At 36.0% G+C, this 144179-nt stretch overlaps 4 protein-coding genes across 5 annotated transcripts; 3 read left to right on the top strand and 1 right to left on the bottom strand.

Annotated features, from left to right (window-relative positions):
• The first annotated feature begins 32705 nt into the window (after positions 1-32705).
• LOC126720652 (uncharacterized) lies at positions 32706-36686 on the top strand. The gene is made up of 4 exons (XM_050423385.1): positions 32706-32741; positions 33168-34445; positions 34824-35045; positions 35481-36686. Exons 2-4 carry the CDS (start codon positions 33204-33206, stop codon positions 36477-36479), a joined length of 2463 nt encoding a protein of 820 aa, XP_050279342.1. The 5' UTR covers positions 32706-32741; positions 33168-33203; the 3' UTR covers positions 36480-36686.
• Positions 36687-46948: 10262 nt separating this feature from the next.
• On the bottom strand, positions 46949-47581 carry LOC126721432 (uncharacterized). The gene has a single exon (XM_050424464.1). The coding sequence runs from the start codon at positions 47579-47581 to the stop codon at positions 46949-46951; it is 633 nt and encodes a 210-aa protein (XP_050280421.1).
• Positions 47582-52136: 4555 nt separating this feature from the next.
• On the top strand, positions 52137-98050 carry LOC126720651 (probable RNA helicase SDE3). Of its 2 annotated transcripts, XM_050423381.1 has the most exons (4): positions 90233-90306; positions 91064-92391; positions 94742-94960; positions 96783-98050. In XM_050423381.1, exons 2-4 carry the CDS (start codon positions 91102-91104, stop codon positions 97761-97763), a joined length of 2490 nt encoding a protein of 829 aa, XP_050279338.1. In that variant the 5' UTR covers positions 90233-90306; positions 91064-91101; the 3' UTR covers positions 97764-98050. The 2 variants fall into 2 exon arrangements, with proteins under 2 accessions (XP_050279341.1, XP_050279338.1); XM_050423384.1 differs by lacking the exons at positions 90233-90306; positions 91064-92391 and adding an exon at positions 52137-52880.
• Positions 81788-85006, top strand: LOC126720654 (uncharacterized). Its single transcript, XM_050423388.1, has 4 exons — positions 81788-81922; positions 82386-83061; positions 83525-83746; positions 84182-85006. The coding sequence occupies exons 2-4, from the start codon at positions 82894-82896 to the stop codon at positions 84248-84250; spliced, it is 459 nt and encodes a 152-aa protein (XP_050279345.1). The 5' UTR covers positions 81788-81922; positions 82386-82893; the 3' UTR covers positions 84251-85006.
• Positions 98051-144179: the final 46129 nt, after the last annotated feature.

Below are 144179 nucleotides of genomic sequence, written 5' to 3'. Positions count from 1 at the left end.
TCTTTAGGTGTCCTTAATGACTGGTTTTTAGGCTAAAAGATAAGGCTATGGACCACCAAGGTGCTAAGTTGATGTTTGGTTTAGATTTGCTTTAGTTGGGTAAAAGAGTTAGCTTGATTTATGCATAATTTGGGAAAGATTTGACTAAGCCCACATTGGCTCCTCATTAGTTGTTTTAGACTCTTAGGAGGTTCACCCAAGTGAGTTGGCTAATGAGAGCCAACTATTTTGAAAGGGAAAAATGGGTTCAGGCAGAAGCTTTGAGCCATAGTCAGCCAGAGCATAAAAGCTCTTTTGGGGTGAAAACTTTAGGTACAAGACCTTCTCCATAAGCCTGAGGTGGTACCAGTATCCCTTGCCCACTTGGTAGCACGCATAGGTTGGACTTTTGCAAAAGGTCTAGAAGAAACCAACCCATACCCTCCAAATCATACTTTCTCAATTTTCCCCAATATGTCACATAGGCTTGGGTTATGCTTAAAAGAATAAAATAAAATATGATACATGAATTAAGCCCACGAGGAAATCAGGTTTCGTTGAATCAAATTTGTAAAATATATGTCACGAAAATGGGTATCAACATTCGCCCCCTCGAGCATGCATGGTGCTTGTGGCATGCGTGTGAGTAGTTGATGTTTCCCATTGCTTTTAGATGTTACAAGTTTGAGAATTAGTCCACCCAAAAGCTTTATTTTGTTGAGATGATATGGGTCGAAGAAGCCCTTTGCATAAATATCATGGGTCATGGAGCCCACTTGTAGAAAAATCTCAAGTTGAATAAGCCCACTCATGTGGAGTCTACTTCAACGAATGCTACCCCTACCTCTAGACCTTCTTCCTCATCTGCTCCTCCTTCTTCTAGAGCAGAGGTCCCTCTCGTTGCCATCATGGATCAGCTTCAACTCATGTGTATTGAGTTTGGTAGTCATCTTGACCATCTTTCCGATGAGATGTGTCAGATGAACATCAGGATTGGTCACATCGCTTGTTGTTAGAGGGAGAGCTAGTATAGGGATAAACTAGTTAGGGGGAGAGTTCTTTGAGTGATATAGTGAGGTTTTGATGTATCTTTCTCATTTACATGTACCATGGTCTTGTGACCACTTTTACATACATTGTATTCTTTTGTTATATATATATATATATATATATGATGTATGTTTCTTCACCTTTGTCTTACATTTGTTGTTTCTTCTCTCTCTTTATACACTTGTTTCTTCTTTTATACAACTTGTCTATGTTTCACACTTGATGCCTTAATGAATCTTGTTTAAGTGTTTTAGAAAAGACAGGTTGCAAGTCTATCATGCCATGATTTCTTTTCTTGCAAAGTTTTTCAAGAGCTCATTGTAGCTGTTAGGCTTATGTAATTTTGGCTTTTTGTAATAGTTATGGAGATTTTTTTTTATACTTCTCTCATAATTATGCTTGTGGTTTTGTCACGGATTGCCAAAGGGGGAGATTTTTAAAGTCATATATTATGTAATTGGCTAATCCTTTGACAAAATGCACTTTACTTGTAATTAGGTAGATCTAAGTTGGATTTAATACATCAAGAAATATGTTGTTCAAGCATATCAAGTGTTCGTTTTAAAAGACATGAAGATTGATCCAAGAAACAAGTGAAGAAAAGTTATTCATTAAGTCTCGACAGATAGCTCGACAAATGACTGCTATCAAGACTTAATACAAAGCTCGATAAATGGCTCGACACATCCTCAATCTATCGAGAATTATGATTTCAAAATTTCTAGGTTTGAAATTTGGCCTAAGCTTATGTATTTGTTTAGGATTTCTTTTCTCACAACCCTAGACATATATAAGGCTTATTTTAAAAACCGGCACACACGGATACAGAGACCAAGAGATTTATTCTCTTTGAGAAGCTACTATGTTTGTACGCCACAGGGTTTTGTAACCAAGTGCTTCCTGATCTCCATTTTTGATGAAGTGAAGACTTTGCAGCTAACAACATCATTCAAGTTGCTGGAGTTAGTCACATAGTGGGATTTGTGCAAAGGGTTAGTCACAGATTAGAGATTTGTGCATCAAGGGAAAGAAGGCTACTACAAGGTCAAGTTCAATTGGGTATTGAAGTGAAGGTTTAACTGTAGGTTGGTATTTTGGGATAGACCAGGGTAGTGATAAGATTCCTTATACTTGTAACCACTTGATTGTCGATTAGTGGATTCTTGGGAGTGGTGACCTTAAAATCACCCGGTAGGATTTTTGCCTTGTGAGAGGTTTTCCCCTTTTGTCAACAAACCACCGTGTCAATTTAATTTCTGTTGCATTTAGTTTATTTGGTGATTTGTTGGTGTCTTCACGATTTGCATGCAATTGAACTTAATTAATAAACTTGGGTAATTGAATTAATTAACCGGGATCAAGGTATCTTAACCCAACAACATCGATGTAGAGTTGTTTTATTCCCAAAACAACTGTTTCTCTTCTGCACTTTGGTTAACCTCTTCGTCGAAGATACGTGGTATTGCAGAAAACATCTCCGCACTTTCTTGCTTGGCTTCTAACTTTAAGAAGATGATTGGCATGCTATTAAAGATGTTGGTATAAGGTTGTTGCATCCCTAGCACAACAATTTCTCTCATTAGCCTCTATGCCGCTTATTCCAAGTTTCCACATTGTATTAAGATTCCACTCCAAAGTCTTTGGAATGGGTTTTCAAAAACTAGCGTGTGATTTTTTGAGCTATTTAACATCAATATTTAGAGTGAGGTCTAGCAAAGCATTCTTCAAAGATGTGCGCAACCCCTTCTTATTAGTGGGCTTAGTTGAGGATTTCAATTGCAAGAGTTGAGTGACAAGAACAATTTTCTTGAGGATGGCAACATTGGCGCATCCCTCTTCAAGTATAATCTCAAATTCAAGTATGGCAAAGGTGTTGGCATGACTTGGAATGCATGCTCTTTTCACCGCTTCAAATGTATGAACATTCCATGACTTGATATGTGTGGATAAACCATGACTTTGGATGTGTGAGCATGTCATGGCTTCGAGTGAATGAGTAAGTCATGGCTTTGGTGAGAGGGGATTGAGTTTGGATTTCCTTCATTGTTGGGTGCTTCAAGAAAGTTTCCGCTTCTCCCTCTATTGCAAATGTGATTTACATTAGTAAACAAAAGTCACGGCTAAGCGAATTAGCACACACAAATTATAGAAAATATTTTACAACAAGTTTAGAGTGTTGAAGTGATTTAAATGACATAAATAAATTTAATTAGCAAAGAGAGTGCTTGAGAGTCTTAGCTTAAGCATGCTTGAATGTTAGCATATCGCTTGTATGACTTTAAGACTTGGTGTGTGGAATATGTAGCAACTTGCAGTGGGCCATTTAGCTATAACCTTTAGCTATTTGGTGAAGACCTTATTTAGCGATGACGCCAACTATTCAGCCTCAAAAGGATGCATACAGCAGCGTTTGTACTCATCCCAAAATCAATTAATCACCCAACACCAGTGCAAACTCAACAATAAAAGAGACATATGTTGAGGACTATAGCCGTTGTCACAAGGGATTCTTGAGTTGAAATTGGAGTTTAGAACTTTGCTTTGTTGATCATTGGTTGGAGCCTTCCTCCCTTTCGCATTTAGACTTGCGGCTCACCATTTTTGCATTTTCAAGCTTCAACAAAAATGTTCACAAATATTATATAAAGCAAGAGATGTAGGATAATTCATCCATACTAATAATAGCTAAAAAATAATATAAATGAGTGGAAGAAAATTTTTCCCTTCAATAAGAAAGTTGATTCTCCCTCCATTCTCAAAATCCTTCACTTCTTGGATGGATTCTAGAGGTTGGAGCGATTTTGTCGTACATTTTAGAACATCTCCAATGGCTCAATGAGCTAAGGATAGACATTTTTTTGCTGCTTAACTCCACAATGCTCTTCTTGTGCGACAAAACATCATATGGTTTCTCTTGGAATGACAAATTGGTGTGAGAAACTCCATCTCTTTGCTGGTTACACATCTTTGGAGGCATCATTTCTCTTGTTTCAGCTGCTTGATTCCGCAACAGAGTCGCCAAAATGTCGGGGACATTTTTGCGACAAGGGCCAAAAACGTGAGAACAGTTCAAATCTCCCCTTAGGTTCTAGTTGAGATAACGGGAACCCGTCTTTAAATTAATGAGATTTCAAAGAAATATGGATGTGATACTGACAGTTGTATTTTTTGGGTAGATTTTTTTTATTCAATTTACTTCTCTCCTAATTTATTTTTTCCAAAATATTTTTCAACTATATAATGGGATAGTTTTGGAAAAACGTAATTCTATTTTAATTATATTAGTGCGGTTCCAATTATTAAAAAAAAAAAAAAATAGGAACCCTTCTTTTGTGAGGTGTACCCTTAAAAAATCCTTTTGCCCTTATATTTAATTTATGCTACCTAGAAAATTATTTAATTTGAATTGCTATTTAAACAAATGAAGCCATCACCAATTTCAAATTTAAATAATCATGTATAGGGATTGCGGATTAAAATTTTCTCTCTCCCCTGTAGGAGTCCATCTCTCCACCTCCGTGTGGTTTCTCTATCACCTCCGTATGATCTCTCCCTACCACTGTGTGGTTTTTTCTCCACCCCTGTGTGGCTTTACTCCACTTTCAGTGCGTGGATTTCTTCTCCCCACTCTCATTGTGGGTCTTTTCAACTAAATCTGAATTTCCCTAATCTTTCCCCAAAACTCATTAGACTTACCCACATTATCATACCCATCCTCACGAGTTTTCTCAGGGAGGCAATCAGCGTCTCTACTTTGTGGGTCTGGTTTTGTCTTCTCTGTACAGTGGGTCAGCTTGCCGTTTGTGGGTCCTAGTGCGAGTATTGGCCAAACCCACAGCTGAGTGGATCGAAGTCCCATTTGATTGACTCCGCCAGTAGTAAGTGCTTTTATTCTGGATGGTGGGTCTCATTGCAATTACTCACAGACAAAGCCAAATCAACGCCAATCTTCGACAATGACTGCGTCTTCGGTGAGGAATCTTCCAAATGGTAATTTTTCTGATGTGTTAATTGTTGGGCTTCTTTAAGGCTTGGTTCTAATTTTGCTAATGGGTTGGTGATGTTATTAGCTGGATGTTGGAGTCCTTAAATTTGTGGGTGGTTTTTATATTAATTGTTGTTCTTGTATTGGGTATGAGAATTCTATCCTGGAACTGTCGTCGTGCTGGTAGAGCCCCAACAGTTAGAGCTCTCAAGGCGCTGGTTCATAAAGAAAGCCCAGATATTATCTTCATCTCAGAGTCAAAAGCAAAGTCTCCTAGGGTAGAAAAAATTAAAGAATGTTTGAAATTTAGAGGATGTTTCTGTGTAAATGCATAAAATAAATCTGGTGGTTTGGCCTTATATTGGGTTAATGGAGTTAGTTTGGAAGTTATCTATGATAATAAAAATATCGTTGCATGTCTAGTATATTCTGATCCCCCTTCAGATGTCTGGCTTCTTCTTCTGGTTTACGGACCCCCTAAAGTTGCCCATTGAGAAGCTTTTTGGGAGTTAGTCACAAACTTGATAGAATCATTCTTAGGCCCGTGGATGCTGCTGGGTGATTGTAATAGTTATAGTTCAAGCTTAGATAAGTGTGGTGGGAGCAGCATAGGGGATTCTTCCTCCAAGCCTTTTCGTAATTTCCTATCTAATGCAGCAGCTATTGAGCTTGGGTTCCATGGGCCCCAATATACATGGGTAGAAGTGGTGGAGTTCATGTAAGAATTAGATTAGACCAAGGATGCTGCAACCAAGAGTGGCAGGAGATGTTTCCTAAAGCAGGAATAAAGCATTTGGTTGCCTCTACTTCGGACCACAAGCCAATACTTCTCGACACCCATTTTGAGAATAATATTATAAACAAGCCTTTCCGCTTTGAGGCGATGTGGGCTAGAGATCCTGAATGTGAGGAAGTTGTTGACCAAGCTTGGAAAAAAGAATTTACTAGATCATATGGATTCAATCTAATGAAGAAAATAGCCCATTCAGGCTTCCTGCTAAGCAAGTGGAACAAAACTAGCTTTGGTCAAACCAAAACTAAAATCTTGGAGATAGAAAGGCAGATTGAAGTAATCCAATCAAAACCTCCCAGTATTGAAGCTTTGAAGGACGAAGCAAGCCTTATGATGGAATTAGAAGAGTGGTAAACCTGAGAAGAGATTAGATTGAAGCAAAAGTCTCGTGAATTATGGCTAAAAGAGGGGGACAGGAACTCTAAGTTTTTCCATGCCTCCACATTGATTAAAAGAAGAAATAATATCTTAGAGATTAAATTAGAGAATGGGGGGAGAATTTATGGTAGGGAGAATATTGAAAAGTATTTTGGAGATCATTTCAATGAGCTTTTTAGCACTTTAAATACATCCTTCCCTGCTGACTTAGAGAAGCTAATTGAACCAAGTATTTCAGCAACCGAAAATGCAAAACTGCTCAAAACCCCTTCAGAAGAAGAAATCCAAAGAATGATCTTTGAAATGAACCCACTGAAAGCCCTTGGTCCAGATGGTACGTCGGGATTATTTTTCAAAAAATTTTGGCATATTGTAAGGAACCAGCTCATACTAACAGTTCAAAGCTTTTTCAGAGATGGTTGGCTGCTAAAGGAGATGAATGAGACTTTTATCACCCTAATCCCAAAGGTTCAAGGTGCTCATAACTTTGGGCATTTCAGACCTATTAGCTTATGTAACTTTTGTTACAAAGTTATTTCAAGAATACTGGTGGCAAGATTACGACCGCTGCTGGATAAGCTAATAGACCCTGCATAAACAGCCTTTGTCCCTAACAGAAATATAGCTGAGAATGTTTTGTTGGCCTAAGAAGTAGTGCACTCTTTCTCCACCACCAAGAAGAAAAAGGGGTTTGTGGGTTTAAAGTTAGACTTCCAAAAAGCTTATGATAGATTAGAATGGCCCTTCCTAATCCAGGTATTAAAAAATTTTGGTTTCCACCAGAAGTTCATTCACCTCATATACCAATGTATCTCTACTGTGAGTTTCACTCTTTTGCTAAATGGGGGAAAGAGCCCTAGAATCATGCTTTCGAGAGGCCTAAGACAAGGAGATCCCCTATCCCCTTATCTTTTCATTATTGGGAGCGAAGTTCTTGCTAGAATGATTAATAGATGCTCAGCCTAAAGATTAATAAATGGCATTAAGATTGCCCCATCAATAACTAGAATCTCAAAACTCTTCTATGCAGATGATGTTTTATTGGTCTGCAAGGCAAAACATTCAGAGATTAATGAGATCATGAACATCCTGGGAAAATATTGTGAATGATCATGACAACAAATCAATTTTGAGAAATCAAGGGTCTTTGCTTCAAAAGGGGTTCATTCTCAATTCCTGAATCGGCTTAGGAATCAAAGAGGTTTAAAGAAGCTTTCCCAAGGTACTAAATATTTGGGTGTCCCTCTATTTCCCTCAAGCAACAAGAAGAAGGACTTTGCTTATCTTAAAGAAACTCTGGAATCTAAGGTAAGCAGCTGGAAGAGTAAATCCTTGTCTTGGATGGGAAAAGCAACACTAGTGAAATCTATAGCCTTGGCTACTCCGCTATACACTATTTCTTGCTTTCTCATTCCAAAAAGTTTATGTGAGGAGATGGATAGTATGCTAAAAAAATTCTGGTGGAGCCCATCAAAGAATTCAAACCGTTATTTCACTCCTCTTGCTTAGGACAATTTTTGCCAACCTAAATATTTGGGTGGCCTTAGTTTTAGGCACTTCTCAGATATTAATATGGCCCTCCTCTCCAAAGTAGCTTGGTGGATTTTAAATCAGTCCAACAAACCATGTGTGCAAGCACTTATTGTCAAATACAGGTGAGAAGAGATTGGCTCGATGCTGATCCATCCAAGAAGGCTTCTTGGACATGGAAAAGTGTGGAATCAACTAGGCATATTCTTGTGGCTGGAGCTTGTAAGCAAGTCAACAATGGGGAAAGCATTCTCACATGGGAAGATCCTTGGGTCCCTAACCTTCCTAACTATAAACCGGTACCTTTGTCTCCTGAAAAGCAATCTAGCTGATTGGTGGTGTCACAAATTCTATCACCAGATAGATCAAGATGGGATGAGTCGAAACTCTATGAATTATTCACTGAAGAATCAGCCAAGGCTATCAAGAAAATTACAGTCAAAGTGAGTCAAAGGGAGGAAAAATGGTTACGGTTAAAATCCCATAATGGCAAACTTTCAGTGAAGTCGGCATATAAGGAACTTCTTGATCATTCTGAGCCCAATGAGTTTGACCAGGTGAAGTCAAAATTTTGGAAATAAAAAATTCATGATACACTTAAGATGGTTTTATGGAGAGTTGCCTCAGATATTATTCCAACCAAGGAAAAATTGACAAGATTCTTTCCAGCCATGGATCCTAAGTGTCCCTTATGTGATGCCTCACCTAAATCTTCCTTACATCTTTTTGTTTATTGTCATGCTGCAAGATTTTTGTGGGCTGGTAATGAGTGGGGTTGCAGACCAGATGCAATGCGGTTTGATTGCTCAGGTCAGTTTATAAACTTTCTTTTATCCCCCAAAGTCTCTTTCCATGGCTTTTCTAACAGGGAGGGTTTCCTTTTATTTGGGGCTTTGGTGTTGGAGCATTTGTGGTTTGCTAGAAATTAAGCTATTCACAAAGAAATTAAATTCTCCCCAAATAAAGAACGCTAAGTAGTCTTAAAAAAATTCTTTGAACACCGTGTTGTGCTCACTGATGTCCCCTTAGTGTTGCCTAGACCTTTTTATTCTTGGATCAGGCCTGAGCAAGGAGTTGTTAAAATAAATTGCGATGCGGTGGTGGGGTTAGATCATTCATTTATTGCCACTGTGGCGAGAGATTGGAGAGGGGATTTGATTTTTTCCATGTCCAAACGGGTGGAAACCAACCTCCGTATCCAAGCAGAAGCTGAAGCCATTAATTTGGCGACTTGTGTTGCTGTTAACCATGGGTTTGAGTATGTAGTGGTTGAGAGCGATGCCAAAGCTTGTATTGATGCTCTCAAAGCCCCCTTTGATGAAGTGCCTTGGAGAATTTCCTCCATAACAGCTGATACCCTTTTGTGGGCATTTTGTGGTCAGCGGTTTGTTTTCAGGTGGAGTCCAAGAGAATCAAACAAAGCAGCCCATGTTTTAGCTTCTTAGTGCCTTGGGAAAAATTTATCTGGATGTTTTGGTCAGGGTTATGCTCCCAGCCCTTTTATGGATGTAATTAATTCTGAACTCTTATTTGCTGTAGTTGTTGGTTAGCCTTTGTTCTTTTTGGTTTTGTCAATAAAATTTTCTGTTCATCAAAAAATAATCACGTATAGGGTATAGCTACTTCACTCTTAAGTCTTTACAAATACGAACGAGCCAAAAAGGCCAGTAACGGCGCTATCATGACTTTATTCAGTATCACATAACTTAGCTAGCTTTCTCATGTTCCAAAGTTATTCTACTAGCACCATGGAGGGAGAAAGAGAGAGAGGAATCTTCTCAGAATGCTTTACTTTGTAGTTGGTGAATGTGCTTTAAATTTGCTTAGAAAGTACATGTAAAACGAGATTGATTGTGTTAGATCTAATGGGAGGCCTTAATTTTCAACAGTCCTGATCAGAGTTCTTCCTAATTGCCACCTACATTTTCTTCTTATAGTTCAAATCCATTGCCACCTACATTTTCCTCTAGACCATCTGCATCTTCCTCAAACCTATCCCGATCTTCATCAAAACCACCTCCCTTGTCTTCTAGTCCATCTCCATCATCCCTTAAAACTCTAGTTGATTCTTCTGCATCATATTCATCTTTCCCCATGACCACTGAACCCCCATCTGCTTCTTCTTCTTCAACTTCCTATAAACCACCTCAATCTTCACCTTCAGGGGTCCCATATTCATCTAAGCCACCGCCATCTTCCTCTGGGCCATCTCTGTCTTCCACTAAACAATCACCAGCTTTTAAGCCAATTCTGCATACAGCTCCCAATGAGGGGTGCAAGAGTTTGGTGGTGGTGATTCATTTGGAATTTTGTATATCAGTTTTAGATCTATCAAGTGGTGTCGTCAATGACTCAAAAAGATGTTCAGAATGTCTGGATCTGGAAGAGTCAATGCTTGAATGGCAATGGAGAAGCCGTTGAAGAGTTACACTGTTGAGGAAGAACATCAGAGAAAAAGAAGCAATGAGAAAACCAAACTTAAGATGGCTCTAATACCATGTTAAAATTGTTATTGTGAATGGAGAGTGAAAGGGAAAGTGGAAGCACTCAAAAATTAACGCAGTTTAGCCTGAAAACCTATGTCCACAATAGAAAACTCTTGAATGGCTGCACCTTTACTATTGGGATCTATACTCCATTAAGAGTATATATAGAGAGAGAGAGTGAGAGAGAGACTAAACATGGACAAATTCTGTAACTAATATATATCAAGTGCAGTGATGTGTTTACTCAGATCTATGTTATCCTATCAGCCATATAGTTATCCACTTTTGACAGGTGAAGATCAAAGTCCATACCTAATGTTCACACAAAATAAATTTTGAGAGTTTTTTTTTTTTTTAAATGTTTCATCAGAAGTCTCTCTAAGAGAATTCATAATTGCAGGACTTTATGCTATATTTAGTTAATTATATAAAGATGAAGGGCTCAATTCCAAAACACCCAACATCTCAGGGTGATTTTTCATACAAAGGAAAAAAGGCAGAAAAACAAAACCAAAAAAGAGGACTCATAATTTCATATTAATAGCATTATGCAGAATTGTATGCCCATTCTACTAATTGTAGTTGAATTTACATATCCAGTTAGAGTGCTTATGAACATCTGTTTTTTCATCTTATGATCTTATCTACAACACTAACAGTCTAAATGGTAAGCAAGGTTTTATCTATCGAGTGGTGAAAAGCAAGTGTGTATTAATTGAGTTTGGAGATGATTTTCATCCAAATCGCAAATTGCAGCAGCTTCTCATTCAACAGAGTTTGTCTAAAAAGGGCTCATCCAGCAGTTGAAGCTGCATTAGATCCTTCATCCCACAACTTCCTTTTTCCTGAATGCGTCCCTCGGAAGAACATCCTTAACCCACCAGCTCTGCTTAATACCTATGATAAGCTAAATAAAAATGAATCGAATGCAGTTTGTCAGATTCACCAACAACCTGGAGTTGTTTTTGGCGAGACTTTCAGTCTTGTTGTTAAACCCACTATTGTACGTATTGTTTTCTCCATTGTTGTGTCTCTTGGTTGGACTAGGCAGCAAATTGATGCTCAAAATGCCTTTCTCCGTGGCCACTTTTCTGAGGATGTATATATGTCCCAACCACCAGGATTCACCCACCCTCAGTATTCATATCACATTTGTAAATTGAACAAAGCTCTTTATGGGTTAAAATAGGCATCATGGGCCTGGTTTTCACGGCTCACTAGTCAATTACTAGCCTTTGGGTTCAAAAGTTCTAAGTCTAACTCATCCTTATTTATTTATTACCATCAGAGAGTGAGTATTTTCTTTCTCATTTATGTGGATGACATTATAATCACTGGTTCTAGTCCTTCAACAATTTCTATGCTTATTCATTTTTTGAAGATTGACTTTGCTATTAAGGAATTGGGTGATTTGAATTTCTTTCTTGGTGTTGAGGTTATAAAAAATACCTCTAGTATTTTACTTTCTCAGAAGCGTTATATTGTTGATCTTCTCTACCAAACTAATATGTTAGAAGCTAAACCTGTTAGCTCTCCCATGACCACATCCACAAATCTTTCTGCTTTTGAGGGTGATCCCATTTAAGATGTCACCTTGTATAGAAACAATGTTGGAGCCTTGCAATACTTAGCTCTTACACGTCCTGATATATCCTTTGTGGTATCTCTGGTCACATTCGTCCTAATTGTTATAAACTGAAATTTAAGCATTCTGTTTTTTAGTCTAGGATTTGTGATGATATTCCTCCTGCCATAAGTCCATATAAATTGTTTCATATTCTTTTGAAAAATTTGGGCTTGCTAGCTTGTGAAAGGATCAGAAGATTGGTGTAATCTCTGAAATACACTCTGCTTCTCATGGATTTTCACCTACAAAGCCGAAGACTCATGCTATATGGGTGAGAAAAGATTCTCCAAGGTGAGTGTTGCTGACTTGTCTCTTATTTAATTCTTTCAATTGTTTATGGACATGTTTTGTTTTTTGTTTTTGGTTGTTTTGTTTTTTATGTTTTTTTTTAAAAAAAAAATCCAAAAACATTGAAAATTTCAAAAAGACAAAAATATTTTATTTTGTATCTAGTCTTATTTTTCTTGAGGATTACATGAATTATGATATCTCTCTCTTGATTTAAAACATGCTTGACATTGTGGAGAAACTTGAATAGTATGTGTTATATAAGTGCTAAGCTATTTTTGATTTTGTGTGAGTTGTACTAATTTGTACATGTACTCAAGGGTTAATTAAGAAATTGATATTTCTTGTTTGTGTACCCTCTATAGCTTAGTTAAGCACTGTCATGCATTGCATTTGCATTGTTCATTTAGCATAATGTGTGCTTTTTGTTTTTGGTCAAAAATTAAAAAAAAAAAAAAAACCAAAAAGATTTTTGTGTTTTGTATTTCGCATCTTGGATTTATAATCAAGGATTGGCCATATTATCTTTACGTAACATGTCTATGTACCTTGTTTAGCTTGAATGAGCTTTTTTATTGCACTTTACTAGTTTGAGCTTTGTAGTGCATGTTGTGTGGGAAGATGTTTATAGTTTTTTATCACATGATCTTGATCTTGAAGTCACATTCTTTTGATTGTTGGACTTGAACCTTTTGAGAAAGGCATAAATAACCATCTCACCACTATTCACTAGCCAATCATGAACACCTTAGTGCATATCGTAAGATTATGTACTCGAGAAAGTGTAGCACATGCACAAAAAGAACATAAGGTGTAGCCTCGGTTTAAATGTTAAAATTGGTGTGTACATTATTGGACTTAAAGCTAAATCAAATAAATAAAATTGGTGTGTACATTATCTCGGCTATTTTAATAAGTTTCTAAACAATTAAAATTTGTATGCACAATATGAGGCAAAATCAAGAAACTTATATGATTGCAAGCTTTTGATCTAGGAGATGTGGGAGTTATATGATGTAACTCTTTAGGTGATAGTCTCTTTCAAATCCTATGTGATGAATGTTGTAGACGTTGTGGTTGATTGCTATTCACATATCACCTCACATATATCTCAAACTTTTGCTAGTTGCACACACTACACAAGTTACTCTTTGCTAAACATTGTACATGTAATTGTGTGTGTTTTTGGTTTGACCAACCAAGTTTGAACATACCTTGAGTCTTATGCAAAAAATATTTGATGCTTGAGAATTTAAAGGGAAAATGGTTGAAGATCTTAATTTTGGGAAAACTGGGTTTAAAACTGATTTTTTGAAAAACATTTCATCACATACTCATGCATTTTGTTCATCAATTTCAATGCTTTGAGGTGTTCCTAAAATGTGTTTTGTTTTTTTTCAAAACTGTGTTTTTCTCTCAAAATTTAAGGGAGCCTCTGTCTGTTTCAATTGATCAAGTCTGTTTTTTGATCAATCGAAATTGTTTTTAAAAAATTTAAAGGAGCCTCTGTCTGTTTCGATCAATCGAAAATCATGAATAATGTTTTTAAAAATCTGATTTTGACTTGTTCAACTCATCTTTTTCAAAAAAATTTCGAACTTTTCTTTCTCTCTCTGACTCGGACAAGCTCATTCATCAAATTTTTGTCGTTTTCCTCCCAAATTTTTGCAAGGTTTTCCTCTCTCTAAGCCAATAAGTCCATTTTACCCTTCCTTTTGCATTTATTTTCATGTTTTCGTGCATAAATTCATGCATTTTGTTGGGATTTTTGGACCAATTCAAATTTGGGGTTTTTGATGATTCAAGCCTTCTTTTCTAAAATTGATCATTGGGTTTTGTTCCTATAATGTTATAAACATGGTCTAAGATGTTCAATTTGATCAATTTGGTGTTTTTGTGAGAAATTAAAAATTATAGGGCTTGTATTTACCCGATTTGGGGATTTTGTTCAAATTGAGTTTAATTGATGAAATTGGCTTGTTGAATTGATGTAATTGATCATTATATTCTGTATTCTACCTTGTGTGATGATCAATTGGTCAATTTTTTACAAATTGAACAAGTGGTCTTTCAAATTTTGGGGTTTTTGTTAGAAACTCTATGCTCAAGCCAATTTTGTGAATTTGAACTTAAATTGAACTTAGTTTCACTGCATTAGAGCATGCATCATGACATTTAACTATTCATGCATCATATAGATTTTTGTTCTATATTTTTTTGTGCTAACTTGCAATCTGCCCTTGGTTTTTCTTTCTATTCTTTTAGGTTCTGCTTTGTGTCTTTGTCCTTACCTTAGTATCATGCTTAGGAAGACTAGAGCCCATAGGACACCCTCCACTTCTTCTGAGTCTCCCTCTAGGAGTGAGTTGTTTCGGAGTGGCAAAAGCAGAGAGTTATATGAGAAGCTGAACAGTAAGAGAAAGATATGGGCTAAGCGATCTGTTGTGTTAGATGAGCTTGATCTTGCCATTAGGGCAAACTTTGAGAGTAGAGGCTGGTTGATTCTGTTGGAGGTAGATCATCCACCCCCAACCGCCTTGATTAGAGAGTTCTTCTCGAACCTCTCTTGCCACATCTATGATTCCAACACCCTTGTTAGGAGTTGGATATGAGGTGTTGAGTTCACCATTACCCCTAGGATAGTGGCTGAAGCTCTTGGTGTTCCAATCGTTAGGCAGCCCATCTATCCTTATGAGGAGTCTCCACCCCTTGATGACATTATGTCATACATCACTGGGTCTTCTATCCAGTGGGGTTCTGATCCTCAGATCATGTTCGTTGAGCTACCTAAGACTACCTATCTTTTCTTTAGGATAGCGTGTCATTCTTTGTGGCCTATTTCTCATCTCCACACCATCCTTCTTGAGCGATGTGTGTTTTTGTATGCCTTTATTTCTGGTGTTACTATTAGTTTTCCTCATTTGTTTCTTCGTTCTTTGAACAAAGTTCATAGGAGTTCAGCCGTCGCTCATGCTCTTATTCATCCTATTTTCATTCATAGGATTTTGTTGTTTCTCGGTTTAGATGACTTCCCTGCTTGTGAGCCTGTACATGTTGTAGCTCTTATAGGTGCCACCTTCCTTAGGCAGAGGGCTGCTCATTTAAGAGTTGGCTCTACCCGTCCTAGAGTTGAGCCTTCTGGTGCTGTACCCCTTCCTCCCTCTTCTACAGGTGATGCTACGGTTGAGGCGTCTGGTTCTGCTGCTGCTGATGCTGATGTTCCTCCACCGACTACTTCGGATGATTCAGACATTTGACGTACGTTGGATCGTGTCTTGACCGTTCAGGTGGCTCATTGACAAATTTTGGTGGACGTGCTTGATGAGATCCATGCCTTGCAAGCAGAGTTGGCACAGTTTCGACGATCCTCACTACCACCTCCTTTTGATGATGGATTTTGATTGTCCTTTGGCATTCTATCACAAAAAGGGGGAGTACATTTGGGACATTTGTAGAGGTTTTGGTTCTCAAGCGGAGAGTTTTTTGTTTGTTGGAGCTTGTGGAGATTAGATTGTATCTAGGTGCTTCACTTTGTATTTTTTTTTTTTTTTTTGGGCTCTTGATGTATTTTTGTTGGGCTATTCATGTTAAGGGGAGATACATTTATTGTTTTATATATTTCTTGTTTCAATGTTTATTGATTTATATTTATGAGTTATTCATTGATATATATCTTTATTTTGTGTTGAACGAAATCAAGAATTTATTTTGTTTACTTGTATTTTCCACACATGCGTTTATGCGTTTTGTTTAGTGTTTCAGGAAATATACAGGTTGATTCAATTAAGTTGCTGTCTACACTTGCAACTAATGGATAGTAGTTAGGATTAGATTTGTTATAATAGGCATTTTTTGTAAAGGGCTTTTCTTTATAAACTTTGAGTTTTAAGTTGTGTTTTGTCACAGATTGCCAAATGGGGAGTTTGTTAGGTTCTAAGTGCTTAGGAAATAATGTATTAGAACTCTAATGTGTATTGTTGGCAAACCATGATCAAAACAGGTTATTTAGTTTTTTTTAGACTTGCTCAAAGTTGTGTCTTTTATGTAAAGTTGGAATCAAGCTGTTGTAGAATTAAGTGTGCATTTCGGCCTGGCTCGATTGATCGAAGCTTAGACTCGATCGATTGAATCTTAGGCAGAATGTTTTTTCTGCAAAATTTTTCCAACTCAGCCCTAGCCTATTAAAATGTGTAAGGTTTTATGTTTTGCCCTAAGTATAAAAGGCAAACCCTAGCCACGTTTTTGAGGTTGCTCTATTTTGCTCTGTGTGTGAATCTCTTGTGAGATCTAAAGGTAGTTGCCTTCACACATGCTTAGGATTATCAAGAAGGAGATTTGATTGAGAGCTTGATGATCATTCAGTTACTGCATTAAGGAGTTTAAAGAAACACAAGCGAGTGTGCTTGTACTTGCTGGAGAATCCAAGAAAGAAGGAGTCCGTGGTCTCGGAGCTTGCATGTGGTCGTGTCAGTAAGTTTCTATTGGTGGGTAGCAATAGGATGTTAGTGGTCTAAGTCGCTATTGTAAAACTTCGATTCTTTCTAATGGATTTGCTTTTTACCTTGAGGATAGCTAGGTTAAATCCTCCCCAGGTTTTTTACCGGTTTGGTTTTCCTGGGTTATCATATCATTGTGTTTTTTATTTTTCGCTGCTATACATTGATATGATATATTTGTGTTTACCTAGTTTTGTTAATTTGACTAAGTAATCACTTGGCTAATTACCTAGGTTAATCTAATTGTGGTTTTAAGGAGTCTAAAAACTAACAAAAAATAATTAAATATTTGTCTATTTACTTAAGAAATATATTTATTGTTGAGTTCTAAAACTTTAGGTTTAAATGTATTAGAACTTCAATTTATAATGTTGGCAAACCATGATAAAAACTTTTAGTCTTGTTTTAGACTTGCTCAAAGTATGTTTAATTGTAAAATTGGAATTGAGTGTACTCTAGGATTTACTGTGTAAATCTGTCTAGCTCGATCGATCGAACCTCGTGCAGATTTTTTTTCTGCAAAATTTTCTAACTCAGCCCAAGCTTGTTTGACGTGTAGGGTTTTATATTTTGCCCTAGGTATAAAAGGAAAAACCCTAACCACGTCTTTATAGGGTTGCGGTTGTTGTTTATGCTGTGTATGTGAATCTCTTGTGAGATCTAAAGGTGTTTACCTTCATATATACTTAGGGTTATCAAGAATCAAGATTTATGTCAAGAGCTTGATGATCATTTAGTTGCTACATTAAGAGCTTAAAGATACACAAGCGAGAGTGCTTGCACTTGCTGTGGATCTAAGAAAGAAGTAGTTTATGGACTCAGAGTTGTCACGTGGTCGTGATCGTAAGTTTCTTACTCGAGGTAGCAATCGGATGTTAGTGGTCTAAGTCACTATTGTGTAAACTTCAATTCTTTCATAATGGATTTGTTTTACCTTAAGGATAACTAGGTAAAATCCTCCCAGGTTTTTTATCGGTTTGGTTTTCCTGGGTTATCATATCGTTTTGTTATTTATTTTTCGCACTGTTCAATGATATGATTTATCTGTGTTAACTTAGATCTGCATAATTTACTTAAGTTAATCACTTGGCTAAATAACTAGATTAATCTGTTTATGTTTAAGGGGTCTAAAAACGAACAAATGGTATCAGAGCGGGTTAGCTCTAGTGTTTAGATCATTTGATCTAAAAGTTGATCCTTGACCCCTGTTGTCATGGATTCTTGGAAGATCTTATTGCTAATATGCCATCTTGTGTACTTGTTGTTTTTGTCTCTTGTTGCCTTTGTTAAATCTTTCCTTGAGCATCTTGGTATAATTACATGTGATGAGAATTATGTTGATGGGTTGAAGGCTAACTTACTCAGCATGAGTCAGATTTGTGACAATGGACTGAATGTTCTCTTCACTAAGTATGAATGTGAGATACTTGATGGAGGAGGTGACTATATGTGTATTGGTGTGAGGACAATTGACAACTATTATGTTATAACATCAAGTATAAGCAACAAGTGTTTTAGTGCAAAGATTAATCAAGTTGACTTATGGTATCAGCAGTTAGGACATGCAAGTCACAAGAAATTAGAGAAGATTTTCAAGTGTGATGCAATTATTGGTTTGCCCAAGTTTGAGAAGATAGAAAAATGCATCTGTGGACCATGTCAGATGGGTAAACAAGTGAAGTCCAAACATCCGTCTATAACTGATGTTCAAACTTCAAGATCTTTAGAGTTGTTGCACATCGATCTCATAGGTCCTGCCAGAGTTCTGAGTTTAGGTGGACAAAGGTATATTCTAGTTGTTATGGATGATTTTACTAGATATACATGGGCTGTGCTTTTGAGAGATAAAGTTGAGGCTCCTGAAAAGATAATACATTTGTGCAAGAAATTGTAAGTTGAGAAAGGCACTATGATAGCCAGAATTAGAAGTGGTCATGGAAGAGAATTTGAAAACACAAAACTAGCTACCTTTTGCAATGATCAAGGCACACGTCAAGAGTTCTCTTCACCCAAGACACCACGACAGAATGGAATAGTGGAACAGAAGAATAGGGCTGTTCAAGAGATGGCATGTGTCATGCTACACAATAAAAAGATGCCCAAATCCTTCTGGGGAGAAGCAGTTAACACTGCTTACCATACACTCAACCGAGTGTATTTCAGACCTGATTCCAAGCAAACTCCCTATGAACTCTGGAGAGGAAAAAGGCCTGTTGTTAAATATTTCCGGATATTTGGCAGTGATTGTTACATTCTGCGTGATAGAGAAAACCTAGAAAAGTTTGATGCAAAAAGTTTGATGAAAAGTTTGATGCAAAGAGTGACTGTTACATTCTACTAGGATACTCTTCCACTAGTAGAGCATATAGAGTGTAAGATATGATAACCAAAACAATCATGGAGTCTTCCAATGTTGTGATCAATGATGAATTAAGTTCAGAAAGTCATTTAGAAAACACTTCTTCGGTTTAAGAAAAGATTATGGAAGCTGGTGATTCACTTCCTGATGATTATGTAGGGAAGCATAGTGAGGAAGAGCTGTTGTTGCTGAATGTTATAGTTTCAGTACCATCAAGTTCAGAACCATCCACACCGGTTCATGAAACTCAACAAGAACAAAGTGAGTTTAGTCCTCCATCAGAACAGAAAGGTACCTTCACATCTCTGGTCAAAGGCCCATCTTCTAGAGTTAAGTTGAATCACCCTGCCACAAATATATTGGGTAGTCTAAATGATAACATAAGATTGAGATCAAGTTCAGAACCATCCACACCAGTTCATGAAACCCAACAAGAACAATGTGAGCTTAGTCCTCCACCAGAACAAAAAGGTACCTCCACATCTCTGGTCAAAGGTCCATCTTCTAAAGTTAAGTTGAATTACCCTGCCACAAATATATGGGGCAGTCTAAATGATAACCTGAGATTGAGATCCAAAGCCTTGAATGTAATTACTCACTCATACTATCTATCCCAATTTGAATCGAAAAAGGTGGATGAAGCACTTCAAGATGCTGATTAGGTTAATTCTATGTATGAAAAACTTCATCAATTTGTTCGGAATAATGTGTGAGAATTAGTTCCTAGACCAAAGGGAGTAAACGTGATTGGAACTAAGTGAATATTTAAGAACAAGTCAGATGAACATGGTACTATTATTAGAAATAAATTAAGACTTGTTGCTCAAGGTTACACACAAGTAGAAGGGATTGATTTTGATGAGATCTTTGCATCGATAGCAAGACTGGAATCCATTAGGATACTTTTGGCCATAGCAAGCCATTTGAATTTCAAGTTATATCAAATGGATGTTAAGAGTGCTTCTTGAATGGTAAGTTTCAAGATGAGGTATATATTGAACAACCAAAGGGTTTTGTTGATCCTCACAGACCGGATGATGTCTACAACTTGAAGAGAGCCCTCTATGGTTTAAAACAAGCTCCCAAGGCTTGGTATGATAGGTTGACTACATATCTCACTGATCATGGATTCAAAAGGGGATTTGCATATACTACTCTCTTCATACGAAAGGATAAGAATTATTTTGTAGTAGCTCAAATTTATGTTGATGATATTGTTTTTGGTGCCACTAATGAATCTCTTGCTCAATCTTTTGTAGATGAAATGAAGGCAATATTCAAAATGAGTATGGTTGGTGAACTAACTTATTTCTTGGGATTGCAGGTGAAGCAAACGGATTCTGGAATCTACATCAACCAAGCAAAGTATACTAGAAATCTAGTCGAGAGAGTTGGACTTGACAAGGCTGCTCATGCTAGAACACTAATGACTGCAAATGCAAAATTAACCAAGGTGAGTCTGTTGATATTACATTATATAGAAGCATGATTGGTTGTCTTTTTTATTTAACTGCAAGTCGGCCTGATATTGCTCTTAGTGTTGATGTATGTTCTAGATTTCAATCTAATCCTAAGGTTTCACATTTAAATGCTGTTAAAAGAATCATAAAAAATGTTGGTGGAATTTGTGATTATGGATTGTTTTATTGCAAAGAGTCAAATTTGTCTCTTGCTGGATTTTCTAATTCTAATTGGGCCGATAATGCCGATGATAGAAAAAGCACCACTGGTGGGTATTTTTATGTAGGAGTCAATCTTGTTGCTTGGATGAGTAAAAAGCAAAATTCTGTGTCTTTATCTACTGCAGAAGCAGAATATATTGCTGTTGGAAGTTGTTGTTCACAGCTTCTTTGGATGAAAAAGCTTTTGAGTGATTATGGGATATCACAGGACACCATGGTTGTTTATTGTGATAATTCTAGTGCTATCGATATCTCTAAAAACCCTGTTTAACATTCTAAGACTAAGTACATAGAGATTAGATATCATTTTATTAGGAATTTGGTTGAAAGAAAGATTGTGGCTTTTGAGTATATCCCTACTGAACATGAGAATGCTGACATCTTCACCAAACCTCTTGGTAGAAGTAAGTTTGACTCTTCGTCAAGTAATTGGTATGATTTTGTGTCCTTAGTCTCCTTTGGCTTTCTTGGTCCTTGTGCTTCATCGCTCTACTCTTTGTGACCATTCTTCTTTGTTGCTTTTGGTCTCTTTGTTTTTCTAGGGTTTGCATTGCATAACATTCATGCATTTCATTCTAGGTTGTTTTTGTTATTTCTTTTCAAGAATTTTAAAAAAATAAAAATAAAAAAATAAAATAAAAAAAGGAAAAGGAAAGCAAAATGTGTTTAGCATTATTTTTCTTGGATTTGAAATCAAGGTTGGCCAATTTATTTTTACATAACATGTCTATATACCGTGTTTAGCTTAGATGAGTTTATTTATTGCACTTTACTAGTTTGAGCTTTGTAGTGCATGTTGTGTGGGAAGATGTTTATAGTTTTTGATCACTTTGTCTTGATCTTAAAGTCACATGCCTTTGATTGTTGGACTTAAACTTATTGAGAAATGCATAAATAACCATCTCACCACTGTTTACTAGTCAATTATGAACACCTTAGTGCATATCATAAGATTTTGTACTCAGGAAAGTGTAGCACACGTACATAAAGAACATAAGGTGTAGCCTCAGTTTAAATGATAAAATTAGTATGTACATTATTAGACTCTAATTAATTCAATCATTCAAAATTGGTGTGTACATTATCTTGGCTATTTTTTAATAAGTTTCTGATTAAGTAAAGTTGGTGTGTACAATGTGAGGCAAATCAAGAAACTTACATGATTGCAAGCTTGTTTTCTAGGAGATATAGGAGTTATATGATGTAACTCTTTAGGTAATAGTCTCCTTCAAACTTATGTGATGAATTTTGTAGAAATTGTGCTTGATCATTATTCACATATCATCTCACATGTATCTCAAGCTTTTGCTATTTGCACACACTACACAAGTTACTCTTTGCTAAACTTTGTACATGTTATTGTGTGTGATCTTTTTTTGGCCATCCAAGATTGAACATTCCTTGATTTTAATGCCAAATGTGTTTGAAGTTTGTGAATTTAAGGAAAATTGATTGAAAGTTTTATTTTTGAGAGATTTGGGTTCAATACAAGTGTTTTTGAAAAGTATTTCATCTCATACTCATGCATTCTATTCATAAAATACTATGCTTTAAGGAGTTTCTACATAAAATTGCATTGTTTTTCCAAATTTTTTTTTTCTAGATTTTCAATCGATTGAACCTGTTTCTCAACCGATCAAAATTGTGATTAAAATTTTGTTTTGAATCTGCCTGGTTCGATCGCTGCTCAATTGCTTCTGGATCGATCGAATGCAATTTTCGATCGATTGAATCTAATTTTCAATCAATCAAAAATCGCAAAGAGAGTTTTTTAAAACCTTGAGTTTTCACATGTTCTATCACTATTCAAACTTTTTCAAAAACTCTTTCTCTCTCTCTTCGATCGGTTAAAGATTCCAAGCAATTTTTTGTCATTTTCCCTCAAACTTTTTGCAAGGTTTTTGTCTTCTAAGGCCGGTAAGACTCTTTTGCCTATCCTTTTTCATTTATTTTCATGTTTCATGCATATTTTTCATGCATTTTGGGGAAGTTTTGAACCTATGAAAATTTGGGGATTTTGGTGATTTCAATCTTTTCTTTCTAAATTTATCAATGGGTTTTTGTTATGGGATGATATTAATATGATCTTTGTGATTTAATTTGATCAATTTGATGAATTGGGAAAATTTAACTTTTCTAGGGCTTGAAACTAGCCGAATTGGGGATTTTGTTCAGTTGAGCATTAATTGATAAAATTGGCTTGTTTGTTTAATTGATTTGATCATTATATTCTATTATCTAACTTGTGTAATGATCAATTGGTCAATTTTTTGAGTTTTTTGAAACTGGGTTTTCAAAATTTGGGGCTTTTAATATAAACTCTATGCTCAAGCCAATTTTGTGGTTTTAAAGTGCTATTGAACTTATTCTTACTGCATTAGAGCATGCATCATATGTAGATATTGTTCATGCATCACATAGATTGTGATTTTCTATATTATTTCTGTTCTAACTTGCAGTTTGCCCTTGGGTTTTTCTTGTTTTTGTCTTTTGTCACTTTTCTGTCTTTTGTCACTTTTCTGTCTTTTCTTTCTAATCTTTAGCATCATGTCTAGGAAGACTAGAGCCAATAGGTCTGTCTCCACCTTCGATAGTGAGAGGTTCCTTAGTAAAAAAACCAAGAAACTTATGAGAAGCTGAACATTTGTAGGAATGTATGGGCTAAGAGGAAGGTTGTGTTAGATGAGTGAGATGGTGAGATTCGGAGAAAATTTGAGCGTAAGGGTTGGCTTCCTTTGTTGGACATTTCACATCCCCCTCCGGCTACCTTGATCAGAAAGTTCTACTTGAACCTTTCTATCCACTCCTATGATTCCAACACTCTGGTGAGAAGTTGGATACAGGGCGAAAAGTAAACCATTACTCCTTCGGTAGTGGCTGATGCTCTTGGGGTATCACTGGTCCAGCATCCTATTTATCTTTACGATGAGTCTCCTCCCCTTGATGACATCATGTCATATCTTATTGGGACTTCTATCCAGTGGAGATTTTTGATCCTCAAATCACCTCTCATGAGTTTACCGAGATTCATTATCTCTTTTTTGGGATTTCTTGCCATTCCATCTAGCCTATCTCTCATCTGCACACCATTCCTTTGGAGGGATGTGCATTTTTGTATGCGCTTGTCACGGACACTTCTATGAGTTTTCCTCATCTTTTCATTCGTTCTTTGATTGAGGTTCATATGAGTAGTTCTACTGCTCATGGTCTTTTCTTTCCCATTTTTATTCATCGGATTTTGTTACATCTAGGATTAGATGAGTTTCTGGCATCTGAGCTTGCTCATATTATAGCTCCTATAGGTTCGACCTTCCTTAGGCAGAGGGCTGCTCAAATGCGAGCTAGCTCTAAACGTCCTAGAGTAGATTCTTCCTCTTCAGGTGCACCTCCTCCTTTTACTTTAGGTGATCCAGCTGCAGATGCTTATGTTGATCCGACTGCTGCTGCTGCTCCTCCACCTTTTGCTTCGGATGTTTCTAGAATTCATCGTGATTTGGACACTGTCATGACCGCTTAGGTGGCTCATGGTCGGCTGTTGGTGGACGTGCTTATTGAGCTTCAGGCTTTGAGAGCAAATTTGGCGAGTTTTAGATGGTCACTTCCACCACCTCCTTTTAATGATGAGTGAGTGCCCTTTGGCAATTTGTCACAAAAAGGGGGGAGTACATATGTAGAGGAGATTTTGTTAATAAGGGGAGATTTTTTGTTGTTGTTTTGGAGCTGTGGAGCTTTAGATTGTATCTAGGTGCTTCATCATATATTTATATATTTTTTGGATTATGATGTATTGTGTTTTTATTTGAGTTGTCTATGATAGGGGGAGATACTTTGAGGTATTTATATATGTTTCTTGTTTCACATTGTTTATTGATTTATATTTATGAGTTTATTCATGATATATGTCTTTATTTTTATGTTATGTGAAATCAAGAAGTTATTTTTGTTTACTTGTATTTTCCACATATGCGTTTATGTGTTTGTTAATTGTTACAAGAATATACAGGTTGATTCAGTTGTGCTGCTATCTACACTTGCAACTGATAGATAGTAGTTAGGTTGAATTTGTTGTGATGGGCAATGATATTGTAATGGGATGTTTTTTGTAAACTTTGGACACTTTGTTTAAGTTTGTGTTTTGTCATAGATTGCCAAAAGGGGAGTTTGTTGGGTTCTAAGACTTTAGGTTTAAATGTATTAGAACTTCAATTTGTAATGTTGGCAAATCTTGATTAAAATGTTTAGTTTTGTTTTAGACTTGCTCAAAGTATGTTTAAGTGTAAAGTTGGAATCGAGTGTACTGCAGGATTTACTATGTAAATCTACCTGGCTCGGTTGATTGAAAATTAGACTCAATCGATCGAAACTTGTGCAAATTGTTTTTCTGCAAAATTTTCCAACTTAGCCGAAGCCTGTTTGACGTGTAGGGTTTTATGTTTTGCCCTAGGTATAAAAGGGAAAACCCTAGCCACGCTTTTATAGGGTTGTAGTTGTTGCTTATGCTATGTATGTGAATCTCTTGTGAGATCTAGAGGTGTTTGCCTTCACATATACTTAGGGTTATCAAGAATCAAGATTTATGTCAAGAGCTTGATGATCATTCAGTTGCTGCATCAAGAGCTTAAAGATACACAAGCGGGGAGTGCTTGTACTTGCTGTGGATCTAATAAAGAAGTAATCCATGGACTCAGAGCTGTCACGTGGTTGTGATAGTAAGTTTCCTACTTGAGGTAGCAATAGGATGTTAGTGGTCTAAGTCCCTATTTTGTAAACTTTAATTCTTTCATAGTAGATCTGTTTTACCTTGAGGATAGCTAGGTTAAATCCTCCCCAGGTTTTTTACCGGTTTGGTTTTCCTAGGTTATCATATCATTGTGTTATTTATTTTCCGCACTATTCAATGATATGATTTATCTCTATTAACCTAGATCTACATAATTTACCTAAGTTAATCATTTGGCTAAATAACTAGGTTAATCTGTTTGTGTTTAAGGGGTCTAAAAATGAACATTTATATTTTTAATTATATTAAGCATAACAATTTATACTTTCTTACTTTTGATTTACATGTAATATAATTGAAATTAATTATCCAAATATTATAATATATAATAAGTATTATATATAAGCAATAAAAATAGTTTCTTATTAACTTTAAAAAAAAAAAATTATAACACACATGCACATCATGCGCAACATCAACTAGTTTTATAAAAAAGAGAAAGTTGATAAGTTTTAAATGAAAGTTCACTTGTTGTGTAAAACACTAGTGAATGTTTAGACCCCCAATTACAAAATAACCGACACAAGCTTATACTCAAACAATATATGTGCGGAATGATAAATATAAGCTATACCCAAACATGCAAACTACTCTAAGCCATAATTTGATCACAACACAACAGTAATTAAAAGCAAAGCGTAAAGGATAGAGAGAAGTAAACGCAAGATCACACGACACGTGTTATCGAAGAGGAAACCGAAAAACTCGGTGACAAACCTCTCTGTCGACCTCCAAGCGTTAAAATGATCCACTAGAAAATCAGTCGGGATACATGAATAGCAATAGACCTTCCAAGCCTAATTTACCCGATGCACCTAAGTCCTCCAAGCTTCTTACTCCAACAGGTCTACACCTAACCTTGTCTTCTCTAGCTTACTAGATCTCGCAATTAGCTTATTGCATCAATCAAAATGAATTGGTTCTCTCTTGAACTGGTTCCCAAACACCAATAACCTTCTCATTGCTCTAAATGTGGTGAGATAAGGATTTGGCTTAAAATCCTCTCAAGGGTATGATGTTGGAGAGGGTGAGAGTAGAAGAATTTGGAGAATCAAATGTATAAGATTATGGATGAATCAATCTTGTCGTTCTCTAGGGTTTATTTCTCAAAATTCTTTCTAGAAGCTCTCTACATTTCGTGGGTATAAGGGTATTTATAGTAGGGTATGAGAAAGAATGTGAAAAGTCATTTTTCTGCAAAACAGGGTGCACTAACGAGTAACACGCAACTAGGATGAGTCGCGAGTTCCATTCGCCAGATAACAGAATGGCTAGGCTATACTTTTTGTCCTGTAGTGATCCAGCTATCCTGACCCTTCAACTTCCTACAAGTTCCACACTTGTGACAAATTTTGGCAAGTTACCACTCGCGAGTCAGTCGCAAGGTCTAGTCACGAGTCACCTCTTTTTGCACACTCTTGATCAATTCTTCACACTCTCTTACACACAACTCTTACATTATTGCCACCTAAATACAGGGTTTCTAAATGCTAAATTACAAGCAAATTTGGCACGGAATAAAGCCAACACATAGTTGAATAAATTCAACCCTACATTAAATATGAAACAAAATTTATAGGATATACACCAAAGGGCACATGAAAATATAGATATTGTTGATTTATTTTTTTGGCCATGTTAACAGATGCCCTTAAGGCAATTGTTAATAGGAAAGTTTTAGGTCATATTAACAATTACCTTAAGGGCATCTGTTAACAAACCATAATTGGAAAGTTTTGACATAATTTTCATGGGAAATATAAAAAGTTATCAACAACAATTATTGTTTTATTATTCTCCCAATAAAATGTTTCTAAAAATAGCTCATAAACTAATGTCCTAAGGGCATTGGTTAACATTTCCCTTATTTCTTTGATTGATGCAAGAAAAACTTTGGGGCAATGCATTAGCATATTGGATACAAGTCAAATCCAGTTGATATTATAGCATTTGTTTCTTGAAAGTATTTATTGGCAAAACCAATAGAGCATAGGGAAGTAAATAGATTGGGAAATTCATAGTGTACATAGTCATGATGAATAAGAGAAGAATAAATTTAATGCAATTTGAATAGAGGATATTTATGAGAAATTTAATGAAAATGAATCTTTCATTGTGGTTGTTTGTGTTTTTTGGATATATGTGCACAGTTTGACTTTATTTAAAAATAATAATTAAAAAATAATTATTTTTATTCAATAAAACATTAAATGCATTTTAATCACTTCATTATAAAAATAAATAAAAAAAGGTTCAGATGGTTAAGAGTTTTAGGACAACTTAAAGACAGTAGGCACATATACTAGAATAAAAGAGATTTCGAAAAAATATGGATGTGATACTAAGAGCTGTATTTTATGGGTAGACTTAAATTGTTTAATTTACTTACTTGTCTCCTTTTTATTTTTCCCAAAATATATTTCAACTATATAATGGGATAGTTTTGGCAAAGCTTAATCCTATTTTAATTATTTTAGTGTGGTAGAAATCAATATATATATATATATATATAGTAGAAACCTCATGCGGGAGTGCATGAGGTCTTACCATGTGGCCTTTTTAGCTTTTTTTTTTACCTCTTTTCATCAAGGTTTTTTTATTTTATTTTATTTTATATTTATTATTATTATTATTTATTTATTTTTTTTACTGTTACCCAAAAGATCATGTTAAATTTTTAAATTTTTTTTTTTTAATTTTTTATCGTTATCTAAAAGGTGGGATGCTATTGAAAATTGGACCAAACCTTGTGAAAAGCCCAAACCCACTTATTCCCCTATATATTCGCCTAAACTCTAACCCACTTACAAACTCGCTTTCTCCTCCCCCACGTGTAGATGAACTTAAAAGCCAAGATCCTGATTCATTTAGAAGTTCTCTTCCTCCGTACAAGCTTCCCTTCATACTACACACACTTTTCAGTTTCTTTGAAAACAATAGTTTGCAGTCAGGATTCAGTAATCCCATCTGACAAAACCAACATTTCTACTTATTTTTCAAGTCTTAATTCAGCCCTCCTATGTAAACTAATGGAGATTTACATTTAAGAAAAATATACAATCACTCTAAAAAAAAAAAAAAAGGAAATGTACAATCTAATCTCAACAATCCCACTACTTTATTTTCTTTTCCTCTTCCAAAACTTTTTAGTCTCTGTTTGCCTGTCTGTCTATCTTTCTCTCATTTTGAGTGGTATATTAGGATTCCCCAAATTGAAGATAGTATCCAATTTTACCAATGGGCTACACATTGGAAAGATTGTCTTCTAAGATAATGAGTACTTCTCTTGGTGTGTTACAGAAAATGTCAAATCGTATGCGATATGACATAGTCACTAATAGTCATATTGCATTCAACTATATTCATATTAAATTTTGAGTTGTCAATGATGCTATGGTACTAGGTATGAAAACCAATTTGTTGCAATGACTTTTGATATGCTCCTACAACCGATTAAGAAATTCACAGCAAGTTGGACCAAACTATTTGTGATGCCTTTGAATTGCAGATGTTTTTATTATTATTATCTTTTATAAGCAAATGCATGAAAGTGCTAGGTCCATCATAAGCATATAGATGATCATAAGTTCAAATATTGACAGACAATTGAGATATTGTAGTCATAGATTCTTATAGCATTTGTCCCTTTTGAAAATCTAAACAATTTATAGGATTCTAGCCAAAAATATTTGGCATATAATCTATGATGCAAAGATAATTTTGGTATACCATATGGTAGAAACTAGAGAGGACTACAAAAACTTTTAGTTAGATATGTTTATTCAATCAAATCCATGAGCAACAAGGGTATGCCTTATGTGATATTTTTACAGTAAATGTAATTTCATTTAATTATTGTTAGTTTCTGATTTATATAGTTTTTAAAATTAAAAAAAAAAAAATATATATATATATATATATATATATTGTGGCTAACAATATGTACTTATTTTACTTATTATAGCAAATCTATGTTTATTTAGATATTCATTTCTATGAATCCTCTTCAAACTTTTCTTGCTTACTCAATTCCTATTGATGTAAATAGTAAAGATCGAAATACTATAGAAACTAAGTTTATTGTTTCAGTTTGAGACCAACATAATTTAATTATACTTTTTATGCAAAACTTGAGACCAACATACTTTTATGCAGGAGAGTGCATGAGGTTATGCCATGATGCGCTCTAATTTAGCATTTAGCATTTTTTTTTACTTTTTTCATTAATTTTTTTTTTTTACTGTTACCCAAAAGATTACATTAACTTATTTTTACTGTTATCTCATTAATTTCTTGAAATTTCCCCACACATTTCTCTCTTCTTTGTGTCTTTTAAAATACCCACCGTTTTTGTTTTAAAAACAAAAGCAAAATTAAAAAAAAAAAAATTAAGGACTAATATAACTAACCAGATAAGGCCCTAGGGAGAGATAGAGAGACACGAAAATATTATGAACTAGTCGCTAACCCGTGCGATGCACGGGATAGTTAAACAAAATTTATACACATTCACTTTTATTGGTATAGTCATTTGAAAATAATTCTAACTAATACCCAAATGAAAGAGACATATTGACTTACTATTTAAAGTAGCCTTCTGAAGAATTTACACATATTGTGCAACTGAGCCTTAATTTCTCATCAACGGTTAGAAATAGAAACTGCAAATATATAAATAAAGACCATGACTTGAGAAGGACACATTAAACTTCAAATTAGAGTAGTAATGTTACTTTCTCAATCTTTGCTCAGTTGTAATAATCGTATAGAGGAAATTCAAAACATGGAAAGAAAATAAAAATTACAACAATTAATTTCATTATCTTTCATGTTATACTTTGTAATTGTACGAAATTAAGTCAACTCAATTTAAGTAGTTGTAATAAAATTGGCTTCTACTATTCTCTATTCTATAGAGATATGAACATATTGGATTTCTTAAACAATTACCGGTATTGCAATAAAATGATTTATTATTGAGAATAAGAAACAGAGAAAATCTCTCTATAGCTTAAGAAACACAATATACTAAAATTAAAGAGAGAAAATTTTTGGAGGACAAAATATTATAGAAAATTAAAATAATTTTGGTTTAATTCCTGAACACTGTAACTCCATAAAATTCATACTAATAATAATATTTTATGATAGCGCAGTTAGAATTTTGGTTTAATTCTTGAACACTGAATTGGAAATTGATTATATGAGTATTCAATGGTGGACAAAAATGAGGTTAAAATTTGAGCATTGTAACAACTTCTTCACACAGTATTCTACGGGTAGCAACGAATTTAATTTGATTGTGTTACTATATAATCCAAACTTATTAATATATCAGGACTTTGAATTAACTCAATAAAACTATCAAAGCCTTTCCACTACAAGAACATGTGAAGATTCTGTTAATTTGAGCAAACTTAAACCCCTCCATCCACTTAAATTTTAGAAACAGATTATACACTTAAAAAGGTTAGTAATTTATAGCACTTACCCCCCACTATTAGTATACAAACACCAAGTGCGGTCATCGTAACCCTTTGAAAGAACCTTCCCCAATTGGACCCTATCAAAAAAAAAAAAACCCAATTATCAAAATTGATCCAAAAGGGTCTAAAAAGCACACAAAATCAATTCAGAAAACAAAAATATGAGACAAAGTAATTACTTTCCGCTGCCAATGAAATTGTCTTCTGTATTGCTGTTCCAAACTGCAATACTTATCTCTCTAAGGCCTTCAATTAACGAAAACACAAACTTCTCTTGGAATACAGGAGTATTATGACCATCTATACACACACACACACACAAAAAAAAAAAAATCAACATAACTCACTATAACTTTATAGAAGCCTCAAAAATATAAAGAGAAATTAAAGGGGTTGAATTTGATATTTACGTTTGGAGAGAGAGAGTTTGCAGAAACCGTGGCTTTATATTTCTTAACTTGAGAGAGGGGTAAGGTTGCTAGGGTTTTGAGGAGTTATAATGTTTTTATTTTTAAAATATTGTGCTGACGTTGAAAATTTGAGAGAGGGGTAAGGTTGCTAGGGTTTCAAGGAGTTATAATGTTTTTATTTTTATTTTTTAAATATTGTGCTGACGTGGAAAATTGTGGTGCCAGTAGAGGCTTCGGTTTTATATAGATATATAGATTATTAAATGTAACACATTTTTTTACTATTACCAAAATAAAAAACCTGATATTAACAAAGCATTTGTAAGAAAGAGGAGAGGAATTCGAGGGGCAGCCACTATCATCATGCTAGCCTAACCCTACAGGAAAATTTTGTTGTTGTTGCATTTTGAGATGAATTCATTATTAACAAAATTCTATAACAATTATGTTATAATATATGTACAATATTTTCCAAAACTATTTTACATAAAACATTACAATTTTATCAGTGTATTGCACAGGCAATTTACTAGTTATTTTTAAATTAGGAACCTATCTTTTGTGAGATGTCCCTTTACCTTTAATTTATGAATAAATTTAGTGCCACAAACTTTTCTACAACTTTGCCACAATTTTGCCATGTGACAACTTGTGAGCGGTGAAATCATGGACTCACTATTTTATTTCTACCACTCACGAGTTGTCACATAGGAAAGTTGTGGCAAAATTATGGAAAAGTTTGTAGCATGAGACTTACTCAAAATTTATGCTACTTGGAAAATTATTTAATTGAATTTCTATTTAAATTTTAAACAAATGAAGCCATCACCAATTTCAAATCCAAACAACCCCGTATCGGGTATAGCTACTTCACTCTTAAGTCTTTCTTATTTAAATAAGATTTTCCCGTTTCTACCCACCAAAAAAAAAAAAAAAAAAAACTCTTCACTCTTAAGTTTTTACAAACACGAACGAGCCAAAAAGGCCACTCATCTAGCTTTCCCATGTTCCAAAGTTATTCGACTAGTACTAGACTGAAAAAAAAAAAATATATATATATATATATATATATATATATATTTAGGGACAACCTTTACTAAAACTTCAAGGTGATTGGTCGTGATTAACAACAACCAAAAAAAAAAAAAAAAGTGGTCGGTACCCTTTTCCTTGGTTTAGATTGCTATGTTGGGTAGTGGTACTAACTTTACTTAATCTTGCCATGTTAGATGAGACCTACTACACTGGACTCGTTTTCTGACGTGGCAAGCCAGGGGTGGTGCACGTAAAAGATTTTTGGATTTTACAGCTTTCGTCAACTTTATTATAAGAATCTGCTAAGTCTTCTGTGAGTAATTGCAGTTGAGAACCAGAATTCAGACAGTCAGTCTTTTTTTGCTCTAGAATCCCAGGTGGGTCTTCTACTCTGTCTATAATCATTCTTGCATGCTCAAGTACAATTCTCAATCATCTTTTTGGTCTGTTGGGTAGCTAGGGAAAAATGTGGTTGATATAGTAAAGAAAGAAACCAGCCCCTTGGTTGTCTGATCTTTCACTTCACCTGTGTGTTTATTTTTTCATGTTTGGTATATATATATAGAATTTTTAAAGTTTTGAACTTGATAAAACAAAATATATACAACATTTTTCAGAAGTGTTAACATAACTTACTGTGATTACAACATTTTTATTATAGGCCAATCATATCAACATATGTGAAGAAAGTTGTACCGTAGACATGTTAATAAAACAATAACTTGTGGTCAGCTTAGTCAGATTTTCGTTTTGAATTGAGAATTCATGTTTCACATTTTGAGACGTTGTCCTTATTTTCTCAGCAACCACAGAGGGGACTGATCGCGAAAGGACACACTATGTGGTTTCCTCGTCAAATCTTCGAACGAGTCTTTGGGTTCTTGAAATCTTTCTTTATTCATAAATCTTCGAACGAAGATTCACCAAAGTCAGAACCAAGTGCTTCTTCATCTTTCTCTTATGAAATCAAAGTTGTAGTAGATTCGGGGAAAAGTAATTCCGTGACAGACAAGCCACAACATGTAAACCAACCCACATTTTCTTCTACACCACTTCAGTCTCCATCTAAACCACCCAGTTCTAAAAGTTCAAATCCATTGCCACATACATTTTCTTCTAGACCATCCACATCTTCCTCAAACCTATCACAATCTTCGCCTAAACCACCTCCTTCATCTTCTAGTCCATCTCCATCATCCGTTAAACCTCCAGTTGCTTCTTCTACATCATATGCATCTATCCTCAAGACCACTGAACCCCCATCAGCTTATTCTTCTCCAACTTCCAAAAAACCACCTCAATCTTCACCTTCAGTGGTCCAAAATTCATCTACCTTGGGGCCTCGTCAGACTTCCACTAATCAACCTCCAGCTTTTAAGCCAATTCGGCATACAGCTCCCAATAATGTAACAAATGAAGAAGGGAAAAGCAATTCCGTGAAAGACAGGTCACAACATGTTTTGAGTTCTGACAAAGTTTCTAAGAATTCAAAAGATTTAAGTCCATTGCTACCTATATCCTCTTCTAATCAACCCACATTTTCTTCTACACCACTTCAGTCTCCATTGAAACCACCCAGTTCTAAAAGTTCAAATCCATTGCCACATACATTTTCTTCTATACCCTCCACATCTTCCTCAAACCTACCACAATCTTCGTCTAAACCACCTCCCTCGTCTTCTAGTCCATCTCCATCATCCCTTAAACCTCGACTTGCTTCTTCTATATCATATGCATCTTTCCCTAAGACCACTGAACCCCCTCCAACTTCCAAAAAACCACATCAATCTTCACCTTCAGTGGCCCCAAATTCATCTGCCTCGGGGCCTTGTCAGACTTCCACTAATCAGCCTCCAGCTTTTAAGCCAATTCTGCATACAGCTCCCAATAATGTAACAGATGAAGAAGGGAAGATGAGTTATATGTGTGAAAAGGGCACACCCATATATGCTATTCCTGAGGATATCAAAGGTCAGATCAAGAGAGACATTGTGCCTCAAGTTCTGAAACAGCCTTTATCTTCTTCAACTTATAAGGCTTTTTTTGCTGCTCTGTTATATGCTGAGGATTACTACTTGGAGGTAAGTTTAACTACTTTGTCAAGAAAATTTAATTTGGTATATTATACCAATTTGTGTACTATCTTCTTTGAAATCTTGTTTTTTGTGAACAAAGAAACCATTCTTGAATTTATCTTTCTTCAGTATCCCATTTGGACACCTCTTTTAAATCACAAGGAGATCTTTTGAGTGAACAATTGACATTTGTCATTTGCAGATATCTATCTTACATTATAAATTATAATGTTTTGCTTCTCTGATGGTATTAAGTAGTCAGTATAGTTTCATCAAAAAAAAAAAAAAAAAAAGTGGTCAGTATAGTAAAACGTTGTGATTGATGGAATACTCTATGCTTTTGCACTCTGGCTTGAAATAACTTTATGCTTTTATTGGAACTAGAAATGGACTGGTTTCCTATTGGAGAAAGTGACTTTGGAGTTGGAGAAAGCAACAGTTTATAAGAAAAAAAACGAGTATGAATATTCTGATGGAAGTGATGAGAAGGATGATAAAATCTTTGTAGCATTTGAGATTGATTCTGTTCCTCAGAGGCAGCCGTTCCTTTTATCAAGGGACATGGTCTATGCTCAACCTTCGGATAAAGAGGTTGAGGCCTTTCAGGTAAGCTTATTCTTCAATTAACTCATACTTGATTGAATCACAGAATTTTGCTAGAGATAATTTTGAGTTTTATGTATAGACTTCTTGTTTTTCTTTGACTTTAAACGGGTCAAGAATTATATTATTTCTGTACAACATTTTGTGAATCTTTTAAAACTAAACTGTAGCTAGTCAACCCAGTGACACATTCAGCTAATTTGACCATTTGATGAGGTTAGTCATGCATAACCGGCCTCGACTAAGGTTATGCTGAGGCTTTTTATACCATTTGTTAAATTTCATTTCTCAAATATTTCATATTATTAGCATTAGGTAGAGTTGTATTTCCACTGCACTATTGTAGTTGAATTTACATATCTAGTCAAAGTGCACATGAGCATCATTTGTTCATCTTATAATCTTATCTACGACACTAACAGTCTAAATATTAAGCAGGGTTTTATCTATCGTGTGGTGAAAAGCAATCGCGTGTTAGTTGAATTTAGAGACGATTTTCATTCACAGCATCATCCAAATCGCAAATATGACATCAGCTTCTCATTCAACAGAGTTTGTCTGGAAAGGGCTCATCAAGCTGTTGATACTGCAATAGAAACTTCATCCCAGAACTTCATCTTTCCTGAATGTGTCTCTTGGAAGAACAATGTTAACCCACCTCTGTTTGATGCCTATCATGAACTTGATATAGATGAGTTCCATGCAGTTCGTCGCATTCTAAGCTATCCGGGCTCACCACCTTATCTTCTTGTGGGCCCGCTCATTAGCACTGAAGTGGAAAGGTATGTACCTGAACTAAAAGCATCAGCAAGAACAGGGGTGGTTGTTTGTGAAGCTGTAATTGAAATATATAAAACCTCTGAAGAGAATCGGGTTCTTATATGTGCACCTATAAACCACACATGCGATGCGCTAATGACAAGGTTGATGGAGGTGATTCCAGCGTCAGATATGTTTAGAGCCAATGCTGCATTTCGAGAGATGGATAGAGTACCCAGTGACATTCTGCGCTCATGTCCTGTAAAAGATGAATGTTTTGAATGTCCCCCACTCCCAATACTTCAGGAATTCAAGATAATTTTGTCAACTTATGTGAGTAGCTTTCGACTATACAACGAAGGCATAGCTGCTGGACATTTTAGTCATATTTTTCTAGTGGATGCCTCATCAACCACAGAGCCGGAGGCAACAATAGCTTTGGCTAATTTTGCTAATGAGAATACATCTGTTATTGTTACTGGTGCACCCAGAGACCATTCAGGTTGGGACCGTTGGGTCCGCTCTAACATGGCTAGGAATTATGGATTGAGGAAGTCATATTTTGAAAGACTTTGTGAACGGGAGCCATATAAAAACCTTAATCCAATGTTCATCACAGAGCTGGTTGACTGTGAGCAACAGTCAGATGGCAACTATAGCTCCATGTCATTTTATTGAATTTCATGTTTCAAAACTGTTCTTTTATGAACAGCAAATGTTGCCACCTTAGTATCTACATAAGGTTTTGTTTGTTTGTTTGTTGGTTTTTTTTTTCTTCTCTGCTTTGTCATCTGAGTTGGTGTGTATATAATTGCAAAGACCTATGAAAAATTTTACTTTTATTTCCTCCTCTCTTTCCATCTATTGTAATAGTTCTTTGCAGTTTATGATTAGTTTAATCTCCTGATTCCAGAGCATATAGACTAATACTTTCCTAACCTTCTGTACTTCATTCAAGTTCTCATAGCACTGTCATACCTAACAATGTCATGTCTGTTATCTCCAATCAGAGAAGATACTATCTTAATATTCAAAGGATATGCAAGCCAAAAACCTATGGGTATTCAGGCTTAGGGAGAGTTGTTAACAATACAACTTTATTAGCAGAGCTGGGTGACAGTTAACTGCTGAAAATGATGAGGTCTATGTGAGGTTGCTGAAGGAGAAACATTTTTTTTTTAAAATTATTTCCTCACTCTTCAAGCCAGCTCTAACTCTTTAATCTTTATACACTTGGAAGGGGTTTTGCAAGACCAAGCCTCTACTTGAAAGGAGTGCGTGCTATTTGTTCGGCTAAGGGAGCTCAGTCAGAATCTGGCAAGACCCTTAAATCCCATAGTTGAATACATTCAAGCCTCACCCAACTCTTTGATCAACAAACTGCCTCCTAAATCAAAAGGAACCATCTCATTCCCACCTTTGGAGCTGACAAATTAACATAATGTATTTGAATTTTTCATTATTTTTTTTTCTTCAATTTTTTTTTTTTTTTTTTTTTTTTTTTTTTTTTTTTTTTTTTTTTTTCACATTTTGGTTCCATCACGTGTTTCTTTCAATTAAACACTCCCCAATTAGTAATCATCCCCATTTTTTTTCATATTTTATGTCAATTTTACTTAAGTCCTATTATTTTGCTTAGAATTTGAGAAATATTGAAGTTAGGGTTAGGTTTAAGGCATGACTTAGGGGTTTCTATGTTACAATAAAATTTACTTTCAATTGATTAATTAATCATAAAATTAAGAATTCGAATTGAAGATTGAAACCACCAATTGATAATAAAAAAAAACACATCAGATTAACAAATTATTAGAGATCTTACATATTATGATTAGGGTTTTGTGCCGAAATTGGGGATGTTGTGTTTTGGCGATCGATCCATTAAATTAATTGTTCAATAATGTAATCAAGGGTACTAATTAAATAATTAAACTCTCAATTTGGTCATATTTCTTGGCTTTTGCTCTAAAGTTTCAACTATGTGAGTCAAATGTGGTCGGCTTTGTTTTGAGCTGAAGGGAGAGTTTTATAGCAACCTTTAAGTGTCCTTAATGACTAGTTTTTAGGCTAAAAGATGAGGTTATGGACCTCCAAGGTGCTAAGTTGATGTTTGGATTAGATTTTCTTTAGTCGGGTAAAAAAGTTAACTTGCTTTATGCATAATTTGGGAAAGATTTGACTAAGCCCCCATTGGCTCCTCATTTTTAGTTGTTTCAGACTCTTGGGAGACACGCCTAAGTGAGGGCTAGCAGCTGGAGCTGGCCAATGAGAGCCAACTATTTTTAAAGGGAAAAATGGGTTTAGCTAGTGTAATGGGGTGGGCTGTGCTAGTGGTATTGGGCTGCCTCATGCTGTATTAAGCCCAAGTTTTCTGGATAAGAGAGTTAGGACCGGTCCTTCTTTCAGTGGCTTGACATGACCACTGTTTTGCTTTTACTTATGGGCTCCTATGTCCCTTTAGGCTTTCCTTTGGGCATCCTTGGCCCGTTTGCTTTCTTTGGGATTCCTTGACCCTTCTACTAATTCCACACTCCCATGGGCTTTTTACTAACTTCATTGGGCTTCCTTAGCCCAATAACCTTATTCTCATCCTTGGGGTTTATGGGCCTGTCATAAAACCCTTACTTTCTTAGTTTGCATTACCTTGGACCTGCGGCGGCCCTTTCTCGCTTTTCTACCTCATACACTGCCCATGGGATGCTACTTCTTTCTTTCCGGGCTTCTTTGAGCCCACTTACCTCTTCAAGACCCATTTTTTTATTTCTTGGGCCTGTGATCCATTACTCCTGCCGCTTGAGCCTAATGGTTTTGCTGTCTACTTTGTCAATTCTTTGTTGCCCTTGTTTTGGGCTTTCTTTCTCACAAATGGCCCTCAACAGCTAGAAACTTTGAGCCATAGTTAATCAGAGTATAAAAGCTATATTGGGATGGAAATTTAGATACAAGACCTCCTCCCATGAGCCTGAAGTGCTACTGGTGTCTTTTGCCCACTTGGTAGCATGCATGGGTTAGGCTCATGCAAAAAGTCCGAAAGAAACTGACTCATAATCTCCAAACCATTCTTCCTCAATTTCCTCCAATATGTTGCATAGGATTGACCCATGCTTAAAAGAACAAAATAAAATATGATACATGAATTGAGCCAACGAGGAAGTCGGGCTTGGTGGAATCGGGCTTATAAAAAATGTGTCATGAAAATGGGTATCAACACCATGTGGTACATTTTTTTCAAAGAAAAATATAATTATCTTAATTTAACCTTTCACCTCATCAAAATTTTGCATTTATGTTAAAGTAGTGATTCATTTTCATGAGTTAAAGGGTATATTGATTTATTTATATGTGTTAATTATCTATTGGTGATACACTATTTATTTATATCCAAAGAATTTATAAGGCTCTCTCTCTCTCTCTCTCTCTCTCTCTCTCTCTCTCTCTCTCTCTCTCTCTCTTATATATCAATAAAATTTCTTTTTTTATATTTAATTTTAAAATAAGAAAATTGAAATATAAAAGAGGGAATGTGATATTTGCTCAAATTTTTTATATATTTTAACTTCTTTTGGGGACATGTCATATATATATATATATATATATATAAAGTATGAATCAAAACTACAATAGCTAAAACTTGTGCTATGTCATTAAGAAGAGTTCAATGGAGGTAAATTCATTTACTTTCACTTATTAATATTTAGGTGGCGCACTACTGATTTACATAGAAGCGATTTTTATAGTTATCTTTTGAAAATTTATATGGGAAAGAATTGATTATAAGTATAATATTCTAGCTTGAGTTTTGTTATTTTTATTACAATTGAAACAAAATCAAACAAAAACAGAAAAAAAAAATTAATTAGAGGAACCCATGCAATCGAGAATATAAAACTAATTTTTTTATTAAACTAGTGAAATTAATTAAATATTTTTATATTTACCTAAGAAATGTATTTATATTTTTAATTATATTAATCATAACAATTTATATTTTCTTTCTTTTGAATGACATGTAATATAATTACCCAAATATTATAAAATATATATAATTAGTATTATATATGAGCAATAAAAATAGTTTCTTACTGATTAAAAAAAAACTTATAACATATATGCACATCATGCACGGTATTAGCTAGTTTTATAAAAAGAGAAAGTTGATAAGATTTAAATATGAAACAAATTTATAAGATATACATCAAAGGGGACATGAGTAAGCCAAATCCGGTTTTTTAGCATTTGTTTCTTGATAATATTTATGAGTAAGTCTACGTAGATGAAACACTACTGCCTATCCTCGTATAGGCCTCTCTTTTCCCCACGACGGTGAAAACCCAGGATTTCTATATCCATCCCCTCTTACCTCCCTTCCCTCTCCCCCTCTCCAACCTTACTCTGCCTTCGAAGCCATGGAAGAACTCACAGGTAAATGGGCTCGTCTCTCACTCAACACAAGAGAGTGTCAAACGATCCCTTTGGCTCCTGGTGTGGAAAATAACAGCAAAATCTTAGTGGCCAAACTGTTCACTAAGCGACGGGTCAGCATGGAAGCATTGTCACGCACCTTGAAGAGCATGTGGCGGTCTATAAAGGATTTTGAGGTTCGCGATCTCACTTCCAACACGGTACTCATTCTTTTCTCCGACGAAGCCGATGCGGTGAAAATCATCTCTCAAGGACCATGGTCCTTTGATAAATATTTGATTGGGCTCTATAAACCAGGTGTGTCGGAATCCGTTGACGATGCCAGGTTTGACACCGCCACCTTTTGGCTTCAAATCCACAATCTTCCACTCAGTCGCATGAACAGAGCTAATGCAGAAGCCATTGGATCCTCGCTTGGTCGGGTTGAACAGGTAGACACCTCACCAAATGGGGAGTGTCGTGGCCGCTGCATTCGGATCCGAGTCACGATTGATATTACACAACCACTCTGCCGTGGCCGCTTCGTGGACTTGGGGGATTCCGAACCGCTCTGGGTCTCGTTCCAATACGAGCGCATGCCGGTGTTTTGCTACTGGTGTGGGCTCATGAATCACGATGAGAAAGACTGTAAAATGTGGACGGACAGCGGCGAAACATTGTCCAAGGACACCCAGCAATATGGACCATGGCTGAGGGCTGCCATGATAAACCCCCAGCAACCTCAGGTAGTGCACACAAAGACCACACCCTCCACGGCTCCGCCGTCCACCCACCGCCCAACACCATCCCCTACCTTGCGACCCTCACCACTGATGGACGGTGCCCAAAACCTGCCGAAAAATCCTCCATCAACCTCACCGATGGACAGTGCCCAAAACCCGCCGAAAAATCCTCCATCCTCCTCACCAATAGGAAATCCCGTGATCTCAGCCCCACACCCTGAAAACGCGCCGACAAATAAGGACATCCTATCTGACCCAAATCTCTTCCGTACACACCTTACAGAAATTGACCAAGCATTAAATTCCTTCCAAAATTTAAACAAACAAACACCACCCACCCAGCTAGCAAACACCTCTGTCACAAATATTCCAAAATCTCCATCAACTTGTCCTCCAAAGTCAACTACCACTGAAAAGGAAACCAATATTGCATTAATGACCCACCAGCCTGATACTTTATCCACCATAACTGACCATGTTACCTCTCCCGTACCCAAAAATTTCAGCAACTCCACAACATCCACTTCCCTTGACCCGGTGGGCCCACAAACTGGTTCTTGGCGCAGACTTGGGCCGCCTCGGCAGATAATGGACACTAATGGGCCCACTATAGATATTTTGGGCTCAAAACGTAAAAACTCAGATGAAGTGATCATGAGGGACACTTTTGACGATAAGAAGCAAAAGATACTCGATGATGAAGCACGTACCTTGGGCAAGCTCATGGCAGACAACTTAGGATCGGCGGTGGCTGCTTGGCAGCACCGCCGGACACAATGAGTATCTTAAGCTGGAACTGTCGGGGGCTTGGGAACCTCCGTACAGTAAACGCTCTCCAGAGAGCATTGAATAAACAAGCTCCCATTTGTGTCTTCTTAATGGAGACCAAACTTACTACTGAGCAGCTGAACAACATGAAGAAAAACTGGAAATATAACCAAGGCTTGGTGGTTTCTAGTGACGGTTCCAGTGGTGGCTTAGCGCTATTATGGAAACCGGGCACTCAGGTACATGTCAAAAATTTTTCCCGTTGGTATATTGACGCCCATATAGTTTGTGATTCAACAGGTGCAAAGTGGAGACTGACCGGATTCTATGGTCACCCTGATACAAGCAAGCGGGAAGAGACGTGGGCATTACTAGAATCCCTTGGGCGTTCAAATACTCTTCCGTGGCTATGTGTAGGAGACTACAATGAGATACTCCGCCAAGCAGAAAAGGCCGGAGGACGCCTACGACCAGCCAGGCAGATGGACCGTTTTCGCATGGCAATCTCACACTGTGGCTTCTTGGACCTAGGTTATCGTGGCTCTCCATTTACATGGTCACGAAACCACCCCACTGAAGGTCGCATTCGCATACGCCTAGACAGGGCACTTGCTACTGCTGCATGGAAATCAAAGTTCCCCGGAGCATTGGTCCAACATCTCTCCATGTCCACCTCGGACCATTCCATGATTGTTGTTAGTATGCCATCTACTAAGCCCCGCTACAAACGCCCCAGGCCACCTTTCCGCTTTGAAGCAATGTGGCTTCGTGACCCACGTTGTGCTGAAATAGTTGAAGATGCTTGGATGGAAGGACTTTACCAACCAAATGGGGCCCAGATTAGAAACTGCCTTGACAGTTGCCGAACACGTTTATCTACATGGAATAAAACTGAATTTGGGCATGTTGGAAGGCAGATTTCTAGGTTGGAAAAAGAACTACAAATGCTAGAGCAACATCACCGACCAAATCATAAGCACATTGAGGAGGTCCGCAAAGCTCTGAACTGTTGGCTTGATGCTGAAAATACAATGTGGCACCAGAGGTCCAGGCACCTATGGATCACTGATGGCGACCGAAACACTTCTTTTTTCCATCAAAAAGCATCGAACCGCAAGGACAGAAACCTCATTAGAGGTATTACAGATCAAAATGGGGTATGGCAAGAAGATGATCAAGCCGTGGAAAATATTGTTCTGGACTATTTCCACTCCATTTTTCGTTCCAATGGCCCTACTGACACAGCACCCATAACAGCAGCAGTACGTCCTGTGGTCACTGACCAAATGAATGAGTACCTTTGTCAGACTTTCCAAGCGGATGAAGTTCACAAGGCATTGAAGCAGATGCACCCTAAAAAATCTCCAGGTCCTGATGGTATGCCTCCACTTTTCTACCAACACTTCTGGTCTCTAACGGGTGAGTGTGTTACTAAAGCTGTCCTTGATTTTTTAAATTTGGGAGTCATACCCCCTAAATTTAATGACACTCATATTATTCTCATCCCGAAGGTGAAAAATCCTACAAAGATAACACAATACAGGCCCATAAGCTTAAGCAATGTTATCTCTAGACTAGCCTCCAAAGTTATTGCAAATAGACTCAAACGCTTCCTACCGGATATCATCAGTGAAAACCAAAGTGCTTTTATGTCCACTCGCCTTATTACTGATAATGTACTGGTAGCTTTTGAAACTATGCACCATCTAAATCAAAAAAGAAGCGGACGGGTTGGGGAGATGGCTTTAAAACTTGATATGAGTAAGGCATTTGATAGAGTGGAATGGGGCTGCCTTCATGATATAATGTTGAAAATGGGCTTTAGCACAAAATGGGTGAACCTCATAATGCTTTGTGTTACCTCTGTTACCTATTCCATCAGGATCAATGGTAAGCCTCATGGCCACATTACCCCCACGAGAGGCTTGCGGCAAGGAGACCCTATTTCCCCATTTCTTTTCTTGTTTTGTGCAGAAGGATTATCAGCTCTCCTCACTCAAGCCACTATGAATGGAGCTATCCAGGGTGTTGCTGCATGCCCACGAGGCCCACGGATCTCACACCTCTTTTTTGCAGATGACAGCATAATATTTTGCCGAGCCACTAGTGATGATTGTGCCCATTTGGAACAAATCTTGGAGACCTATGAACATGCAACGGGTCAGCAACTCAATCGTGAAAAGACTTCCTTATTCTTCAGTCAAAACACACCTCTTGAGACTCAAGAAGACATAAAAAACCGTTTTGGGGCTGAAATTATCAAGCAGCATGAAACTTACTTGGGATTACCTTCCCTTGTAGGTCGTTCAAAGAGAAATACCTTTAGGGCGCTAAAGGAAAGACTCGATAATAAGCTTTCGGGGTGGAAGGAAAAGCTGCTCTCACAAGCTGGGAAAGAAATACTCATTAAGGCCGTAGCACAAGCCATCCCCACCTATACAATGAGTGTTTTTAAACTTCCGGACACCCTTTGTGATGAGATGACAAGTATGGTCCGAAATTTTTGGTGGGGTCAAAAGGAAGGTCGGAACAAAATAGCTTGGTTGAGTTGGGATAAAATGTGCACGCCCAAAAAAGATGGTGGCTTGGGTTTTCGCGATCTCAAGGCTTTCAACAAGGCTCTCTTGGCAAAACAAGGCTGGCGCCTTCAAACCAATACACATTCCCTACTCCACCGTGTTTTCAAGGCACGTTATTTCCCTAACCATGATTTCCTTCATGCTGAACTTGGACAAAAACCCTCCTATGCTTGGAGAAGTATAATGTCCGCTCAGGATGTCGTTAAAGCTGGACATAGATGGCGGGTGGGTGATGGCACTTCGATACAGATTTGGAGGGATAAATGGCTCCCAAAACCTTCTACATTCCAAGTTATCTCTCATCAAAACACTCTGCCTGCTACTGCCACTGTTTCGGAGCTTATTGATGAAGGCACAGGAGAATGGAAGATTGACCTGGTCAAAAGTGTCTTCCTCCCTGATGATGCTCAAGCCATACTCGGCATCCCACGGAGCAATAGATGCACAAAAGACTGCATGATATGGGCCTACACACCTAAGGGTACTTTCACTGTCAACAGTGCTTACAAAGTTGCCTTATCTCTAGCCCCATTGAAGATGATGGAGGGAGCCTCACACACCAACAACCAGGGTCAGTTCTGGAGAAAAATTTGGAGCCTCAATGTCCCGAACAAGTTGAAAACCTTTGCTTGGAGAGCGTGTCGTAACATTCTCCCCACCAAGTCGAATCTATGCTATCGCCAGGTGCTGAATGATCCCACCTGTGATGCATGTGGAGTGGCAGCTGAAACTAGCGGACATCTCTTTTGGGCGTGCACATGTGCACGAGATGTGTGGGATGCCACAGGTCTCTCCTTTGACAACAACGGTGTACACTACAGGGACTTCATTGACTTACTATGGTATCTCATTTTCATGCAACACGTCAGCCAGGATGTGCTTGAGCTTGTCGTCGCTATTGCATGGAGTATGTGGTACAGCCGAAACAAAGCACGGCATGGCTCTCCAAGGCAGTCCCCTAATGAAATCTTACACAAAGCTCGCACCACTCTTGAAGACTTCCAGGCAGCCCACTTCAAGCGCCCTCAACTCACAAGCCCATCAGATGCTCGTTGGGTCCCACCCTCATACCCATGGTTCAAGATTAACACTGATGCAGCTCTCTTCAACGACCTCGGAACAGTGGGCATCGGTGCTGTCATCCGTGATCACGAGGGAGCAGTCATTGCCGCCTTGAGTCAACACATGCACCTACCTTTGGGTCCCTTGGAGGCAGAAGCAAAAGCCTTGGACGTGGCTGTCTCGTTTGCATGGGATATAGGCATACGTGAGGTGATTTTTGAAACTGATTCCAACATAGTTTTTACTATTCTATCGGGCTCCACCACACCACCTGCTGCAATTGTTGACATCATGGAAAGCATTCAACAAAAGTTGCTTGACTTTAGGCACTTTCAAGTTCAACACGTGGGAAGGCAGGGGAACAAACCGGCACATGCTTTAGCACGCCATGCCAAGGGTATTCATGACTTTGTAACTTGGATAGAGGAATGTCCACAGTTTATTGAATCTTTTATGTTTCATGATGCTATGTACCTATCCTCTTCATAAATAAAAGTTACAGTATTTCTCATCAAAAAAAAAAAAAAAAAAAAAAAAAAAAACATATTGGGAAATTCATAGTGTATATAGCCATGATGAATAAGAGAGGAATAAATTTAATGCAATATAGGATATTTAAGAGAAATTTAATGATAATGAATCCTTCATTGTTGTTGTGTGTGTTTTTTTGGATATATGTGTACAATTTGATTTTATGTTTCGAAAATTGTATAAAAATCTTTAATGCATTTTTTTTTTCTTATAAAGTTTCAATCTATGGTGTTCGTTTTTTATGATTGTGCTTATTATCACAGATCAAGACATCAATTGGTTTTTAGTGCAGATCAGAATTGAATCTCAGATTTCTTATTCAATCATCAAAGACTTTATTAGTTGAGATAACGGAAACCCATCATTAAATGCATCTTAACTAGTAACCACTACCTTTAACGCATTAGTTTCACCCTCTTTTCTTTCTTCTTTTTTTTTTTTTTTTTTTTTTTTTTTTTTTTTTAGTTAAGAGTGTTTGGAAAACTTAAAGACATTAGGCACATATACTAAAATTAATGAGATTTCAAAGAAATATGGATGTGATACTGACAGTTGTATTTTTTGGGTAGATTTAAATTGTTCAATTTACTTCTCTCCTAATTTATTTTTTTCCAAAATATTTTTCAACTATATAATGGGATAGTTTTGGAAAAATGTAATTCTATTTTAATTATATTAGTGCGGTTGCAATTATTTAAAAAAAAAAAAGGAACCCTTAAAAAATCCTTCTGCCCTTATATTTAATTTATGCTACTTGGAAAATTATTTAATTAAAATTTCTATTTAAACAAATGAAGCCATCACGAATTTCAAATCCAAATAATCACATATAGGGTATAGCTGCTTCACTCTTAAGTCTTTACAAATACGAACGAGCCAAAAAGGCAAGTAACCTCGGACACTATTATGACTTTATCAGTATCACACAACTCAGCTAGCTTTCCCATGCTCCGAAGTTATTCTACTAGCACTAGAGAGGGAGAAAGAGAGAGGAATCTTCTCAAAATGCTTCTACTTTTTTTATTTTTTATTTTTTTATTTAATAAGAAATACGTCATCTTTATTAAGGAGATTGAAACAAGAATACATCTTGAGTTGTAGCATTCTCAATAATGGTCGGATTTTCCTCAATCCAAGTTACAAATGATTCTATATTTTTGACGTATTGAGCCAAAATATGTGCTGGTCGATTCCCTTGGCGACAAACATGGGAGAACTGTGCTGCTCTGAAGTCTTGGAGTCTACATAAGCATGCGGCGACGACATTGGAGATGGTAGCAGAAGGGGTTGCTTTACCCGTAAGTGCTTGAAAGAGGAGCTCTGAGTCACATTCAAATGTTACTTCCTGAAGCCTCACGTCACATGCAAAAATAATACCTTCCTCCATAGCTTTGGCTTCTGCTTCTAGTGGGCCGAGTGGCACACATAACTTCTTGCTCATAGCTGCAATGACTTGCCCATCGTGATCACGAGCCACCACACCAATGCCTATGGCTTGCGCTTGCTTGAATACAGCATAGTCTATGTTTATCTTGTACCAAGGGCTGTTCGGTGGAGACCACGTGAGAGTGTGGGACGATGGGTGATTGGAACTTGTGATTTGCACTCTGAAACTCTTCAAGCAGGAATGTTGCTCTCTGAATGATGCCAGTGCTTGTCTGCCGTGTCCCACCTGTTCTAGCACTGTTTCTCTCATGCCAAAGGCTCCAAGCAATAGCCACAGTGAATTCTACTGTGTAGTTGGTGAATGTGCTTTAAATTTGCTTAGAAAGTACGTACGTGTAAAACGAGATTGATTGTGTTAGATCTAATGAGAGGCCTTTTCAGCAGTCCTGATCAGAGTTCTTCCCAATTGCCACCTGCATTTTCTTCTAACAGTTCAAACACATTGCCACCTACATTTTCCTCTAGACCATCTGCATCTTCCTCAAACCTATCCCAATCTTCATCAAAACCACCTCCAGTTGATTCTTCTACATCATATTCATCTTTCCCCAAGATCACTGAACCCCCATCTGCTTCTTCTTCTTCTTCTTCAACTTCCTATAAACCACCTTAATCTTCACCTTCAGCATATTCATCTAAGCCACCGCCTTCTTCCTTTGGGCCATCTCTGTCTTCCACTAAGCAATCACCAGCTTTTAAGCCAATTCTGCATACAGCTCCCAATGAGGTAACAAATGAAGAAAGGAAGGTGACTTATGTGTGGGAAAAAGGGTGAACCCATATATGCTATTCCTGAGGATATCAAAGGTCTCGTCAAGAGAGACATTGCACCTTAATTTTTGAAGCAGCCTTTGTCTCCTTCAACTTACAAGGCTTATTTTGCTGCTCTGTTATATGCTGAGGATTACTACTTGGAGGTAAGTTAACTACTCTGTCAACAAAATTTAACTTGGTATACTATCTTCTTTGAACTCTGGTTTTTGGTGAAACAATTAATTATTAACCCAAATAAAATCAAACCAATGGGATAAAGAAAAAGAACTTGTAATTAGAAATAGGAATACCAAACTACCTAAATATGAATAAAAGTGGATACAAATTTACCGAAAAGATAAACAAATGTGATGTGATAATTAGATCAACAATAACAAAAAGAACCATTTGTAGAAGAAAAAAAAAAAGTGGTTGAAACAATTAAAAAAAACTACCAAAACAGAGAAAAAAAAAATGGAGAAAGAGAGAGAGTATTGACCTTTTTGTCCTGGATAACTTGCAAGGAATAGGGGAGAGAGGTAGAAATGAAGTAAGAAGAAATTTATATGAAAATTAAGATGGAAGAGGAAGGGCGGAAGTAGATGAAAGGTTGAACAAAGTGAAAATGCTAGAATTTAAGAAGATATAAAGAAAACAAATTTAAAATCTAAAGAAAATCAAATGAAAACTGAAAAAATTATCACCACCATTTGTTAAAGGATTTTCTTATAAAACAATAGTGCTCTATTTGATCCTTTGTTTATATACTTAAACAAATACTTGATTGATTGAGACTGGTTGCACTGCTCAACATTTACGTGTGATCGGTATTTGACAAGGATGTCTATGTTGTAAGGAAATACATACTGGTTATCTAAAAGTATTCCATTTTTTCTATAGTTTGTCCATCATTTCGTCTTCAATAATTTGGAAAACCATCATCATCAATAGTTGTTTCAGCATAAAAGCTTTTTTGAAAATGATGGACAAACTATAATGCAAAGTCACAGACCTGCGCCATGCATGAAAATAGATAATTATTTCATAGTTATAGTATAATATATAATTTGTTCTCTCTAAATATTGTGGAAAATAATTTTTTCTTCCCAAAAATTAAACAATTTCTAAAATTATATTTCATTTATCTATCTCAAAAAATATATCATCATTTTATTATTTGGATTTTTATAATTGATATTATTCATTTTTTAGGAAGTCTATATTTTTCTAAATTATGTTATTGTGCATTATGTTTTCCTTTTTTTTTTTTTTTTCCTTTTTTTTCTGTACAATTAAACAATTTAAGTCTCAAATATATTATTCAAATTTCTAATTTTCTTAAAAGAGATTATTATATTTATAATTTTTCTTATCCTAGGAGCAACTTCAAACTATTAATTAGGTTTTGTTTACTAATATAGATACATGAAATTGGTACTGCATATTTCTCAAACATCCCTAAAAATATTTAAAATAATATGTAGAAAAAAGTAGACTTTATGTCTAAAACTGAACACTTCAGTTTCTCTAAGAAAAAAAAAAATGTTTGAATGCTTCACCTATCGAAATGAAAGAAAACAATTTGTATAACAATATAAAGAGAACATGATCAAACAAATAAAAATTGACTACACAAACTTTCAATTATTAAGATTAATTACCTTAATTAATTGGGCATTCATATTGCATTAATTACCTTTTAGTTTTTTAACAATATTAAATATATAAATATATTGACTTTACAAATTCATCTTAGACCGTTTTAACTTAAATATTCATTTACTTTAATTTTGATGTTATAACTAAATAACAAATTAATGAAAAATTAAAACAAAAATATTGTCTATACATATTTATCTTGGATTGTTTTAATAGTCGATAATCACATTCAAATACATAGCCAAGATTATATTTTGATATATATATTCAAAATTTCACTTTCAAAATAACTAAGTATTACGTAAAAAAAAAAAAAAAAATCAAACAAAAGATATAAGAGGGAGAGAGAAGACTTGTGATGGAAAAAAAAATACACAATCAAATTGTATTAACCCATAATAATATTATAAAAAAAATAAAAATAAAAAAACAATTATTCATCAACCTAAAGTAAAATTGCAAGAAAGAATAAATGAATTATATATTTACATATATATGAGATGAGTTCAAGTTACACCATTCTTATACCATTAATTCAAAATAGATCCAAAGTCTAAAAATACACTATAGGCCACATCATCAATTTTCTAAAATTAATGTTCTATCTCGTATTTCCCATTAACTTCAATAAATGCCCCTTTCAATTTCTCATAGTCTGTTTCCATCCCCTTTTTCTCTATAACTCAAACATACAGATCCCCACTATCTTTCCAGTTTTGCCGTTTCCTCAACCCTTCATTTTTTTTAAGGTTCTAAATAATTCTTCTGTCACTTTTTTGCAAGTGTCAAATGGTATAAATCCATGAGAGGAGCCGGCTAGTTTGCAAAATAATAGGATTTAAAGTTCTCTACATGTATCAAATAAAATTCCCAGCTCTATCTAGTGCTCACTTTTTTTCTTTTTAGTGTTTGCTTTAATTAATTAATTTATTTATTTATTGGGTGGAGTAGAGGATCAAAGTTTAGTGTTTGTTTTGATCTTTTTCAATGGACTTAGAGAAGTTAGTCTTGGATGCTCTTCTTCAACAAACCCCTTTCCATCTGTAAAACTCATGCATAAATAATCATTTCCCATATATGCAATGTCCACGAAATTTGGGAGGGAAAAAAAATCGAGATACAACAATTTACAAAGTTTTCAATCAGTACTCCCAAAACTTATTCCAATTAGCCAACCAAATTAATTAAAATTCCAATTAGCCAACCAAATTAATTGAAAAGAATGGAAAAAAACAGCAGCAGCAACAACAACAATAACATGGAAGAACCTAAAAGGCTAAACCAGAGGCACCCATTAATCCTATGATCAAGAAAACAACCAGCAAAAACCAAAAATAGCAAACCTCATAATATTGACAACGTATTTGCTCCTATACTCACCGTCACATTGCCCATTAAAACTAACCCACTATAAAAAATGCAACTTAGGAACAACAACACAATTACAATTAATCTTTTAATACTTTTCTGATGCATAGGCTGTTTTCAAATTTGTTATTGTACAATGTATTAGAATTATTTAAAAATGATAGCAGATAAGATTACAATAAAATAAAAAATAAAAAATAAAAAATAAATAAAACTTAAAATACAAAATTACACCACATCAACCAAAAGTAGAGATGCAAGAAAAAAAAAATCAACCAAAAAATTAAGAGAGAGAGAGAGAGAGAGAGAGAGAGAGAGAGATAACATGTTGTTTGTGAGGAAAAACTATGCAAATAATGGAAGAGAGAATAATAAATTTATAGAAAAATGATGTGAATAAAAAGAGACAAAAGAAGGGAAGATGAAGAGAAAGATAAAGAGTGATATTAAAGTATGGAGTAGTGGGGAGATATAAAGGTAAGAGATGGAGAAAGGTTGGACAAAGTCTAAATATTAAAAAAATGAGTAAATGTTAAAAAGATATTGAAAATTGGAAAGAAATTGGATAATAACGTGGATATTGATGTGGCTCAACTGAAGCGTAATAATAATAAATACTACGTTTCAGCTTTTAGATATATATATATATATATATTGGACAAAGTCTAAATATTAAAAAAAATGAGTAAATATTAAAAAAATATAGAAAATTGGAAAGAAATAGGATAATGACGTGGGTACTGATGTAGCTCAATTGGACCGTAACAATAATAAATGCTATGTTTCAGCTTTTAAATAGATATATATATATATATATAGAGAGAGAGAGAGAGAGAGAGATATTATATTTATGCTACTTGGAAAATTATTTAATTTGAATTGCTATTTAAACAAATGAAGCCATCACCAATTTCAAATCCAAATAATCACGTATAGGGTAGAGCTACTTCACTCTTAAGTCTTTACAAATACGAACGAGCCAAAAAGGCCAGTAACCTCGGACGCTATTATGACTTTATTCAGTATCACACAACTCAGCTAGCTTTCCCATGTTCCAAAGTTATTCTACTAGCACTAGAGAGGGAGAAAGAGAGAGAGAGGAATCTTCTTAGAATGCTTCTACTTTGTAGTTGGTGAATGTGCTTTAAATTTGCTTAGAAACTAGTTGTAAAACGAGATTGATTGTGTTAGATCTAATGGGAGGCCTTTTCAGCAGTCCTGATCAGAGTTCTTCCCAATTGCCACCTACATTTTCTTCTTACAGTTCAAATCCATTGCCACCTACATTTTCCTCTAGAACATCTGCATCTTCCTCAAACCTATCCCGATCTTCATCAAAACCATCTCCATCATCCCTTAAAACTCCAGTTGATTCTTCTACATCATATGCATCTTACCCCAAGACCACTGAACCCCCATATGCTTCTTCTTCTTCTTCAACTTCCTATAAACTACCTCAATCTTCACCTTCAGGGTTCCCATATTCATCTAAGCCACCGCCTTCTTCGTCTGGGCCATCTCCGTCTTCCACTAAGCAACCACCAGCTTTTAAGCCAATTCTGCATACAGCTCCCAACGAGGTAACAAATGAAGAAGGGAAGACGACTTATGCGTGGGAAAAGGGTGAACCCATATATGCTATTCCTGAGGATATCAAAGGTCTCGTCAAGAGAGACATTGCACCTCAAGTTCTGAAGCAGCCTTTGTCTCCGTCAACTTACAAGGCTTATTTTGCTGCTCTGTTATATGCTGAGGATTACTACTTGGAGGTTAGTTAACTACTCTGTCAACAAAATTTAACTAGGTATACTATCTTCTTTGAACTCTGGTTTTTGGTGAATTGTTTAGTTAATTTTTACTAATTCATGATTATTTTGTTATTGAATGGCATACAAGCAAAAGTTATATGGGTACGTATGGTTTGTCCTATTGGTGAGAGTATTTGTAGAGACAAACAACGCGTTTGGAAGTTTGGAGGAAGAGGGGAGGATAGGAGAGGGGAACCCTTCCTTTTGTTTGGATGTTTTAAAACTTAAAATGGGAAGCAGGGGAAATGATCAGATGTCATATTAATTAAAAAGTTTACCCCTATTTTGTTCAATTTAATTAAGAAATAGATATAAATTGATAATTTTTTTTTTCTTAACATAAGTGGAAACCCCTTCCCTCCAAACTCCCCCAGTCTGGGGGAATTAAAAATGAGAGGTTAAAAACACCCCCCATTCCTTCCACTCCATCCAAACACATTGGATATTACAAAATGAATATATGCTAAGCTGGTACAGAGGCATGGGCTGAGACCTGATCCTGTTTAGTATTTAGCACTACACTGCAGTATAAAAATAACTGGAGCTTAAGTGAGTTGTGTTTGGATCAGGTTTAACTGATGTAGTTATGAACTGTCTGATAAAATTTCATGATCCTATTTTTTACTAAATTAATTTCAAACAATATTGATAAGCATTTATATACATCAGTAATATAGAAAAACTTGAAAGAAATATATTTGAAAAATAATACCGGGATGCAAATCAGTGGAAAAAAAATAGTAATACAGGTTTAGTTTTGGATTGGACATTCAAGTTTGTATTGCAAATGAGTCCCTTTGCCTTGTTTGCTGTAGTTTAATGCCTCCTAAACTTTCAACACACACTCTGCAATAGAAAAGATGTCACGAAAAGCCAATTGAGAACTCTCTCTTACCACAGACAAGGAGAAATGATGCAAGCATATTCATTATTAAAAAAATGATGCATGCACCATTTAAAATTAGACTGAATTGATCTTTGAAGTGGGCATCTCAACTTTGCTAGGATAGCTGATCTGAGTCAATAACAGTATAATGTATTTCTGGATTACAATGTAAATATAGCCTCATTCTGGTCATCCTCTTCTTGATTTGGGTTTTAGTTGAGTTGTGGGTGTTTCATACATGCAGTGTTTTCTATGGTGTGTGTGAGAGTGAAGGGATCATGCTTCTGTCAGTAAAAGAAAATAAAAATTTTTGTCTGAAGCACATATTAAGTTTATGCAGTAACTCAATATATTGTGTGACTTTGTTGCCAAAACTGATTTAGTTATGCATAGCATCAATTATACAGCATTCTGTTTGTTGGTAGGCAAAAATTTGTATTCTGGTAATCAATAGAGAAACATGCCTTTAAATGCTGTAAGAAATTTCTTTTTACTATTTGCAAATGGGTCTGTGCATTTGCAGATAGGAATGGGAATAAATTGAAATTGGTTGTGTTGATCACATATACGCTTGGGATTTTATTTCAAATCTTTCATAGTTTTTGATTAGAAGAAGGCCTGTACTTGAAATTGATCCAATCAGATAAGTCCTGGACCGGTGCAGAGGTAATGAAATGCAATGAAATCAGGGATTTTTTTTACGCATCTACTGAAATCAGGGAATTTTTTTTATGCATTTACTGAATCGATCTTCCAATGTGCTCTATGTTGTATTGAAACGATTTTGTTCTGTTTGTTATAGCATTCAAATGAAATACTTCTGTGCATTCACAAGATCAACTTCTAGATTATGATTAAAAAGAGTGAAATCATATTTTTCTATTGTTTTTAAGATGAATTTTTTCTAGATGATGAAATTTTGTTTATGTGCTAACTTTAGCAATTATATTTTTATTTGCTCTGTTGGAAACACTTGTCTACTTGTCAAAAGGGTATCCAATTGCTGGTGTATCATATAATTATTTTCTATTTTTTTTCTCCCTCAACAATAATATTTGAACAGAGAGCATCATAAACAAATAAATTTTTATTTATTTTTTGATAGTTTGATAGTTAAATGGAGAGGGATTTGAACACTAGATGTCTCCATTAGAAATATTAGGGGCGTCAACCAATTGAGCTGCAAGGCTCTTGGCATAAACAAATAAATATTCAAAAGCAATCATCTATTTTGACATAAAATGGATAGCGAGTTCCTAGAATTAATAAGAATCTTTCTACTTTATTTATAAAAATCCCGTATAAATGAGTGAGAGTAGCAATGTAAATGAACCAAGCCATTTTCTTAAAACCTTTCATAGGAACAAAGCAACTATTCTAAAGTTTCTTAATTTTATCTTTCTTTTGGATCCCATTTCGGCACTTCTTATAAATCACACATCTTTTGAGGGAGTATTTTACATTGTTCTTTGCATTCCATCGTACAATTTAAATTATATATATTTTGCTTCTTTGATGATCTCAAGCAGTATGCATAGTAACATAACATGTTATGATTGATGGAATACTCTATGCTTTTGCACTCTGGCTTGTAATAACTTTATGCTTTTATTGGAACTAGAAATGGAGTAATTTCCTATTGGAGAAAGTGACATTGAAGTTGGAGGAAGCAGCACTTCATAAAAAATCAAAGAAATCAAAACATTCTAAAGGAAGTGCTGAGGAGGATGATAAAATCTTTGTAGAATTTGAGATTGATTCTATTCCTGAGAAGCGGCCATTCCTTTTATCAAGGGACATGGTTTATGCACGACCTTCAGATAAAACGGTTGAGCCATTTCAGGTAAGCTTACTCTTCAATTAACCTATACTTGATCAAATCATATAATTTTGCTTGAGATGGTCTTGAGTTTATGTTTAGATAACTTGTTTTTCTTTGAGTTCAAACTGGTCAAGTATTATGGTATTTCGATACATCATTTTTTGAATCTTTCTTTACTAACCTGAAGCTAAGGTTTTTGCATCACATTATTAAATTGATTTATGAATTCTTCTCTGGCCACGACCTTTTTGTTATGAATTCTGCTCTATGCACCTGACTTTAACTGTTATATAGCTGGCCAATCCTCAACCTTGTGACACAGTTTGCTAATCTGACCATTAGATTAGTTTGGTCTTGCATAACTGATGAGTGAGCAGCCAAACCTCCCCACAAATCATCCTATTGTAGTCTGGCATATCAGGAAAATCTACATGACCCGTACTGTATCCTCATTGTATCCCTGGTTCACTTGAGAAATCCAGAGGAGGTTACAGGTTCTTGAGGTTTTCTATTTTGCAGCAAGGATCTTTGGTTGATTCGATGCAAAAATGTGCTACGTGAAGAGCCAAAATTTATAACAAGGATGTGTCCTCAAGTGATATTGAATGGATAAGAATTATTGAGAGGTTTATTAATATTAGTTAAAATTATTGTGAATTGAGAGTGAGTGAGAGAAGAGAAAGCAGAGCACTAAGGAAATAACGTGGTTCAACCTAACATCCTATTTCTACAATGGAAAACCCTTCAGGGCATCAACGTCTTTACTATTGAGATCCATATCATACAATTAGCCCATTGAGAGACTAGACCTAGGCTAACCATAGACTAATCTTAAGTGTAGCGCAATACTACAAGTTGTAAAGGTATATTCAACCTGGACAAGTATCTTTAATATCCCCCTCAAACTCAAGATGAAATCTCGAAGACAACTTGATTTATGATGTAGAATGAACCAGGCACAATGTCGAATGGAACAAAGGTTGAAGGAATGCATGAGACAGTTACTTCAAGAGGATGGCTGCTCTAATGACCAAAGGATGGCTACTTTGGTCGGAGGATGGATAAATTGGTGGCCTAGTGGGACATTGATAGAGAAATGGTGACCGAAGGTTGACATACATGAGACATGCTGGTGGTAGCAGCGGTCATTGACAAACTGTGGTCAGAGGACGGTGACACTGACGAGCACAGGAAACAACATCGTTGGCCAGAATACAAAAGTAAAGGAAAGCGTCGCTGGAGCTGGAAGACATCAGCAAAATACAACGTTAGTGGTGGTTGTTAACAACAGGTTTGAGGGGTGCAAGAGTTTGGTGGTGGTGATTCATTTGGCATTTTGTATATCAGTTTCAGATCTATCAAGTGGTGTGGTCAATGACTCAAAAAGATGTTCAGAATGTCTGGATCTGGAAGAGTCAATGCTTGAATGGCAATGGAGAAGCCGTTGAAGAGTTACACTGTTGAGGAAGAACATCGGAGAAAAAGAAGGAATGAGAAAACCAAACTTAAGATGGCTCTAATACCATGTTAAAATTGTTATTGTGAATTGAGAGTGAGTGAGAGGAGAAAGGGAAAGGGAAAGTGGAAGCACTCAGAAATTAACGCAATTTAGCCTGTTTAGCCTGAAAACCTACATCCACAATAGAAAACTCTTGAATGGCTGCACCTTTACTATTGAGATCTATACTCCATTAAGAGTATATAGAGAAAGAGAGAGAGTGAGAGAGAGACTAAACATGGACAAATTCTGTAACTAATATATATCAAGTGCAGTGATGTGTTTACTCAGATCTATGTTATCCTATCAGCCATACAGTTATCCACTTTTGACAGGTGAAGATCAAAGTCCATACCTAATGTTCACACAAAATAAATTTTGAGAGTTTTTTTTTTTTTTTTTTTAAATGTTACATCAGAAGTCTCTCTAAGAGAATTCATAATTGCAGGACTTTATGCTATATTTAGTTAATTATATAAAGATGAAGGGCTCAATTCCAAAACACCCAACATCTCAGGGTGATTTTTCATACAAAGGAAAAAAGCCAGAAAAACAAAACCAGAAAAGAGGCCTCATAATTTCATATTAATAGCATTATGCAGAATTGTATGCCCATTCTACTAATTGTAGTTGAATTTACATATCCAGTCAGAGTGCTTATAAACATCTGTTTTTTCATCTTATGATCTTATCTACAACACTAACAGTCTAAATGGTAAGCAGGGTTTTATCTATCGTGTGGTGAAAAGCAAGTGTGTATTAGTTGAGTTTGGAGATGATTTTCATTCACAGCATCATCCAAATCGCAAATATGACATCAGCTTCTCATTCAACAGAGTTTGTCTAAAAAGGGCTCATCAAGCAGTTGAAGCTGCATTAAATCCTTCATCCCACAACTTCCTTTTTCCTGAATGCGTTCCTCGGAAGAACATCGTTAACCCACCAGCTCTGCGTAATACCTATGATAAGCTTAATACAAACGAATCGAATGCAGTTCGTCAGATTCTAAGCTTTCAGGGTTCACCACCTTATCTTCTTGCGGGCCCGCTCATTGGCACTAATGCGCCAAGGTATGTAACTGAACAAAAAGTGTCAGCAAGAACAGGAGTGGTTGTTTGTGAGGCAGTAATTGAAATATATAAAACCTCTCAAGAGAACAGAATTCTTATATGTGCACCTATAAACCGCACATGTGATGTGCTAATGAGAAGTTTGAGGGAGGAGATTCCAGAGTCAGATATGTTTCGAGCCAATGCTGCATTTCGAGAGATAGATGGAGTACCCATTGACATTCTGCGCTCATGTCCTGTAAAAGATGAATGTTTTGCATGTCCTCCACTCCAAAAACTTCGGAAGTTCAAGATAATTCTGTCAACTTTTGTGAGTAGCTTTCGACTACACAATGAAGGTATAGCTGCTGGACATTTTAGTCATATTTTTCTAGTGGATGCCTCGTCAACCACAGAGCCAGAAGCAACAATAGCTTTGGCTAATTTTGCTAATGAGAATACATCTGTTATTGTTACTGGTGCACCCGGAAACCATTCAGGTTGGATCCGCTCTAACATAGCAAGGAAATATGGATTGGGGAAGTCATATTTTGAAAGACTTCGTGAAGTTGGGCCATATCAAATCCCCAATCCAATGTTCATCACAGAGCTATAAATACTAAATAGCTTGGAGTCATGCTATTGAATTTCATGTTTTCAACTGTTCTTTCGTGAACAGCAAAATGCACTTGTATAAATGTTGCCACCTTAGTATCTACCTGTGCGTGTCTTTTCCTGCTTTGTCATCTGAGTTTTGTGTGTGTGTATGCTTGCAAAGACCTTCTATGTAAATATTTTAAGTTTATTTCCATCTCTCTTTCTATCTATTTTAATAGTTCTTTACAGTTTGTGTTTTGGAAATGACAGGTTTTGTGTTATCTCTTGATTCCAAGGACTAATACTTTCCTTACTATCTGTACTCATTCATGTTCTCATAGCTTTGTTTCTTTTTGTTCATATATATATATATATATATATAAAACCGATGTCTCTGAAATTCTCACAATTTTCCACATCAGCACAATATTCAAATAAAATTATTTTTTTTAGTCCAAACTTAATAAGTGAAATTCTATTTCTCTAACAAGTCCAACTTAAACTCAAACTCGTCATTATCATTTCTTTAAAACAATTAAAAAAATATATAAAAAAAAAAAAAAGAAAAAAGAAAAAAGAAGAAGACATGCTACTATGAAAAAAGAATACTATACACTATTTTGCTACTATTAAAACATAAAAACCCTAGAACTCTTCCCTTCCTCTAAGAACCTATGCAAGGCATCTGTTTCAACCCGGTGGAGAAACCTTCGTAGAATATGCATGGAACAACTATTTGCCAACAAGACACTTGATGCTAACCAAGCTATAAGGCACAAGAAAGTGCAAGACCTCCTAGCGTTGATACTCATCAAAGCAGCGAGGTAGTAGATATTGGGAGAGCTGCTTTCAAGACCACACTTAATCTATTATCAAACACCATTTTTTCGGTAGATTTGGCTAACCCCAATTTAGACACAGTTATTAATGGACTTTGATGCATGTTTGAAGAACTCACCATCCATTGAATAAAAAATTGTTGATTTGATGGTTCTTCTTCATTATTATTATTATTATTATTATTATTATTATTATTGTGGGGCCCAACAATATGTGGGCCAGGCCCACTTGTTCACGGGAAGCTTTAAGGCCCAAGCCGAAGGAGGTGGTAGTCCAGGCTTATTAGTGTAAAGCACAAATGGGCCCAGAGAGGCAGCCGAGGACGGTGCAGCCCTCGGCTGGTCCAAAGCTCCACCAAGAAAAGGGGCAAAAGCGGCATAGGGAAAATCTTAGAAGAAAATTTGAAATATTTAGGAAAGGCTGCCCTTACTGCCTTTCCCAGACTGAGTTTTGCACCTAACAGAGCTGTGTTCTTTAGCTTTATCAACTACTCCCAACGACTTGGGTCTGGGACAGATGGGACAAGTATCAGTCTTGGAAAGGTTGACCCTACACGTGGACGAAGGAAATTGAACGCATGCTAGTATAAAAGAAAAAATATGTAACCTAAAAGGGGGCTCGAGTCCCACTAGAAAAGGGAGGGTTCCGGAGGTGAATACACCTGAACCATGTGTGAACACCTTAACAAAAACCACCGCCGGGTAAACACGACTTAGCCTTTCGATCCCACTCTCTACAAATGATATTGTATGGGCCCATTCACGTCCTGACACAACAACTATTATGGTTCGTTTCGGAACGTGACCCTACAATTGGCGCCGTTTGTGGGAAGACTTACGCGTGAACTCGAGCGGCGATGGAGTTGAGTTTCTGTTAAACAGGGGTCTACGAGGGCGCCTTTATGGCCGGCGACACCTTGTCGTTGTTCCTACACAAGTGCCCACCAGGGGCTACGCCTCGCAGTGCCAGTGGCATGGACAAGTCTAGGGGCTCCAAACATTAGGTTAGCTTCCCTCCACCTTGTTCGAGGAGCTAACCTTCAGAAAATAAATAAACAAAAGAAAATACAAGTTTTGGACAGAACCAAGGCCTTGTATGGTCCTCGGACCCAAGCCTCTGGGAAAACCAACTACTTACAAAGAGATAAAAGTTTTGGACAGAACCAAGGCCTTGTATGGTCCGCGGACCCAAGCCTCTGGGGAAACCAACTACTTACAAAGAGATAAAAGTTTTGGACAGAACCAAGGCCTTGTATGGTCCTCGGACCCAAGCCTCTGGGGAAACCAACTACTTACAAAGAGATAAAAGTTTTGGACAGAGCCAAGGCCTTGTATGGTCCTCGGACCCAAGCCTCTGGGGAAACCAACTACTTACAAAGAGATAAAAGTTTTGGACAGAACCAAGGCCTTGTATGGTCCTCGGACCTAAGCCTCTGGGGAAACCAACTACTTACAAAGAGATAAAAGTTTTGGACAGAACTAAGGCCTTGTATGGTCCGCAGACCCAAGCCTCTGGGGAAACCAACTACTTACAAAGAGATAAAAGTTTTGGACAGAACCAAGGCCTTGTATGGTCCTCGGACCCAAGCCTCTGGGGAAACCAACTACTTACAAAGAGATAAAAGTTTTGGACAGAACCAAGGCCTTGTATGGTCCGCGGACCCAAGCCTCTAGGGAAACCAACTACTTACAAAGAAATAAAAGTTTTGGACAGAACCAAGGCCTTGTATGGTCCTCGGACCCAAGCCTCTGGGGAAACCAACTACTTACAAAGAGATAAAAGTTTTGGACAGAACCAAGGCCTTGTATGGTCCGCGGACCCAAGCCTCTGGGGAAACCAACTACTTACAAAGAGATAAAAGTTTTGGACAGAACCAAGGCCTTGTATAGTCCTCGGACCCAAGCCTCTGGGGAAACCAACTACTTACAAAGAGATAAAAGTTTTGGACAGAACCAAGGCCTTGTATGGTCCTCGGACCCAAGCCTCTGGGGAAACCAACTACTTACAAAGAAAACACAAGTTTTGGACAGAACCAGGGCCTTGTATGGTCCTCGGACCCAAGCCTCTGGGGAAACCAACTACTTAAAAAGACGATACAAGTTTCGGACAGAACCAAGGCCTTGTATGGTCCTCGGACCCAAGCCCCTAGGGAAACCAACTACTTAAAAGGGAAACCTGTGTTACATGGATTCTCTAGTTTGCCCTCGGATCCTCAATACTAAAGGAACCAGTATGGAATGGAATAACGTGTTTCCAAAAGCATAACCGAAGTCATGCAATGCTCGGTCACTTCCTCGGATGAATTATTTAGAATTTGTCGTCCTCAGACAATATTCTCGCGCTTATTACAGAACGTTCAACCATTATCTCGGTTAGTTTCCTAAGTTTAACTTACTATGAGTTATTATTATTATGCCTGATAGTGTCGGTAGATTAGAATTAGTTGGATTGTGTTTCAAGAGTTCTTGCTTTAAATACCGCCGAGGAGAAACACACACATGGAGCACACCCACTCACAAAGTAGTGTTGTCAAAGGAACAGCATTCAAAACAAGTAAAGAAATCTCCATTTTTTACTAAAGCAAAGAAATAGTACAGCGTACAATGAAAAGCTAGAATCAGTTTGTGTCAAAGCTCACTACATAACCGAAAAGAAAGGAAGATACAAGAGAATAAAGTAAAGCCGAGGAAGTAGATCAGAGGAGAAGTTGGCTACAGCTCCAAGACCTTGTTCTTCCTCAATGCTTTCACTTGCCCATAACTCAAACAGCAAAAGAGACCCAACTTGAGCCTGACACCGCTGAAGGAAAGGTGCAGGGAGTTGGAAGTTGAGGGGCTTTCTCTAAATATTCGCCCGCCACAAGGCAGAAGCGCTGATGGTGGAGAATCTTTCTTCTGACACACCAAAGTTCTGGCATGAACAGAACCTGCTTCGGATTTTGACTAAAAGAGGGAGGGACATCCTTTCCCCTCGATTGAAATGGAGTACTCTCTTGAACTTATGCTTCCTGTGCCCATACCTCACCATTTTTAGTCTCATAAGGGCACGACGCTTCTGTGGCGGAGAGATTTCCTTCTTCCCAACCCTCGCCTCAGACATATTGTGCTAAGGGAGGACAGCACTGAGTATAGGAGCTGTGATTTGGGAGAAAACTAAAGAATTTGTGCGAGGATGAAGTAACTTTCTCTCCTATTTATTTAAAGAGATAAGGTGGTGGCATTTAATTCACGCAGCGTCCCAAGGAACGCTACAGACAAGATGGCGTAGGCTCAATCTCCAACGCCACCTGCAACCCGGGGATTAAAGGAGTCTCTGGAAGGTGCACCTCGAATATTGGGACGCTAAAAAGTACTACGTAACCAAAAACTACATAAATACCCTCTAAGTTGTGGGCCAAGTGAATTCGTGGCCCAGGCCTGTTCTGCATGGGGACCCAGGGACAATGGCCCACACCGAGGAATAACTGTTGCCGAGGACAACTTCCTGCTCGGCACCTTGTGAAATACCTGAGGAAAGGGAGAAACTGAACTCAAAGAGTCTTGGACAGAACCTAGGCCTTGTACGGTCCTCGGACCCAAGCCTATGGGGAAACCAAGTACTGAGAAAACCTAAGTTTCGGACAGAACCTAGGGTTTGCATGGTCCTCGGACTCAAGCCTATGGGGAAACCAAGTAAAAAAAAAAAAAAAAATCTAAGTTTAAGACAGAACCCAGGTGTTACGAAGTCCTCGGACTCAAGCCTTTTGGGAAACCAACTACTCGAATGAGGAAGGTTCTCGGCTCAAATACTGTAAAAGGTTAAAGCCAGTGTGTTAAAAAGATGGCGAAACGACCCAACTTTCATTAACCTAAGGAAACTGTCCTTTTGGCGAGTGAAATGTCCTCGGATAGTTATTTCCTACACTGTATCGAGCACGTAGTCCTCATCTTGGCTAATTTTAAGGTGAGTTTCGTTCCTCACTGGTCGGCTTTGCTATGTTAAATAATTTTATTAAAGTTATGGTGACACCTTTTTATTAACAAATATTTCAACCTTAGTTGTCATTAATTCAAATGCTATATTATTGTGCTGAGCAGCATGTGTAAACTTATAAAACATAAAAACAGAACATGCGAAATAAATGAATAGCAACTTTTATTAATATGGAAAATTGTTACAACGTACAAAGAAGGGCTTAAACAAGCCTCTACAAAAGGTGAACTGCCGAAGCAGCAATAACCACTGCAATACAGATAAGTAAACAGTCAGGTGCCTTTTAAACTCGCCTTCAAAGCTTCTCCAATCTCTGCCTCAGTACTGCTCGTATCAGGAGAAGAACCTTTTTTAGAAAAAAAGATAAAGGAGAAGGAAGAAGAATTGGAACACATGGAAGCACTTCAGCAAGCTCTTGTCACCAAAGAGCACAAAGGAAGAAGAAGATGGAGGACATGAGCAGAGGATGGAGGAGATGAATGAAGAAGATGGAGGACATGAGCAAGAGAAGGAGGAGAAGAAGAGGGAAGAAATGAAAAGAAGGAGAAAGGAGCAAAAGAGAGAGAAGGAAAAGCCCCAAGATGGAGCTGGTGGTGGAAAGAAGAAGAAAGAAAAGTAAAGGGTGGCGCCAGTGAACGAAGAGAGGAAGAAGCAGGGGCATTTAGTCCCTGCCCCAGTCCTGACTCCTAGCACACCGGTACCACATTAGATATGCTCATGAGAGAGCGGGTGGTGATGATGCTGTGTGTCCTCGGCTCAGTCACGTCGAAGGTGCGACGTGACGAGTTCCTGCTTCGGATTTTGGCTGAAAGGCAGGCAAGACAAATCTTAAGTCTCTGCCATCCTTGCCCCGACTGAGCCATCTCGAGCTTGGCCAGAACAAGGTATTTTTGGGAGGGAGAAGGTTTCTTCATCACCTATGACTGTGGCGAACGTATTACGAGTCGAGGTATAATCAAAGGGTAAATGTAAATTCTGGGAAGAATCTAAGGACTTCAGTTTTCTGAGGGATTAAGGGATTCACATATGGAAGAAACAACTCATGTCCACCCTCTTTATATAAGGGACGAAGAGGATGGCATTAAATGTGTTCAGATCTTCAAGGAAATCTGCCAGTGAGAATGCGCCTGTTCCGCTCCCCCACGTCATCAGTAGCCATTGAATTTGAGAAGTCTCGTGAAGGGAAAACATTAAAGACCTACTTCGGGTAGCCAAACAGACAGAACGTATCAAGGCTAAATCAAGAAGGATATCTCGTAGATCGGAGCGTTCCCTGGGCATTTGGAGAATTGCCAACGCCAGGGAAGGGTCGAATTAAATGAGCCATAATGAAGGCTCGGGGTTACCAAAACCTCCCTCTCCTACTAAGAGGTCGGACAGCAGGGTTTTGAGGGGTTATTGTGGGGCCCAACAATATGTGGGCCAGGCCCACTTGTACACGGGAAGCTTTAAGGCCCAAGCCGAAGGAGGTGGTAGTCCAGGCTCATTAGTGTAAAGCACAAATGGGCCCAGAGAGGCAGCCGAGGACGGTGCAGCCCTCGGCTGGTCCAAAGCTCCACCAAGAAAAGGGGCAAAAGCGGCATAGGGACAATCTTAAAAGAAAATCTGAAATATCTAGGAAAGGCTGCCCTTACTGCCTTTCCCAGACTGAGTTTTGCACCTAACAGAGCTGTGTTCTTTAGCTTTATCAACTACTCCCAACGACTTGGGTCTGGGACAGATGGGACAAGTATCAGTCTTGGAAAGGTTAACCCTACACGTGGACGAAGGAAATTGAACGCATGCTAGTATAAAAGAAAAAATATATAACCTAAAAGGGGGCTCGAGTCCCACTAGAAAATGGAGGGTTCCGGAGGTGAATACACCTGAACCATGTGTGAACACCTTAACAAAAACCACCGCCGGGTAAACACGACTTAGCCTTTCGATCCCACTCTCTACAAATGATATTGTATGGGCCCATTCACGTCCTGACACAACAACTATTATGGTTCGTTTCGGAACGTGACCCTACAATTATTATTTTGATTTTGTAGGTTTCCTAGGAACACAACCTAGCAGGTAAGAGAATTAGTAGTTTTTTTTAAATCTAATTTTTCTTTTAGGTGCAATAATGTTTTACGGTAGTCCTCACTTAATGTCACATATAATCTAGTATATAGAGTACATAATCTCTGTTTTCTAATTCTTTAGTTTGATTTGAAAAGCATGTTCACTTAACGATAAATTTTCATTTGGTATGTTATATATAAATTTGTTGAATTTGGTTTGGTTTTGAAGTAGAATTTGGGGATTCTATAAATTTTGAAGTTTTAAGTCTTGGAGTTTTTGGTATTTGCGTCTCAATAGGTTGATCTTAATTCTTCACCTTAAATGTTTTTTATTTAGGTTCATGTGATTTTTTTTTCTTATTAAAAGCTATGATTTTTGGTTGATTAATTATTTGTTTGGATTAATTTCAATTAATTATTTGTTTGGATTCAACATAAAAGATAATGGAATTAGGTATTATAATTTTGATATTGTTTCATGTTTTTAATTGTCTATATTGTTATTACTATGAGAAAATCATATTACTACTCAAATTTGAAATTTGGTGTGTCTTCCTCATATCATGGTCTTTGTTTATATATTTGCAATTTATATTAGTTTTCATTGTGTGTGTATATATATAATTATTGGAAGTTTTGCTTTATTAATTTAAGAATGGTAAATTATTTTGTAGGTTTCAGTAACCATGCACTTGCAACTCAATAACATTCAATGTTGAACAACACTTCTAAACTATAGAAAAGTATAGAAGTTAAATATTTCTTCATTTTTTTTATAAAAAAAAATACTAACTAGCAAAATGTCTATTTACTAATTGTTCGATTTTTTTTTTCCAGAGTTAATAGCTTTTCCGTGCATCGCACAACTTAACGACTAGTTATGTGAATCATGATGCAAAAGCAATAGCTCTAATGAATTTCAGGTGATATTATGTTTGATTATCGAATTTTGTTTAGATACCAGGTAATGCGTGAATGAAATTGTTTTTATACCCTACCCAAAAGAAAAAACAATTGAATGAAATCTCAGTCCCTTTATATACCAAGTGATGTAGCCACAAAGGCCCACTTAAATGCCTAATTAGCCCAACCTAGAGTTCGAATAGAGATGGCCCAAATTGTGTGGAAAAGAAACTCTACGCACCTCCCAAATCAGGACTATCAGCCTATCCATTGGTACATGATGTAGGGGTGTCAATTCGGGTTAGCATGTCGAGTTCGTGTCGTGTCGAGATAAGGGTATTCGACTAAATGGCTCAACTCTAACCCGACCCATTTAATAATCGTGTCATGATCCTTCAACCCTAACCCGACCTGTTAATAAGACGGGTTGACCTGACCTAACCCATTTGACATGCTTAATAAACGAGTCGTGTTGGGTTGACATGAATGTAACACAACCCATTTCAACCTGCATAATATTAAATATAACATCTATCTAGAAATAATTTTTTTTACATCCCAAAAAGCAGTGCATACACTTCAAGTCTTCAACCTACATTCAAAATAATATAGTTCAACAAAAATATAACATTCATCTAGAAACAAGTTCTTTACACTCCAAAAGAAGTGCATAAACTTCAACCCAAATTTAAAATAACAAAGTTTAACAAAAATAAAATAACATAGTTCAACAAAAATATAATATACTTGGAACTCACCAAATGCTAAGTATCAATATTGAAAAAAATTATGCAAACAGTAAACTAATCTTGACTATGACCACGATTATCATTCATAGATCCTTTGTTGATGCCCAAATTCATAACATCTTCCACAAGCTCATCCAATTTCATTTGTGCAAGTTCTATGCCAAAAAAAAAAAAAAAAAGTATTAGTAGTTCTAGGGTTTGCAAAGTTTCAATTTCCAATTATATCCCTTGTAAATTTTTATAATTACTCACTTTTCTTTTTGAATTTAAAATATATGTTGGATATAAAAGGTATTTGACAAATCTAAAATAAAATAAATATTTATTTGTTATACGAGTTAAATGGGTTGTGTTAAATGGGTCATTTCGGGTTGACACATATAAATTGACATGTCAAATGTGTCTATTGCGGATTACATGGGTTAACTCGCTTATGACACGTTTCTTATCTTGTCACTTTCGGGTCAACCCGTTTATGACCCAAACCCATTAAGACCCAACCCTAACCTGAAAAAACCCGTGTCAGGTTTGTGTCGTGTTCGATTGGACATCTGAGCCCAAAGTTATGCTGAAAATACTAACTGATGTGCAGGCTGGAATCCTAATCCGAATTAGACTGAGATTTGGTGCAAATTTCCTTTGATTCCTTGCTCCAGTTGGACTTAAATTTAATTGGGTTGGTCTTCTCTTGAATTCATGCCTGGCTAGATGTAAGTTGACTTGATTCAATTGGCCTAGCCCCACTTTGCATGTAAAGCCCTTGTAGATTAATCTGAAATCTTCTCATTCCTTCAAAGCACAAATGAATAGATAAATATAAATAAAAATCAAATCAAATCAAAAGAAGTAAAGGAAAACTAACAATTTTAATAAATAAGAGGATAATAAAAATCAAATCAAATCAAAAGAAGTAAAGGAAAACTAACAATTTTAATAAATAAGAGGATAATAAAAATCATGTAAAAATTACACTTATCAGTGGGTTTAACAACAAGATTGAAAGTCTCACCAAAAACAACTGCAGGTTGTTGGTGAAAACCTTTTGCGATGAGGTGAGATTTGTATCTCTCAATTGAACCTTCAGCATGATGATTGATTCAAAAAACCCATTTACAACCAATAACACTACAAGCAACCCGAGAAGGAACAAAAGTCCATGTCCGATTTTTGAGCAAAGCATCAAATTCCAGATTCAAAGCTTCACGCCACTTAGGATCTTTAACAATAGAACTATAGCAAGTGGGTTCAAAGGAGCAACACCATCAGTAAGAAGAGCATGAGGGATCGGATAACGAATAGTACCATTAGTGAAGGTTTTTGGTTGGTGATATTGTTCTTGGATCAGGTGGCCATGGGGTGAGTTGGTTGAGTAGGTGCATCTAGTTGTGAGGTGTGAGAAGTTTGTATCAGTGAAGAAGAAAAGAGAATAGATGTAGAGGGGTCAATGGGTGTGGGCTGTAGGGACAATTGAGAGTCAAGTGATGCATCAAGTGGAGGAGTAGGCCCAGTAGAGGAGAGGTCCATTGTGCGTGGCCCAAGAGAGAGAGGCAAGGACTGTACCACTTGATTTTGTGTTCCTGGAGTGGATAATGAGACTGAAGAGTGTTGCATAGTAGTGGTGGCAAAAGGAAAAACTGACTCCTCAAAGAGAACATCCCGAGAAATATAAAGACAGCTAATGGAAACATGTAAACATCTGTATCCTCTATGATGTAAACTGTAGCCAAGAAAAACACACTTGATAGAACGGGGTTGAAGTTTATGAGGATTATAGGGTCGCAAATTTGGCCAACAAGCACAACCAAAAACTCTTAATAAATTATAATCAGGATAGTTTTGAATTTTTTTTTCATAAGGGGAATGATTTTGTAAAATTTTGGTGGGGAGTCGGTTAATTAGATAACATGCAGTTTGAAAGGCATCATCCCAATAATGAAGAGGGACACTAGCATGATAAAGCAAGGCCAGACCAGTTTTAACTAAGTGACGATGCTTTTGTTCAATGGTCCCATTTTGTTGATGGGTATAGGGACAAGAAATACGATGCATAATCCCACAATTTTCAAAAAATTTGGAGAGAGAGCGATACTCACCACCCCTTTAATTTTAAGGTTAAAATATTGTTCAACATATTTATGAAATTTAATGAAAATAGAGAGAACATCACTTTTACTTGTTATTAGATAAGGCCAAGTATATCGACTAAAAGCATCTAAAAAGGAAACATAATATTTATGACCAGTTTTTGAGCAAATTGGAGATGGTTCCCATACATCAGTATAAATCAATTCCAAAGGTTTTGTTATTGGAATAGAGGATAAAGAGAAAGAAAGTTGTTTACTCTTAGAACAAAAACAAGAAGAACATGAAATTCCACAGTTATTTGCAAATACCAGAAGTCCGAGTCTAGAAATAACATGACAAACAATATTAAAAACATGATGTCCTAAGCAATGATGCCATTGAGCTTTGGAAGTTCGTTCACCGATGAAAGTAGTGGATGAAGGAGAACGATTATTTGATGAAGAAGGAAAGAGGTACAATCCATGCCTACTTGGCCCGCACAGTAGAATTCTTCCCGACACCTAAGCCTTCACAAGAAAATAAGATGGGTGAAATTCAATGGAAGTATTTGTGTCATTGGTAAACTTTTGGATAGAAATCAAATTTTTGGTAATCTCAAGAACATGTAAAACATCATTAAGAATAAAAGATGAAGAAGGAGTAGAAAGTTTGATTGAACCAATATGCTTCACTGATAGTCCAATACCATTTCTAACACGAATCTGGTCAAAGCTAGGATAGTCTTCAGCTTGCATATTCAGATTTGCAAGATCATTGGTGAGATGGTGAGTGGCTCTAGATTCTGGATACCAATTGAGATCAAAGGATCCTTAACGAGTGGTGAGGAGAGCTTGCATGTTTGAATTTGTTTCAATGGAATAGGAGTTGTCAAATTTGTGGTAGCAAGAGAGAGCAACATGACTAGGTTTATTGCAGACTTGATAGGCAAGCCGATTGTTAGAAGAGGAGTTGGTGTAGCCACGACCACGTCCCCTGCCTCAAGAAGTTTTCTGATTTGTTGAAGGGGAACCATGGCCAGGTTGATGTGCTGGACAAGTATGGCGACCACTACAGCCACTTCTTGAGGAATTTCCTCGGTTAGCAAAATTTGCTGCAGCAAGAGTGAGATCCGCGACTGGCTGATTTTGTTCTAGATGCACTTCATGGGTTAGTAAGTGCCCATACAAGTCCTCAAGGGAGAGAGGATCAACACAAGTGGTCACAGAGGTAACAAAAGAGTTGTAGTCAGACCCAAGTCTAGCCAAAAGGAAAGATACAAGCTCAAAATCATTCAATGGTTGGTCAATTGCAGCAAGAGTGTCAGCCAGATTTGTAAACTGGTGAAAACAATTAGCAATTGAAGAATTACCTTTCTTCAGTGTGGCAAGCTGATAATGAATCTGCATTGTTTGAGCACGAGATTGCGAGGTGAACATGCGTTCTAATGATTGCCAAACATCAAGAGAAGTAAGGCATTTGACCAACTGGGTGAGAATCTTTCCACAGAGAGAGGAGATAATAGATAATAGCACCGAGAATCATTTGGTCCAGTAGATGCCAGTGTTGATACTCTGGATTCTGGAGAATTTGAGTAGCACCATTTGCTGCAACAACGATGGTTTACGATGAAAGAGGTGTAGTTCCATCCAGGTAGCCATAAAGATGTTGCCCTTTCAAATATGGAACAATTTGAGCTTTCCATAACAGGTTGTTGTCACGGGTTAGCTTGTTGGTAATCAAATAATGAATGGTAGTGAGAGTAGTGGGAGGAGTGGTAGTGGCAGTGTTGGTGTTGGCAATGGAGGATGAAGAAGATGATGAAGCCATTTTTTATTTATTTAAAAAGACATATGTCACTTATAGCTCTAATACCATGTAAAAACAAATAAGTGCAAGATAATGATTGAATTTTCCAGTCTTCACCAAATCAGTGTAAATCAGTGTAAATCAGTGTTGGTTGTGCTACATATATATAATACGTGTTTGAATTACAAATTACAAGAGGATAAAGTTACAGATAGAAGAAGTTTGAAATAAAAAAGAAGTCTATCTTTAACAATTGTTCTTCTCACTAGCCCGATTGTTATCTGCACAACTCTTTTGAGTTTTGGAATTCAAAGTCTCCTCTTTTTCACAACTAGCTTGGATTCGTATTATGGAGTTGTTGTTGATCTTATCCTTAACATTAACTTTAGCTATAGTAGGAGAGAGAGAGAGAGAACTATATTAACTTCTTGAACATAAATAGTTAATATATCACCTATAGATAATTAATACATAAAAATAAACACAAAGATTTAATGAAGTGAAAAGTTAAATGAAAAAAATTATATTTACTTTTCATGTCATACGTTTAAATGATGTTAATACTTAGATTCTTTCTCTATACTAGATTTTGTATAGAAGTTTGGGAAGCAATCAAAGTTAGTCCTAAAATTGGATAGAAGGCTTTAATTGTACTAATTTGAAATTTAGAGAACTTAATTGAATGAAAGTAAAGTTAGAGGACTGACATGAATTTTAATCAAAGTTAGAGGGTGCAATTTGCATTTTAGTCTTAAGGTTGTTTGGTTAGAGGGGTGGAAAAGTGGGAGGATAGAAAAGATTTTAATTTTTCTCCTCTTTGTTTGGTTGGGAGTGGAAAAGTAGAGAGAAGGAAAAAGTGAGTTTGTATAAATTTACCCATATACCATTGTTAAAAAAGATGCTCAATTAAAACAAAAAAGTGAGAAACAACCAAAAAAAAAATTCCCAAATTTATTAAAAAAATAAAAATCATGTCCTCAACAAAATCTCGTCTAGTTAAATAAAAAAAAAAAGAAGAAGAAGAAAAAAAAAAAAAAAAAAAAAACTATGATGCCCACGGCCCTAGGAAATCAAAAGAAATGAAGAAGAAAAAGAAGAAGAGGCAACGTTACTACCCAGAAGAAAAAAGGAAAAAATAAAAAGTGGCAACTAGACGAAACCCATGTGCAAGTGCACATGAGCATTTTTGTCAATCAAGAAAAAAATGTATCCCCACCTAGTTTTCTCCCCATTTTGGAGAGAAAATATTTTAGTAGTGGACCCGGGGAGAAAACACCTAGGCCCCACCATTTTTTTTCCCTCTCCTCCCTCCAATCAAACACCCACAAAAATGTTTTCTTTCCTATTTTCTCTCATTTTTTTTTTTTTCATCCACTTTAAAATCCACCCAACCAAACATACCCTTATTGGCGCTTTTTTTTTTTTTTTTTTTTTTTTTTTTTTTTTTTTTTGCAGAAACAATATTTTCGTTTCTACATTTTCACATCATTTCCATTTTCATCTCAACTTTTTAATTTTACTGCATTTAGTCCCTAAAATCGAAAAGCAGTCTTATTTTTTCCCCTATCGTCATCTCACTAACGGAAATAGTCTACGTGACAAACGAAGTGCACCGTTGACACAATAAATGCTAACGTCAACATTAAAATAATAATAAAATATTTTATTTAGCATTTTAAAAATTCCACGTCATCTTTCAAAAATAAAAAATTAATTTATGAATTTTAACGAAATGAAAAAAAAAAGTAAAAAACATAAATAAAAACCAAAAATCATATAAATTGAGATCTAGCTTTATCTTGAGGAAGAACAGACAAGAACAAAAGCCCAAAAACCCAAAAATATTTAGGTGGACTTTAGAATCATTTGATCTTAATCAATTATTTGTTAATCTAATTGAAGAACACAAAAGTAAGAAAAGAAGAAAAAAAAGATGGTACCTAAATTCTAAAACACACAAATTCAAACATACATAAGAGACAACTTGCAATATCAAACTCAAACACACACGATTAGCCAAAACCCAGAAATACCATAGATTGGTTACAAAAAAAGATTTTAAAAAAATCTAAATGTGAGATGAGAGAAAAAACCCAAATTAAGTAGGAAAATAAAAACTAGATTGGTATTTTGAACAACAAACTTTGCAACCGAAACAACATTGTTCTTCCTACTCTCCATCCCTCTAGCTAAACACTGAGCACCCAAAATTTTCAAAACCTAAAGAATACAAACCTAGAAAATTAACACAATTAAAACAAACCCATAAAATTAACACTAAACATTGGCCACAACAATAAGATCAGCGAAACAAAAATCACCACTCATAATACATCAAAACCCACATCACCAAACACACACTTCTTCAATCTAAGCACGACAAATTTCGTACACTTGAGTGGCGAAGGAAAGCCGGATCGTACTTGTTTTTCTAGGCTTGTTTGGACTACCAAAATCACTTTGAAACCTAGAACCCAACCACCACAGTTCTTAAATCACTCCCCGTTTGGTTGATCTTGAACCCACATGCCACCGCCAGCCATGCCGTGATAGCAACTGGTCTCAACATCTTCTTCTAACCCGGATCAAACCAATCTTAGCCTCTCTCTTTCTAATCCATATCAAACCCATTGAACCATGATCTCAAGACCAAAGAGAGATAAAGTTTGAGCTGAAAGTGTGGCCGTGTGGTTTGAAATTAGAAAAAAAAAAAATTATCAGCTTTGATGTTTTGGTGTAGTGTGTGTTTGGCAAAAATTATTTTTGCCAACTTATTTTACTATTCAGCTTATTTTTTTCTATTATACAAGGGCCCCATTGCACATTTAAGTACTATTTATAAATCTCACTATACTATTTCAACTAACTTTTATCTTTATCTACTGTATTTTCAGCAAAAAGTTTTCAACTTCAGCAAAATAAGTGGATTCCAAACAAACTCGTAATGTGAAGGGTTTTATCTTGGACTTATTTGTGTTTAATTTTGTGTTGATGTGGATAACTGATAGATGTTTTTGGGTTTTAAATTTTCTGGGTCTGTGTTCTTGTCTATTTTTCCTCAAGATAAAGCTAGATCTTAATTTATATATTTTTTTGTTTTTATTTCTGTTTTTTCCTTCTTCTTTTTTCATTTAGTTAAAATTCATAAATTAATTTTTTATTTTTAAAAGATGACGTGGCATTTTTAAAATGCTAAATAAAATATTTTATTATTATTTTAATACTGACGTTAGCATTTAGTGTGTCAGCGATGCACTCCATTTGCCACGTAAATTATTTTCGTTTGTGGAATGACGGTAGGGACAAAAACAAGATCGCATTTTGATTTTAGGGACTAAATTGGAAATGAGGTGAAAATATAGGGATAAAAATAATATTTTTCCCTTCTTTTTTTTTTTTTTTTTTTTGACTAACTAAGAAAAAGCATTAAAAGAAAAGAAAAGAAAAGAAAAAAAAAAAGAAAGAAAGAAAAAACCATAACGGGCCAACCCATCTCAAGCCTGTCCCAAGAACACCCAACAAGACAAATGAGATTTTATCACCAATAACTTTCAATTCAAAAAGTTTGTGTTTGATCCAAAATAGAAAACCTCCAAAGCAAATAAGTTCAATTTCAAAATAATTCACTTGGTAATTCTTTAAATATCAAAAATAACCAAATAAGCTAGATTCCACATTTCTACTAGTTTTAAATATAAATTAAAATATCAAATAACTTGATCTACCTCCACAACACCTCAATCTCCATATCATTAATTACATAATTCAGATTATGACCCGTGTATTGCCCCCCATATGTGGGGTCACTAAAATTATTTCATGTGAAGAGTAGTAACAACCTAAATCTTTATCTTAACGTTAAAACATGGTTGATTGGTAGGAAAACCGCCTCCCTTCTTATGTTATATGTGGCATTAAATGCCACTAGTCAATTATATAGAAAATGATTTTTTTTTTTTTAAGAAATGAATTCAAAAACTATTTAATAAAAAAATTACCTTTATTTTTCTATGTCCATTTTGTTTATCTAAAATGGTTAATTAGAACAAATTTTACAAATTTTTTTCACAATTTTAGAGAGAGAAAATTGTGATCAATGAAACATTACTTTCACTTGGTACCACCACTAACATCATTTTTATTATACACCAATTATAACCTATCAACTTAGTAGCAGGAACTCTTGATATTGATAAAGGGGAAACATGGGAGAGGTGTGAAGGTTGGAGCATACAGTGTTTGGGTAGCAATAGGGTTTTCTACAATGGGACTTCTAAGTGTCTATTTGAAATCAGCTTATTTAGCTGAAACTGAAAATTTTTTGCTGAAAGTACTGTAAATAAAGCTAAAAAGTAACTGAAATAGTATAGTGAAATCCATAAATAGTATCAAAAAGTGCAATTGGACTCATAAATAGTAGCAAAAATAAGTTAATTATTAAAAAAACTGGTTTTTTAAACTAATGTCAAACGCACACTAAGTGCGGTAATATGTATGTTTTAACCAATGCATATTAAAGGCTATTCGGCTACTCAATTCAACACCTTGATCCATGTATGTAGCACAGCCAACACTGATTTGGTGAAGGCTGGAAAATTCAATCATTATCTTGCACCTATTTATTTTTACAGTTAATATGAACTTTTGCTATGATAGTTTCCTATTTGGCCATGTGGCACATTTTTTTAAGAAGAAAAATATAAGTATCTAAATTTAACATTTCACCTCATAAAACTTTTGCATTTATGTTAAAGTAATAATTCATTTTCATGAGTTAATAGGTATATTGATTTATTTATATGTATTAATTATCTATAGGTGATACACTATTTATTTATATCCAAAGAACTAATACGTCTCTCTCTCTCTCTCTCTCAGTAAAATCGCATTTTTTTTATATTTAATTTTAAAATTAAAAAATTGAAATATAAAATAGGGAATGTGATATTTGCTCAACAATTTTTCATATTTTAACTTCTTTTGGTGACATGTAATATGAAATAAAATAAAATGAACTAATCAATACTGCAATAGCTAAAACTTGTGTTATGTCATTAAGAAGAGTTCAATGGCAGTAAATTCATTTATTTTCACTTATTAATTATAGGTGGTGCACAAATGATTTACATAAAAGAAATTTTTATAGTTATCTTTTGAAAATTTATATGAGAAAGAATTGATTATGAATATAATATTCTTGCTTGAGTTTTGTTACTTTTATTACAATTGAAACAAAATCAAACAAAAACATAAAAAATAAATAAATTAAAGGAAAGCATGCTATCGATAATATAAAAAACTAATTTTGTGATTAAATTAGTGAAAATAATTAAATATTTGTCTATTTACTTAAGAAATATGTTTATATTTTTAATTATATTAAGCATAACAATTTATACTTCCTTTCTTTTGAATGACATGTAATATAATTGAAATTAATTATCCAAATATTATAATATATAATAAGTATTATATATGAGCAATAAAAATAGTTTCTTATTAACTTAAAAAAAAAAAAAATTATAACACACATGCACATCATGGCAACACCAACTAGTTTTATAAAAAAGAGAAAGTTAATAAGTTTTAAATGAAAGCTCACTTAGTGTGTAAAACACTAGTGAATGTTTAGACCCCCAATTACAAATAACCGACACAAGCTTATACTCAAACAATATATGTGCGGAATGATAAATATAAGCTATACCCAAACATGCAAACTAATCTAAACCATAATTTAATCACAACACAGCAGTTATTAAAAGTAAAGAGTAAGGGATAGAGAGAAGCAAACGTAAGATAACACTGGCACGTGTTATTAAAGAGGAAACTGAAGAACTCAGCGACAAACCTCTCTGCTGTCCTCCAAGTGATAAAATGATCCACTAGGAAATCAATTGGGATACATGAATAGCAATAGACCCTCCAAGCCTAATCTACCCGATGCACCTAAGCCTTCCAAGCTTCTTGCTCCAACAAGGCTACGTCTAACTTTGTCTTCTCTAGCTTACCGGATCCCGCAATTAGCTCATTGCATCAATCAAAATGAATTGGTTCTCTCTTGAATTGCTTCCTAAACACCAATAACCTTCTCACTGCTCTAAATGTGGTGAGGTAAGGATTTGACTTAAGATCCTCTCAAGGGTATGACGTTGGAGAGGGTGAGAGTAGAGAAATTTAAAGAATCAAATGTATAAGATTGTGGATAAATCAATCTTGTTGTTCTCTAGGGTTTATCACTCAAAATTCTCTCTAGAATCTCTCTACATTTCGTGGGTATAAAGGTATTTATAGTATGAGAAAGAATGTGAAAAGTCATTTTTCTGCAAAACAGGGTGCACTAGCAAGTAACATGCGATTGGGATGAGTCATGAGTTCCATTCTCCAGATAACAGAATGGCTAGATTGTACTTTTTGTCTTGTAGTGATCCAGTTGTTCTGACCCTTCAACTTCCTACATGCTCCACACATGTGACAAATTCTGGGGAGTCACCACTCATGAGTCAGTTGCGAGGTCCAATCGCAAGTCACCTTTTTTTGCATACTCTTGATCAATTCTTCACACTCTCTCACACACAACCTTTACATTATTCCCACCTAAATACAGGGTTTCTAAATGCTGAATTACAAGCAAATTTGGCACGAAATAAAGCCAACATATAGTTGAATAAATTCAACCCTACATTAAATATGAAACAAAATTTATAGGATATACACCAAAGGGCACATGAAAATATAGATATTGTTGATTTATTTTTTTGGTCATGTTAACAGATGCCCTTACGGCAATTGTTAATAGGAAAGTTTTGGGTCATATTAACAATTGCCTTAAGGGCATCTGTTAACAAAGCATAATAGGGAAGTTTTGAATAACTTTCATGGGAAATATAAAAAGTTATCAACAACAATTATTGTTTTATTATTCTCCCAATAAAATGTTTCTAAAAATATCTCATAAACTAATGCCCTAAGGGCATTGGTTAACATTTCCCTTATTTCTTTGATTGATGCAAGAAAAACTTTGGGGCAATGCATTAGCATATTGGATACAAGTCAAATTTAGTTGATACTAGCTATAGCATTTGTTTCTTGAAAATATTTATTGGCAAAACCAATAGAGCATAGGGAAGTAAACAGATTGGGAAATTCATAGTGTACATAGTCATGATGAATAAGAGAAGAATAAATTTAATGCAATTTGAATAGAGGATATTTATGAGAAATTTAATGAAAATGAATCTTTCATTGTGGTTGTTTGTGTTTTTTTTTTTTTTTTGGATATATGTGCACAGTTTGACTTTATTTTTAATAAAATAAATTAAAAATTTTATTATTTTTATTCAATAAAACATTAAATGCATTTTAATCACTTCATTATAAAAATAAAAATAAAAGGTTGAGATGGTTAAGAGTTTTAGGGCAACTTAAAGACAATAGGCACATATACTAGTATAAAAGAGATTTCGAAAAAATATTGATGTGATACTGAGAGCTGTATTTTTTGGGTAGACTTAAATTGTTTAATTTACTTGTCTCCTTTTTTTTTTTTCCCAAAATATATTTCAACTATATAATGGGATAGTTTTGGCAAAGCTTAATCTTATTTTAATTATTTTAGTGCAGTTGAAATCAATATATATAGAGCAGAGACCTCATGTGGGAGTGCATGAGGTCCTACCATGTGGCCTTCAAATATTTCATTTAGCTTTTTTTTTTACCTCTTTTCATCAAGGTTTTTTTTTTTTACTATTACCCAAAAGATCATGTTAACTTTTTTTTTTTTTTACTGTTATCTAAAAGGTGGGTTGCTATTGAAAATTAGACCAAACCTTGTGAAAAGCCCAAACCCACTTATTCCCCTATATATTATGACCTAGGCATTATCTTTTCTCACTTGTAGAAGAAAGCCTAGACTCTAACCCACTTACAAACTCGCTTTCTCCTCCCCAACGTGTAGATGAAACTTAAAAGCCAAGATCCTAATTCGTTTAGAAGTTCTCTTCCTCTATACAAGCTTCCCTTTAGACTACACACACTCTTCAGCTTCTTTGAAAACAACAGTTTGCAGTTAGGATTCAGTAATCCCATCTGACAAAACAAACATTTCTACACATTTTTCAAGTCTTAATTCAACCCTCCTATGTAAACTAATGGAGATGTACAGTTAAGAAAAATATACAATCACTCTAAAAAAAAAAAAAAAAAGGAAATGTACAATCTAACCTCAACAGTCCCACTACTTTATTTTCTCTTCCTCTTCTAAAAATTTTTAGTCTCTGTTTGTCTTTCTCTCATTTTGAGTGGTATATTAGGATTCCCCAAATTGAAGATGGTATTCAATTTTACCAAAGGGCTACACATTGGAAAGATTGTCTTCTAAGATAACGAGTACTTCTCTTGGTGTGTTACAGAAAATGTCAAATTGTATATGATATGACATAGTCACTAATAGTCATATTGCATTCAACTATATTTATATTAAATTTTGAGTTGTCAATGATGCTATGGTACTAGGTATGAAAACCAATTTGTTGCAATGACTTTTGATATGCTCCTACAAATAATTAAGAAATTCACAGCAAGTTGGACCAAACTGTTTGTGATGCCTTTGAATTGTATGTGTTATTATTATTATTATCTTTTATGAGCAAATGCATGAAAGTGCTAGGTCCATCATAAGCATATAGCTGATCATAAGTTCAGATATTGACAGACAATTGAGATATTGTAGTCATAGATTCTTGAAGCATTTGTCCTTTTTGAAAATCTAAAAAATTTATAGGATTTTAGCCAAAAATATTTGGCATATAAACTATGATGCAAAGATAATTTTGGTATACCATATGGTAGAAACTAGAGAGGACTACAAAAACTTTTAGTTAGATGCATACCATTTTTTTTCATTAAGTCTTATTGTAGTATTTACATGGTTTGGCTTGAAGTAGAATTTCATTGGCAAAATCAATGATATGTTTATTCAATCAAATCCATGAGCAACAAGGGTATGCCTTATGTGATCTTTTTACGGTAAATGTTACTTCATTTAATTATTGTTAGCTCCTAATTTATATAGTTTTTAAAATTAAAAAAAAAAATATTGTGGCTAACAATATGTACTTATTTTACTTATTATAGCAAATCTATGTTTATTTAGATATTCATTTCTATGAATCCTTTTCAAACTTTTCTTGCTTACTCAATTCCTATTGATGTAAAAAGTGAAGATCAAAATACTATAGAAACTAAGTTTATTGTTTAAGTTTGAGACCAACATAATTTAATTATACTTTTTATGCAAAACTTGAGACCAACATACTTTTATGTAGGAGAGTGCATGAGGTTATGCCATGTTGCGCTCTAATTTAGCATTTAGCATTTTTTTTTACTTTTTTTCATTAAATTTTTTTTACTGTTACCCAAAAGATTACATTAACTTATTTTTACTATTATCTCCTTAATTTCTTGAAATTTCACCACACATTTCTCTCTTCTTTGTGTCTTTTAAAATACCCATTGTTTTAGTTTTAAAAACAAAAGCAAAATTAAAAAAAAAAATTAAGTCCTAATATAACTGACCAGATAAGGCCCTAGGGAGAGATAGAGAGACACGAAAATATTATGGATTGTTAAATGTAACGCATTTTTTTACTATTACCAAAATAAAAGACCTGATATTAACAAAGCATTTGTAAGAAAGAGAAGGAGAGGAATTCAAGGGGCAACCACTATTGTCATGCTAGCCTAACCCCTACAGGCAAATTTTTTTTTTGTTGTTACATTTTGAGATGAATTCATTATTAACAAAATTCTATAACAATTATAATATAATATATGTACATCATTCTCCAAAACTATCTTATATAAAATATTACAATCTTATTCGTGCATCGCACGGGTAATTTACTAATTTTTAAATTAGGAACCTATCTTTTGTGAGATGTCCCTTTACCTTTAATTTATGAATAAGTTTAGTGCCACAAACTTTTCCACAACTCTGTCACAATTTTGCTACGTAGCGATTTGTGAGTGATGAAATCATAGACTCACTATTTTATTTCTACCACTCACGAGTTTCCTCACAGGAAAGTTGTGGTAAAATTGTGGAAAAATTTGTGGTACTAGACTTACTCATAATTTATGCCACTTGAAAAATAATTTAATTGAATTTCTATCTAAATTTTAAACAAATGAAGCCATCACCAATTTCAAATCCAAATAACCACGTATAGGGTATAGCGACTTCACTCTTAAGTCTTTATTATTTAAATAAGACTTTTCCGTTTCTACCCAAAAAAAAAAAAAAAACTCTTCACTCTTAAGTTTTTACAAACCCGAACGAGCCAAAAGGCCCCTCATCTAGCTTTCCCAGGTTCCAAAGTTATTCGACTAGTACTAGACTGAAAATATATATATATATATATATATATATATATATAGGGACAACCTTTACTAAAACTTCAAGGTGATTGGTCGTGATTAACAACAACAACCAAAAAAAAAAAAAAGTGGTCGGTACCCTTTTCCTTGGTTTAGATTGCTATGTTGGGTAGTGGTACTAACTTTACTTAATCTTGCCATGTTAGATGAGACCTACTACACTGGACTCATTTTCTGACGTAGCAAGCCAGGGGTGATGCACGTAAAATATTTTTGGAATTTACAGCTTTCGTCAACTTTATTATAAGAATCGGCTAAGTCTATTGTGATTAATTGCAGTTGAGAACCAGAATTCAGACAGTCAGTCTTTTTTTGCTCTAGAATCCCAGGTGGGTCTTCTACTCTGTCTATAATCATTCTAACATGCTCAAGTACAATTCTTTGATATACATTCTACTCACTTTCTCAGATTCTCAATCACCTTTTTGGTCTGTTGGGTAGCTAGGGAAAAATGTGGTTGATATAGCAAAGAAAGAAACCAGCCTCTCGGTTGTCTGATCTTTCACTTCACCTGTCTGTGTTTATTTTTTCATGTTTGGTATATACATATATAGAATTTTTAAAGTTTTGAACTTGATGAAACAAAATATATACAACATTTTTCAGAACTGTTAACATAACTTACTATGATTACAACATTTTTATTATACGCCAATCACATCAACATATGTGAAGAACGTTGTACCGCAGACATGTTAATAAAACAATAACTTGTGGTCAGCTTAGTCAGATTTTCGTTTTGAATTGAGATTTCATGTTTCACATTTTGAGACGTTGTCCTTATTTTCTCAGCAACCAAAGAGGGGACTGATCGCGAAAGGACACACAATATGGGGTTTCTTCTTCAAATCTTCGAACTAGTCTCTGGGTTCTTGAAATCTTCGAATGAGTCTTCGGGGAAAAGTAATTCCGAGAAAGACAAGCCACAACATGTAAACCAACCCACATTTTCTTCTACACCACTTAGTCTCCATCTAAACCACCCAGTTCTAAAAGTTCAAATCCATTGCCACATACATTTTCTTCTAGACCATCCACATCTTCCACAATCCTATCACCATCTCCATCATCCCTTAAACCTCCAGTTGCTTCTTCTAGATCATATGCATCTGTCCTTAAGACCACTGAACCCCCATCAGCTTCTTCTTCTCCAACTTCCAAAAAACTACCTCAATCTTCACCTTCAGTGGTCTCAAATTCATCTACCTTGGGGCCTCGTCAGACTTCCACTAAGCAGCCTCCAGCTTTTAAGCCAATTCTGTATACAGCTCCCAATAATGTAACAAATGAAGAAGGGAAGATGAGCTATATGTATGAAAAGGGTACACCCTTATATGCTATTCCTGAGGATATCGAAGGTCAGATCAAGAGAGACATTGTGCCTCAAGTTCTGAAACAGCCTTTATCTCCTTCAACTTATAAGGCTTTTTTTGCTGCTCTGTTATATGCCGAGGATTACTACTTGGAGGTAAGTTATCGACTTTGTCAAGAAAATTTAATTTGGTAAATTATACTCGTGTGTAAGTTAACTACTATGTCAAGAAAATTTAATTTGGTATATTATACCAATTTGTGTACTATCTTCTTTGAAATCTTGTTTTTGGTGAACAAAGAAACTATTCTTTTTTTTTATATATCACAAAGAAACCATTCTTAAATTTATCTTTCTTCAGTCTCCCATTTGGACACCTCTTTTAAATCACAAGGAGATCTTTTGAGGGAGCAATTGACATTTATCATTTGCAGATATCTATCTTACATTATAAATTATAATGTTTTGCTTCTTTGATGGTCTTAAGTGGTCAGCATAGTTTCATAAAAAAATTTAAAAAAAAAAAGTGGTCAGTATATTAAAACGTTGTGAATGATGGAATACACTATATGCTTTTGCTCTCTGGCTTGTAGTAACTTTATGCTTTTATTGGAACTAGAAATGGACTGATTTCCTATTGGAGAAAGTGACTTTGAAGTTGGAGAAAGCAACAGTTTATAAGGAAAAAAACGAGCATAAATATTCTGATGGAAGTGATGAGAAGGATGATAAAATCTTTGTAGCATTTGAGATTGATTCTGTTCCTCAGAGGCGGCCATTCCTTTTATCAAGGGACATGGTCTATGCTCAACCTTCGGATAAAGAGGTTGAGGCCTTTCAGGTAAGCTTTTTCTTCAATTAACTCATACTTGATTAAATCACAGAATTTTGCTAGAGATAATTTTGAGTTTTATGTATAGACTTCTTGTTTTACTTTGAGTTTAAACTGGTCAGGAATTATATAATTTCTGTGCAGCATTTTGTGAATCTTTTAAAACTAAACTGTAGCTAATCAACCCAGTAACACATTCAGCTAATTTGACCATTTGATGAGGTTAGTCTTGCATAACCGGCCTCGACTAAGGTTATGCTGAGGCTTTTTATACCATTTGTTAAATTTCATTTCTCAAATATTTCATATTATTAGAATTATGTAGAATTGTATTTCCACTGCACTACTGTAGTTGAATTTACATATCTAGTCAAAGTGCATATGAGCATCATTTGTTCATCTTATGATCTTACCTACAACACTAACAGTCTAAATATTAAGCAGGGTTTTATCTATCGCGTGGTGAAAAGCAATTGCATTTTAGTTGAATTTGGAGACGATTTTCATTCGTAGCATCATCGAAATCGCAAATATGACATCAGCTTCTCATTCAACAGAGTTTGTCTGAAAAGGGCTCATCAAGCTGTTGATACTGCAATAGAAACTTCATCCCAGAACTTCATCTTTCCTGAATGTGTCTCTTGGAAGAACAATGTTAACCCACCTGTGTTTGATGCCTATCATGAACTTAATATAGATGAGTTCCGTGCAGTTCGTCGGATTCTAAGCTATCCGGGCTCTCCACCTTATCTTCTTGTGGGCCCGCTCATTGGCACTGAAGTGGAAAGGTATGTACCTGAACTAAAAGCATCAGCAAGAACAGGGGTGGTTGTTTGTGAAGCTGTAATTGAAATATATAAAACCTCTGAAGAGAATCGGGTTCTTATATGTGCACCTATAAACCACACATGCGATGCGCTAATGACAAGGTTGATGGAGGTGATTCCAGAGTCAGATATGTTTAGAGCCAATGCTGCATTTAGAGAGATGGATGGAGTACCCAGTGACATTCTGCGCTCATGTCCTGTAAAAGATGAATGTTTTGAATGTCCCCCACTCACAGAACTTCAGGAATTCAAGATAATTTTGTCAACTTATGTGAGTAGCTTTCGACTATACAACGAAGGCATAGCTGCTGGACATTTTAGTCATATTTTTCTAGTGGATGCCTCATCAACCACAGAGCCGGAGGCAACAATAGCTTTGGCTAATTTTGCTAATGAGAATACATCTGTCATTGTTACCGGTGCAGCCAGAAACCATTCAGGTTGGGTCCGCTCTAACATGGCTAGGAATTATGGATTGAGGAAGTCATATTTTGAAAGACTTTGTGAACGGGAGCCATATAAAAATCTTAATCCAATGTTCATCACAGAGCTGGATGACTGGGAGTAACAGCCAGATGGCAACCATAGCTCCATGTCATTTTATTGAATTTCATGTTTCAACTGTTCTTTTATGAACAGCAAATGTTGCCACCTTAGTATCTACATAAGGTTTTGTTGGTTTTTTTTTTTCTTCTCTACTTTGTCATCTGAGTTGTGTGTGTATATAATTGCAAAGACCTATGTAAAATTTTACTTTTATTTCCTTCTTTCTATCTATTGTAATAGCTCTTTGCAGTTTATGATTAGTCTTACCTCTCGATTCCGGAGCAGAGAGACTAATACTTTCCTATCTGTACTTCATTCAAGTTCTCATAGCACTGTCGTGCCTAACAATGTCATGTCTGTTATCTCTAATCAGAGAAGATACTATCTTAATATTCAAAGGATATGCAAGCCAAAAGCCTATGGGGATTTTAGGCTTAGGGAGAACTGTTAAAATGAATACAACTTTATTAACAAATCTGGGTGACAGTTAACTGCTGAAAATGATGAGGTCTGTTTCAGGTTGCTGAAGGAAACGCATTTAAAAAAAAAAAAAAAAATTCCTCACTCTTCAAGCCAGCCCTAACTCTTTAATCTTTATACACTTGGAAGGGGTTTTGCAAGACCAAACGTCTACTTAAAAGCAGTGCATGCTATTTGTTAGGCAAAGGGAGCTCAGTCAGAATTTGGCAAAACCCCTAAATCCCATACTTGAATACATTCATCATTCATGCCTCAGCCTTGTTCGAATGTATCGTTTCCATCAGACATAACAATGTAGTTGATCTCATGGCAACACACTGTCACCTAAATCAAAAGCAACCATCTCAATCCCACCTTTGGAGCTGACAAATTAGTATGGATCCCATCCCCAAGTAGTAAGCTCACAACTATATCTGCTTGTTTAGTTGATCACGCACAAATTTCCCTCTATTATTTATAAAGCAAAATTGAAAATCCTATGGAAAAAAAAAAAAAAAATGAATGAAAAATTCAAATACATTATGTACGTAATTAACATGGTAGATCCTTTCTATGAAAGAGACTAGGTCACAGAATTAGCACCACCGATGCTAGTAGAAAATCCTAGAGCCCTTTCTCACTCTCGGGAGTGTCTATGCCATATATTCATTGGAAAATGACGAATTTTCAAACAAGCACCAAAACACCAATAACCAAGGGCTGGTTAGCCTCCATTGATCTCAACCCAGACATCCCTTTCCCTCCTTGAGCTACCATAGCTGGATTCTGGCGAACCTCACTGAAATCTTAAAAGGTTCTTTTTCTTTTTCATTTTTCATTTTTCTTTTCGTTTTTCATATTTTGGTTCTTTCAATTAAACACTCCCAATTAGTAATCAACCCTTTTTTTTTTTTTCATATTTTATGTCAATTTTACTTAAATCCTATTATTTTGCTTAGAATTTGAGAAGTGTTTAAGTTAGGGTTAGGTTTAAGCCATGATTTAGGGGTTTCTATGTTACAACTAAATTTAATTTCAATTAATTGATTAATTAATCATAAAATTAACAATCCAAATTGGAGATTGAAACCACCAATTGATATTAAAAAAAAAGGCATTAGATTAACAAATTATTATAGATTTTACATATTATGATTAGGGTTTTATGCTTAAATTGGGGGTGTTGTATTTTGGCAATCGATCCATTAAATTAATTGTTCAAGAATGTAATCAAGGGTACTAATTAAAAAATTGTACTCTCAATTTGGTCATAACTTTTTACCGGAATAATGGATTTAATAAACAATAAATTTTTAAGTATTAGCTTATTATGAAAAAATAGGGTTTTTCAATTCGGTAAGGGTTTATCCAAATTGGATAATGAAATGTGTAATTGGGACAGCCAACTAGGGTTGGTAACACCAATTAGGCTAAAAAAAAAAAAAAATCATAGGTTTGGGATTAATAAAAGAATTAAAATCACTAAGACTAGAATTTCAGTCAATGTGAGGCTTTCTGTGTTCTTAATGTTTTCATGTCAAATTGAGGGTTCACTTATGAAATTAACATATCTAATTATAGGTTTGATGATATAATCGCGTGAGGTAAATGGGACTTCATTACTTCCCTCACGTTTCCCTTATTCATTTGTTGAAACCACATGGACGTCCCTTAATAAATCTCCATGTTCATTGGATATCCTTAACTCATTGGTATTGTCTTCACATATTGTACCATTAATTTATTTTAGTGAAACACATTTGATCATTTTTGTATGAAACTTTGATTGTATTCTTGCCATGAAATAATTTTAGGCAAAAACACTGTTTCAGTCCCTACATTTTGAGGTCACAGACAATTTGGTTCCTACATTTTGATAACAATCAATTCGGTCCTTGTTATTTTCAACTTACAATCTGTGAGCACAAGCGCCCGCGACAGGTCCTCTTCTCCAAGAAGTACACCTTGGCCTAGGGTGGACCATGACGGAAGGTGTAAATGGAGTCACCACCTAGTTTAGGTCTAGGAATCATAAAATTAAAGAGATTTGGAAGAAATATGGATGTGATACTGAGAGTTGTATTTTTTGGGTAGATTTAAATTTTCCAATTTTTTTTTTTCCAAAAAATATTTTTCAACTACACAATGGGATAGTTTTGGAAAAAACGTAATTTTGTTTTAATTATACTAGTCGCTAACTCATGCGATGCATAGGAAAATTACTAAAAATGAAATCTAATGAATACTAAGCAATTATGCAAAATACCATTTAAATTAAAAAAACAAATATTAATGAATGTTGTTATTCTTAGCTGTTTGTGTTACATCTAGAGTTTCATATATAAGTTACTACAATACTACTTGTAGCACCTGAAGCTCACAATATAAGTATATTATATGAGACCAAAACTTATATTATCTTCGAGCTCTCCTTAGCCTTACAGAGTCCCTAACAAAATTTCTTTTGTATTGAATTCGATTTCAGAGGACTTATTCAAAATTATTTGAATCAAACCTCATAAATTAGAAAGAAGAAATAAATAACATTACAACATTATAGCTGATTAATATACAAATAAACTACCAATTTAACATGATAAATCACTATTAGTAATTTAGAAAGCAAAAATTAATAAAATTAAAGTTGTTACCCATTTAACCTAAAACTTTTCATATTCTAAAGCTGTCAAACACCTATTAACAAATAACTATTGATATAAAATATTCAGTAATTCCTTCAATACCACAAGTTGTTCATGCTGTAAAATATTTGAGAGAATAACACAACAAGCATCTTAAACTCTTTCTTGCTTGGATCCTGCAAAATAATATATATATATATATATATATAATGTTGTAGGCAAAATAAAAGATTAAAAAAAAAAAAAACTGAAGAAGCAAGCGGTTTGGCTAGATGATCAAGTTTGGCAATGAAGAAGACGCAGCAACTACTGATGAGAGTAATCTCTATCTTAAACTTGTGATAATGATGAAGATGCAACAACTACTAATTATAAAGATCTAGCATAATCTTATTTTGATTCAACAACAACAAAAATGACGATAATTACTATAAAAAAATAAAAAAATAAAAAAAACAGCGTTTTATGATATAGCCAAGAGTACAATCAAATACAATCAAAGCTAATAGAAGGAATTTTAAATTGATTCCAATGATGAAGGAGAGATTCACTTGAATGAAGAGACCAAAAAAAAAGGAGAAGTATATGTTCTGAGTATAGTATTGAATTTTAAACTCTATAATTCAATTTGCTAACTACTAAAATACTTTAGCAAATTGAATTTCTATAGGCATAGATTACACCATTCAATTGAATTTCTGCAAGCACGGATACTACTAAAACTCTATCACACAGATAACACAATATAAACCAATAATGTTACCATTGTCTCAAACATTAAAAAATAAAAATAAAAAACCAAATCAATTTTAAACTTAGAAACAATCAATCATATATCAATACAAATACCCACAACACAAAAGAGGTAGTAACAAAATTATTTAAAAATAAAAAATAAAAAAAAATAAAAAAACAGCAATAAAGAAGAACAATACTATTAATCTAATCCTTACATTGAACTATTATGCAGGACAGTCACAAGAATAGAGGTTAAGAGCAACTGGGATTTAGAGATACCTGAACTGAATCATCTAGCTTTATTAATATAGTGTGAGGAGAGGAAGAGATGAAGGAGTTAGAAAGCCAAAGTCTGGCGTTAGGAAGCTGAAGGGTTGCCATTTGATATTGTAACTGTGAAACACAAAGAGTTGCTATTTGAAATTGTAACCATGAAACATAAAGGGTTGTCATCTAAATTTGTAACCGTGATACAAAGGGTTGAGAATTATTTTCTTTTTATTAATATTTTTAAATTTAGGAAAACTAATTTTAAATTGTAGGACAAATTTAGGAAAAAGAATGGTAATGACATAGCAGCTGATGTGGCTCAACCTGAGCGGAGTAATATTAAATGCTACGTTTCAATTTTTAGTAATATATAGATATAGATTAGTGCAATTGCAATTATTTTAAAAAATTTAGGAACCTATCTTTTGTGAGGTGTACCCTTAAAAAATCCTTCTGCCCTTATCTTAAATTTATGCTACTTGGAAAATTATTTAATTGAATTGCTATTCAAACAAATGAAGCCATCACCAATTTCAAATCCAAACAATCACGTATAGGGTATAGCTACTTCACTCTTAAGTCTTCACAAACACAAAAGAGCCAAAAAGGCCATAACCTCGGACACTCTTATCAGACAACTCAGCTAGGTTTCCCATGTTCCAAAGTTAGTGGACTAGTACTAGACTGAGAAAAAAAAAAATTAGGGACACAACCTTTACTAAAACTTTAAGGTGATTGGTATTTGGACGTGAGTAACGAATAAAAGAAACGGTCAGCTTATTTGAAAGTGTTCATTGCCCGTAATTGATTAAGTTATCAAGTTATGATAAAAGTTATGAAAAAGATAGGTACAACACTGTTTCCCTTGGTTTGGATTGCCTAGTAGCACTTTACTAAAGCTTGCCGAGTCAGATGAGACTTACTATCTCTGGACCCACTTGCTGACATGGCAAGCCGGGGGTAGTGCACGTAAAGGATTTTTGGAATTTACAGGTTTCGTCAACTTTATTATATGAATGAATCTGCAAAGTTTTATGTGATTGCAGTTGAGAACCAGAATTCAGACAGTTTGTGATCTAGAATCCAGGTGGGTCTTCTACTCTGTCTATAATCATTCTAACATGCTTAATTACAATTCTCTGATCTACGTTGTACTCACTTTCTCAGATTTTCAATGATCTTTTTGGTTTGTTTGGTAGCTAGGGAAAAATATGGTTGATATAGTAAAGAAAGTAACCAGCCTCTTGGTCGTCTGATCTTTCACTTCACTTCACTTGTGTGTGTTTATCGGTTTGTCTTTTGTAGATCAGAACCATGATGATCTATGAGATTCCACATTTTCTTTGCTAGCCTTCTACTTTTTTAGATCAAAACCAACAAACCCTCACTCAGTCTCTCAAAACAAAAATAATTTCCAATTTTTGCATGTTTGGTATATCATGTTTGTATGTCTTATTCTTATGTATCATCTACTTATTGCTGTACATCCTAAATCATCATTTCGATTCTTTCTTTTATTACTAATAAAATTTCTCAAAATTTTAATATAATTTAGAATTTTAAAAGTTTTGAACAAGATGAAACAAGAGTAATGTAGGTATACAAGATTTTTTTTTTTTTTTTTAAACAACTGTTGATATTGCTTTCTGTGGTTAGAACAACTTCATTTTTATTATATCCAATACTGACACCATTTTTATTAACAAGTCATGCCAAACTTTGTGAAAAGAGTTTTGTGCCTAGACTTATATTAACAATAGCCTTTTGGTAAGCTTAGTCAGATTTTTATTTTGAGTTGCGAATTCCATCTTTTACATTCTGAGACGTGGTCCTCATTTTCTCAGCAACCTGAGACAGGTTTGATCTCGAGAGGACAAGCAATATGTCTTGGCTTATTCTTAAAATCTTCCCATGCATCCGTCGTTTCCTAAAATCTTTCCTTAGAAAACTATTTCTGGGGTCTCGTTCTAGTAGTAGCCCTTCTGCTGGGAACAATGATTTAGTATACGAACCACCTCCGGAGTCACATCCAAGTGCTTCTTCATCTTATCCAATCGAAGTTGTAGTAGATTCAGTGACTGTCAAACCACATGTTCAGAGTTCATCCCAAAGGACTGACCAAATTTCTCAGAATTCAAAAGAATCAGGTCCATTGCTACCTATATTCTCTTCTAAACAACCCACATTGTCTTGTACACCATTTAAATCTCCATCCAAACCATCTCCATCTTCCTCAAACATACCCGAATCTTCATTGATAAGCAGCTCAGTGACGGTCAAGCCACAACATGTTCAGAGTTCTTCCCAAAGCGTAACTAATGAAGTTTCTCACAGTTCTAGAGTTTCAAATCCAGGCCCACCTACAATTTCTTCTAGACCACTTCAATCTCCATCTAAACCATCTCCATCTTCCTCTAACATACCCCAATCTTCATTGACAAGCAGCTCAATGACAGTCAAGCCACAACATGTTCAGAGTTCTTTCCAAAGCATAACTAATGAAGTTTCCCACAGTTCTAAAGTTTCAAGTCCCGTCCCACCTACAATTTCTTCTACACCACTTCAATCTCCATCTAAACCATCTGCATCATCCAATAACCTTTGGCTTTACCATCTATCTCAATTGCCACCTACATTTTCTTCCAACAGTTCAAATCCATTGCCACCTACATTTTCCTCTAGACAACCTGCAGATTCCTCAAACCTATCCCAATCTTCATCAAAACCACCTCCCTTGTCTTCTAGTCCATCTCCATCATCCCTCAAAACTCCAGTTGATTCTTCCATATCATATGCATATTTCCCCAAGACCACTGGACCCCCATCAGCTTCTTCTTCTCCAACTTCCTATAAACCACCTCAATCTTCACCTTCAGCGGTCCCATATTCATCCAAGCCACCTCCTTCTTCCTCTGGGCCACCTCTGTATTCCACTAAGCAATCACCAGTTTTTAAGCTAATTCTGCAAACAGCTCCCAATAATGTAACAAATGAAGAAAGCAAGACAACTTATGTGTGTGAAAAGGGTGCACCCATATATGCTATTCCTGAGGATATCAAAGATCTAATCAAGGAAGACATTGCACCTCCAGTTCTGAAGCAGTCTTTATCTCCTTCAACTTATAAGGCTTATTTTGCTGCTCTGTTATATGCTGAGGATTACTACTGGGAGGTAAGTTGACTACTCTGTCTACAAAATTTTACTTGGTATATTATACCAATTTGTGTACTATCTTCTTTGAAATCTAGTTGTTGGAGAATTGCTTAGTAAATTTTTCCTAATTCATGATTATTTTGTTATCGAATGGCATACAAGCAAAATTATATAGGTACGTTTGGTTTGTCCTATTGGTGAGAGTATTTGTAGAGACAAACAACACGTTTGGAAGTTTGGAGGAAGAGGGGAGTAGGGGGTATGGGGAAAGAAAAGAGAGGGGAGGATAGGGTAGGGGAACCCTTCCTTTTGTTTGGATGTTTTAAACCTTAAAATGGGAAACTGAGGATAATTTGATAGTGTACCCTATTTTGCTCAATTTAATTAAGAAATAGATATAATTTGATAATTCTTTTTCTTAAAATAAGTGGAAACCCCTTCCCTCCAACTCCCCCAGTTTGGGGGAATTAAAATGAGAGGTTTAAAACCCTTCCCCCTCCCCTTAAAGAAAATCGAAATAAGGTTAAAAACACCCCTGATTCCTTCCACTCCATCCAAACACATTGGATATTTCAAAATGAAAATATGCTAAGCTGGTACAAAGTCATGGGCTGAGACCTGATCCTGTTTAGTATGTAGCACTACACTGCAGTATAAAAATAACTAGAGCTAAAGTGGGTTGGGTTTGGGTCAGGTTTAACTGATGTAGTTATGAACTATCTGATAAAATTTCGTGATCCTATTTTACTACATTTCAAACAATATTGATAAACATTTATATACGTCAGTAATATGGAAAAAATTGAAATAAATATGTTTGAAAAATACCGGGATGCAAATTAGTGGGGTTGAGAAGCTGAATTCTAAACATATCTCATTTGATCTCTATTTGTGTGCATATTGCCTCCAATTCAAAACAATTTTTGTCATCTATGTGAATTTGTACTGTTTAACCTATCCCAAAAAAAAAAAAAAAAAAAAAAATGTAATACAGTTTTAGTTTTGGATTGGACATTCAAGCTTGCATTGCAAATGAGTTCCTTTGCCTTTTTTTGCTGTGGTTTAATGCCTCCTAAACTTTCAACACACACTCTGCAATAGAAAAGATTTCATGAAAAGCCAATTGGGAACTCTCTCTTACTAGAGACAAGGAGAAATGATGCAAGCATATTCATTATAAAAAAGAAATGATGCAAGCACCATTTGAAATTAGATTGAATTGAACTTTGAAGTGGACATCTCAACTATGCTAGGATAGCTGACCTGAGTCAATAACAGTATAATGTATTTCTGGTTTATAATGTAAATGGTAGTCTCACTCTGGTCATCCACTTCTTTAATTGGGTTTTAGTTGAGTTGTGGGCGTTTCCCACATGCAGTGCTTTCCATGGTGTATGTGAGAGTGAAGGGATCATACTCCTGTCAGTAAAAGAAAATCAAAATTTTTGCCTAAAGCACATATGAAGTTTATGCAGTAACTCAATATATTGTGTGACTTTGTTGCCAAAACTGATTTAGTTGTGCATAGCATCAATTATACAGCATTCTGCTTCTTGGTTGGCAAAACTTTATATTCTGGTAATCAATGGAGAAATATGCCTTTAACTGCTGTAAGAAATTTCTTTTTACTATTTTCAAATAGGTCTCTGCATTTTCAGATAGGAATGGGAATAAATTTAAATTGGTTGTGTTGATCATATATACGCTTAGGATTTCATTTCAAATCTTTCATAATTTTTGATTGGAAGAAGGCCTATACTTGAAATTGATTCAATCAGATAAGTCCTGGACCTGTACAGAGGTAATGACATGTAATGAAATTCAGGGAATTTTTTTATGCATCTACTGAATCGATCTTCCAATGTGCTCCATGTTCTATTGAAATGATTTTGTTCTGTTTGTTATAGCATTCAAATGAAATACTTCTGCGCATTCACAAGATCAACTTCTAGATTATGATTAAAAAGAGTGAAATCATATAAATTCTTTTTTGTTGTATTCTGATATAAAATGGATAGCAGGTTCCTAGAATTAATAAAAAAATTTCTATTTTATTTCTAAAAATCCCGTAAAAATGAGCGAGAGTAGCAATGTAAATGAACCAAGTCATTTTCTTAAAACCTTTTATAGGAATAAAGCAACTATTCTAAAGTTTCTTAAATTTATCTTTCTTTTGGATCCCATTTCGGCACCTCTTTTACATTGTTATTTGCAAATATCCATCATACATTTTAAATTATATATATATTTTGGCTTCTTTGACGATCTCAAGTGGTATGTATAGTAACATGCTATGATTGATGGAATACTCTATCTACATGCTTTTGCACTCTGGCTTGTAGTAACTTTGGGCTTTTATTGGAACTAGAAATGGAGTGACTTCCTATTGGAGAAAGTGACATTGAAGCCAGACAAAGCAGTACTTTTAAAATCAAAAAAGTCAAAATACTCTAATGGAAGTGGTGAGGAGGATGATAAAATCTTTGTAGCATTTGAGATTGATTCTGTTCCTGAGAAGCGGCCATTCCTTTTATCAAGGGACATGGTTTATGCACGACCTTCGGATGAAACGGTTGAGCCATTTCAGGTAAGCTTACTCTTCAATTAACCTATACTTGATCAAATCATATAATTTTGCTTGAGATGGTCTTGAGTTTATGTTTAGATAACTTGTTTTTCTTTTGAGTTTAAACTGGTCTAGTATTATGGTATTTTGATACATCATTTTTTGAATCTTTCTTTACTAACCTGAAGCGAAGGTTTTTGCATCACATTATTAAATTGAATTTTTATGAATTCTTCTCTGTGCACAACTTTTTTGTTATGAACTCTGCTCTATGCACCTGACTTTAACTGTTATATAGCTGGCCAATCCTCAACCTAGTGACACAGTTTGCTAATCTGACCATTTGATTAGTTTGGTCTCGCATAACTGATGAGTGAGCAGCCAAACCTCCCCACAAATCATCCTATAGTAATCTGGCATATCAGAAAAATCTACTTGACCCGTACTGTATCCTCTTTGTATCCCTGGTTCACTTGAGAAATCCAGAGGAGGTTACAGGTTATTGAGCTTTTCTACTTTGCAGCAAGGATCTTTGGTTACGTCGATGCAAAAATTTGCTCCTTGAAGAGCCAAAATTTATAACAAGGACGTGTCCTCAAGTGATATCGAATGGATAAGCAAATTATGGAGTAGTTTATTAATATTAGTTAAAATTACTGTGATTTGAGAGTGAGTGAGAGAAGAGAGAGAGAGAAAGGGAAAGCAGAAGCACTAAGGAATTAACGTGATTCAACCTGACAACCTATTTCTACAATGAAAAACCCTTGAGGGTGGCTACATCTTTACTATTAAGATCCATATCATACAATGAACCCATTGAGAGACTAGACCTAGGCTAAGCATAGACTAATCTTAAGTGTAGTGCAATGGTTCAAATTGTAAAGGTATGTTCAACCTGGACAAATATATTTAATATCCCCCTCAAACTCAAGGTGAAATCTTGAATACAACTTGATTTATGATGTAGAATGGACCAGGCACAGTGTGGAATCGAACAAAGGTTGAAGGAATGCATGAGAGAGTTACCTCAAGAGGATGGCTGCTCTGATGATCAAAGGATGCCTACTTTGGTTGGAGGATGGATGCATTGGTGGCCTAGTGGGACATCGATAGAGAAATGGTGACCTCAGAGAAAAAGAAGGAATGAGAAAACCAAACATAAGTTGGCTCTAATACCATATTAAAATTGTTATTGTGAATTGAGGGTGAGTGAGAGAAGAGAGAGGGAAAGGGAAAGTGGAAGCACTGAGAAATTAACGTGGTTTGGCCTGAAAACCTACGTCTACAAAGGAAAACTCTTGAACAGCTACACCTTTACTATTGGGATCTATACTCCATTAACAGTGTACGTGTAGAGAGAGAGACTAAACATGGACAGATTCTGTAACTAATATATATCAAATGCAGTGACATGTTTACACAGATCTATGCTATCCTATCAGCCATACAGTTATCCACTTTTGACAGGTGAAGATCAAAGTCCATACCTAATGATCAGATAAAATAAATTTTGATTTTTTTAAAAAAATGTTTCATCAGAGGTCTCTCTAAGAGAATTCATAATTGCAGGATTTTATGCTATATTTAGTTAATTATATAAAGATGAAGGAGTCAATTCCAAAACGCCCAACATCTCAGGGTGATTTTTCATACAAAGGAAAAAAGCCAGAAAAACAAAACCAAAAAAGAAACCTCATAATTTCATATTAATAGCATTATGCAGAATTGTATACCAATTGTACTAATTGTAATTGAGTTTACATATCCAGTCAGAGTGCTTATGAACATCTTTTTTTCATCTTATGATCATATCTAAAACACTAACAGTCTAAATGGTAAGCAGGGTTTTATCCATCGTGTGGTGAAAAGCAGGCGTGTATTAGTTGAATTTGGAGATGATTTTCATTCACAGCATCATCCAAATCGCAAATATGACATCAGCTTCTCATTCAACAGAGTTAGTCTAAAAAGGGCTCATCAAGCAATTGAAGCTGCATTAGGTCCTTCATCACACAACTTCCTTTTTCCTGAATGCGTCCCTCGGAAGAATATTCTTAACCCACCAGCTCTGCTTGATACCTATGATGAACTTAATACAGATGAATTCAATGCAGTGCGTCGGATCCTAAGCTTTCAGGGCTCACCACCTTATCTTCTTGCGGGCCCGCTCATTGGCACTAACGCGCCAAGGTATGTACCTGAACAAAAAGTGTCAGCAAGAACAGAAGTGGTTGTTTGTGAGGCAGTAATTGAAATATATAAAACCTCTAAAGAGAACAGGATTCTTATATGTGCACCTATAAACCGCACATGTGATATGCTAATGAGAAGTTTGAGGGAGGTGATTCCAGAGTCAGATATGTTTCGAGCCAATGCTGCATTTCGAGAGATAGATGGGGTACCCATTGACATTCTGCGCTCATGTCCTGTAAAAGATGAGTGTTTTGCATGTCCTCCACTCCAAAAACTTCAGAAATTCAAGATAATTCTGTCAACTTTTGTGAGTAGCTTTCGACTGCACAATCAAGGTATAGCTGCCGGACATTTTAGTCATATTTTTCTAGTGGATGCCTCATCAACCACAGAGCCGGAAGCAACAATAGCTTTGGCCAATTTTGCTAATGAGAATACATCTGTTATTGTTACTGGTGAACCTGGAAACCGTTCAGGTTGGGTCCGCTCTAACATGGCAAGGAAATACGGATTGAGGAAGTCATATTTTGAAAGACTTTGTGAAGTCGGGCCATATCAAATCCTCAATCCAATGTTCATCACAGAGCTGGTTGGCTTTGAGCAATGGTCAAAGGGCATCTATGAATACTAAATAGCTCTGAGTCATTCTATTGAATTTCAGGTTTTCAACTGTTCTTTCGTGTACAGCAATATGCAGTATGCACTTGTATAAATGTTGCCACCTTATTATCTACCTGTGTGTGTGTGTGTTTTTCTTGCTTTGTCATCTGAGTTTTGTGTGTGTGTGTATGTTTGCAAAGACCTTCTATGTAAAAATTTAGTTTTATTTCCTTCTCTCTTTCTATCTATTGTAAATGACATGTTTAGTTTTATCTCTTGATTCCAGGGACTAATACTTTCCTTACTATCTATACTTCATTCATGTTCTCATAGTATTGGTTTTTTTTTAGTTCATTATGTGAATCACAAAGCAAAAGCAATAGCTCTAATGAATTTCAGGTGATATTATGTTTGACTATCGAATTTCGTTTAGATTCCAGGTAATGCCGGGTATGAAATTGTTTTTATACCCCATCCAAAAAAAAAAAAAAAACAGTTGAATGAAATCTCAGCCCCTTTATATACCATGTGATGTAGCCACGAAGGCCCATTTAAATGCCTAATTAGCCCAACTTGGAGTTCAAATAGAGATGGCCCAAATTTTGAGGAAAAGAAACTCTACGCGCCTCTCAAATCTGGACCGCAGCCTATCTTTTGGTACGTGAGTAGCCAAATAGCCCCAATATCAATATGCATTGGTTAGAACATGCATATTTCTACACTCAGAAGTCCCATTGTCGAAAAACCTATTGCTACCCAAACACTATATGCTTCAGCCTTCACATCTCTCCCTTTTTTCCCCTTTATCAATATCAATTATCAAGAGTTCTTGCTACTAAGTTAACAGGTTATAATTGGTGTATAATAAAAATGATGCCAGTCTTGGACCTCGTGATTCCATATGAAAATAATGTTTCATTAATTACAATTTTCCTTTTTTAAAATTGTGAAAAAATTTGTAAAATTGTTCTAATTATACCATTGTAGTTGAACAAAATAGACATAGAAAAATAAAGGTAATTTTTTTGTTAAATAATTTGTTAATTCATTTATGAAAAAATCAATTTCTATATAATTGACTAGTGGCATTTATTACCACATATAACATAAGAAGGGTGGTGGTTTCCTACCAATCATCCATGTCTTAAGATAAGGTTTTAGGTTGTTACTACTCTTCACATGGTGTAATTGTCAAATCACACAGAAAAGTTACCAAACTAATAACATACAACATAATTTTCACCTGCATGTTATTAATTTTAAAATTACAAGTGACTTTATGCCAATTATTATTATAGATATTATTGTTCTTATTTCACCACCTCAATTTTAGTCTCGATATTATTATTGAGCCATTGATATTGTATCTAGAGTGGTGTTGATTAATATTTATTTTTATGGTATAAACACATCTAATATCAAAGTTGAGCAATCTTGTGGATCCTAATGCTAGCCAGAACGTAGAACCAAGGTTATTAAACCCGGACCGGACCGTACGGTCCGACCGGAAAACCCGGGAACCGTTCAGATTCACGGTCCATTTAAGGTAAGGAACCGTTCCATGCGAAAAAAGCATGGAACCATCCGGACCGCGGTCCGACCGTCCGGGTCTGTGAACCGTGACCGGTTCACACGGTTCGAACGGTTCCCTAATTTCAGCCTTCTTTTTTTTTTTTTTTTTTAAACCCTCTCTCAAAAATCACTCTTAGCCTCACTCTGAAACCCTCTCTCAATCACTCTCAATCCTCACTCTCTCAAGTCTCAATCACTCTCTCGTCTCTGCCTCTCCCTCGTCACCGTCACACTGTCGCAGCTCAGCCCAGATTTCTTCCTCAATCCTCACTCTCTCAATCACTCTCTCCCTCGTCGCTGTCGCACTGTTGCAGCTCAGCCCAGATCTCTTCCTCACTCTCTCAAAGTCTCAATCACTCTCTCGTCTCTACCTCTCTCCCTCGTTGCCGTCGCAGCTCAACCCAGATCGCAGCTCACTCTCTCACGCTCATCTCTGCCTCTCTCCCTCGTCCCTGTCGCAGCTCACTCTGTGCCTCGTCGCCGTTGCCGTCGTTGGTACTTTAATCTGTTTTTTCTTTGTTAATATTTGCAAGTTGATTGTGGATGATGATATAGATTTGAAGTGTTGGTGTGTAAATTGATTTGGGTCAATTGAAAATTGATTGTGGATGATGATATAGATCTGAAGTGTTGGTGTATGTGAAGACAAGGCTTGTGATATTATTGTAATTGTGAAAATTGATTTGGGTCAATTGGTGTTTCTGTCTGCCAAAATTACTTTGTTGTGTCTGCAACTTCTTGCTGCATGTTTTTTTTTTTTTTTTTTTTTTGTATTTTTTATTGCTGTTGGTTTCAATAATATTTACATTATTCTCAAATCATTTGCCCCATTACTAAAAGCAATCTCAACATAATTGAAATCCCATAATTAACATAGCATCTGAATATGCTAGATTTCAAATTTACTTAACTACAGCTATTAGACCACATATTAATAAAAAAATAAAAAGAGAAGAAGAAAAATGACCCTCAAGAATAGAACAGGTGGACCATGGACCTGTTTCAAAATGAGTTCAGTGATAGAACAGGCAGACGCCTTATAGTATCTTAACTAGCTTTTTCTTATGATGGTGTCCTGAAAACAATTGGCCCTAATGTCTCACATACTTGACAAGCACAATGAAGAAGAAATGACTAATCAAAATGTGAAACAAAAGTAAGCTAATAGCTAGTCAAAGTGAGAAGAAGCAAAAACAGTGTGAAACAAAAGTAAGCTAATAGCTAGTCAAAGTGAGAAGAAGCAAAAACAGTAATACAAGTACCAATGACTTGCAGAAACCCTGTGCTTTCCCAGATAAGAAGACATTATTCTCAGAAACCCTATGCTTTCCCAGCAATACAAGTTAATTATTTAGTTTTTTTTTTTTTTTTTTTTTTTTTTTTTTTTGCATAATGAGTAGGTTCTGTGGAAAGTTGAAAAGGAAAAGTGAATGTGGGATTAGGATGTTTTAGAGATCAATTTTTGTATTATGGTTCAATTAACTTGTGGAAAGGATGTTACATTTGAAAAGTTTTTTTGTCTAGTGACTTGTTTCTTTCATGCATTTTTGATGGGAAGGAGTTTTTTTTGTCTAGTGTGTAACAATGTGTAATTGTGTACTGTATTTTTGTAAGTTTTATGTATTTTTTAGAAATAAGCTTTTCTAAATGAATTAGGCTATTTTAGTTAATTTTTCTATTTTTTATTAATTTAATGTTTTTATATATATTTAAAATAATTATTAAATTAATTATGACGTCATCACGGTTCGACCCCGGTTCGACCTCGGTCCAACCTCAAAACCCTTGAACCTCTCCCTTTTACGGTTCAATGAACGGTCCGGGTCTGAAAACCTTGCGTAGAACCCAATTGAGTCATTTGTTAATTTGATAGGTTGACCAACCAATTACGTGGTGGAAAGTGCATGTAAGAGTGAAGCTCTAGACCAATGTTTTAGCATACTAGACTAGAAACATAAGTGAAATGTGATTTTTTTTTTTATACATATTCTGTCCATGTCACATCCACACAAACCAAATCTATATGTAAGTGATTAAGGGATTCCTCTTATGATTTTTTTTTTTTTTTTCCCTCATTGGAGAGGAGTTCAATATTTTGCCAATTAATGTTATAATAAAGAAGAGCAGAGACATAAATGTCGATGGCAATGGAAGACAAAGGGGAACAAAAACATATACTCCAAGTTATCTTCTCATGTTGACAGGGTTGCAGAAGACAGCATTGCAATGAAGCTGTTGTAGCTTAATTAGATGTTGTAAAAGGTTGGCAAAATTAATTGGATTAACTTGGTTTTATTGGACTTGTTGGTTGTCCTTATTAATTCTTTGGCTCCCCTATTTAAAATCTCATTGATTGTTCCAACAGCTACCAACAGTTTCTCCAAGCTATCATTTCATGTTGGTTTCTTGGGTTCCTTACCCAGCAAAACATGCTTAGCAAAACGACACCACTTTGTTCAACCAACCAGTGTCAAGATTTGGTCATGCTTGCTTTGTGAAAAGAATGTCAAACCACAAGCAAGATCATTTTGGTGTGCAAAATGTAAAACGAAAACAAATCTTTCTATCCCAAGGTTAGAAACACTCACATTAACTACATACTCTCCAAATATTTATAATATATTCATCTCACTATAACTACTATATATACAATTGCAAATTACTTCAAATACAAGATTCAAATTGAAGTTTTTATGCAACTGACAAAACAACTTTTGTGATATTTGATCGAAATGTCGAGAAAATCCTAAATAAATTTACAAGAGATCTTGTTGTAAAAAAGAACTGAGGTGCAACTTATTTAAATATTGTAAAACTATTGATATTGGGAAAGGAATCCCACACGATTTGGAAAAAAAAAATTAGGAAAAAAAATGGATTTTCCTACTTCATTTGAATGAATTCAATCTAAATGATGGTTTTGAAAATTACATAGTTGTTAAGATTTTTTATGCACCTACAAATGAAAAAAAAAAGTATGGAAAAAAAAAAAATATATATATATATATATATATAGACACACACACAATCCAATATGCTATATTAATTCTTCTTGCTACACTATTCCAAAATTAACCAAAAAAAAAAAGAAAAACATTTACAAAAAACTGTCACATCATTGAAATCTAATATGAATGCAAAAATACCTACAAAACATCTTAGCAGCAAAGTCCAAATTTTGTAAGATTCAATCAAGAATTTCCCAATGCCAATTCATTAGTGATTAACACAAATTATGCAACAAAAGGAAAAAGTGATAAAAACTCAAAAATTGAACGAATATGGATAAACTAAACTTCAAACGTTAAAGATGAAGAAATCGATGATGATAACAAACATCATCATACCGCAATAACAAAGCATTGAAGAAAAAAAATGATTTCGTAATGAAGTTTTTTTTTTATTACATTACATAATAAAAATCAATACTATAGAATGAATTAATAAGCTTTTATCAACTTTTATTATACAATATTACTCCAAAGTTATTTTAATTATTACTCATTTCTTGAACAAAATATTTTAATAGATATGTGTGTGCAATTTATAATTGTTACTTTCTATGATGAACTCATTACTAACAAAGTTTTATAATAAATATGCTATAATATATGTATAACATTTTCTAAAAAAAAATTTACAAAAAACATTACAACATTATCCATACATTGTACGGACAATTTACTAGTAAAAGTTGTGGAAATGATGGGTACAATACACTTTTCCCTGGTTTGGATTGCCACTAGTGGCACTTTACTAAATCTTGCCATGTCACCACCACACACCCTTAATGCGATAGTCACTCTACAAGTATAAGTGCTTATAGAGTGTGAGGCGTAAGGGCCGGGGTTCAAGTTTCTAAAGTAGATTTCTATCTTCTAAAAAAATATCTAGACCCACTTGCTGACTTGGCAAGCCGGGGGTGGTGTACGTAAAAGATTTTTGGAATTTACAGCTTTCATCAACTTTATTATATGAATCTGCATAGTCTTGTGATTAATTGTAGTTGAGAACCAGAATTAAGACAGTTTGTGGTCTAGAATCCAGGTCGGTCTTCTACTTTGTCTATAATCATTCTAACATGCTTAATTACAATTCTCTGATCTACGTTGTACTCACTTTCTCAGATTTTCAATGATCATTTTGGTCTGTTTGGTAGCTAGGGAAAAATATGGTTGATATAGTAAAGAAAGTAACCAGCCTCTTGGTTGTCCGGGCCTCGTTTGGTACATATGTTTAAAAACTGAAAATTGTTATTTAAAAATATGTGTGGAAATACATGTGGGTGAAAAAATGTGTAGAAATACATGAAATATTGTTTAAAAACTGAAAATTGTTATTTGAAAACACAAACCAAACACTCCCCTAATCTTTCACTTCACTTGTGTGTGTTTATTGGGTTGTCTTTTGTAGATCAGAACCATGATGATCTATGAGATTCCACATTTCTTTACTACCTTTCTACTTTTGTAGATCAAAACCAACAAACCCTCACTCAATCTCTCAAAACAAAAATAATTTCCAATTTTTGCATGTTTGGTATATCATGTTTGTATGTCTTATTCTTATCTACCTTCTGCTTATTGCTGTACATCTTAAATCATCATTTCGATTCTTTCTTTTATTACTAATAAAATTTAGCAAATTTTTAAAATAATTTAGAATTTTAAAAGTTTGAACAAGATGAAACAAGAGTAATGTAGGTATACAAGATTTTTTTTTTTTTTTTTTTTAAACAACTGTTGTTATTGCTTGCTGGGATTAGAACAACTTCATTTTTATTATATCCAATACTGACACCATTTTCATTAACAAGTCATGCCAAGCTTTGCGAAAAGAGTTTTGTGCCTTATATTAACAACAATAGCCTTTTGGTAAGCTTAGTCAGATGACTCAGATTTTTATTTTGAGTTGCGAATCCATCTTTTACATTCTGAGACGTGGTCCTCATTTTCTCAGCAACCTGCGACAGGTTTCATCTCGAGAGGACAAGCAAGTCTTGGTTTATTCTTAAAATCTTCCCATGCGTCCTTTGTTTCTCGAAATCTTTCCTTAGAAAACTTTTTCTAGGGTCTGGTTCTAGTAGTAGCCCTTCTGGCGGGAACAATGATTTAGTATACGAACAACCTCCGGAGTAACATCCAAGTGCTTCTTCATCTTATCCAATCGAAGTTGTAGTAGATTCAGTGACTGTCAAACCACAACATGAACAGAGTTCATCCCAAAGGACTGACCAAGTTTCTCAGAATTCAAAAGAATCAGGTCCATTGCTACTTATATTCTCTTCTAAACAACTAACATTGTCTTGTACACCACTTCAATCTCCATCCAAACCATCTCCATCTTCCTCAAACATACCCGAATCTTCATGGATAAGCAGCTCAGTGGCAGTCAAGCCACAACATGTTCAGAGTTCTTCCCAAAGCATAAATAATGAAGTTTCTCACAGTTCTAAAGTTTCAAGTCCAGTCCCACCTACAATTTTTTCTACACCACTTCAATCTCCATCTAAACCATCTGCATCTTCCTCTAACCTTTGGCTTTACCATCAATCTCAGTTGCCACCTACATTTTCTTCTAACAGTTCAAATCCATTGCCACCTACATTTTTTTCTAGACAACCTGCAGATTCCTCAAACCTATCCCAATCTTCATCAAAACCACCTCCCTTGTCTTCTAGTCCATCTCCATCATCCCTTAAAACTCCAGTTGATTCTTCCATATCATATGCATATTTCCCCAAGACCACTGAACCCCCATCAGCTTCTTCTTCTCCAACTTCCTATAAACCACCTCAATCTTCACCTTCAGTGGTCCCATATTCATCCAAGCCACCTCCTTCCTCTGGGCCACCTCTGTATTCCACTAAGCAATCACCAGTTTTTAAGCTAATTTCTGCATACAGCTCCCAATAATAACAAATGAAGAAAGCAAGACGACTTATGTGTGTGAAAAGGTTGCACCCATATATGCTATTCCTGAGGATATCAAAGGTCTCATCGAGAGAGACATTGCACCTCAAGTTCTGAAGCAGTCTTATCTCCTTCAACTTATAAGGCTTATTTTGCTGCTCTGTTATATGCTGAGGATTACTACTTGGAGGTAATTTAACTACTCTGTCAATAAAATTTTACTTGGTATATTATACCAATTTGTGTACCATCTTCTTTGAAATCTAGTTTTTGGTGAATTGCTTAGTAAATTTTTCCTAATTCATGATTATTTTGTTATCGAATGGCATACAGGCAAAATTATATAGGTACGTTTAGTTTGTCCTACTGGTGAGAGTATTTGTAGAGACAAACAACACATTTAGAAGTTTGGAGGAAGAGGGGAGTAGGGGGTATTGGGAAAGAAAAGAGGGGAGGATAGGGTAGGAGAACCTTTCCTTTTGTTTGGATGTTTTAAAACTTAAAATGGAAAACAGAGGATAATTTGATAGGGTACCCTATTTTGTTCAATTTAATTAAGAAATAGATATAATTTGATAATTCTTTTTCTTCAAGTAAGTGGAAACCCCTTCCCTCCAACTCCCCCAGTCTGGGGGAATTAAAAATGAGAGGTTTAAACCCCTTCCCCTCCCCTTAAAGAAAATCGAAACAAGGTTAAAAACACCCCTGATTCCTTCCACTCCATCCAAACACATTGGATATTTCAAAATGAAAATATGCTAAGCTGGTACAAAGTCATGGGCTGAGACCTGATCCTGTTTAGTATTTAGTACTACACTGCGGTATAAAAATAACTGATGTAGTTATGAACTATCTGATAAAATTTTGTGATCCTATTTTACTAACTTCATTTCAATCAATATTGATAAACATATATATACGTTGGTAATATAGAAAAAAATTGAAAGAAATATATTTGAAAAATACCGGGATGCAAATCAGTGGGATAGAGAAGCTGAATTCTAAACATATCTCTGTTTGATCTCTATAATTTGTGTGCATATTGCCTTAAATTCAAAAGAATTTTTGTTACCTACGTGAATTTGTACTTTTGAATAATGTCATCATCAAGAAACAAAATCAAATCTTTGTAATAAAAATCCATAATGAATTGTTGAATTCGGTTGAACATAAGAACAATCGCATGGTCACTTATAGGTAAAAATCAAACAAGTTTCTTCTTGTTCATTGTCTTAAATTTCCTTTTCTTACAAGCACACCTTGATTCTCCTGCTTCATACCTACCATGAATTCCATACTCCTTTTAACCCAGGATCCCAACCCTCCTCTGGTCTTTGATCCTTTTTAACATCAAGTGTTTGCTAAAACATTCGAGTTGGGTTTTCCATATGCATATAACATTACAATTATTCACAAGTTCCCAGGAATGTTGGATGGTGAAGGACTCAATTTAGAATTGATTAATGATTCTTGGGCAACACAAGTGTATGGCGCGTCTAGCAAGTGACTTATTCAATGAAGGAACAAGGAAAATAAATACTAATAAAAACATTGTTAGCTACATTGGAGATAAAACTCACTATAATTTAAACACCAAGTAGAATTTATTAAAAGAAAAAAGAAAGCTCTAAGTAGAAAATTCTATTATCTACTCATTCGCTTGCCTAGTATGAAAAATTATGTTAAAACCAACAAAATACAAGCAATTTTGTGTTCATAACATTGGAATTTTTTTTTTTTTTAATTAAAAAAGGGGGGGATAAACAAAGGCAAACAATTTACACAAGGTAAGTGCCAATATTCCATTCTCAAAGGTATATGTAATTACTCAATTCAATGACAAGAACAAGTGTAAGACACTAGAACAGAAATTAACATGTACATGATGATCTGTTCATGATATCTGAATCTTTTTTTTAAAGAGCAACAACCACCATTTGAAGGTGCTTGGTATTCCAGTTTCTGTTTTAAAAATGTTTCTCTTCACCAAAGTAGATCCTTCTTCCAAGAGACTAGGAACCTCCATTATCTGTAATATAATCTCAAACGTTTAGCCAAAAAAAAATAATAAGGTAATATAATCTCAAACTCATTAAAAGTGAGAACAGTAAATGAACTACAAAGGTAAATAATTATAGCTTTTCACTCATTCAAGTTGCATGAAAAACATACTTTGGTCAATGTAAGTTTGCTAACCAGTCAACTAAATAATTCAAATCCAAAACATTGATGCTACACAATAATGAGAATCATATTTTGTTTTCTGTTTCACAAACAACATAGTTTTTCTTGGATAAACTTTTCTTTGTTCCTATCATCGGATAAACCCCTTTTCTCTGCCTGACCCTTCCCCTCATAGTAAGGGGGAATATGCCATTCCAACTAAAGGCTACCAAGTCAAACTACCATAGCTTTTCTTTTAAAAATATATAGAGGGTTGGGGGCCTTGGGGCTATTGTTTGTTGGCTGGTAGCATTACAACCATAGTTCTCTCTCTCTTTCTCTCATCATAGCTTGAAATAGATCTAACATAAAACCCACCATACACTTCACAATAAAATAAATATAGTGATTATATTGATAAACTGACTGCCTTTAACGGCATGAGTATTACCTTTAATGCAAGTTCTTCAAAGCATTGCTCCACATTTTCCCTAGTTTTAGCACTACATTCAAGAAACAAACATCCAAGCTCTTTAGCTAGTGCAATTCCCTCCTCTCTACTTACAACCCTTTCAGAATCCTAGGATCACACATAAATTAAATGTTACAACTGAAGTAATAGATTGAGAGCTTTCTACTAGAAAATTTAGTTTATGACATATCATCAATTGTTCTTTTCAATAAGAATAACAACATATTTGATAATCATTAGGAATTTTATTTTGGGAAAAAAAAATTAGACTGTTAAGAAACAAGTCATATAGGTAAATGATGAAGCTACGACTTCTACCAGAAGGAAAAATGAGTGAAAAGGAAAAACAGCACTAAATCGATATGCATACTCACTCTCTCAGAGATAAAACCTGCAACTTACCACGTACTTTTACAGTACGCTAAGAACTGAAGTTCACTCTAGCCTTGGATTTAGACATGATAATCATAGCATGTTAATATGACAATTCATTTTTGGGCAATTAAAGTACACACAGTGCAATGTGAACCCTCATATTGGCTTTGCTCTCTAGCATGCTAATTGTACATGTAATAACTAGGAATTACAAGGCAGTCTCAACTCATTAGCAATAACACGGTGCATCATAGACAATGTTATCTCAAGGATAGAGGTCGAGAACAAATATATACCAGTCAGTGACTTAGCTATATTGAATGTATTAAATGAAAGGATTACAACTATAAACTTAGATTTTCAATACAATGTAGCAACTAATCAGCTCTACACTTTGCTAGCAAAATTTCATTTTCCTACAAGTACCAAGCATTTGGAGAAAACTTGGAAAGAATATGACTATTAAATTACAGATTGTCCCAAAAGTTTAAACTATTAAGATATGGCAAATTAATCATTTAACCACATGCTTCTAACAACAACCCCCCCCCCCCCCCCCCAAACCTCCCCCCACCCTCATTTGTGGGCTCAAAATCCATTTTAAAAGGTGAGGCCCACCAAGTGAGATTTTAAATGAGAGGTAGCGTGGAGGAGACAAAAATCAAACTCAAGACCACCTACTCTGATACCATTTTATAGTACAGATTGCCCCCAAAAGTTTAATCTTCTTTAACAGACTGTCTCAAACATGCAGATCATACCAGTCAAATGCGTCAGACTTTTTGTTCCATCTTTTTCTCACAGATTTGCTTACAGAATTTTAGAAAGAGAATGAAGCTAAGTTTTTGTCAACTTATAGCAAAATGTAAAAGATATGGAGAACGTAAAACTTACAATATCAACTTTATTTCCAACAAGCATCTTGACACAATGCTGATTAATAGAGTAGAGTTCTACTTCTTTAGCCCATACATCAGATAAGTTTGTAAAGGTGTCCCTCCGAGTAACATCATAAACTAAAAACACAAGAGAGGTGGGCCCCATGGTGGGACCAATGTGTTGGACCCACTTCTCATGTGAGAGGGGAAAAATTGCTCTAGGAATACATAATAACTACCTATTTGAATGATAATGATGGTTTGGGGATTTTGTGAATATTTTTTATGGCTTGAACTTTGAAGATCAAATATTGATGGAAAAATTTTGCAGATCAAGTGCTGGATAAGGTCAAAGTAACATGATGAACTATAAAAAGTATGATTCCTTCCCTTTTTGCTAATAATTCTATTAATATTGTAAAAGGGGATGTCTAATGCAGATCATGGTTCCAGGGGAGATCTATACAACATGGTGACTCTACTTAGTTAAATATCAATTTTCCTTTAAACTATGTAGCCATTGATGTAGATATGACAATTGTTGAGGATTTTCTTTTCAAATTTTTTTTTTATTGGTAATAATTTGTTTATAATTTTTATGGCAGCTCAGTTTCACTTTTTATAGTATCTATACCTTAACCACATTAGTCAATGCAAAATTTCTATCTATTTTTCAACAACAACAACCAAAAAAAAAAACCTACTTTTTTTTTTTTTTTTTAACATACCCATTTTTACAAAACACCCATATTAGTTTGTCAGTGTGCATGTATGCACGGTTACTATAGCACTTTTATATATAAGCATAATTTTGCAAACATTGATGTGGGTGTTTTTTGGTTAAAATGTATAAAATTAACCACTTTTTTGTATTTTGCACAATTTTGCATTGATTAATGCAATTGCTTTATGCAGTTTATCTCCAAAAAGAGTTGTAAAACTTTAGCTATATTTTATAAGTGTTAAAGCAACCGCATTAGTAAGTGTATAATTTGTGTCTATTTTGTAAAAAAACAAAAACAAAAACAAAAACAAAAATACATTTTTTCAATTTTACACACTCATTTTTACAAAACACCCACCTCAACCTATCTATTTTAAACATTTATTCAATAAAATATCATTTTTTTTACACTATCATCTCTCTCTCACAGACCCAACACAACCCACCTAGCCACCATCATCAACCCACCCAGCCACCATCATCAAGCAACCAGCCTCCATCATCAATCCACTCAACCACCATTATCAAGCAACTAACCTCCATCAGCAACCCACGCAAATACCTAGGGATGGCCATACCTATTGGGTAATGGATATCCAATCCTACCTGATCCAAATGTTTCAGGTAATATCCGGTTCTTAATGGGTAGAGCTTAATCGAGTAGGGTATGGATATTACCCGAATTGTTCGAGTAGGGTATGGATATTATCCAAACCCGACCTGTAAAAAAAAAAAAAAAAAAAAAAAAAAAAAAAAAAAAAAAAAAAAAAAAAAATCAAATACCTGATTATGTACAGAATAAGACAAGCAATGATAGGAAGTGTTAGGTTTGCCTCATATTATTACGATGAGCTACAATTTCCACTGGAAAATTTCGTAAACTTTTCTATTTCTTTTTTCAATAAACTTCTTTAAATTGGACACTATGAAGTGTTTTTTTCTTTAATTTGATTAGGATTTTTAAGCTACACCTTTAAATGCTTTAAAAAGACCAGACCAGATGCATGTCTAGCTAAGCATAAAATCTCACCTAAAATAATTCTGCCCAGTCACTAGAAGAAGAATCTGGGGCAATTATTGCAACTCAAGCGTAATTGTGCTGATTTTCTTTTCTCTTTTAAAGCTTGACTTTATCAGTTTTAACAAATGTAATTTATTGTAATCAATTGTGTTGAAGAACTAAAGTTACATATAAAATTATATTTTAAATATAGTTCTGCATTGTCCCCCAAGTGGATCAATCTTATTTAACATGTTGTATGACAAGCATTAAGCTCCTATGCCTCTCTGTGGTCTTAAAGGATGCCAACAAAGATTCTTACTGTGCTTATTTTTGCCTCTGTGCTACTTCATCAAGTTCTTGGGGTCGATTTGTTGCTCCTGGAAAATGTAACCATTTGTAAAAGTTATAGTACAATTGCCACAAAAGAGATTTGAGTAGTAGACTATTGAGAGTAGTTCATCCAAATTTAAAACACTTTTAAGAGTGGCATTGGATTTGAAGAGAAAGAAACAAAACTGATATCACATGGAACATAAACAGATATACTTAACTCCCACCAAATCGGAAATGGTACCAATTAAGCCCCAAAACATGGTATGATGGGGCTGGCTTATATAGCAAATTGCTCTTTTATAACAGGGACCCAAGCTGTAAAAAGTCATGTACTGCCCATGTCATTTGAATTTGTTGTTTTATAACAGGGACCCAAGCTAATTTTAGAGTTATTTTGATGCACCACTTATGAAAGTTCCAGGGAGGCTTCATCCAATGGAAATATTTTACATTGAAAAGCCTGAAAGTGACTTTTATTACTGTTACATTGACCTTGATTTTGTAAAATTTATTTTAGGAGTTGCCATTTGCTTGACAAACAATTGAAGAGGCAGAGGAAAATGTTGCTTCTTTATTTTATTTTATTTTTTATCTAATAAAATTTCTATCTCTATCTCAAAAAAGAAAGAAAGAAAGAAGCAGATACAAACTAATCAATAAAATTTTTTTTATTGATTAGTTTTTTCTTTTTTAAGATTGGTTAGTTTTTATGTTAAAATGCTTTAAATTAAAAAAAAAATTAAATGGGTTTCGGGTTTCAGGTAGGGTATGGATATCCATAGATAATATATTCGAGTAAGATTCGGGTATGGATATTAACGGGTATTGATAATCAGGTATCCATGGGTAAACTTTTCGGGTCGGGTATGGGTATACCCAATCCATACCCTACCCATGGCCATCCCTACAAATACCCATTCAACCTAGCCACCACCAATGAAATCCAAATACCCATTCAACCCAGCTACCATCAATGAAATCCAAATATTCATCCAACCCAGCCACAGTGCAACAAGATCGACACCTCCCACTGTCCGACCATGGAAGCTTTGTCGCGTCAATGCCCACAATGGTGCGTCAACATCGCATGAAGCTCACGAAGCTCTGATCGACGCCTTCAACATCACATCCCAGGTGCGTCAAAGCCCACAATGCATAACCCTCCTAATTTGTGGGTCCGACCATGGAAGAGGAAGCTTATGAGATGAGAGAAAGAGAGAGCTGAGAGGGTTAATGCAGAGAAAAAAAAAAAAAAAGAGTGAGGTGAGAGTCAGAGGAATGGTGAGAGGGAGAGAAAAAAAAAATTTAGGTATCAAATGCAAACCTACGGTAACCGTGCATATACGCAGTTTTGTATACAAATTAAACACTTTCTATATTTTGCAAACTTTTACAACAACTAATGCGTTTGGTCTTAAATATTTCTTTTGATTTTTGTTGGTTCAGTCTTATACAAATTTTTTTTTTTTTTTTAATTTTAAATGGCACAATGAAGGTCTTGCCATTTGAAGATTATAGTTCAATTTCTCATTTTGAAAATGCTGATAGTAGAACTGTTGCCTTGTACCATGTGATGTTCACAATCTTTATGCCATTTTTGTGTTACAAACATCTGGACCATATTCCCAAATGAAAAGTCTTCTGATGAGTACAAAGATTATCAAAGAGGAGGTTTCCCTAAAGAAAAAAGTTGCATACATGGTGGATGTGCGTTCTCTCTTTATATATCCTTATGCAAAGTTGTTTCTTAAGCTATCTCAGAAAAGGTGGATTCACTACGTACGGAAAGGAAATGATGAAGTCATTGAAATGAAACACATAATTATTCTTTACCCCTCTCTCTCTCTCTCTCTCTCTCTCTCTATATATATATATATATATAAAGAACCACATACTTATTCTCCAATGGAATGACAAATTGTTAGGGCAGTTTGGTAATGTCATTCTAATAACATTATTTGTATTTTTGGAAAATACATGTGGGTGAAAAAGTGTGGAAATACTCGTAATGTTGTTTAAACACTGAAAATTGTTACTAAACACCTTACCAAACAACCCCTAATCTTCTTGAGTGTATTTGAGTTTGATGCACTTTGCATAATCTAATTTTCATTGGCAATCTTTGAGCAATATCTAGATTTCCATTAACCTTTGGATATTGTTAAGATATAGTCTTGGAGTGATTGGTTTATAGTGATTTAGCTTTGGAAAGTTGTTGTGGAACTTTTGAGATACCACTAATTGTTATTTATATATTACCAAAAGTTTTATCTTTAAGAAATTAAGACATTGTTGAAAGCATGAACCTAACTATTTGAATTTTATGTCTAAGTATGTGTTTGGCAAAAATTATTTTTGCTAACTTATTTTACTATTCAGTTTATTTTTGCTACTATTCATGAGCCCCATTGCACCTTTTGGTACTATTTATGGATCTCACTATACTATTTCAGCTACTTTTTACTTTTATCTATAGTACTTTCAGCAAAAAGTTTTTTAGTTTCAGCAAAATAAATAAATCTCAAACAAACCCTAATTATGGTTCTTGAGATTAATTAGAATAGGAAAATGGGTTGATATGAATTATTGAGAGTTGCCTTCTTAGTGCAAGGTTCCTGCCAAAAGTTTAGTTTCAAACACATGCTGAGTGCATATGAGGTTATACTTGATGTTAGCACCCTTTTATAACATTTTTAGCATTTTGTTTCCAAAGTTATCGGATGGTATAAATTAATGACTCTTGAAAGGGAATCTGCAAAGTGCATAGTCGAATAATATTAGCAATGGCAAACAAATGTACCTCATTTTGTTGATTTATCTCCTTTCAGTTTTCTTGTTACATTCTTTCTTCCTTGGGATTAGCTTTTGCGGTACTAATTTACTCCAATTATATAATGAGAAAAATTACTTTACATGGTAATTATATAATTCCAACTGATGTACCACAATTTCTTCTTGATTTTAGTTTCTTCTCAGCATAACTTGTAATGTATTATGTGTCCTATTATAATTTTTGTACTTCTTTCTTAAATAGTAAAATTAATGTCTTATGAAATGGTGCAATGTCTAAGTACTTCAACACTCAAATCATTACGTTTTTACTTTGTGTTATAAATGGATTCTAAATCTAACCTTAATTGTTAATATTTTGTTAGTATGGGTCTCGCACGTGCAGCCCAAACTAATAATCTCTATACTAGTCTCATCACACGCGCCAAAAAAAAAAAATCTGTGTTTTATTTTTTTATTAGTGGTCATAGCCAAAAAAAAAAAAAAAATCTGTGTTTTATTTTATTTTATATATATAATTTTTATTTTGAGAATCTAATTTATAAGTAGATAAAGAAATTTGAAAATTAACAGAAGAGTAACCCTATTTTTTAGACAATATTTTAGTAGGAGTTAAGGTTGTATTTTTACCGGATTGTCGTTTAGTTTTGTGTCTACTTAAACATAGGGATGTAAGAATATTTTAAAACCAAAAATTCCAGTCCAAACATGGAAGCTCCTTACATAATAGTATAGATAACTACTCAAACACTAACTTGGGTTTTTTTTTTTTTTTTTTTTTTGAGAGAGAAAAAAAGCTTGGAACAGACCAATAGAAGACAAAATGGCATTTTGCTTCTCCGGTTTTGATGTTAAAAATCATGAAAATCTCTTCATACTCCCTCTAGAGTATTATATATTTTCTATGATGAGTCAAAAGCCAAATAGATTGATATAAAGTGAAATCTGGCTCAATATTCATGCATTTGTCATCATCAAATGATAAGAGTCAACTCAATTTATCCCCTTAACTAAAGTAAACATGTGTAAACATTAAACTCAAAATAGTTTCCTCATGGATAATTTGAGCCAAAAAAGACATTTGCTAGGTATGTCTACCATGAGATTATATGGAAAAGAGACAAAAAATTTCACATGTAAATAATATAAATTCAAAATCAACATAGATTAGGTCACATGTTATATGTCATTCACTGAAAACCAAATTTTGCACCTCTTTACCACCACTATAAACTTGATCACTTCACACAATGATCAATCTCGCTCTCGCTTTACATCTTATATATTATACGGTCATATAATCTAACAATACAGAGAACCAATTGTGCAATCCCAAAACAGAAAAATAATTTTCTAAAATTAAAAAATATAGCAATTACATCGTAAATTCTATAGCATCCCAATTAGCAATTTAGCATACACACGAGCATAATAGTTACACATTGACATATATAATTCATTTCTTGTAGTGAATTAGACTAAGGGTCCGTTTGCTGAAAACTAAAAACTGAAAATTGAAAAACACTGTAGCAAAATAATTTTTAAATGTGTGAATAGTATTGTGGGACTCATTTTTAATGAAAAAGTTGTTGAAAAGTGAGGTTTGTGGGTCCCGTGAACAGTGCATGGGACCTACTGGTGTGCTAAAAAGGGTTGAAAAGTCAAATATTATGGCTATTGTTCATGAACAGTAACAGTAACAGTGAAACTTCTCTCCTAAACGCGTGCCAAAAAAAAAAAAAATGCCAGACGCAGATGTGCTGGCTTTTTCAACCGAATCCAGACGTAACCTAATACATCTATATATTACTAAAAGCTAAAGCGTGGCATTTGTTGCTGCTAAACTCCTATTGCTCCACCTCATCGCCACGTCATTCACCACGTCATTCGCTTCATAATTATTATTTATTATTTATTCCTTTTTTTTTACCAAAAAAAATATATAAATAGATTATTGACTTTACATATTCATTTTTGTCGGTTTTAACATCTATATATATTTCTATTTTATTTCCAATTTTCCTATAATTTTTTTTACATTCACTTATTTTTTAAATATTTACACTTTCTTCAACATTTCTTCTTCCCTTACCTTTTCATCTCCCCACTACCCTCTACTTTAATATTGTTATTCATCTTTCCCTTCATCTTCCTTTATTTGCCTCTTCTTATCCCTTCCCTCTTACTATAAATTTGTTACTCTTTTCCATTTTTTGCACAGTTTTCTCTCACAAAAAAGGTTTTCTCTCTCAATGTTTTGGTGGATTTTTTTTTTTTTTTTATTGCATCTCCACTTTAGGTTGATAAAATTTTGTGTTTTTAAGAACTCTAATTTAGGTTGATACGATTTAGTTTTGTTATTTTTGTGTTCTCTCATAGGAAGCATGTGGAGTTTTCTATGGCCTAAACCATTTCTTGGAATCATCTGCATTGTATACTTGTACACCTCTCAATGCCTACTGTTTTCAGCATCAAAGACATATCTAGGATTTTTCTAATTCTAATTTTAGCCTCCTTTGTTTAGATGTAATCTGCATAATATGTCGTGCATGAACATTCTTGACATTTCTGAAGCATCTAATTTGAGATTTAATTTTTGGACAAGGTAATAAATATATTGCAAAAGTGAGAAATATATTTGATGTTATTAGTGAACAGTACTATTGTTTTGAAGGTTGAAATTCTGCAATCTTATTCAGCAATGAAACATTTGATCCTCAGCCCTACTGAACCTGATTTGAGTCACTTGCCAGTGATGTCCAGAGCACTTAACTTGCCCACTCTTCCACAAAACACACACACACACACACAAAGACCGGCTAGAATTGTGTGGTAACTACGCTTTCATCTCTCCGACCTTTAACCTTTAAGGGTGGGCATCTAGAAGGCTTGCTACTATTTAGAAATACTTTACTTGCTGTATAGCATCAAAATTAAACCTACCCAAGAGAAGACACCTGATTGTTCATTCATCATGGGTGATTCGACATGGTTGAAGTTAATGATTAATGAATAAAAAGGCTAGCCGCTTCTTGAAGAGAAAAAGAAGAAATGAGATTCACACTTGTCACTGCAGTTGACCCTGTGTTCCTTTCACATTGTGCTTAATTTGTTGTTTCTCCAACTATAATGCCTATACTGTTTCTTTTTCTAACATTGTGCTTAATTTTTTTTTTTTCTTACATTATAAAAAATTAAAGATAGTAGATAAAAATAAAATAGTATTCCATTACATAGCATAATTTGGATAATTTAGTGTTTATTGTTATATCTTTTAATTTTTCTTATTTTTTTTCTTCTCTTCTATTTTACTCAATATTGAAATTCAACCACATCCTCCTTATCATTAAATTATTTATATTTTCTCTCTCTTTGTTTTAAGAAATAAAAAATGTAATATTTTACTTAAATTCAAATAAAAGAAAATTGTGTTCATCAAATTGTATTCTTTTATTTAACATTTACACTTTCTCCAACCTTTCTCCTTCTTCTTTACCTTTTCATCTCCCCAAACATTCTACCTTGATATCACTCTTCCTCTTTCCTTTTATCTTCCTTTATTTTGTTTCTTTTCATTATCATCCTCTTGGTATAAATTTGTCATTTACTCTTCCATTCTTTACATAATTTTCTCTCACAAAAAAGTGGTTATTTTCCACTCTTTCTCCCTCAATTTTTTGGTGGATTTTTATTTTTATTTTTCTTACATCTCTATTTTAGCTTGATAAAGTTTTATATTCTTTAGAACTCTATTTTGGTTGATAGGATTTAGTTTTGTGTTTTAAGTTTTATTTTTAATTTTTTTTTTATGACTTTGATTGTTAAATATTATCATATTGCATCATAAATAATTAAAAATAATATATAAGAATGTGCTATTATTATATTACATAGAATTATTTGGATAAGTTAGTGTTTATTGTTAAGTATTTTATTTTTATTTTTTTCTCATATCATTTTATTTAACATTTAAATTCAGCCACATCCCCCATATATATCATTAAATTATTTATATTTCCACTCCCTTTTTATTTTATAAAATTTAAAATATAATATTTTGCCTAAATTAAATAAATAAAATTGTCCACATTAAGTGGAGTAATGCAAGGGAAACATTCATTCTCACACCCAATGCATCAAAGGATGAATGAAATACAAAACAAATCAAGTTAGAAAAACTAAATTAAAATAATAATAATAATAATGCATATTTAATGTCATAGAATCATCATCAAATTTTGGAAAACGATAGGTTGACAATGGAGAGAGAGAGAGAGAGAGAGAGAGAGATGGTATAGAAAAAAAACCAATACAAAGTAATAAAAAGTAGATAAAGAAAAAAAAACCAAATGTCAATTACTAATCGTTGATTGGAAAACAATGAGGTTGTAAGGAAAAGTAAAAAATAAAATAGAGATTATTGTGTGGAGAGCTTTAAAAACGTTACAGTGTAGTAACATAAACTTTTAAATTCACTTAAAAAATTAAATCAACAATCAACAATTAAATATAATCATAGTACTAAATTTAAATTTAAAACTAATCAAACTCTAACTATGGAAACCATATTAATCATTACTAAAAAAGAGATGTTCTCTGATAGTAGTAGAAATTACATAAGAAATAAAATTATAAAATTTAAAAATCCATTTTTTGACATTTCATTTAACTTTATTTATAATATATATATATATATATATATATATAATTTTCATACACTATTACTTTTAAAAATCTAATGAACAATGCTACCTCTCATTTATCGTCTTTGTTATGTAAATTATCAGTTAATAAATATATGATAATAGTAAGAAGCATTACAAATGAGATCACTAAAAAAATATATAAAATTAATTAGTCTCTATCATTATGGAGTAGTAGTCTATAATTTTACGCATCCAAAAAAGTGGAATATATAGAGTTTTCTTAAAGGTTCGTGTAAAGATTCACTGTGTGTGTGTGTGTGTGTGTGTAAAGGTTAAGTGTGTGTGTGTGTGTAAAGGTTAAGAAAGGTATATTTAAGGTTTTTATTAACATAAAAACTAATGAAAAATCAATGGTTAATAACTAAAATTATAGTTGTAAGGACTAGATTTGTAGCTAAGCCCAAGACGAATGGACTTAAGCCCAAAATGCCCAAAACAATGAATTTGTAGAGAGTGTGTAGAAGAACTAGGCTTAAGTGAATGGGATAACAATTATAATGAGTTTATAGGACAATCAAACAGAAATGAACCAGGTTTGTACAAGAAAGTTTGCCCTCAGCACAATCCTAGAAGCTTTGTTCTAGTGTATATTAGATGACAATGGTTACAAGAATAGTTCAGATTGCTACAGTGTTTTCTCTGTTAATTTCTGGATCTCCCTTCCATGATGGGTTTCTCCTATTATACAGTCCCCTTTCAATGATATTGGCCTTCCACCCGTTGATCATCCAAGCCTATACTTGAGTACCTATCCCATTAAACTCCCACTCTGGCATTCTGTGAGATGTGATAGTCGAGGCAGCACTGTTCAGGAGTCTTGTCCACATAAATGCGGCCATAAAGTTAGCTGCAAGGCATTCAATGCGGTGGTAGCAGCTTTCCCTTAGATATTTTTGAGCTCCTATCCTTCTTGTACGTTCATGATGTTCGTCCCTATCATTAGAGCTTCTTGGAAGGTTACTTTGATCATTAGGATCTATACCTGATTTGTGTTTAGCTTATCTAAGGAGATGTTCCTCCTCGAACTTGGACTACTCACGCTCTCGGCCAAGGCCCAAGACCCAATTGTATGATTTGGGCCCATGACCCCACAATAGTATTAATAAAATATTTAATGAGACCATTTAAAAAAAATTATCACGCGCAACGCGTGGGTATGCGACTAGTTATATCTTATTATTCTCATCAACAATACAATGATCAACTACTCAATATATATATCAAGTGAATTCATGGAACAAATTTCAAGATGATATATATATATATATACACCAAATTTATTTTCATAGAATTAACACGAAATGAATTATATATGTCAATATGTTACTATTATTGGTTAATTTTAAGCATGAGGTATTTGTCAAAGTATACGAAACAATATGAAAATAAGGTCTTTGTCAAAATTGATGTCAACAAACAAGTTGGAGTATATATTTTTAGATAACTGAAAAGAAACACAGCGCTCAGGTTCATTCATATCCAGTAACCCGACAATGTAATTCCTCAAATTAATTGAAAAGAAATACTTGAAAATTCATATCCAAAAACCCATCTTCAAATTACTTGAAAATTCATATACAATAACCCATCTTCAAATTACTTGAAAATTCATACAATATCCCATCCTAAATTACTCGAAAACTATTACTTGAAAATCTATTGATGTCATCAAACCCATGTCATCGATCGGATCCATATTCCCAAAGGCTTAAACTGTCTCAGGAGTCAGGACTAGTTATAGGCAGGGACGAACGCAGGATTTTAAGCTGGGGGGGGGGGCCAGAGATAAGCAAAAAAAAAAAAAAATTCAAATACGCATCCATATAGTATTAATAAACTATCAACTAAAACAAATACCCAAAAATCATTGTTTCTTAATATATTAAGATACAATCTACTAACAAAAACAAAAGATGTGAAACACTATTGTTTCTTTATACAATCATCTATGAAAAGGGAACTCGACGCTCTTTCAAATCTTCAAAATCATCTACTATTGAATCCAAACTAAATGTCGAAGCTATATCCTTTTCAATGTATAACATCAAAGAGTCATTCAAAAAGTCATCTTCCATTTTGTTTCGAAGTTCAGTTTTGACAAGTTTCATAGCTGAAAATGCTCGCTCTGTAGTAGCAGTAGAAATTGGAAGAGTAAGCACAAGTATCACCATTCTATAAACAAGTTTGTAGTGTTCTGAATTTTCAGTTCTCACTAACCATTGAGACAACTCAGATAAACTTTTCAATTTTTTGAACTCTGGATCTTGGACTACATTATGCTCAAAATGATAAAACTCCTTCTCCAACACTTGTTTGTCATAATTTTTGAAATCTTGTGGATAGAAATTCTTTACCAACAAACAAATATCACTAATTCTGAAAGATTTTAATGCCTTTCGAGGTTCTAAAGCTGAGCTAAGCCTAAGCAACTCCATTGCATCTTTATTAAACCGATAATTTAGTTCCTGTAGTTGAGAATCTATTGTAGCACAAAAAATATTTACTCGATAATGATGCTCATTTGTAACGTTATTTGGTTGATTACGAGCTCGACCTCGCCTCGCAACATAACGAGCATTCATATCCAGGACATCAATGCGATGCTTCTCACAAAATGATATCACAGTGGTGAGTAAGTCATCCCATCCATCATCTCTAAATTTTTGGATAAGTGCTTTAGTAGATGAAACTAAATGCATGGCATTTAAAATGTCTTGAGATTGGCTTTGCAAAGCTTGACAAAGTTTATCAGTGATCTCCATAGTTTCCTTCTCAAGATGCAAGATGAAAACAAATTCAAATGAAGTTAAACCTTCATAAGCTGACTCTCCTTCTGCCCGATTTTCTCCATCAATTGCACCATCAATTATATTTTGTAAAACTTCAACAGTTGAACTAAACATCCTTAATAAGCTAGAAACTGATCTAAAATGTGAACTCCAACGTGTTTCTCCAGGTCGTTGTAAAGTGCCAATTTGATTAAGTCCACTTCCAGTCTCAAGCTCTTCAAGATTAATCAAACGTGCTATTTCATTAGCATTGGCAACTTTCAATTGCTCATTGCGCTTGCATGAAGCACTAACAATTTTGATCAGAAAAAGCAATGTAAGAAAAAAATGACTAATGGGAACAACTTGTTTTGATGCTTTTACTAATGCCAATTGTAAGCGATGTGCAAAACAATGGATATAGTAAGCATATGGGCAATCATTCAAAATCAAAACTTGTAATCCATTTCACATACCTCGCATGTTGCTTGCTCCATCATATCCTTGCCCTCGAATATTTTGTATATCTAAGCAATATTGAGATAACAAAGAATATATCCCCTTCTTTAGAGTCAAAGCTGTAGTGTCAACAACATGAATAAGCCCAAAAAAGCGTTCTTTCACAAAGCCTTCTGCATCAACATATCTAAACACCATAGCCATTTGCTCTTTCATGGACTCATCACGAGCTTCATCAACCATTATGCAAAACTTTGCATCACCAATTTCTTCCCGAATGGCCTTCTTCACTTTGGCTGAGAAAACATGTAGAATTTCCTTTTGAATCCTAGGTGATGTGTAGGTTGCATTTTTTGGAGCTTTTTCTATTATTTCAGCAACCTTCTCATTCCAAAAAAGTCACAATACCCAATGATTCATGAAAGTTCCCACGATTTAATGAACTAAAACTTTCATCTCAGCCTCTAAAAGCTATAGCTTGAAAGGCAAGATATCGCACAATAAAAATTGTGGCCTTCAATTGCAACCGATTATTTGCAATTTGTTCAGTAGTGAAATGATCAACTACCCTTTGCAAATGCTGCGATTGGTTCATCAAATCCTTACACATTTGCTCAGCAACTCTATGAGCTGAGTTAGGATCTTTTCCTATATGAACTTGAAAAGAACAATCTTTGCCCCCAACCTTTTTCCAATTTCTAAATCCACCAACAATAAATTTATTTTGTCCCACAACCACATTTGGATTATGAAAGACAAAGCAGGGTAGACAATAAGCTACATCTGTTGTAGGAGAATATTCAAGCCATTTTGAATTATTTCTATACCAAGAAGCTTGAAAGCTACGATTCTGCTTTCCACTTTTTTTGAATGTCTCGAGAGGAGGTTGGTGCGGACCTTTTTTAATGTAAGCCCATCGAATTTCATCACGTTGATTAACATGATATTCCCATATTTGTTTGCGTGTTCCGGGATCATAATCCAAAGAATCAAGGTCAATTCTTTGAAATTGTGTTTGAGAGATTAGAACATCTGCATTTTCCGGAATTGGAATAGCAACATTAGTTGTTGGCAATTCCACGTTGACTTCGAAGAATTTGAAGTTGAACCTTTTCTTTTGAAAAAATCAAGCATTGTAGTTGATTTTTTCATGATCTACAAATAAAATAAAAATTATATAAGAATTACCGTTATTTTTTTAAAATTTGTGTGATAATTTCTTATATTATATGATTTATTTTTTTCTTTTTGTCTTTGGTCTGCCTTTAGTGTCTTTGTGTTTAAATTGCCTTTATTTATGTCTCTATGTTGTCTCTTTCTTTATTTATATCTTTTATGTTTTTTGTATCTTTGTGTTGTCTCTTGTCTTCATCTTCCTAATTCTGACCCACTAACCCAAATATCCAATGAATCCCACTACAGACAGTCAAGCACTACTAACAAAAACTTTTCTTAACTTTACCTTTTTTTGTTTTTTTTTTTTTTTTCTCCCCTGTCACTTGCCTTTGCCCAACAGCAACTCCACTTTTCCCTATTCCCTATTATTATGTCCAACTAATGTCCAACTACCGGTCAACAAAGAAAAAACCATCTGACTTACTGACTATCACTACAATCTCTACTCTCTCTATCTATCTCTTTTATCTATATAATGCAAGAGCCACAAACACAGAGTCACAAAGCCAAAACCCCAAAAAAAAAAAAAAAAAAAAAAAAACACAAATAGTTCAGCCGCAGCACAAAGCACCAAATCAGTTCAGTAACTTCAGTTCATCAGTAAAAACATAAACAAGAAACACTCAAAACACCACAAGCACAGTTTCTTTGATTCTCAGAATCTCAGATCACTGATTCACAAGGTTTTGAAATTTGAAGGAAAAGATAAGAGTTAAAGAGTAAATACCTGTGATTCTGTGGACTGTGATTCTGTGAAGGCTCGAAGCTAGGCTGGGCAGATCGGGAAACGGCAACCGGCGGCAAGTGGATCTCGTCTCGCGTGGCGACGTGGGTCTCGCTCTCGCCGGCGTGGGTCTCGCTCGAAGCTGGGTTCGCACTTCGCACTCTCTCGCTCAGTCGCTCTCATCTCGCTCTCTGTCTCTCTCCGTCACGGCGACACCGCTACGGCACTGCCTCTCTATCTCTCTCCATCTCGCTCGTAGGCTCGTAGCTCTCGCCTCTCGGTCTCTCACTTTCCTTTCCTTTTTTTTTTCTTTTTTTTCCTTTGGTTTTTGCTTTCTCCGTTTGGTTTTGGACTGCTGAGGGCTAAGATTTTTTCTTCTTTTTTTTTTTTTTTTTTTTGGTTGTGGATTGACATGGGTTATGGCCTTATGGGCTCTGCTCTGAGCTGGCCAGATGATGGGCTAGGGGAAGGGGGGTTCATGCCGGATGATGGGCTAGGGGAAGGGGAGCCGGAGCAAAAATTTCAGGGGGGCCCAAGCCCCTTTTTTTTTTGTGGAAAAATTTTACTTGCTAAAAAAATTTTTTTTTGGGCCCAGGGGGGGCTCGGGCCCCCTTAGCCTTGTACCTAGGTCCGTCCCTGGTTATAGGAATCATGACCCACTCAAGCTATGCTGCATCTTCTTTATCAATGGGACAAGGTAGTAGTTTTTAAAAAAACCTCCCAAACTTTAAGTCAAAAATGTGAAGGTAGTTATCAAAGTACCTCAAATAATAGATTGCATTGGGCTTAACTCCTCCTTTTGCTGCAACACAACATAAAGCCGAATTGTTCAAATCCACGTATACAAAGAAAAAAAACTGTCCGCTCCCCTAAGTCATGAACTCGCACCCATTCGTGCGTAGAAAAATCCATTCTGAAAATCAGAAAACGAAAAACCCAATTTGGATTTTCTATCACACTCATCTTCACAATATATAGCAGCTCATTATCAGAGTCAACAAGATAATCTTCTGTCAAGTAATCTCAAGATGGTTTAAGAAAGTCATAAATAATCTTCATCAACTGCTTGCTGCTCATCTATTTCATCAAACTTTCTCTTTCTTGAATCAACTGCTTCCATTTTTCAAGCTGTAAATTAGAGGAAAAAAAAGAGGGATCGTCATTCTGATTTTATTAAACTAACTAATTTTTGGCATCAATTAAATGAGAACAATGAAGATTGAATGGTTGCTATGAAATAATATAACACACGAATGCATGAAAAAGATTAGGAAATGCAATTTCGAGAACGTTTTAAAACAAGCTAAAATATGATTTTGTGAACAATTGAGGGTCAAAGTGTGATTTTATCAAAGTTTGTATAGGACTTTTCTAATTGTTTGTTTAAAAGGCTTATTGGGCTTAGGAGTTTTTACACGAGCTTACTGACTCTTTAACTTAGGATGTCAAATAAGTGGGTTTGGGTTGGGCATATATGAGCTGGGACCCCTGGGCTTAATTTTTTATATGGGCTTCACTTTTCATTTTTAAAAAAAAAAAAAAAGGCTTTTGGGCTGATAGTTTTAATATGGACTTAGACACTTAGTACATCATTCAGAAAATGGGTCAACCGAACTCGTTTCCTCCTCTATTGACTATTCTAAAACTCTTTCCCCTCCTCCTCAGAGACTCAATGGTGGTGGTTCAGCAAATTTTGAGGAATTTGAGCTCCATATGGGCTGATGCAGGCTTCAACTTTTTATAGGGGTGGCGCGTGGAGGGAGCGTGGAGGTCCTTTTGGCCATGAGTTTAAGGGTGAATAGATTTGTGGGTTGTGATGTGTTGTGACTGCACTTTAGAAGGGAAGTGTTTCTATGAAGCACAGGTGTGGATTTGGGTTTGGGTGCGGGTGTCAATGCGGGTGTGAGACTCGGCAATTTTTGAAAAAGTAGGGTGCAGATGCGACAGGATACGTTTACTAATAAATTATTAAATATATTTTTATTTACAAATTATTAAATATATTTTCATATAAAAGTAAATATATACCAATTTAAGAGCAATAATAACTACAAATAATTCAGTAATTTCAATTTAATTTGTTTAACGTACAAATAATTTGACAAATATATAATAAGTTAATAACTAAATAAGAAATCAACTCAAATTTTTATTTTATTTTATTTTTTAACATGTATTTCGGCCAATTTTGGTCGTAATTAGCGCGACTCGGCCTAAATCGACGCTGAACTAGCGCAACTTGGCCTGAATTGGCGCGACTTGGCCCAAACCAGCGTGACTCAGCTAGAATTGACATGAATTGGCCCAAATTGGCGCAAATCAGGAAATGAAAAAAAAAAAAACAAAAAACAAAAACAAAAAAAAAAAAACAAAAACAAAAAAAAACAAAAACAAAAACAAAAAAAAACAAAAACAAAAAAAAAAACACCCGAATCGGTGTGTCAAGTGCGGCGGCCTTGGAGCCACACCCATGCTTCTAGCTTTTTACCCATCTGCCCAGCAATTAAAGCTCCACAACAACTCATATCCGCAGCTCATCTTCAATTGTAGTTATAGGAATCAAATTTGATGACAAACAGAAACAATGCACACCTAGAGCGGTTTTATTAAAAAAGCTGAGGTACATGGTTAAACTATGAGAATAAACCTAAATAGCTAAAGCAAATATCTGTGTGGAATTCTAAAGCACTTTTGATCCAGCTGTTACATTGCATATAAATCAATTGAACTTTGGAGCAAATTATTTAAATGAAAAATTATTTTAACCCAATTATTATGATGTGGCCTATGGTGGATATCACATTTTGGCCTCACTTGATAAATGGTTAAATTACTTCCAAAACAAAAAATCAAACTCAATATGTATCAAAAAAATAAAAATAAACTAAATATTCATGTTTACGCAATTACTTGAAGGTCCTACTCCGCCAAGGATGAGGAACTCTTTGGAAATAATTAAGAGCAAGTCCCTTGGGACTTGGGACTAGGTTAGTGATGTCACTGTCCTTTTTCTTTCTCCCTTCCTCCTTTGTGGTATTACAAAACTGGATCTCCAATATAGCTTTCAAAACTGGTCCTTTTTTTGTGAAAGTTTTATGTTACTTACGTTGCCATTTTGGCAGGCACCCATGTGAACTTCTTATTGAAGGTAATAAGTGCTTAGGAATTGGTCCTTTTTTGAACATGTATTTTGGCCAATTTCTCGGCCAATTTTGGCCGTAATCAGCATGACTCGGCCTAAATCGACGCTGAACTGGCGCGACTCAGCCTGAATCGACATAAATCGGCTCGAACTAGCGCAAATCAGGAAACGGGAAAAAAAAAATAAAAGAGCGAATCGGTGTGTCGAGTGCAAATCGGCATGTCTTTGAATGTCCAGTGCAGGTGCGGTAGCCCTGGAGTCGCACCCATTCTTTCTAGGTTTGTGTGTGTTCTACAGAGTGGTTGTGTTCGTGGTTGGTAAGATAGTAAGAGATGTGCATGACACTGAGTTTAGATATTCATATTAGTGTGTATGTTGTGAATATAATTTATTGAATGTTAAAGAACAGAGTAAATATGACAATGGTGGTAAAACCATAAAAGTATATCTAGGAAAAGATAGTAGAGAATAACTGGTTATGATGTTACCTCTGTTTCTGAATATCTCTTGAATTTTGTTGAGGTTGATCTATTGTTGTGTTTGCTATAAGTGCTTCTTTCTGTTTCCTGCTTCCTCCTCTTGTGGCAATAACAGTATGTTTGCAGTTGATCTTCTCCCTCTACCTGGGTTACTCTTGAATCTTGGTTGCTTCTTTTCTTTCTCTTTCTTATGATGCAAAGTTTAAGCATGTGAATATTAGTGAGTATGTTGTGAATTAATATGCATGTACCAGAACATGAATATGTGTGATTTTGTGGGTATTTGCTATGGTTTACATTTGCGAATGACTTATTGTATGTTAAAATGTACAGAGAGAGAATATGACAATGGTGTTAAAACTTAAAAGTGTAACAGGGAAAAGATATTTGAGAATATTTGGTAATGGCAAGTTAGGTTCCTAGATTAGGGTTTGATTGTTGTCGTTAATTTATAAGTTAGATAATATGTTGAAGCCCACTAATAAGCAATCAGCTTTATAATTTTTGTTCAATCACATAAAAATATGCATTCTTAATATGTTGAAGCCCACTAATAAGCAATCAGTTTTATAATGTTATTTAAATTTTGATTTTTTGGGCTTGTAAATTGTAACTTTCTAGAAATATAGAGGAGACGAGAAGTGGCTTCAGCAAGAAATATCTACTTATAATCTACTACAATTAGCATTTCATTTTTTTGACGATAATATTTTATAGAAAATGAGTCAATTTTTTCACTACAAGAAAAAAATATTTATTGCAACAAAAAAAATCGTTGCAATAACATTAGAGTCATTGCAATAGTTGTTGCAAGATATTGCAATAAAATTTGAGGTAATAAGTTTGTGCAACAAAAAAATTTGTTGCAATAAACTTCAAATATTTTAATGAAAACTTTAATGCAATGATATATATATATATATATATATATTGTTGCAATAAACAATTTGCTATTTTGAATATCTTGTAGGTATAGGCTATTACTTTACAAAACTTCTTGTAAATAATCGACCAAAATAAGTCAGATTAAGTTATTGCAATGATATCTTTATTGTAATAGATAATATTTCATTTTGTCATTGCAATAGATTATGAAATAATTGATACCAAGTTATTGCAACAATATATTCGTTGTCGTTTCGTGTTTGTCATCGCAATAGATTGTAAACGAATTAATATCAAATTATTACAATAATAACTTCGTTGCAATAAACTATTAGTTCGAAATTTTCATTGCAATAAATTGCAAAAATAATTGGTATCAATTTATTGCAACGATTCTTTAATTTTAAGTTATTGCAACAATTTTTCTAATTTATTAAAACTTCTATTGCAACTAAAAATTATAAATTATTGCAACTTATTATTGTTGATGCAATATTTTGTCTAATACTATCATGTATATTTTATTGTATTAATACTTGATGTAATAGACTTTTTTTGGTGTAGTGTTTCCAATATATATATATATATATTAGAATTATTTCATTTTTCTGCGCTTACTAGCATCCTTAAACCTAAGTTGAAAAACATTTTTAGTTAAAAAGTCAAGTATGAGTTTGGTTATCCAACTAAAATTTTTGAAAAGTGGCTTGTCGTTCTAGTGTTGCAATAACTTGTAAAATCTATGTTATGTTTGGTAACAGTTTTTATTTTCTATTTTCAAAAACTTGCTTTTGGGAATATAAATAAAAAACAATTTTCTTATATTTTTGAAATAAAAAACATGTTTGGTTAGTTGAAATTAAAAATATAGTTTTTTGAAAAAAAATAGAAAATATTAAAATATGTTGTTATTAAGATTTGAACTCTAATGCTAACTCATTAAATGAGTTAAATTCATTAAATTAAATGTGTGTTTTCATTAACTTTTGAAAATTAGAAACTGAAAACAGATTTTTGCATGTTTTCAGTTTCCTTCACAAATTGAGTTTTGAAAACAGTTTTTGTTTTCTATTCATTTTGGGTTGCCAAACAAGTTTTTTAGTTTCAAAAATAGAAAATTGTTTTTGAAAACAGAAAATAAAGGGAAAAACTAGTTACCAAACATACCCCTAAGTTCTTGATAATTTAGATACTATTAAAATTAATTGTTCAACGTTATGCTTTAGACTCCATATTTGTTAGGATCATCAGATCAAACAAAGTTTCTCTCCAATAACTAGTTTGTAGGGTTTCTCTTTAAACTCATCATATATCTTTATATTAAGTGTAAATTTTGAATATCTAATGGTTAGATTGCATATTCTTATTACATCCTTCATGCTCAAGAAAATTAAAGATAAATTTCTACGTCATCAAATAAATGTCAAAATTTTGAGTTTTTGAGATCTAAAGTCATGTATAAAAAATAAGTTTATTGATCGAATAGTAAATAAAATCCGATTTGAACAAAATTTGATATGCATATTAAGAACATAAGGAATATGAAATCAACGGTTAGATTTTCAAAATTCACACTTAAAAAAGAGATATAGAAATTTAAAAAAGAAATATAGAAATTTGAATAGTTTCTCTCCAAACTAGTTTAAAGAGAAACTTTGTTCCATTGGATATGTTTATTGTTGACAGATTTCGTGCCAAAGTTTCTAATTGCAACAAATTTCCATGTATTTGTGTCATTTGGGTTAAGTTCTTTTTGGTATTCAAGAAGAAAAAGAGTCGAAAGTTGAAGTATTGATTCTAAAGTGTTTATTCAACTGAAGTTAGGTCAGCCGAGTTGTTAAACGAGTAGTCAAGTTGAGAGTTATAGAGGCAGTCGCCTCGTCTCTCGTCCAACGTTGTGTCAACTAAATGTGCCCAGAAAATTTTCCATATCAATTCTTCTATTTTGAGTCAACCATCCAACCATTGGTTTAAAACTATGCACGAAATTGGAACCCTAATTCATAGAGAATTCCTTTTATTCCCTTACTTTCTCCACCATTGACCATCCTTGTGTGGTAAACTTCACCAAAATACCTTGTTACCTTGAGTGCTTTGGTTTGCTGAAAACCACATAGACAACAAAAGTCTTCTAGAGGCTTTGGAGTGTTTGAGAGATCAAACTTACAGTTAACGTACTTGACTTGCGTTTGGAGTATGAAGAGAAACAAGGTTTTGTAAGTCGTTATTATGTGTAAGTTGTGAATTATATTCCGCTCAATTTTTACTTATTCTTGGTGCTTGCAACTTGGTGTTGTATGTTTAATCACTTGGTTAAGGTTAATTTTGGATTAAATTGGTAGCAAGCTGGAGCCTAAATGTGAGCTATCGCTACTAATTATTCTAATTTACAACTCTCATTATTATTCATGATCTTCAAGTGAAACGAGATGACGGTTGAACCATATGCCTCATTCCCCTACGAGAGGGTTGTGCTATAATTCGTACAAATTAGTTCGATAGGGGTATATGTATGTCCTTTATTTCCTGCCATTCGATCTTTTCTATTTTTAAAATTGATACAGGAAAATAACCACTCTGCATATACAGGAAACTTGTATTGAAAAATCGTATCCATGAACAAAGAAATAAAGTTGTCCGCTGTTTTAAAAGGCAACATACCAGAGAGGTTTGCACCACCATCAGGTTAAGACTGATTCTAATCATCACTTATAATTTTCTTTTTCAAAAGTGATTCTAGTTAACGCACCAATATTACACATGCACCAACACACTAATTCCACAATATTACTTGAATCACCACACAAATTGTAGCACACAACACGTGAATCACCACTCACGGTTGGAAACGTTTCTAGATACAATTTAATTTTTTAAGAAAGAGATTAACCAAAATAAAAAGTAAACACTCAGGTTTATAACTTATAAGAGCACTCACAGTAAAGGTGAAATAACTACTATAATGTTATTTTAACAACTAAAATACTAAAATGCAAGCCACAACAAAGGAGCCATACCAAAAAAATTTAGCAACAGAGCTACAGTAAGAGCATTCCCATATAAATTTTGGCATTTGACATCTCAAAACACTACTTTATTTATTTTAACACTTCACTTTACAATTTTATCTAACATCAAAGGTTCTATGCCCCAAGAGGGGTGGCCCAGTTGGTGTAGGATCCCGCAGGCAAGCTTATGGTTCCTTGTTCAAGTCGTGGCGGGTACCATGTGGCGGGGGAGGGGGGGGGGGGTTTTCCTAGCTTGCATTGCGCCCCATCCATTGGCTCTCTTGGGGTGCTAGGGTGAGGTCTGTGGTGCCCCGGTCACAATAGTTATGGCTTAGTCCAACATTCTCTAGCGGGAGGTGCCCTTATTAGGTCACGCCCTGAGGGGTAAGTCACATATGGTCGCCCCCGCCCCCCTTTTTTATTATCTAAAAAAAAATCAAAGGTTCTATTTTCACATCTCAACTAAAAACTAATCATTTTTTAATTGATTGCTCTCTCTCTCTCTCTCTCTCTCTCTCTCTCTCTCTCTCTCTGATTTGAATATCTGATGCAGCCACCCCCATAACCCACCATCCACCATCTCCACAAACCCACAACCAACCACCACCCACAACTGTTGAATTCCTCCCACAAATTACCAAAAAGAATTGACAACCCTTTATTTTAGATTAACTTCAAGTAACAACAATCAATGAAACCTAGAATTTTCATTCCTTTTTCCTGGTTTTCTCAGTAACCAAACAAACCCAAAAACATAAAATATAAAATATAAAAAATAAATAAAAAATTTGAAAAGAATCCTCTACCAGAACCACCCACCCACCCCAATCTCAACCCTAGCCAAAACCCACCCAGCCAATCTTAACCCTAGCCAAAACTCACCCGCCAAAATCTCAACCCCAACCAAAACCCACCCTACTGATCTTAACCCCAGCCATAACTCACCCACCTTGATCTTAATCCTGACCAAAACCCACATAGCCTCTCCAATCACAACCAAAAAAGCCAAGAACACCGACCCAAAAGAGAGAAAGAAGAGAGGCGCAAAAAAGAAAAAGAAAAAAGGAGCAAGAAGGCCAGAGAGAGAGAGAGAGAGAGAGAGAATTTTATTGAGAGAGAAGTATAACATCTTTGATGTTGATGAGGATAAAAAATATGCTGGCAAAGGTGACGGCACATACCTGACAAGGGAGACGGTGCAGACCTGGCAAGGGTGAAGGTGCAAACTTAGCAAGGATGACGAGATGGTCTTGCCGTCAGCATACCTTCTTGGCTGACGGTGACCTAAGGCTAAAGAACTCCGGAGGCCGAACTTCCCGAAGCTTACGGGATAAGCGTGGACTGACGGGATAACATAGACTGACGGCGTCAGTCTGTGAAATTACCATTATGCACATTTACGTGTACAAGTAAATAACTTGCTCCCCACGTTTCATGGAACCTAAGGACTCCTATATGGAAAGAATCCCGTAAAATACGCCCAAGGAGACTCCTATAAGGAAAAGACTTCCGCTCCAAGGAAAAGAGGGTCAGCCCTCTCCACTATAAAAACCCGAGCACTCTCATAAACCAAGGTACGTGTAATTTTACCCTCTCTAGCACTCTAGAGCAGTGAGAATAGTTCTAACTTGACCTTCGGAGGGTGTTCGGCCGGTACCACACCGGTGCTCTCTGCTAGGTCATTCCTTTTCGTTGTGCAGGTGTCATCTGCGATCGAGTGAGGAGCGTGCGACTCATTGGTGGTATTGTTTTCAGTATCATCAGTTGGTGCCGTCTGTGGGAACCACTTTAGCACGTTCTCGCTTTCAAGACAAGAGAGTTACATGGTACTCACTCGCTCAATGGCGACCAACAACGACATTCAAGAAGAAGAAACTCCTACAACCGCGCTTGAAAGACAGGTGAGGACGCTCGCCGCCGCCGTGGAGCGCCTCACGAAGCAAAATCACGACCTAGAAGAGCAACTGAGACAGAAGAATGCAGCTCCCAACAACCAAGGAGCGGAGCAGGAAGGAACCAGCGCTGACAGGAGAAACCAGGAAGGACCCCAGGCCAACAACGCCCCGAGCAAACCTGAACGACAGAACACGAGCATCCCCTCCCTCGCGGAAACCACTCCGCCCCTCGTTCTCGCGGAGATGCAAGCCATGAAGGAACAAATGGAGGTCATGATGAATGCTCTCAAGGGGCGAGTATCGAGCGACCTTGACGACCTTGTCAACCGAACGGACTCACCGTTCACCACTACCGTCAACTCTTACCCGTTGCCAAGTAAGTTCCGCATGCCGCAGATAGACAGTTATGACGGGGTCAAGGACCCACTGGACCACCTGGAGACCTTCAAAACCCTAATGCACCTTCAAGGAGTAGCGGACGCCATCATGTGCAGGGCCTTCCCTACAACGCTAAAGGGCGCAGCAAGAATTTGGTTCAGTCGACTGGCCCCAAACTCCATCAGCACCTTCAAAGAACTCAGCGCTCAGTTTACCGCACACTTTATTGGAGGCCATCGGTACAAGAAGTCTACGGCTTGCTTGATGAGTATGAAGCAGCGAGAAGACGAAACTCTAAGAGCCTACATCTCCCGCTTTAATAAAGAGGCGCTCTCGATCGACGAAGCTGACGACAAGATACTTGTCGCGGCATTTACAAATGGTTTGAAGAAGGGCAAATTTTTGTTTTCCATATACAAAAAGGACCCAAAAACCATGTCAGAAGTGCTTTATCGTGCCACAAAGTATATGAACGCTGAAGATGCACTCTTAGCTCGGGAAGAGAGGCCTAGAAAAAGAGAACGGCAGGAAGACGGTCGGCAGGACCAAAACCGAAAGAAGGCAAGAACGGCGGACCGAAGGGACGAGAGACGCCCTAAGCCCCCGGGGGGAAGGTTCACAAGCTTCACCCCGCTAACAGCCCCGATAGATCAAGTCCTTATGCAGATCAAGGACGAGGAATCGCTGACGTTCCCAGGAAAGCTGAAGAGTGACCCCAACAAACGTTCCCGAGATAAGTACTGCCGATTCCACCGCGACCACGGCCACGACACAGCAGATTGCTATGACCTCAAGCAGCAGATTGAAGCCCTTATTAGACAAGGAAAGCTGCAGAGATTCGTTAGCAAGGAGAGGGCGGATCCCCCCGCACAAGACCAGCACCCCCGACGGGACAACGAGCGACCAAGGCCCCCAATTGGGGATATAAGGATGATCATAGGAGGGATGACCGCTGCCGGGTCATCCAAGAAGGCCCGTAAGACCTATCTCCGGATGATACAGAATGTTCAACCGACGGGAGCCGTGCTGAAGATAGCAAGAAGAGAAGGTCCCATAATCGGATTCTCAGAAGAAGACGCACGACGCCTTCACCATCCACATGACGACGCACTCGTCGTCAGCTTGCGTGTAGGAGATTACAATATGCACCGGGTGCTCGTCGACAATGGCAGTTCAGTAGATATCTTATACTACACCGCGTTCCAGCAGATGAGGATCGACAGGGGGCGACTGATCCCAACAAATGCCCAGCTAGTCGGCTTCGGCGGGAGCCGAGTATTCCCACTGGGCGCGGTCACCTTATCCGTAATTGTGGGTGATTACCCCCAACAGATAGCCAGGGATGTGACATTCTTGGTTGTTGATTGCTCATCAGCCTACAACGCAATCCTCGGGCGACCCACGCTCAACTCATGGAAGGCAGTAACCTCCACCTACCACCTCATGATTAAGTTCCCAACTGACTACGGAGTAGGGGAGTTGCGCGGGAGTCAGATGGCCGCGCACGAATGTTACATAGCCATGGTGGAAATGGAGGATCAGGTTCAGACTTTAAGCATAGAAGAGCACCGGACGGTAACGGAGCCGGTTGAGAAGCTAGAAGAAATACCCCTTGACAGTTCTGATCCTGGCCGAACGACCAAAATTGGAACACTCGCTAACCCCACGACCCGTCAAGAGCTCATAACATTCCTTAGGCAAAATCGAGACGTATTCGCATGGGGTCATGAAGATATGCCAGGAATAGATCCTTCAATCATGGTGCATAAGCTGAATGTGTTGCCCGCCTTTTCACCTGTCAGACAAAAGAAGAGGGTGTTTGCCCCGGAGCGAGACCGAGCCATAGCAGAGGAAGTCAGAAAGCTACGGGAAGCAAGCTTCATCAGGGAAGTGTACTATCCCGACTGGTTAGCAAATGTAGTAATGGTGAAGAAAGCGAGCGGGAAATGGCGGATGTGTGTGGACTTCACCGACCTTAACAGAGCTTGCCCCAAGGATAGCTACCCCCTACCCAGGGTCGATGTCCTAGTAGACTCCACGGCCCGACACCAGTTGCTGAGCTTCATGGACGCTTTCTCGGGATACAACCAAATCCGAATGCACGAAGCCGACCAGGAGAAAACGTCGTTCGTAACCAGCCAAGGCCTATTCTGTTACAAGGTCATGCCCTTCGGCCTAAAGAACGCAGGCGCAACGTACCAAAGGCTCATGAACAAAATGTTCGCACAACAGATTGGGAGGAATGTCCAGGTCTACGTGGACGACATGCTAGTTAAGAGCCGGAGGGAGGAAGATCATCTGGGAGATCTCAAAGAAACATTTGATACACTCCGCTCCTACAATATGAAGCTCAACCCAGGGAAGTGCGCCTTTGGAGTAACGGCAGGAAAATTCTTGGGATTCATGGTGTCTCAAAGAGGAATCGAGGCGAACCCAGATAAGATTCGAGCCATTATGGAAATGACACCGCCAAGAAGTATAAAGGAGGTGCAGAGCCTAAATGGAAAAATAGCGGCACTTAACAGGTTCGGGTCGAGAGCAACGGACAAGTGTTTGCCCTTCTTCCGGACATTGAAAAAATCCTTTGAATGGACCAGCGAATGCCAGCAAGCGTTCGAAGAATTGAAGATTTACCTCTCCTCTCCGCCGTTGTTGAGCCCGTCGCAGCCGGAAGAAGAGCTTTTTCTCTATCTAGCCGTCTCCCCCGCAGCTGTTAGCGCAGCCTTGATGAGAGAAGAAGAAAGAGTGCAAAAACCCGTATACTACGCAAGCCGAGCGCTTCGCGGTGCCGAGGAAAGATACCCGCCGGTGGAAAAACTTGCCTTCGCATTGGTTACGGCAGCCCGAAAGCTCAAACCGTACTTCCAAGCTCACACGGTAAATGTCCTGACTGACAAGCCTTTACGGCGAGCAATGAGCAGCCCCGAGGCCGCGGGCCGGCTGGCATTATGGGCGATCGAACTGAGCGAATTTGACATTCAGTATCGTCCGCGGACCGCCATCAAGGGACAGGCTGTCGCCGACTTTATAGCTGAGTTCACCCATGACGAGGACCAGGGGGCAGCAGAGTCCCCTCAATGGAGCATACATATGGACGGATCATCCAACAGGCAAGCCGCAGGGGCCGGCATTGTGTTACTATCACCTGAAGGAGACACCATTGAATGTATGGTCCGTCTAAACTTTCCCGCCACCAACAATGAATCAGAATATGAGGCACTGATAGCAGGACTCGACCTCGCCAAAGCGGCAGGAGCCGCAAGGGTAGCCGTCTACTGCGATTCACAGGTCATCACCAACCAGATAAATGGAGACTACGAGTGCAAGAGCGAAAAGATGAAGAGGTACCTTGACGAAGTAAGGACAAGAGTGGGCGACCTAGAAGCCAAAATCGTCCAGATTCCCAGAGAGGAAAACGAGCGAGCAGACCGTCTCGTGAAAGCCGCCTCAGCAGAACGAATGATCGTCCCTGGTAATGTACTCTCCTTTGTACAGCTTTCCCCGCTAATAGATCTCAGCAATATGCAGGAAATATGCTCCGACAGCGGCTGGGCAGCGCCGTTGGTTTCGTACCTAAAAAACGGGGTCTTACCGGACGAGAAGGAAGCTGCAAGGAAACTTAAAATCCAGGCGGCAAGGTTCGTCCTGATAAAAGACGTCCTATACAAGAGAGGTTTCTCCCGACCGTATCTGAGATGCTTGGGTGCGGAAGAGGCGGACTACGTCATGAGAGAAGTACATGAAGGAATCTGCGGAAACCACTCAGGGTCCAGATCATTGGTACACAAGCTTGTACGAGCAGGGTATTATTGGCCCACCATGCAGAAGGACGCCGAAGCCTATGTCAGGGCCTGCGACAAATGCCAACGGTTCAGCAATATTATTAGACAGCCGACCGAAGAGCTGACCCCAATGACAGCCCCATGGCCGTTCGCACAATGGGGATTAGACATTATGGGACCGTTCCCTACAGCTATGCGGCAGCTGAAATTCCTGGTAGTAGGCATCGACTATTTCACGAAATGGGTGGAAGCTGAAGCTTTAGCCACGATTACGGAGAAGAACGTTCGCAGCTTCGTTTGGAGATGCATCGTATGCAGGTTTGACATTCCTAGAGTCTTTGTCTCGGATAACGGGAGACAGTTCGACAACGACCATTTCCGGGATTTTTGCTCACAGTTGGGAATAAAGAACCACTACTCCTCCCCCGCCCACCCTCAAGCTAATGGACAGGTCGAAGTCACAAACCGATCATTGCTCAAGATCATCAAGACTCGGCTCGAGGGGGCAAAGGGTATATGGCCCGAAGAATTGCCAAGTGTACTATGGGCATACAGGACGACGGCAAGAACACCCACAGGAGAGACACCGTTTCGCCTGACGTACGGAAGCGAAGCAGTCATCCCGGCCGAAGTTGGACTCGCAAGCTACAGGATACACAACCACGATGAGAGCAGAAACGATGAGGCTATGCGACTACAGCTTGACCTAGTGGACGAGATCAGGGCAGCAGCAGAACAGAGGCTCGCTAGGTACCAGGATCGCATGGCCAAATCCTACAACTCTCGGGTCCGACACAGAGACTTCCAAGTCGGAGACCTTGTTCTTAGAAAAGTCATGGGTGCCGCTAGGGACCCTACCCAAAGGAAACTCGGCCCCAATTGGGAAGGTCCTTACCGAGTCTTGTCGTGGCAGAGAAAAGGTACTTACCACCTTGAAACATTGGAGGGACAGAAACTACCACATCCTTGGAACACCGAGCACCTACGGAAGTACTACCAATAGGAGCAGCAGCATGAAGACCAACTCCTTTTTTTTTTTTATAGTTCAACTCCTCAGATTTATCGTTTATTTTAGTTTTTTCGCAACAACTTTTTTAGCCCAAGGGGCAGGATTTGTTTTTAATTACTTTTATTTAAATGCATGGCAATAAGAAGAGTTTTATTCAGAAATTGCTGAAGTGTATTTTCCTTCCGACGGTCCACTAAGTTTGCAGCCCAAAAAACGACTAAGTCTTTGAAACTGACGGATCAAAAAGATGTCAAATGACATCAAGGCCAAGGCCAAGAAACTGACGGCCCAAAAAAGGCTAAAAGCCAAAAGGCTGACGGTTTAACAAGATGGAATAACCATCGTAGGAACAGTCCTCAAAACTGACGGACCAAAAAGATGTCAAATGACATCAAGGCCAAGGCCAAGAAACTGACGGCCCAAAAAAGGCTAAAAGCCAAAAGGCTGACGGTTTAACAAGATGGAATAACCATCGTAGAAACAGTCCTCAAAACTGACGGACCAAAAAGATGTCAAATGACATCAAGGCCAAGGCCAAGAAACTGACGGCCCGAAAAGGCCAACAGCCAAAGGGCTGACGGTCCAATAAGATGGAATAACCATCGTCGACAAGGTCCTCGAAAATGACGGACCAATAAAGAGATAACATACAAACTGACGGTCGTAAAGCTGACGGGATATTCAACAGTTTAAAGAGATGACGTATTACATGCAGACGGGAATTTCCAACAATTTTGTCTAAAATAAATAGATAAAAGCGACGGAAATGAAATACGTGCAATTATACAAACGACAAGGGCACTTGAACATTACAAATTGTTTAAAACTACAATTGTTTAAAACTACAACCGTTCAAAACTAAAAATAACAACTGTTTTCCAGAAAATTTGAAAAAAGAAAAAAGGAACAAACTGCCTAAGTACATAGCTATAATTAAGCAGCAGGAGGGTTGCCGTCAGCGGGACGGTCCTCAACGTCCACGATAACCGCCGGAGAATCAGGAGCTGTAGGATTGACGGCAGGCTGGGCCAGGACGACGCTGCTGTCATGCTCCGGAGTAGGTTCGGGCTGAAGAGAGACGTCGTCTCCATCGTCCATTGTAATCCCAGACAAGTCCAGATCCGGGAAGGCCGACGCGACCTGTCGAAGACAGTCATCAAACCCAGTGCCGTAATACTGACCACATGAGTCGATGAAAGACTGCGACGTTTTGAAATCTCTGATCGCGTCAGCCCCGCCGTCTGCAGCTTCTCCTCCAGAGCCGTCACCTCTCCTTGGAACTTGACGTTCTCGCCACTGGCCTCCGTCAGCTTAGTATTAACATCTTTCAGCTCCTGGTTAAGGACACGGACGGCTTCCTTGTACTGAGCCTGCTGATTCAACAAGTTCTTGTTGTGGCTGCGAACTCAACTGACGACCCCCTCCTTCGCCTCGCAACGGTCACGAAGGGCTTTGACACGAACCAAGGCCTAAAAAAGCGTATCCGTCAGATGAAAAATACATCAAAACAAGATACGGCATGTTCAAACCGAAAACGTGAGAAACTTACCCTGGAGAGATCAAAGAGGGCCGACGCCCCTAAATCTTCCGTCCCTACTTGATCACAGGGCTCCATGTCCGTCGGTTTTATAAGAGCTTCAACCTCCCCGACGGCGTATTCCTTGTGGGTTAGGAGACGGCACGGGCCCTCGTTGACGGGACCAGTGGAAGTCATCACCCCTTTTCCCGCGCCGTGGCCAGACGTCGGAGGGGACTTCTCCTTCAATGGCTCGACTGACGGAGTGACGGCAGTCTTTTTGGCTGGACGGCCATCACTCCCGTCAGGTTTCCTCTTCGCCACCTTGGCGACGGCCACGGGGGTTGACGAGGCTTCCCCCCCTGCTTCCTTGGCCCTCCTCTCTTCTTTCTGACGAGCTGCGGCGGCCCGTATCCTTTGTTTCGCGGATTCCATCTCTACAAAACAAAGAAAGACTAATAAGGGAAAGTGACAGAAATAATTAAACTGACGGGAGTGGAAGTCTACTTACGCCGGCGCGCAAACTCCTCCAACCTACGAGCTTCCGCTGACGGATCTGGGCCCCCACAGTATAAGTGGAGGGTGTCAAGGGTGATCAAATCCCGGCACTTACGGTCTTCCAAAGGGATCTCTAGAATCCGTTGGATGAACCCCTCCTGCTCGTCAGTTATCTGCGGACGGATATAAGCTGAAAAAGAAAAAATAACAAGTGTTACGACCGTCACTTAAAAAAACACACGAGCCTCATGAGTGACGGGATTGACCTGAATCTTTGACAAAAGCCCATGTGTTGTCAAAATAACCACTGGGCATCGTCGCCCACTCCTCCTGACGGCAGACCCAGTCCGTCCCCTCAACAAAGAAATACCTACTCTTCCAATTTCTATTTGAGTCAGGCATATCTGACACTAACCGTAGCCCTTTTTCTCGGGCGTTAAAGTGATACGTCCCCTTGGACGAGGCAATATGGTGAGGTCTGTAACAATAAAAGAACTCTTCTAGTGTAAGCTGACGGTGTCCTCCGCTAAGACTGCCCCATAGGATTTCAGCTCCTATAAAAGTCCTCCAGGCATTTGGGGCAACTTGGGTGACGGATATTCCAAGGAAATCAGCTAGTTGACAGTGCAACGCCGTCAACGGTAACCTCAGGCCCGCAGCAAACATGGCGTCATACATACCGACGTCAGCTGTCCGCCCGAAGTAACACCTCTCACCCTCTCTAGGGAGACGGATGGGAATGTGGTCTGGGATCTGATAACGAACCCGTAACTCCCTAAAGACCTTACCACTCATCCCAGGCAAAAATTTGTTGACGGCCCAATCCTCAGGAAGAATGAAGGGACGGTTATCTCCGGAACCCTCCGAGGTTCCTTCACTGGATCTCTCATCCCCGTCACTATCTTCCCCGTCAACATCTATTCCATCCCCGTCAACGTTTATTCCGTCCCCGTCCATTCCATCCCCGTCATTTTCATCCCCTCTTCCCTCATCCCCATCTCCCTCAGCAAAACTCTCTTCACCGTCGGGAGATTGGGCTGACGACTCTCTCTCCGACGGGAGGGAGAACTCTGACTCATTTTCATAACCAAAGGTCTCGTCGTAGCCCGCTCCCTCGCGGACTGACGACTCATCACAAGACGCGTCACTCGACATCTGACTACCTACAAGTGACGGGTTCAAACTAAGTACCTAGGCTGACGGCCTCACTAATAAGGCAAAAATAAAAAGAAAAAGAAGGAAGGAGAGAGGATGAAAACTTACCGGTACGGAAGCCTTCAGGACGGCTACAGCGACGGATAAACTGACGGAAGTGAAGTTGACGGAAGGTGAGCGACGGTCTGTCTCTCCACAAGCTCAGCAGGGTTGAAATAGTGAAAAATGACTGAAAACGCTGTTTATATATGGAAAAAATGGCGCGGAAGACGAAGCGACGTCTCGTCAGAAGTGAGGCCAATGGGAACGAGCCACCTGTCCAAGGCATTAAATGCTCAGATCTACGCAAACGATGTTTCTGCCTCTTTTGAAAGCAAACTCCATAAACCCGTCAGTACAGAAGGTGACGGAGGTATGGAGTAGGGGGCAAATGATGAGGATAAAAAATATGCTGGCAAAGGTGACGGCACATACCTGACAAGGGAGACGGTGCAGACCTGGCAAGGGTGAAGGTGCAAACTTAGCAAGGATGACGAGATGGTCTTGCCGTCAGCATACCTTCTTGGCTGACGGTGACCTAAGGCTAAAGAACTCCGGAGGCCGAACTTCCCGAAGCTTACGGGATAAGCGTGGACTGACGGGATAACATAGACTGACGGCGTCAGTCTGTGAAATTACCATTATGCACATTTACGTGTACAAGTAAATAACTTGCTCCCCACGTTTCATGGAACCTAAGGACTCCTATATGGAAAGAATCCCGTAAAATACGCCCAAGGAGACTCCTATAAGGAAAAGACTTCCGCTCCAAGGAAAAGAGGGTCAGCCCTCTCCACTATAAAAACCCGAGCACTCTCATAAACCAAGGTACGTGTAATTTTACCCTCTCTAGCACTCTAGAGCAGTGAGAATAGTTCTAACTTGACCTTCGGAAGGTGTTCGGCCGGTACCACACCGGTGCTCTCTGCTAGGTCATTCCTTTTCGTTGTGCAGGTGTCATCTGCGATCGAGTGAGGAGCGTGCGACTCATTGGTGGTATTGTTTTCAGTATCATCAGATGTGAATGTGTTTTTGAGGGATGTGAGCTAAAAATGACTTTTTAGCATTTTTTACATCAAAGATGTGATTGCTGTAAGTTGTCATCTTTGACAACCTAATGTAACTCTAAACTTATAAATAAAAATAATATTTTATTTGTTCTCTCTCCTTTATTTAAAAAAATATTTTCCCTTTCTCTCTCACTTTCTTCTCTCTCTCTCTCTTTTTTGGCGTATTACCCTTTTAGTTTTTTTTCCCCTCTTCTTCTTCTCTCTTTTCTTCTCTTCTCCTCTAATCTGCTTTTCTCTCTCTCTTTTTTCTTTTTCTTTTTTTCCTTTTCTGTTCAATGCCGCTTTTTTTTTTCCTTCTCTCTTCTCACCAGTTCTCTTTCCCTTTCACTGGTGGATTGTGGATCGCAACTGAGATCTGGTCTGGTTTTGTGTTGGGTCGTGAATGGCTGGTCAGATCTGATCGTGGCGGCACAACGATGGTGGGTTAACTCTCTTTTTCTCCATTGTTTTCTCTCTAGATCGAATCCAAGCTTGAATGATCTGATAGTTTTCGGTTTTGTTTGGGTTTTAGTTGATCTTGTGGCTTTGGTTTTATGGTGGGTTTTGGGGTTTGTGATTGGGCTTTGATTTGGGTTGAGGTGTGGGCGATGGCTGTTGGCAATGTATGTGAGCAATGGTGGCTGGTGGCAATGGGTGTGGTAGTAGTAGCGGTTTTTTTTTTTTTTTTGGCAGTGGATTTCTGATGGTGGGTGGTGGCTTAGTGGTGGCCGATAATGGTGGTGGCTGGCGGCATGGTTGTCTCGCGATCTGGATTGTAGGGTCGCTCGATTTTATGATCCCACATCACCAAAATGTTTAGGATCGCACTAGGATCGTAAAAATGATAGGATTGTACGCAGGATCAAGTAGTGGTAGGATTGTACACAGGATCATGTAGGATTATATAGGATCGTATGGGATCCTACAGATCCTACCAAAAGCAAAAAATTTTGGTTTTTTTTTTTTTTTATGGGATAATTTTTTTTGTTTTGATGAAGTTTAAAGGTTTTTTATTTTTTCATGTTGTGATGGTATGACTTTTTATTTTATTTTTATAAAATTATGTTAACCTAAGTAAATGTTTTCTATTTTCTAGTTCACTTGTAATCAAAATGAATGAATGTCTCATCATTTCTAAATGAAAAATTTGATGTTGACTTTGCTACCATTTAAACTATAATGTTGTTAAATTTTTTTAATCAATATACTAATTTGTGTTCAAATATTACTAAAATATTTTTTATATATAATTTTATCAGTTATGTTTGTATTTGTATATTGATTGATTGATTTTTCTGAGCATGCTCTTTAATTGTTGTCGAGTGGTATAACTTGAATAGTTAAGTGTAAAATTGTATCTTGATGTCTTTTACAGCTCTAGTATACAAATATATAATGTCTACATTGATGATGAAATGAATGATGATGATTAGAAATTTATGACGGTGGTTATAAGAACCTTAGAATGTGAATAATTAAATGTTCACTTCACTTTAAAATTTATCTTGCTTTTCGATTTCATATTGTAGTTAACTAATTTCCATTTGATAACTTATT

Source organism: Quercus robur, chromosome 4, assembly GCF_932294415.1.
Source record: "Quercus robur chromosome 4, dhQueRobu3.1, whole genome shotgun sequence".
In the NCBI taxonomy this organism is placed as follows: Eukaryota; Viridiplantae; Streptophyta; class Magnoliopsida; order Fagales; family Fagaceae; genus Quercus; species Quercus robur.
The sequence above is the reverse complement of the archived record's forward strand: the minus strand, read 5'-3'. Positions and strand labels throughout refer to the sequence as shown.

Coding starts and splice junctions, on each gene's coding strand:
- LOC126720652 (XM_050423385.1), top strand. CDS start 33,204: ATGTGGTTTCCTCGTCAAATCTTCGAACGAGTCTTTGGGTTCTTGAAA. Junction 34,446..34,823: donor CTGAGGATTACTACTTGGAG/GTAAGTTTAACT, acceptor TATTGGAACTAG/AAATGGACTGGTTTCCTATT. Junction 35,046..35,480: donor AAGAGGTTGAGGCCTTTCAG/GTAAGCTTATTC, acceptor AATATTAAGCAG/GGTTTTATCTATCGTGTGGT.
- LOC126721432 (XM_050424464.1), bottom strand. CDS start 47,581: ATGAGAGAAACAGTGCTAGAACAGGTGGGACACGGCAGACAAGCACTG.
- LOC126720654 (XM_050423388.1), top strand. CDS start 82,894: ATGAGCTATATGTATGAAAAGGGTACACCCTTATATGCTATTCCTGAG. Junction 83,062..83,524: donor CCGAGGATTACTACTTGGAG/GTAAGTTATCGA, acceptor TATTGGAACTAG/AAATGGACTGATTTCCTATT. Junction 83,747..84,181: donor AAGAGGTTGAGGCCTTTCAG/GTAAGCTTTTTC, acceptor AATATTAAGCAG/GGTTTTATCTATCGCGTGGT.
- LOC126720651 (XM_050423381.1), top strand. CDS start 91,102: ATGTCTTGGCTTATTCTTAAAATCTTCCCATGCATCCGTCGTTTCCTA. Junction 92,392..94,741: donor CTGAGGATTACTACTGGGAG/GTAAGTTGACTA, acceptor TATTGGAACTAG/AAATGGAGTGACTTCCTATT. Junction 94,961..96,782: donor AAACGGTTGAGCCATTTCAG/GTAAGCTTACTC, acceptor AATGGTAAGCAG/GGTTTTATCCATCGTGTGGT.